The 141,216-nt window shown below is 33.0% G+C and overlaps 21 protein-coding genes and 5 pseudogenes across 24 annotated transcripts; 6 read left to right on the plus strand and 20 right to left on the minus strand.

The window, feature by feature from the left end:
- Positions 1-3,582: 3,582 nt before the first annotated feature.
- LOC125839640 (1-aminocyclopropane-1-carboxylate oxidase homolog 1-like) lies at positions 3,583-5,018 on the minus strand. Its single transcript, XM_049518635.1, has 3 exons — positions 4,531-5,018; positions 3,906-4,227; positions 3,583-3,828 (listed from the first exon to the last, which is right to left on the minus strand). The coding sequence occupies exons 1-3, from the start codon at positions 5,016-5,018 to the stop codon at positions 3,583-3,585; spliced, it is 1,056 nt and encodes a 351-aa protein (XP_049374592.1).
- Positions 5,019-6,530: 1,512 nt separating this feature from the next.
- LOC125839636 (deacetoxyvindoline 4-hydroxylase-like) lies at positions 6,531-7,756 on the minus strand (annotated as a pseudogene). The gene is made up of 3 exons (XR_007443693.1): positions 7,253-7,756; positions 6,849-7,170; positions 6,531-6,776 (listed from the first exon to the last, which is right to left on the minus strand). The product of XR_007443693.1 is annotated as a deacetoxyvindoline 4-hydroxylase-like (transcript).
- Positions 7,757-8,555: 799 nt separating this feature from the next.
- On the minus strand, positions 8,556-10,011 carry LOC125839639 (deacetoxyvindoline 4-hydroxylase-like). Its single transcript, XM_049518634.1, has 3 exons — positions 9,506-10,011; positions 8,877-9,201; positions 8,556-8,801 (listed from the first exon to the last, which is right to left on the minus strand). Exons 1-3 carry the CDS (start codon positions 10,009-10,011, stop codon positions 8,556-8,558), a joined length of 1,077 nt encoding a protein of 358 aa, XP_049374591.1.
- Positions 10,012-11,262: 1,251 nt separating this feature from the next.
- LOC125839398 (uncharacterized) lies at positions 11,263-15,495 on the minus strand (annotated as a pseudogene).
- A 2,524-nt stretch (positions 15,496-18,019) lies between these two features.
- LOC125839399 (deacetoxyvindoline 4-hydroxylase-like) lies at positions 18,020-19,326 on the minus strand. The gene is made up of 3 exons (XM_049518384.1): positions 18,881-19,326; positions 18,478-18,793; positions 18,020-18,402 (listed from the first exon to the last, which is right to left on the minus strand). Exons 1-3 carry the CDS (start codon positions 19,321-19,323, stop codon positions 18,157-18,159), a joined length of 1,005 nt encoding a protein of 334 aa, XP_049374341.1. The 5' UTR covers positions 19,324-19,326; the 3' UTR covers positions 18,020-18,156.
- Positions 19,327-21,056: 1,730 nt separating this feature from the next.
- LOC125839635 (deacetoxyvindoline 4-hydroxylase-like) lies at positions 21,057-22,605 on the minus strand. Its single transcript, XM_049518630.1, has 3 exons — positions 21,882-22,605; positions 21,447-21,768; positions 21,057-21,371 (listed from the first exon to the last, which is right to left on the minus strand). Exons 1-3 carry the CDS (start codon positions 22,385-22,387, stop codon positions 21,126-21,128), a joined length of 1,074 nt encoding a protein of 357 aa, XP_049374587.1. The 5' UTR covers positions 22,388-22,605; the 3' UTR covers positions 21,057-21,125.
- A 103-nt stretch (positions 22,606-22,708) lies between these two features.
- On the minus strand, positions 22,709-24,501 carry LOC125839631 (1-aminocyclopropane-1-carboxylate oxidase homolog 1-like; annotated as a pseudogene). Its single transcript, XR_007443692.1, has 3 exons — positions 23,938-24,501; positions 23,216-23,537; positions 22,709-23,119 (listed from the first exon to the last, which is right to left on the minus strand). The product of XR_007443692.1 is annotated as a 1-aminocyclopropane-1-carboxylate oxidase homolog 1-like (transcript).
- Positions 24,502-26,860: 2,359 nt separating this feature from the next.
- Positions 26,861-29,122, plus strand: LOC125839637 (deacetoxyvindoline 4-hydroxylase-like). Its single transcript, XM_049518632.1, has 3 exons — positions 26,861-27,417; positions 28,452-28,773; positions 28,849-29,122. The coding sequence occupies exons 1-3, from the start codon at positions 26,921-26,923 to the stop codon at positions 29,086-29,088; spliced, it is 1,059 nt and encodes a 352-aa protein (XP_049374589.1). The 5' UTR covers positions 26,861-26,920; the 3' UTR covers positions 29,089-29,122.
- Positions 29,123-29,907: 785 nt separating this feature from the next.
- On the minus strand, positions 29,908-31,649 carry LOC125839648 (1-aminocyclopropane-1-carboxylate oxidase homolog 1-like). Its single transcript, XM_049518643.1, has 3 exons — positions 31,056-31,649; positions 30,487-30,808; positions 29,908-30,203 (listed from the first exon to the last, which is right to left on the minus strand). Exons 1-3 carry the CDS (start codon positions 31,598-31,600, stop codon positions 29,940-29,942), a joined length of 1,131 nt encoding a protein of 376 aa, XP_049374600.1. The 5' UTR covers positions 31,601-31,649; the 3' UTR covers positions 29,908-29,939.
- A 628-nt stretch (positions 31,650-32,277) lies between these two features.
- LOC125839401 (deacetoxyvindoline 4-hydroxylase-like) lies at positions 32,278-34,168 on the minus strand. The gene is given in 4 exon segments (XM_049518385.1): positions 32,278-32,544; positions 33,106-33,427; positions 33,625-33,841; positions 33,844-34,168. Coding segments are annotated over 4 exon segments (1,131 nt in total).
- An 805-nt stretch (positions 34,169-34,973) lies between these two features.
- On the minus strand, positions 34,974-36,408 carry LOC125839402 (1-aminocyclopropane-1-carboxylate oxidase homolog 1-like). Its single transcript, XM_049518386.1, has 3 exons — positions 35,864-36,408; positions 35,325-35,646; positions 34,974-35,234 (listed from the first exon to the last, which is right to left on the minus strand). The coding sequence occupies exons 1-3, from the start codon at positions 36,406-36,408 to the stop codon at positions 34,974-34,976; spliced, it is 1,128 nt and encodes a 375-aa protein (XP_049374343.1).
- A 2,757-nt stretch (positions 36,409-39,165) lies between these two features.
- Positions 39,166-40,627, minus strand: LOC125839634 (1-aminocyclopropane-1-carboxylate oxidase homolog). The gene is made up of 3 exons (XM_049518629.1): positions 40,083-40,627; positions 39,683-40,004; positions 39,166-39,423 (listed from the first exon to the last, which is right to left on the minus strand). Exons 1-3 carry the CDS (start codon positions 40,625-40,627, stop codon positions 39,166-39,168), a joined length of 1,125 nt encoding a protein of 374 aa, XP_049374586.1.
- A 3,195-nt stretch (positions 40,628-43,822) lies between these two features.
- LOC125839403 (1-aminocyclopropane-1-carboxylate oxidase homolog) lies at positions 43,823-44,746 on the minus strand. The gene is made up of 2 exons (XM_049518387.1): positions 44,300-44,746; positions 43,823-44,206 (listed from the first exon to the last, which is right to left on the minus strand). The coding sequence occupies exons 1-2, from the start codon at positions 44,744-44,746 to the stop codon at positions 43,955-43,957; spliced, it is 699 nt and encodes a 232-aa protein (XP_049374344.1). The 3' UTR covers positions 43,823-43,954.
- Positions 44,747-49,736: 4,990 nt separating this feature from the next.
- Positions 49,737-51,266, minus strand: LOC125839651 (1-aminocyclopropane-1-carboxylate oxidase homolog). The gene is made up of 3 exons (XM_049518646.1): positions 50,687-51,266; positions 50,092-50,413; positions 49,737-49,995 (listed from the first exon to the last, which is right to left on the minus strand). Exons 1-3 carry the CDS (start codon positions 51,232-51,234, stop codon positions 49,744-49,746), a joined length of 1,122 nt encoding a protein of 373 aa, XP_049374603.1. The 5' UTR covers positions 51,235-51,266; the 3' UTR covers positions 49,737-49,743.
- A 1,355-nt stretch (positions 51,267-52,621) lies between these two features.
- LOC125839649 (1-aminocyclopropane-1-carboxylate oxidase homolog) lies at positions 52,622-54,200 on the minus strand. The gene is made up of 3 exons (XM_049518644.1): positions 53,537-54,200; positions 52,978-53,299; positions 52,622-52,873 (listed from the first exon to the last, which is right to left on the minus strand). Exons 1-3 carry the CDS (start codon positions 54,082-54,084, stop codon positions 52,622-52,624), a joined length of 1,122 nt encoding a protein of 373 aa, XP_049374601.1. The 5' UTR covers positions 54,085-54,200.
- Positions 54,201-54,706: 506 nt separating this feature from the next.
- On the minus strand, positions 54,707-56,757 carry LOC125839629 (1-aminocyclopropane-1-carboxylate oxidase homolog). The gene is made up of 3 exons (XM_049518625.1): positions 56,098-56,757; positions 55,416-55,737; positions 54,707-55,122 (listed from the first exon to the last, which is right to left on the minus strand). The coding sequence occupies exons 1-3, from the start codon at positions 56,643-56,645 to the stop codon at positions 54,865-54,867; spliced, it is 1,128 nt and encodes a 375-aa protein (XP_049374582.1). The 5' UTR covers positions 56,646-56,757; the 3' UTR covers positions 54,707-54,864.
- Positions 56,758-61,434: 4,677 nt separating this feature from the next.
- Positions 61,435-62,906, minus strand: LOC125839633 (1-aminocyclopropane-1-carboxylate oxidase homolog). 2 transcript variants are annotated; one of them, XM_049518627.1, is made up of 3 exons: positions 62,359-62,906; positions 61,801-62,122; positions 61,435-61,686 (listed from the first exon to the last, which is right to left on the minus strand). In XM_049518627.1, exons 1-3 carry the CDS (start codon positions 62,904-62,906, stop codon positions 61,435-61,437), a joined length of 1,122 nt encoding a protein of 373 aa, XP_049374584.1. The 2 variants fall into 2 exon arrangements, with proteins under 2 accessions (XP_049374584.1, XP_049374585.1); XM_049518628.1 differs by having other exon boundaries at positions 61,562-61,686; positions 61,836-62,122.
- Positions 62,907-63,511: 605 nt separating this feature from the next.
- LOC125839628 (1-aminocyclopropane-1-carboxylate oxidase homolog) lies at positions 63,512-65,656 on the minus strand. The gene is made up of 3 exons (XM_049518624.1): positions 65,070-65,656; positions 64,221-64,542; positions 63,512-63,927 (listed from the first exon to the last, which is right to left on the minus strand). Exons 1-3 carry the CDS (start codon positions 65,636-65,638, stop codon positions 63,670-63,672), a joined length of 1,149 nt encoding a protein of 382 aa, XP_049374581.1. The 5' UTR covers positions 65,639-65,656; the 3' UTR covers positions 63,512-63,669.
- A 681-nt stretch (positions 65,657-66,337) lies between these two features.
- LOC125839404 (1-aminocyclopropane-1-carboxylate oxidase homolog) lies at positions 66,338-67,798 on the plus strand (annotated as a pseudogene).
- Positions 67,799-71,550: 3,752 nt separating this feature from the next.
- Positions 71,551-72,935, plus strand: LOC125839638 (1-aminocyclopropane-1-carboxylate oxidase homolog). Its single transcript, XM_049518633.1, is given in 5 exon segments — positions 71,551-71,951; positions 71,953-72,003; positions 72,005-72,064; positions 72,292-72,620; positions 72,691-72,935. Coding segments are annotated over 5 exon segments (1,086 nt in total).
- A 7,366-nt stretch (positions 72,936-80,301) lies between these two features.
- Positions 80,302-110,623, minus strand: LOC125839405 (beta-D-glucosyl crocetin beta-1,6-glucosyltransferase-like). Its single transcript, XM_049518389.1, has 3 exons — positions 109,865-110,623; positions 100,233-100,676; positions 80,302-80,477 (listed from the first exon to the last, which is right to left on the minus strand). Exons 1-3 carry the CDS (start codon positions 110,607-110,609, stop codon positions 80,302-80,304), a joined length of 1,365 nt encoding a protein of 454 aa, XP_049374346.1. The 5' UTR covers positions 110,610-110,623.
- LOC125839650 (flavanone 7-O-glucoside 2''-O-beta-L-rhamnosyltransferase-like) lies at positions 80,543-81,663 on the minus strand. Its single transcript, XM_049518645.1, has 2 exons — positions 80,696-81,663; positions 80,543-80,657 (listed from the first exon to the last, which is right to left on the minus strand). Exons 1-2 carry the CDS (start codon positions 81,661-81,663, stop codon positions 80,543-80,545), a joined length of 1,083 nt encoding a protein of 360 aa, XP_049374602.1.
- LOC125839627 (beta-D-glucosyl crocetin beta-1,6-glucosyltransferase-like) lies at positions 94,643-96,048 on the minus strand (annotated as a pseudogene).
- On the plus strand, positions 105,993-107,852 carry LOC125839642 (cellulose synthase-like protein G1). The gene is made up of 3 exons (XM_049518637.1): positions 105,993-106,217; positions 106,706-106,776; positions 107,450-107,852. Exons 1-3 carry the CDS (start codon positions 105,993-105,995, stop codon positions 107,850-107,852), a joined length of 699 nt encoding a protein of 232 aa, XP_049374594.1.
- Positions 110,624-121,194: 10,571 nt separating the features above from the next.
- On the plus strand, positions 121,195-121,872 carry LOC125839644 (transcriptional regulator SUPERMAN-like). Its single transcript, XM_049518638.1, has one exon. The coding sequence runs from the start codon at positions 121,273-121,275 to the stop codon at positions 121,870-121,872; it is 600 nt and encodes a 199-aa protein (XP_049374595.1). The 5' UTR covers positions 121,195-121,272.
- Positions 121,873-139,991: 18,119 nt separating this feature from the next.
- Positions 139,992-140,549, plus strand: LOC125839406 (transcriptional regulator TAC1-like). Its single transcript, XM_049518390.1, has one exon. The coding sequence runs from the start codon at positions 139,992-139,994 to the stop codon at positions 140,547-140,549; it is 558 nt and encodes a 185-aa protein (XP_049374347.1).
- Positions 140,550-141,216: the final 667 nt, after the last annotated feature.

Here is a 141,216-nt window from a genome sequence, read left to right on the forward strand (position 1 = left end):
ACTCAAAAATACCACAAAATTTGGTTGTCACGTGTACAAACCTCTAATGTGTTATAACAAAATTAAAAGAAATACAAATTTCAAATGACATTGTTTCTAGAATAGAACAAGATCATAATTAAGGAGAAAGAAAGTCCGTTGAAATGACAAGCAGCTACCTCACAAACCTACATAAGAATCCTCAGACAAGGAGAAGAGAAAAATGTCACAAAGGTCCGGGCTCTTAACCTACAAAAAAAATGTAGAAGCAAGGGGTGAGTACCAAACCACACGGTACTCAGCAAGTAAACCTCTAAACACAAGCTAAGGGGATATAATACGTATACTCCTTACACTCCAACCGACCCTCCACAACTACAACCTGCATAAACCAGCCCAACCTAACAGTTCACAGTTTACATAGCACCCAGCTCAACATCAATCACTTTAACAAATTACATATCCTCAATAACAAACTCAATATTCATCAATCACGACTTTCACAAAAGGCACTCACAAATATCAGCAACACACAAGATCAAGTTCATCAATTAGAGGTTATCAAATATCAAGTATTTTTCAATCACCAATAAAACACATAATCATCAAGAATGAAGGATGTCATGAGATGCAATGCAATATGACACTATGAAATGATATGCCTGAGAATACCAAATACTCTCTCAACCGTATATACATGATACTCATCGGAAATACATCGAGAGTTCATGACCCATGGAGGACGCGCGAGGTCCATATACCGACACAGACGATCTCCACGTGCCCAACTTATAATCAAATTAATCACTCGCACGGACGATCTCCACGTGCCTACATTATAATCATACTTGATCTCAACACGGACGATCTCCACGTGTTAGAACTTTACTCACAGTCAATCGCATGTCAATGCATGTGCACGATATGATATCAATAAAAGGGATATGCCTCTCAATCAAATATCAAAATGATATGTAGACGGGTTCAATAAAGAACACAATCACACATAATAAATCAAGTTAGTTAATCACATTGCCTTTTATTATCCCTTTTTCATCATTAGAATTAATTAATGTGGACAATTCTACCCATCACCAAATCTCATTACCCCCAAACACATATTACAAGGATATACACAAATTCCATACACTTAACAAGGGTTTAGAAATCCACTTGTCTCAAATAGTCGAACAATCACTCCGGGACTTGAGCCTTCCCCTTTCGTTAGGCTTCCAAATCAATGCAATCTATTCAAGTACATAGTCACAATAAGATTCTGAAACTAACAACACTCATGTCACTATAGGTTTAGCCTAGACCCAAAAGCTTACCCAAATTTATAATTAAGTTCCTAAGTCTTGATGCCCATTAACTTGTCAATTCTTCCAATTTCTTCAAATATCGTAAATCTAATGGCATTCACAAAAATACGATACACCTAACAATTCAATTCCCCTAATCCCCAAAAATTGATAACAAACAAAAAGGAGTAATAATAATAACAACAATAATATTAGCACCGTTTCTTGTCCCCTAATTTCTAAGCCGCCAAGAATTCACCATTGCCCCCTTCAATCTAATACAACCATTATACTAATATAATAATAATAAGAGATAAGGGTCAGAAAAATACCCCAACTTTGGTCGGATTTGTTGTTGCGATACTAAACTTTCATGAGGACCTATTACCTCCCTAGACTATTTAATACCGTATTTTTTACCCCCTGAACTATTTAATAGTGTATTTTAAAGATATATATGTGTCCACGTGGACACATTACTATTTATAATTTTGCATTATTTTTTATGTCCGCGTGGGCAAATATATATGTTTAAAATACGGTATTAAATAGTCTAGGGAGGTAATAAGTCCTCATGAAAGTTTAGTATCGCAACAACAAATTTGACCAAAGTTGAGGTATTTTTCAGATCCTTATCCCTAATAATAACTATTGGTTACTTCCACTAAAATTTGTCAACAGTAACCCATAAATACTTGCTCATCAATTTGAAAACCAACAATATTGCAGAAGATCCAATTCATTCCATACCCACGTATAATAATAATTCAATTGAAAGAATTGCAACTTAATAATATAATAACTATATATTGATTTCCTATGCAATTAAAAAGTAGAGATTTTCATCCACAGAATTGAGTATACCTGCACTCTCGTTCTTCGCTCAACGCACGCCGCAAGTTAGTTTTCTTTCTGGTCCTCTTTATTTTCTTTTCTAAATTAAATATGTATTAAAACTAATAATTCCTACTAACCTATTTTATTATTTCAAACTTGGCCCACTATTATTAACAATAACCAAATTACCCATAAATTAATTATCTATAGTTAAATGACTATTCAAAATTATCAAAAAATGACCTTTCGGGTCTGGGTCATTACACAAGCTCAAACCAATAACTTCAATTATGCAATTCTTATAATATATCAAGCATTAAATTTGAAATAAGTCTCTTTTGTTTAATATGTCATAACTCATAATTTAAATGTCAAATGTAATTTCAAAATATTTCTTGTCTTCCTTATGATGGCTTGTAGATAATCATTGTGTGATAACTTGCATAGTAATTGAAGAGAAAATATACAAGCTTAAACCAATGAATGGTGAGCCTATATATTCAATCTAAGATTATTATTAGTACAAGGTACATCATGCTGAAATAGTGCTATCAAATGAATTTCAAAAGTAATATTAGAATAATTTTAATTATGTAATTTTTTTAATATATCAACTATTCAACTTGATAAAAGTTTTTTTTAATATGTCAGAATACATAATTTAAGTCTCTTATTGGTTCAAAATATTTCATTTTAAAATTTTTGCCTTCTTTCTAAGAAACTGTAGCCTCCATCTTTTTATAATCACATACAGATAAAGAAGTTGTTGTCGAATGTGAATTGTGTTTTGTAAAAATTGCACATAAATTAGATCAACATATACCTTTCTTATGATAGCTAGTGGATCATTGTCAATTTTGTGGTGTACACCTACAAAAAAATAGTTATTATTAATGATAAAAATAATAATTGCTAAAATATCTAATCGATGTAGATAAATCATAATTATTATAGGTACGTGTACATTTTGTCTAATTCAAAATTATTAGTTCTATCATCTGTGAATTTAACAAATAAAATATTAGTTAAATTATGTAAATTGATTCCTAACCAAAATTTACACAAACAAGAAAATACAGTTTCATGATACTCTAAGAAGTTATAATTAAGAAGAAAATAATCTTACCTGTGATTTTTCACTATATATACACAATATATAACATTTAGTAAATGAATATATTGTATTGACAAACGAGTCGATATTGACACTATCAGATCCAATGGAACTGATCTGATAGTGCATACGTTATTAGAGGAACAAATTGAAGGATGCATAAGGGAGTATGTTCTTGAGATTAATCTCTTTATTTGAAAATACACAACAGAATAGGTAAGACATTGTTATACAACAATACATTATTGTACTGCGAATCGCAAACTCTGATGGACATTGTTCTGTCTGAATGATAATAGTCTTTTCAGATGGATTTTGCTGCTGCTTGGCGATGTGGTGTTCGGTCTCTATTCACAGTCTGAAAAGATCTAGACCAGTCTTACCAAGAGGCTTGGACAAATACTTAGCGAGATAATCAGATACATCAAATTCTTTATATTGTGGGGGATTTTCTTCTGAAATGAGCTCTTTGATTGGACCATACATCTTCGAAGGTGAAAAACCTCCGGTGAAGAAGCAAGCCACTGAAATCCTTGGTCCTACATTTTTCGCTACTACTCTATGACTTGCACTTACAAACTTGTCATTTGATAGGATCTGTTTAAAAATCAGATTGAGATGAGTAACAGTTTGTGAAAAAAATGAGAACAAAAGAGTTGTGTTTTATTGCAAACCTGAAGAAAGTCACCAATATTAACAACCAAACCATGTTCAATCGGTTCAACATCAGCCCATTGGTTATCACGCATGACTTGGAGTCCACCACTCTGATCTTGAAGCAGAATGGTAAGGAAAGCAGCATCTGTATGCTTACCAGTACCAAGAGTTAGCTCTGGCTGTGGGCATGCCGGATAGTAATGGCATGCCAACGTTTGTTCTGTATCACATTCGGTAGCTTTCAAGTGGTTGGGATTTAGCCCAAGAGCCTCTGATAGTAAGCCAAGAAGAATGTGTTTTAGATTTATGATATGATTTCTGTACTCAAGGACTGATTTTCTGGACATTAGGAAAAGATCAGAGGTTAATAAGTTGCAAAAAAAATCCACAAAGATCAAACAATTGTGCGCTTTAGAAGGAGTTGGAATCCCCTGTAGCTAATGATTGGATTCATAGTCAAATATTTACAGATATTTCTTTCTATATACAAGGTTTGGGCAAAAGGTACTAGGTTCCCGTGATCCCTTAAGTTATACTCTACATTCGCAAGTGACAACACGTATCCAAATATCAACCATATGTAATGCAAAAACATCAATATATACACAACACCTGAAACAGGACAGATACAGAGTTAATTACCTGCAAACTGGTGGTATGTCTTCTGGTTCATTGTGAATCTGTAATGAATCTTTCCAGGTTGCAGCCATTCCTTCTGATCCGTGCACATGAAGACTGCTCTTATATCCAACTTTTCTCGTTGGATCAGATGAATAGTACTCTTTCTTCACTTCAACATCTTGTTCATGAAATTTACGAGTCCCATCGATCATTCCTTCCAAAACACTTGAAGGAATTCCATGATTTATCAGTTGGAAAAGGCCCCATTTCTCACATGCTTCCCTTATTTCATCAACAATCTTCTTACGCCCATCTTCAACGTGTATGCCACTGAGATCCACCACCGGAACCTGTAGAGTTGATTTGCACATATTCAACTCCTCAGCAAGTTCATGAGGTGGCCTAATGAAAATTCTTGGAATCTCCACTATTCCAGAATCAACTAGTCCTTTAACACCCGCTTTTGTATCATCAATAGCCTTTTTCTCATCCGATGGATCATAATCCATTGCTAATTTCAGCCTGAGAACAAAAAGACTACTAATTAGATGGTTGAATTTTCAAAACATATTGAACATCCCATAAAATAAACATTAGTTAACAGCAGTTTATCACATAATGTGAAAAATGTAAGAAAAGGGACAAGTATTAACAGAAAAATCACTCTCTCAACCCATATTTAATGTGGGCGGGTCAATGAAAATGGGTCTATATTGCCGACACTAGTTAAGGTTGATCTAATTCAAATTATCTTAAGCGGAACTTATAAAATTTTGAACGAATTACTTATATTTGAGCTCATTTTGACACCCCTACCCCTAATGCAAGAATATAATACTAGCTCAATTTGCCACAGCTAAAGTGAAATGAAAAGAGATGGAGAGCAAGACAATAATAAAGTAAGAATAACTTTTTTTATTTAGAAAAAAAGGTAAGAAGAACTTACAAGTGAATATCGCCAGAGAAGACCCAAACCAAAACTGAAAAATAGATGAATATTACTCGGAGATGAAATGATTATATATATTAGATAGATGAGAGATATGTGGAGAATCCTTATCTAATATAGCACCACTTGATTTTTGACACGTTTTTTAATGATTTTTAAAAAAAAAATAGCACCACTTGATTTTTGACACGTTTTTTTTATGATTTTTATTTTTTTTTGAAATAACACCCTTTGATTTTTGACACTTTTTATCAGATAGATAAGAAATATGTGGAGATGAATGAACTAAAAAAAGCAAGGTTATAATATGACACAGTTGCCCTAATATAAATAATGAAAATGGTTAAAATGTCATTAATCGACCTTTGTTTGGCTTTAGTAGAAATAACGGGAAAAGGCAAGAATATTTTCTCCATTTCATTTTATGTGAGCCCTTTAATTTGACACGGTATTAATAAAAAAAAAAGCAAAACTTTTATAACTTATAGTCTAAAACAATTCTTAAATATTTGTATGACTGAAAATTATTTCATTAAGGCTAGCGGAATTTTAAAGTTAAATTATTTTTAATTATAATAAACTGATAATCTTTTTCGAAACAAACAAAAAAAAGTGTCATATAAAATAAAACCAATAATTTGAATTATTGGCTAAAAAAAAGGTGTCACATCACTTACTGAATGGCTAACTTTATCAGAAAAATGAATAGTATTATGTAACATGATTATGAAGATGAAATGAAAAAATATATATATAATTCAATTATCCCATAATTGCGCAACTACTTGAAGCTAAATTACAGAAGTTCTAGAATTTCAGATGGTCACTAAACTATGAATTATTTCTATAGAAAGTTATTCAACTTTAACTTGAAGCGAAATTACCGAAGTCCTAAAATTTTAGATGGTCACTAAACTATGAATCATTTCCATAGAAAGTTATTCAACTTTAACATGAAGCGAAATTACAGAAGTCCTAGAATTTCAGATCAAATTTTGATCGACAACTGAATGATGATAGTCTTTTATGATGGTTTTTGCTGGTGCTAGGCGACGTGGAGGTTGGTCTGTTTTCAGAGTCTGAAAAGATCAAGACCAGTCTTATCAAGAGGCTTGGAGAAAAACTTAGTGAGATAATCATCTACTTGAAATTATTTATATAGTGGGGGATTTTCTTCTGATATGAGCTCTTTGATTGGACCATGCATCTTCGGAGATGTAGAACCTCCAGTGAAGAAGCTTGCCGCTGAAATCCTTGGTCCTACATTTTCTGCTACAACTCTATGAATTGCACTTACAAACTTGTCATTTGATAGGATCTGTTACAAAATCAGATTGAGTAACAGTTTGTGATAAAATGAGAACAAAAAAGTTTGTGTTTTGTTGCAAACCTGAAGAAGGTCACCAATAATAACAATCAAACCATGTTCAATTGGTTCAACATCGGCCCATTGGTTATCACACATGACTTGGAGCCCACCAATCTGATTTTGAAGGATAAACGTAAGGAAAACAGGATCTGTATGCTTGTCGGTACCAAGAGTTAGCTCTGGCTGTGGGCATGCCGGGTAGTAATGGCATGTCATCCCTTGTTCTTTGGCACATTCTGTAGCTTTCAACTGATCAGGTTTTAGCCCAAGACCTTCTGATAGTATGCCAAAAAGAATTTCCCCTAGTTTATCGACATGATTTGTGTACTCAACGTATTCCTTCCTGGACATTTAAGAAAATATCAGAGACTACTAAGTTATAAAATACCATAAATATAAACTAGAAATGAAGATACATAGTTTACCTGCAAACTTCTGGTAATTCTTCAGGTTCAATGTGACCAGAAACTAGCCCAGCAACAGACAATGTATCCTTCCAGTGTGCAGTCTTTCCTTTTGTTTTGTACATATGAACATTGCCATCATATCTAACTCGTCTGGTTGTTGGATCAGACGAATAGTACTCTTTCTTCACTTCGACATCTTGTTCATGAAATTTACGAGTCCCATCAATCATTCCTTCCAAAACACTTGAAGGAACCCCATGATTTATCACTTGGAAAAGGCCCAATTTCTCAGATACTTCCCTTATTTCATCAACAATGATCTTACGCCGATCTTCAACTTCTATGCCACTTAGATCCACCACCGGAACCTGTTGAGTTGACTTGCACATACTCCTCAGCAAGTTCATGAGGTGGCCTAATGAAAATTCTTGGAATCTTGACTATTCCAGAATCAACTAGTCCCTTAACACCCGCTTTTGTATCATCAATAGCCTTTTTCTCATCCGATGGATCATAATCCATTGCTAAATTCAACTTGAGAAAGTTTTACAAGATTTGGTACAAAGAGAGTACTACTTAGATGGTTGCATTTTCAAAACATAGTTTTCATAAACATATTAAACATCCCATTATAATTTTATAATATATTCCTTTAGCATAAAACAAAGATTTGTTAAGAGCAGTTCATAAAAAACAAATAATAGTTGAGTGGTTGTAATAATTGATATTAATCAATTGATCAAGTTATTATCAACGTTGCAAGTTGTATTATTCAACCCCTAATTATATTCATTTTATTATCAAGTTCCTTATTATAATCAAGAAGACAAAAAAACCAGAAGCACATACGCGTACAAAACACTCTCCCTTCACCTTCTCATAATACTGGTACAACACATGATGTTTATGTGCAAACCTTCTTCCTCAAGCAAGGAAAAAATCACGACCTACCACGTAGTATTTCACCAACAAATTCACTAAACACCATCAAGGTTTTAGATTACAAACACCAGAGAAAAAAAAGGCTGCAAGTTCTAGGCACTTTCAATTGTATCCTGAAAATAGATTGTTGGCTTATTAAAACAGCAGTGAATACTCATCACTTGGAAAATCCAATGGATCTCATATGAAAATGATCCGATTTTTCTAAAAGCGGATGAATGATGATAGTCCATATATTATTATTATTAGAGGAACAAAATGAAGGATACATAAGGGAGTATGTTCTTGAGATTTATCCCTTTTTATTTGAAAATATACAACAGAATAGGAAAGATGACATTATTGTCCAGCGAATCACAAATTCTGACTACGTCTCTCTTCACAGTCTGAAAAGATCAAGACCAGTCTTATCAAGAGGCTTGGAGAAATACTTAGTGACATAATCAACTACTTGAAATTCTTTATATAGTGGGGGATTTTCTTCCGATATGAGCTCTTTGATTGGACCATACGTCTTAGGAGGTGTAGAAACTCCGCTGAAGAAGCATGCCACTGAAATCCTTGGTCCCACATTTCTTGCTACAACTCTATGAATTGCACTCACAAACTTGTCATTTGATAGGATCTGTTACAAAATCAGTTTGAGATGAGTAACAGTTTATGAAAAAATGAGAACAAAAAGTTGTGTTTTGTTGCAAACCTGAAGAAGGTCACCAGTATTAACAACCAGACCATGTTCAATTGGTGTAACATCTGCCCATTGGTTATCACACATGACTTGGAGCCCACCATTCTGATCTTGAAGCAGAATGGTAACGAAAACAGGATCAGTATGCTTCTCGGTACCAAGAGTTAGCTCTGGCTGTGGGCATGCAGGGTAGTAATGGCATACCATTAACTGTCTTTTGTCACATTCAGTGGCTTTTAAGTGGTTTGGCTTTAGCCCGAGAGCTTCTGATAGTAAGCCAAGAAGAATATCTTCTAGTTTTACAACATGATTTATGTACTCAACGGATGTTTTCCTGAACATTAGGAAAAAATCAGAGATTACTACATGAGGACAAGGTTGATATGCACAGTCAAATATTTATATACAAGGTTTGGGCAAAAGGTACTAAGTTCCCTTGACCCCTTAAGTTATACTCTAGATCCGCTACTGGCATCATGTATCCATATATCAACTAGAAATGAAGATAGAACACTGTACTGAGGCAGTGACCTCTACTCAATAAATCCATAGATTTAATACAAAAACTTCAACACCGTGTACGCATCAAACAGGACAGATATAGAATTGAAATTCAAGTGCAGAAAATACAGAGTTATCTGCAAACTTGTGGTATTTCTTCAGGTTCAATGTGACCAGAAACTAGCTCAGAGATGTATAATGTATTCTTCCAGTTTGAAGTCAATCCTTTTGTTTTGTACTGAAGAAGATTGCTCTCATATCTAACTTGTCTGGCTGTTGGATCAGACGAATAGTACTCTTTCTTCACTTCAACATCTTGTTCATGAAATTTACGAGTCCCATCGATCATTCCTTCCAAAACACTTGAAGGAATTCCATGATTTATCAGTTGGAAAAGGCCCCATTTCTCACATGCTTCCCTTATTCCATCAACAATCTTCTTACGCCCATCTTCAACGTGTATGCCACTTAGATCCACGACTGGAACCTGTTGAGTTGACTTGCACATATTCAACTCCTCAGCAAGTTCATGAGGTGGCCTAATGAAAATTCTTGGAATCTCAACTACTCCAGAATCAACTAGTCCCTTAACACCAGCTTTTGCATCATCAATAGCCTTTTTCTCATCCGATGGATCATAATCCATTGCTAATTTCAGCCTTAGAACAAAAAGACTACTAATTAGATGGTTGAATTTTCAAAATATTTTGAACATCCCATAAAATAAACATTTGTTAACAGCAGTTTATTAAATAAAACCCCTAACAAATAATTGAGTAGTTGCAGTAAAAAATATTAATCAATTCAACTTTTAATCATCATATCATCGTCATACTATATTATAATTGCGAAATCTCCAAGTTAAAAGTTGGATTACCAAAATACCTTTCCACATTTTTTGTAAAGAGTTGTAATGTCTTCCCATACTTATTTTTAATAAAATAAAAAAATGTAAAATAGGAAGAATAAAGAGAATGTTGATGGCAACTTTTAATATTTAAAAATTTTGGTTTTCTTGAGAAGGTGTTACAGACAAGAGTCCTTTCATTTCTTTATTTATTTTTTAAATGCCTACCGACTCTCTAAACTACCTAACCTTTCCTCTTCTCCAATTTGTTACTCAATTAAAGGGTAAGATAATAAATTGAATGAAAGATGAAAGAAGAAAGAATTATTTATGAATATATCATATTCTTATTCTATATCCCATCTGTTTTTATAAGTTCAACTGGTTGCCAAAAATATATCATAGGATACTTTTAGCAAAACAGATGAACAAAGTGTTTATTTACACCTTTTGCAATAGTTTGGGGTATTTTTGGTCCTTTTTTCCGTAGATAATGGGAATGAAGAGAAGAGGGGAACACAAACACTCATAGGGAACAAGAAACTACAGGGTCCGGTGTTGGGCTGCTTATATTGCTTATCCTTCCCTTATTAGTAGTCGTAGTATTTCTCCTATAATTTCTTGTCCTCAGTAGTTGGTATTTCTTTCATAACTTTTACATATCGTCAAATTTCTGTTACTATCTACTGTCATTTGTACTCTGATTATCGTACTATTTCCTTCTTCTTTTTTTCAGTGTATGCTTTTCCTTAAGGGGTCTATCGGAAAGAACGTAAGGTCTCTATAGACTCTACTCCTCCCACACTCCACTAGTGGAATTACTAGGTATGTTTTTGTAAATCATAAATGCCCACATGACTTTTGAAAAGATGCAGAAGCAAGAACGTTGAACAACAACATCATCGTCATCATACTATGATGATATTGGTGAAAAGATCCTAACTTAAAAGTTGAATAACAAAAATTGAAAGATACAATGGATATCATACAAAGCTGATCCGATATTGCTAAACGAGGATGAACGATTATAGTCAATACATTATTATTCCTTTATTTGAAAAAAGAAACGACATTTATTGTACAGTAAATCACAAACTCTGACATTGTTCTTATATCTGATGGTTTATGGTGATCTAACTCTCTTCACAGTCTGAAAAGATCAAGGCCAGTCTTATCGACAGGCTTCGAGAAAAACTTGGTAACATAATCAACTATTTGAAAATCTTTATATAGTGGGGGGTTTTCTTTAGATATGAGCTCTTTGATTGGACCATACATCTTTGAAGGTGCTAAAAGACCATTGAAGAAGCATGCCACTGAAATCCTTGGTCCTATCTTGTTCGCTACAACTCTATGATTTGCACTTACAAACTTATCATTCGATAGGATCTGTTACAAAATCAGATTCAGATGAGTAAAAATTTGTGAAAAAATGATAACAAAAAGTTATGTTTTGTTGCAAACCTGAAGGAGGTCACCAATATTAACAACCAAACCATGTTCAATCGGTGTAACATCGGCCCATTGGTTATCACGCATGACTTGGAGCCCACCATTATGATCTTGTAGCAGAATGGTAAGGAAAACAGGATCTGTATGCTTGTCGGTACCAAGAGTTAGCTCTGGCTGTGGGCATGCCGGGTAGTAATGGCATACCATTGACTGTGTTTTGTCACATTCAGTGGCTTTTAAGTGGTTTGTCTTTAGCCCGAGAGCTTCTGATAGTAAGCCAAGAAGAGTATCTTCTAGTTTTATGACATGATTTATGTACTCAAGGGATGTTTTCCTGGACATAAGGAAAAAATCAGAGATTACTACATGAGGACAAGGTATCATATTCATTAATAATTGGATCACAATCAAATATTTATACACAAGGTTTGGCAACAGGTACTAAGTTCCCGTGACCCCTTAAGTTATACTCTAGATCTGCTACTGGCAACATGTATCCACATATCAATTAGAAATGAAGATAGAACACTCAGGCTCTACTCAATAAATCCTTAGATTTAATGCAAGAACTTCAACATCGTGTACGCATCAAACAGGACAGATATAGAATTGAAATTCAAATGCAGAAAACGCAGATTACCTGCATACTTCTGGTATTTCTTCAGGTTCAAGGTGACCAGAATCTAGCTCAAAGATGTATAATGTATCCTTCCAGTTTGCAATCTTTCCTTTTGTTTTGTTCACATAAAGATTGCTATCATATCTAACTTTTCTGGCTGTCGGATCAGACGAATAGTACTCTTTCTTCACTTCAACATCTTGTTCATGAAATTTACGAGTCCCATCGATCATTCCTTCCAAAACACTTGAAGGAATCCCATGATTTGTCAGTCGGAAAAGGCCCCATTTCTCAGATGCTTCCCTTATTTCATCAACAATCTTCTTACGCCCATCTTCAACGTGTATGCCACTGAGATCCACCACCGGAACCTGTAGAGTTGACTTGCATATATTCAACTCCTCAGCAAGTTCATGAGGTGGCCTAATGAAAATTCTTGGAATCTCAACTATTCCAGAATCAACAAGTCCCTTAACACCAGCTTTTGCATCATCAATAGCCTTTTTCTCATCTGATGGATCATAATCCATTCAGCCTGAGAACAAAGAGAGTACTAATTAGATGGTTGAAATTTCAGAACATAATTTTCATGAACATATTAAAAATCCAGTTTTATAATATCTTCCTTTATTCATAACAAATAATTGAGTGGTTGTAGTAAAAAATATTAATCAATTCAACTCACTAAAAATTAACAAAAAAAATAAATTGAATTATTCGAGGTAGGCACAAGTTTATTCAGACAAGGAAAGAAAAGAGAGACTTTTGATTTTTACTCAGCTACAACATGAAATGAAAGCTTGTGTACGTTCATTAACGACCTTTGTGATTTTAATATAATATAGCTATATTTTATAAGTGCGAAGTTAAAAGCTAGATTACCAAAATATTGAAAGAATATAAAGAAATATACTAGAAAGGATCGTGAGAAATTTTCTGGATTTTGTATTTCTTCAACTTGGGGACTACAAAGTTGCTATACAAGAAAATATATAGGAACTTCCTAGGGATTGAATGGTAATAAAATAAACTAATGTACCTACCTAGTACATAGCATAAAATAACACATGTACTATTTCCAGAGTACTCTACTCTAAAATATCTGTACATGTATATGTATTTACAAGGAAATTATTCTACTAGAACAAAGTGTATTTTTGCAACAGTTCGGGTATTTTTGATCTTTTTCCGTAGATAAAGGGAATGAAGAGAAGAGGGGAACACGAACACGGAACACTCATAGGGAACAAGACACACCACTGCATCACATATTAGATTTTCTGCAAAGCTAAGAACACTAGAAACAATATATTTAGTTTTTCTAAAATTCAACAGTTGTTATCTGATCTTTTGGGAACATCTAACAATGTCGACAACAATAGGACTGACATAGAAATGCACTTTAGTAGGTAGTAGAGCATTGTCTTGCTTATTCTTCCTTGTTAGTAGTCGTAGTATTTCTCCTATAGTTTCTCGTCCTCTCTAGTTGTAGTATTTCTCTCATAGCTTTTGCATTTCTTCAAATTTCTGTTACTATGTACTGTCATTTGTATTCTGATTATCGTACTATTTTCTTTTCTTTTTTCAGTGCTTTTTCTTAAGGGGTATATCGGAAAGAACATAAGCTCTATGTAGACTCTACTCCTCCCACACTCCACTAGTTGAATTACTAGGTATGTTTTTGTAAATCATGAATGCCCACATGACTTTTGAAAAGATGCAAAAGAAAGACCGTTGAACAACAACATCATTGTCATCATACTATGATGATACTAGTGAAAAGATCCTAACTTATAAGTTGAATAACAAAAATTGAAAGATACAATGGATATCATACAAAAGTGATCCGATATTGCTAAAAGAGGATGAATGATGATAGTCCATACATTATTATCCCTTTATTTGAAAAAAAAAAGATGACATTTATTGTACAACAAATCACAAACTCTGACATTGTTCTTATATCTGATGGTTTACGGTGCTCTATTTCTCTTCACAGTCTGAAAAGATCAAGACCAGTCTTATCGAGAGGCTTCGAGAAAAACTTGGTAACATAATCAACTACTTGAAAATCTTTATATAGTGGGGGGTTCTCTTCAGATATGAGTTCTTTGATTGGACCATACATCTTTGAAGGTGCTAAAAGACCATTGAAGAAGCATGCCACTGAAATCCTTGGTCCTATCTTGTTCGCTACAACTCTATGATTTGCACTTACAAACTTATCATTTGATAGGATCTGTTACAAAATCAGATTCAGATGAGTAACAATTTGTGAAAAATGATGACAAAAAGTTATGTTTTGTTGCAAACCTGAAGAAGGTCACCAATATTAACAATCAAACCATGTTGAATCGGTGTAACATCGGCTAATTGGTTGTCACGCATTACTTGTAGCCCACCACTCTGATCTTGAAGGACAATGGTAAGAAAACTAGGATCAGTATGCTTAGCGGTACCAAGAGTTAGCTCTGGTTGTGGGCATGCCGGGTAGTAATGGCATGCCAACACTTGTCCTTTATCACATTCCGCGGCTTTCAAGTGGTCAGGTTTTAGCCCAAGTGCTTCTGATAGTAAGCCAAGAAGAATGTCGGCTAGTTTCGTGACATGATTTATGTACTCAAGGGATGTTTTCCTGAAAAATACCATCAACATCAAACAGGAGAGATAGAATTGAAATTCAAGTGCAGAGTAGTTACCTGCAAACTCGTGGTATTTCTTCGGGTTTAGAAACTACAGCAGAGATGAAGAGTGTATCTTTCCAGCTAACACTTGTTCCTTTTGTTTTGTACACATGAAGATTGCTGTCATATCTAACTTCTCTCGTTGGATCAGACGAATAGTACTCTTTCTTCACTTCAACATCTTGTTCATGGAATTTACGAGTCCCATCGATCATTCCTTCCAAAACACTTGAAGGAATCCCATGATTTATCAGTTGGAAAAATCCCCATTTCTCAGATGCTTCCCTTATTTCATCAACAATCTTCTTACGCCGATCTTCCAATTCTACACCACTTAGATCAACCACCGGAACCTGTAGAGTTGATGACTTGCACATATTCAACTCCTCATCAAGTTCATGAGGTGGCCTAATGAAAATTCTTGGAATCTCGATTATTCCAGCATCGATGAGTCCCTTAACACCAGCCTTTGTATCATCAATAGCCTGTATCTCAGCCCATCCTTCTTCATAATCCATTGCTAATTCACTTTTGGATAGTCTTTCTTCTTATTTTCAACAAAGCTAACTCTACATATATATCTTTTAATTAGGTTGACGTCAATGTAGTACGTAATATTTCTATTATTAGACACCAACAGTACAGCAAAAGAGATATTTAGTGGCAATATATTTTACTTTGTCATCGATGGCCTCCTTCCGTGACACGAGCTCAAGCTACGCAGGGGCGATGTACCCCTGAGTACCCTCAATGTGCATAGTTATTGCGACATAATACATAAATATGTTCTTGAATTAACTTGGTCTCAACTGATATCTCCGTCCTCCAACTTTACAAGTAGACACTTGCATCATGATTTTGTTTGAAATATTTGAATAAGTTTTTCAATATTTCAAATATTTTAAAATTTAGGGAAATACAAATGCCAAAACAGAGTATTTGCAAATGCTGAAATACTATTCAATTAAGTATTTAAAGAATATGAGTTTCAAATTTGTCAACAAACTTATAGCTCATTTTTGGGTTTACGATTAAATATTTATACATATTGGATAAATATCATAGTACAAATATATAATCTAAACAAAACAAAAATTATTGATTTATTCAAACCCATAGCTAATATTGTAGCTACTACCTAACTATAGTAAATGTTGCAAGATAGGACTTGATGACGTTTTCTTTGTTTAATAGGACAACTAATATAATATATTCAAAGTCGTACATGACATATTTTTTGGGAGTAAGCATGCAGGGTGCTAACAAAATTGAGGTCACAGACAAGAAATTTCATTTAGGGGGTAATTTTATTTTGAACTTTGCCTTGAGTTCATTTTTTTATTAATAAAAGATGTTCTTTTTATGGGAATTTTTTTTTTGTTGATTCTTACAATAAGATAGAAGGGGTTAACATTATTTGATTGATTCTTATCCCTTTTTGCTGCTGCTTGGTGACCAGTTTTATCAAACAAATAATCAGATACTTGAAAGTCTTTATATAGTGGGGGATTTTCTTCTGATATGAGCTTAGCTTCTTGGTGACCTTCTTCAGGTTGGCAACAAAAGCTACTCATCTCTACTTTTTGTAATCATTTCTTACAAATTGTTACTCATTTTGTAACACATCTTATCAAATAACAAGTTTGTAAGTGCAATTCATAGAGTTGTAGCAAATAAGGTAGGACCAAGGACCTCCAAAGATGTATGGTCCAATCAAAGATTTCTCCAGCCTGTTGATGATTTTTGTAGATTTATAAAGTTAATTTTGGTTTCCCACTTGGTGTTCGGAACCCACAGTCTTTATAACATATATGGATATTAAATAAGGAAAAACTATCTAATTAGACATACTTTACTACCACATATACTTAATTTACCTCTAATTTTAAAAAATTTACACAAAATACCACTTTTAATATTTATACGATATATTTTAAAATATTTAATCAGATATACAAATCTCTTAAATATGGTATTGAATAATTATATTAAAATTAACCTCTTTGATTAGTGTTAAGTTATCAATTCAATTTTTTCATAATGTAGTATCACTACTTGAGGGAGGACTGGGTGACCATAACATCTCTAGGAATTTCTTAATATATACTCTAGATCCGCCACTGGCAACACGTATCCAAATATGATCAATAAGAAATGAAGATAAACTGCTATACTGAGGCAGTGACCTATATCAATAAGTCTGAAGATATAATTTTTATAGGATATGATTTTTATTTTTATTAATTAGATAGATAAGAAATATGTGGAGATGAATGGATTAAACAAAAAGCAAGGTTATAATATGACACAGTTACCCTAATATAAATAATGAAAATGGTTAAAATGTCATAATCGTCCTTTGTTTGGCTTTAGTAGAAATAACGGGAAAAAGACAAGAATATTCTCTCCATTCCATTTTATGTGACGTCCTTTAATTTGACTCGGTGTTTATAAAAAAAAAACAACATTTTTATAACTTGTGGTCTAAAATAATTCTTAAATATTTGTATGACTGAAAATTATTTCATTAAGGCTAGCGGAATTTTAAAGTTAAATTATTTTTAATTAAAATAAAGTGATAATCTTTTTCGAAACAAACAAAAAAAAGTGTCATATAAAATAAAACCAATAATTTGAATTATTGGCTTAAAAAAAGGTGTCACATCACTTAAACTTTATCAGAAAAATGAATAGTATTATGTAACATGATTATGAAGATGAAATAAAAAAATATATATATAATTCAATTAGCCCATAATTGTGCAACTACTTGAAGCTAAATTACAGAAGTCCTAGAATTTCAGATGGTCACTAAACTATGAATTATTTCCATAGAAAGTTATTCAACTTTAACTTGAAGCGAAATTACCGAAGTCCTAAAATTTTAGATGGTCACTAAACTATGAATCATTTCCATAGAAAGTAATTCAACTTTAACTTGAAGCGAAATTACAAAAGTCCTAGAATTTCAGATGGTCACTAAACTATGGATTATCTCCATAGAAAGTTATTCAACTTTAATTTTTAACTCAACCAATTTAATTGATTTTCTCATTAAACAACAGAGAATATGAAAGACATTGTTATACAACATTATATTATTGTACTGCGAATAGCAAATTTTGATCGACAACTGAATGATGATAGTCTTTTCTGATGGTTTTTGCTGGTGCTAGGCGACGTCTGTCTTCAGAGTCTGAAAAGATCAAGACCAGTCTTATCAAGAGGCTTGGAGAAAAACTTAGTGAGATAATCATCTACTTGAAATTCTTTATATAGCAGGGGATTTTCTTCTGAAATGAGCTCTTTGATTGGACCATGCATCTTCGGAGGTGTAGAACCTCCAGTGAAGAAGCTTGCCACTGAAATCCTTGGTCCTACATTTTTCGCTACAACTCTATGAATTGCACTTACAAACTTGTCATTTGATAGGATCTGTTTACAAAATCAGATTGAGTAACAGTTTGTGATAAAATGAAATAAAAAAAGTTGTGTTTTGTTGCAAATTACCTGAAGGAGGTCACCAATATTAACAACTAAACCATGTTCAATCGGTGTAACATCGGCCCATTGGTTATCACACATGACTTGGAGCCCACCATTCTGATCTTGAAGCAGAATGGTAAGGAAAACAGGATCTGTATGCTTACCAAGAGTTAGCTCTGGCTGTGGGCATGCCGGGTAGTAATTGCATACCAACCCTGGTCCTTTGTCACATCCGATAGCTTTCAAGTGGTTTGGATTTAGCCCGAGAGCTTCTGATAGTAAGCCAAGAAGAATGTGTTGAAGTTTTATGACATGATTTATGTACTCAACGGATGGTTTTCTGGAAAAGATGAGAGGTTAGATTTAATGCAAAAACTTCAATATATACAACACACACATCAAACAGGACAGATACAGAGTTAGTTACCTGCAAACTGGTGGTATTTCTTCAGGGTCATTGTGACCAGAATCTTGCCACGAGATGTGTAATGAATCTCTCGAGTTTGCTGCCTTTCCTTTTGTTTTGTACAGATGAAGATTGCTCTCATATCTAACTCGTCTTGCTGTTGGATCAGACGAATAGTACTCTTTCTTAACTTCAACATCTTGTTCATGAAATTTACGAGTCCCATCAATCATTCCTTCCAAAACACTTGAAGGAACCCCGTGATTTATCACTTGGAATAAGCCCCATTTCTCAGATGCTTCCCTTATTTCATCAACAATCTTCTTACGCCCATCTTCAACTTCTATGCCACTTAGATCCACTACTGGAGGAATATGTAGAGTTGACTTACACATATTCAACTCCTCAGCAACTATTCCAGAGTCAACGTCTAGTCCCTTAATACCAGCTTTTCTCTCATCCATTTCAATCTTCTACCTAGTTCAATCGAGTAAATGCAGATAAAAAGTTTTAAAACGAGTTAGAAATTGAAAATTAAATTTACAAACCGCTAAAGTGAGATGAAGAGATCTAGAGCAAGACAATAATAATTAAGTAAGAAGAACTTACAAGTGGATATCGCCAGAGAAATAGATGAATATTACTCGGAGATGAAATGATTACTTATATTAGATAGATAAAGAGATTCGCGGAGATGAAATGATTATTATATTATATAGTATCTTATATTAGATAGATAGAGAGATTCGCGGAGATGAAATGATTATTATATTATATTATATTAGATAGATAGAGAGATTCGCGGAGATGAAATGATTATTATATTATATTATATTAGATAGATAAATAGATTCGCGGAGATGAAATGATTATTATATTATATATTAGCTAGATAAGAGATATGGGGAGAATGCATATCTTATACCCACTTAGATCCACGACCGGAACCTGTAGAATTGACTTGCACATTGTCAACTCCTCAGAAAGTTCATGAGATGGCCTAATGAAAATTCTTGGAATCTCCACTATTCCAGAATCAACTAGTCCTTTAACACCGGCTTTTGTATCATCAATAGCCTTTTTCTCATTTGATGGATCATAATCCATTTCTAATTCAGCCTGAGAGTACTCTTCAGTGCCGGATATCTTTTCTTCTTAATTTCAACAAGGTCAACTCTTGAATATTCAGTGAGTTTATCATTTTACCCCATGGTTCTACCTTTTTCAAAAACATTAACTTTCTAAATAACTTGAGGGTATAATAGGTAAAAAATATTGTTTTTTCTTGATTTGTCAAAAATGAAAAGTAAAAAGGGACAGAGGGAGTATATCTTTTATAATTAGTTTGAAGTTAAGACTTTAGATCTGGGTATCACTCTGTCCTAGAATTCTGTAAAATATTAGTTTAATGTTTTTTACTATAAACTAATGAAGTTAGGTGGACATGTTGCAAAGAATCCATAAATACACCACATGGATTTCTGGAAAATCCTATTGGGGTTAGATGCAAAAGGAGTTAGAAGGCTGAGCATATGATTAAAAATAATTCACACATTGGAAACAGAAAGAGTGCAGAATAAATAAATTGGGATAAGCTGCGCCATATTCCTCCAGTACTCATGTGTAAAACATTATTGTACAGATAAGAACATACTTTAATGTAATAACAATCACAGGTTTTATGAAGGACTATACCGATGGCGTTTGTCGCTGCTTGGTAATGTAGCTTTTGGTGTATCTTCACAGTCTGAAAACGTCAAGGACAGATGTACCAAGAGGTCTGGACAGAAACTTAATATTTTAGATGATATAAGTGAAAATGCATCTACTTCTGCTTATATGATTGAGTCTATATCTTTGTTTCCTAGTAGATTAGGACATGTTAATGTTCCGTATATAAAGAACACGCAGTTTCTTGATTTAGACTCAAACAATATTAACAATGTGAAATATGTATTGAAACTAAAGCAACTAAGACAGCAGTTAATAGTGATCACTTGAAAGATCCACTGGATCCCATACATAACTGATTATAGTGCATAACATTATTATAGGAACAAATTGAAGGATACACAAGGGAGTATGTTCTTGAAATTTATCCCTTTATTTGAAAATAAACAGCAGAATAAGAAAGACATTGTTAAAAAAACATTATTGTACTGTGAATCGCAAACTCTGGCGTTGTTCTTTTTGAATGATGATAGTATTTCCTGATGGTATATGGTTATTTTAGCTGCTGCTTGGCGATGTGGTTATCGGTCTCTATTCAAAGTCTGAAAAGATCAAGACCAGTATTATCAAGAGGCCTGGACAAATACTTAGCGAAATAATCAGCTACTAGAAAGTCTTCATATAGTGGTGGTTTTTCTTCTGATATGAGCTCTTTGATTGGACCATACATCTTCGGAGGTGAAGAACCTCCAGTGAAGAAGCAAGCCACTGAAATCCTTGGTCCTATCTTTTTCGCTACAACTCTATGAATCACACTTACAAACTTGTCATTCGATAGGATCTGTTACAAAATCAGATGAAGATGAGTACCAATTTGTAAAGAAATGAGAATAAGAAGTTGTGTTTTGTTGCAAACCTGAAGAAGGTCACCAATATTAACAAACAGACCATGTTCAATTGGTTCAACATCGGCCCATTGGTTATCATTCATGACTTGGAGCCCACCAATCTGATCTTGAAGCAGAATAGTAAGGAAAACAGGATCTGTATGCTTACCACTACCAAGAGTTAGCTCTGGCTGTGGGCATGCTGGGTAGTAATGGCATGCCAACGCTAGTCCTTTGTCACATTCCGCAGCTCTCAAGTGGTCAGGTTTTAGCCCAAGAGCTTCTGATAGTAAGCCAAGAAGAATGTCCCCTAGTTTTGTGACATGATTTTTGTACTCAAGGAATGTTCTCCTGGATATTAGGGAAAGATCAGAGATTACTAAGTTACAAAAACTTCAACACCTTGTACGCATCAAACATGACAGATATAGAATTAAAAGCAAGCGCATAAAATACAGAGTTACCTGCAAACTGGTGGTATTTCTTCAGGTTCAATGTATCCAGAAACTAGAGCAGAGATATGTAATGAATCCTTCCAGGTTGCAGTCCTTCCTTTTGTTGTCAACACTTTAAGATTGCTCTCATATCTAACTCCTCTGGTTGGATCAGACGAATAGTACTCTTTCTTCACTTCAACATCTTGTTCATGAAATTTACGAGTCCCATCGATCATTCCTTCCAAAACACTTGAAGGAATCCCATGATTTATCAGTTGGAAAAATCCCCATTTCTCAGATGCTTCCCTTATTTCATCAACAATCTTCTTATGCCCATCTTCAAATTGTATGCCACTGAGATCCACCACTGGAACTTGTAGAGTCGACTTGCACACATTCAGCTCCTCAGCAAGTTCATGAGGTGGCCTAATGAAAATTCTTGGAATCTCGACCATTCCAGAATCAACTAGTCCCTTAATACCAGCCTTTGTATCATCAATAGCCTTTACCCCATCCAATGGATCATAATCCATTTCTAATTCAGCTTTAGACTCTTCAGCAAGATCAACTCTTGAGTATCTCTTTTTAATTAGTTTGAAGTTAAGACTGCAGATCTGGGGAATCACTTTGTCCTAGAATTCGTTAAAATAGTAGTTTAATGTTTTTTACTATAAAGTATAAACTAATGAAGTTAGGTGGACATATTGCAAAGAAACCATAAATCCACCACATGGATCTCTGAAAAATCCTATTGGGGTTAGACACAAATGAAGAAAAAAGGCTGACCATATGATTAAAAAAAAGCCGCACATTGGAAACCGAAAGAGTGCAGATTAACCTAAAATATCCAAACAAAATGCTTACATATAAAGGGATAAGCTGCATATTCCTCCAGTACTCATGTGTAAAACATTATTACAGATAAGAACATACTTTAATGAACAACAATCATAGGTTTTATGAAGGACTATACTGATGGCGTTTGTCGCTGCTTGGTAATGTAGATTTTTTGTGTTTCTTCACAGTCTGAAAAGGTCAAGGGCACATGTACCAAGAGGCCTGGACATAAACTTAGCAATGTAATCAGTTACTGTAAATTCTTTATACAAAAGGGGATTTTCTTCTGATATTAGATCCTTGATCGGACCGTAGATCTTTGGTTGTGCAAAACTACCATTGAAGAAGCATGCCACTGACATTCTTGGTCCTACCCCGTTCACTATAACTCTATGATTTGCACTCACAAACTTGTCATTTGATAGGATCTGTGACAAAACCAAATTGAAATAAGTTGGACAATTTTGTCTAGAAGATAAACCAGACTAAGAAAAGTTTTTTTTTTTTCATTTTTCATTACAAACCTGAAGTGCTTCGCCAATATTAACAACCAATCCTTGTGAAACCGGTTTAACATCTATCCATTGGTTATTGTGCAGGACTTGAAGGCCACCAATTTGATCTTGAAGAAGAACAGTAAGGAAAGCAGGATCTGTATGGTTCGCAGCGCCAAGAGTTAGCTCTGGCTGTGGGCATGCTGGATAGTAATGGCATACTACTGATTTTCCTTTAGTACATTACATATCTTTCAAGTGATCTGGCTTTAGCCCGAGCGCTTCTGATAAAATGCTGAATATAGTTTCTCCTAGCTTTGTGACATGATTTATATACTCAACGATTATGTTCCTGGATATTAGAAAAACGATTTAAGATATAATATAGCCTAACATGTCAAAAAACTGTACTACCATTTGAAGATATAATTCAGTGAATAAAACACTACCCTTTCTAACAACTTGAGCTTTTTAGATAAGATGTTCACAAAATTCAATATGGTGCTAGAGTAGGTAAAGGCCCTGAGTTCAAATCTCATTGACACCTATTAGACAAGTAAAATTCACGTACACTTGAGGGGACGTGTTGAAGATATAATTAAGTGGATTAAGGTATACCCTCTCTAACAACTTAAGTTTTTAGATACGTAATCACACAATTATTGAAAAGTCTGTCCAAGCAACTGATCTAACTACTCCATGAAATATCAAAGACATGAAATTCAAGAACAGAAGGTCAAATATATACTTACCTGCAAACTGCTGGTATTTCTTCCGGTTCAATATGACTTGAATGTAGCAAAGAAATGTTCAATGTATCCCTCCAGTTTGCAGCTTTTGACTGATAAAGATCAAAGTTGCTCTCATATCTTACTCTTCTCGATTGGAAATCACGCGAATAGTACTCTTTCTTTACCTCAGCATCTTGTTCGTGAAATTTACGAATCCCATCAATCATTCCTTCCAATATTACACTTGAAGAAATCCCATGATTTATCAGTTGGAAAAATCCCCACTTCTCCGATGCGTCCCTTATTTCATCGACAACCTTCTTACGATGATCTTGAACTTCTATGCCACTGAAATCTATCACAGGACAATGTAGAGTGGACTTACCCTGAGTCAACTCTTCAACAAGTTCATCAGATGGCCTAATGAATATTCTTGGAATTTCCACAATTCCGGAATCAACTAATCCTTTAACACCGGCTTTTGTATCATCGAAAGCCTTTAACTCCTTCAATCGATCATATTCCATTGTTAATTCAGCTTGAGACTCTGCAATTCTGGACATATTTGTTCTTAATTTCAACAAGGGAAAGATTCTTGAGCAATTAATAAGTTAGTTAAAGTCAACTAGTGCTCATAAATAATGTGGTCCAATGTGAATCAATATTCAAAAGAAACATCAAACAACAACATATTTAGTGAAATCTCATCCGTGGAGTCTGGGGAGGGTAGAGTATACGCAGACCATACCTCTACCTCATGGTCATGGAGGTAAGGAGACGGTTTTTGGATGACCCTCCGCTCAAGTATAACATATCAGAAATAATAAAGAAAAAATGACAGTGGAGAAACAAAACAACTAATAAGGAAATAATAACAACCATAAAATAATACTCCTCCGTTCCTATTAAGTTGTCACCATTTTAGGTTTCAGGCTCCTTAAGAAAGTAGGTAAATTTATCATTGTATCATTATTTAGTGTTCCCTTGAAGTCAAATTTTCAATAAATGAACATGAAACAATTTATTTTGATTAATTAAATTGACCAATGAACATAAATAAATTACTTAGTTTTCCTAGATTGGTCAAATTTATATTTTTAAGGCTAGTAACTCTCAAGGGTAAAATAGAAAGAATAATTCATTTATGCATTGATTTTATAAAATGACAAATATAATGGAGTACAAAAAATATTTAAAAGAAACACTTCCTTTAATTATTAGTGTGAATGAATGAACTAGGTATCAAATATGACCCAAAAATTGATGGCCCCACAATCCATCCAATAAAATAATTTTGTATCCTAATTATCCCTCTGTTCCTATTTACTTGTCCATTTTTTACTTAACACATATTAAGAAAATAATAATTGATATAGTGAATTTACCATTTTATCCCTATTAATTCCAAAATCAATTTAAGGATCTACCTTTTTCAAAAATAAAAAACACAACTCTCTAAATAAATTGAGGATATAATAGGTAAAAAATATTATTTTTTCTTGATTTATCAAAAATGACAAATACAAAGGGATAAGTAAAAAATAAAAAATGAACAAGTAAAAAGGAATCGACAATAGAAGAATTCTTCTTAGACGGTAGATTACGAAAGAGAACGGCTATTAATTAATTAATAATCTTTATTATTGAAGGCTAATGGCAGCAACCAATTAGCAATGACTTTATGAGGGGAAAGCAAACAAGCAGATGAAGTTACTAAAATGTCACTGATCATCCTTTGCTTCACTATGTTATATACTTCATTCGTCCAATATATTATTTTTTAGATGTCCAACAATACTTGTTCACCTTATGAAATTAATGGATAATTTTACACTTAATTATTAATTTATCCTTATCATATCATTAATTATAGTCATTTCACTATTACATTTTTCAGGACATTGTATTTATTATATTCAAAGGGTGAGAAACTAAAATTATTCTTCTATTTATAGTTTCTTAAGAAATGTGTAAAGTCACTATTGTTGGACCGAGGGAGTAGAAAAATATTGAAGGAAAAAAAATAGGAAAAAGATAAATATGATATTTTAGCTAAAGAGATGTGTTACATCACTTACTTTGTGCCTAACTTTATTAGATAAATAGATACTCCATCCGTCCAACAATATTTGTCTACTATATTAAAAATAGATGTCCAACCATACTTGTACACTTTATAAAATTCATGGATAATTTTATACTTAGTTCCTAATTTATCCCTATCATTAATTATAGTAATTTCCCTAATACATTTTTCAAGACATTGTATTTATTATATTAAAAGAGTGATATAGTAAAATTACCCTTCTATTTATAGTTTCTTAAGGGATGTGCCAAGTTAATAGTGGACAACTATTGTTGGACTGAGGGAGTATTATCTAACATGATTATGAACATTAAACGAAAAATATTTGTGATTGAGAAAATTTGGAGCAAAAGTGTTTATTTCAATGTGATTTACTATAATTTTAGAAGTTCTTTCAATAAGCATTATTTTATTTTGTAATACAAATAAGTGTTACTTCAAAGGAGATTTCATTAGTTTAGTACTTAGTCATGATTTTTGTGGATGGAAATTTGTTAAAGTATTTGTCATGATCTTTTAGTATGGACTAATTTATAAGATAATCAATTTAATAAATTCATGATTGATATGTTTTTATATGCGTTTTGGGTGGACAAGTTAAATTGATAAAATCAAACTTCATTAGTCTTAAACTATAATATAAAATAAAATAAAAACTAGAAATGGCCGGCATATTCAATTAATATCCCAAAGGACCCACAATAATCTTTTAAAAATTGAAATTGAGATGACTATACATGTTTATTTGACTAATCGATTAATAATTATGAGGAATTAGTCATTGATTGTTGTGTTCTTACATCTTGATTGTTACGATAAATATCCAGAAGGAGCTTGTCTGCTGACCATTATCATCCCATTTTGGAACGCAGCCATCTTATTCATCGAACTAGCTAGAAGCTATCAATTCGGATTGAAATGGATTATGATCCATCGGTTGAGAAAAAGGCTATTGATGATACAAAAGCCGGTGTTAAAGGACTAGTTGATTCTGGAATAGTGGAGATTCCAAGAATTTTCATTAGGCCATCTCATGAACTTGCTGAGGAGTTGACTAGGTGCAAGTCAACTCTACAGATTCCGGTGGTGGATCTAAGTGGCATAGAAGTTGAAGGTGGACGTAAGAAGATTGTCGATGAAATAAGGGATGCATCTGAGAAATGGGGATTTTTTCAACTGATAAATCATGGAGTTCCTTCAAGTGTTTTGGAAGGAATGATTGATGGGACTCGTAAATTTCATGAACAAGATGTTGAAGTGAAGAAAGAGTACTATTCGTCTGATCCAACCCGAGGAGTTAGATTTGAGAGCAATCTTCAACTGTTGACAACAAAAGGAAGAAATGCAACCTGGAAGGATACATTATATATCTCTAAGCTAGTTTCTGAACCTGATGAAATACCAGAAGTTTGCAGGTAATTATGTATTTTCTGCACTTGATGTTCAGTTCTATGGGTGTGTTTGGTACAAAGGAAAATGTTTTCCAAGAAAATGTTTTCCTGGAAAATAAGTTGATTTTTGACTTCTTTTCTCATGTTTGGTTGGTGAGTAGAAAATATTTTTCGGAAAAGATTTTTAGTGTTTGATTTATGAATGATTTTTTTTTTTTTGAGAAATATCTTTTATTTTTACTAGGGTAGAAAATAATTTTTGAAATTGAAAATATTTTTTAAAAACAAACTTAAATTTTTTTGGGGGTGGGGTGGGGTGGGGGGGGGGGTAGCGGGTGGGTTGAGGGTAGGGATGAAAAATTGAAATTTTGAAGTTGAAAATATTTTTTAAAAACAAACTTAAATTTTTTTGGGGGGGCTGGGGGCTGGTAGGGGGTGGGTGGGAGGTCGAGGGTTGGGGTGAAAAAATAAAATTTTGAAGTTGAAAATATTTTTTTAAAAACAAACTTAAATTTTTTTTTGGGCGTGGTGGGGGGGGGGGGTGCTGGTAGGGCGTGGGTGGGGTGGTGGGGGTGCTGGTAGGGAGTGGGGCTGGGTAGGGGTGAAAAAAATGAAATTTTGAAATTGAAAATATTTTTTAAAAACAAACTTAATTTTTTTTGGGTGGGATGGGGGGGCTGGTAGGGGGTGGGTGGGTGGCGGGTCGAGGGTAGGGGTGAAAAAATGAAATTTTGAAATTTTGGGTTGGTTGGGGGGCTGGTTTGAGGGTAGGGACAAAATAAACTGATTTTTTCAACAAAAAAATAATTGTAGTTTGAAGTTGGAAGAGAGGTTTGGAAAATGTTTTCCTTAAGTTTTGAAGGGAAGTCATTTTCCTTAAATTTGAGGAAAATGAGTTGATTTGGAAAACATTTAACCCAACCAAACATGAGAAAATTGGAAAACATTTTCTGGAAAATGTTTTCCTTCATACCAAACACACCCTATATCTGTACTGTTTTACGCATACAGGGTGTTGAAGTTTTTGCATTAAATCTTGATATTTTCCTAATGTCCAGGAAAATATTGGTTGAGTACAAAAATCATGTCATAAAACTAGGGGACATTCTTCTTGGCTTACTATCAGAAGCTCTTGGGCTAAAACCTGACCACTTGAAAGCCGCGGATTGTAACAAAGGACTAATGTTGGCATGTCATTACTACCCGGCATGCCCACAGCCAGAGCTTACTCTTGGTACCGGTAAGCATACAGATCCTGTTTTCGTTACTATTCTGCTTCAAGATCAGAGTGGTGGGCTCCAAGTCATGCGTGATAACCAATGGGCTGATGTTGAACCGATTGAACATGGTTTGGTTATTAATATTGGTGACCTTCTTCAGGTTGGCAACAACACACAACTTTTTGTTCTTATTTGTTTACAAATTGTTACTCATCTCAATCTGATTTTGTAACAGATCGTATCAAATGACAAGTTTGTAAGTGCAATTCATAGAGTTGTAGCAAATAAGGTAGGACCAAGGATTTCAGTGGCAAGCTTCTTCACTGGATGTTCTACACCTCCGAAAATGTATGGGCCAATCAAAGAGCTCATATCTGATGAAAACCCCCCACTATATAAAGAATTTCTAGCAGCTGATTATACTGCTAAGTATTACTCCAAGCCTCTTGATACTCGTGATCTTTTCAGACTGTGAAGGGAGACCAAGCACCACATCGCCAAGAAGCAGCAAAAACCATCAGAAAAGATTGTAATCATTCAGATAGAACAATGTCAGAGTTTGTGATTCGCCGTACAATAATGTCATCTTTTTTGTTCTTCTGTTTATTTTCAAATAAAAAGGGATGAATATCATAAACATACTCCCTTATGTATCCTTCATTTTGTTCCTCTAATAATGTATGCACTATCATCATTCATCCCCTTTTAGAAAAATCGGATCAGTTCCGTAATATTTCAAGTGATCACTATTAACTGCTGTCTTAATTAGCCAAACAATCTATTTTCAGGATACGATTAGAAGTGATTTTATTGGTGAAATAGTGATATAGTTGAGTGACCTTGTAGGTGAAATGACAGTGGTTGAGTGAGTTTTATATTACAGAACAAAATTGAGTGACTTTCTGAGCTACAAACTGTTAGTTGAATGACGGTCTAAGAAGTTAACTCAAAGAAAATGGACCTTAGAAACTAACTCATGAGGTGATGATTGAGTAGGACCTTATAAGGAGATAAAAAGCTGATCGATCCTCCCTCAACGGCTCAACCAACACGAGACACTTGACAATAAGGTAAAGCGTAAAGAAGAATTCTGAAAGAAATAAATGGAATACATACCTGTAGAAGATCTCCAATTGTGGGTGGGGGTTTACAATTGTATGTATACCTCACATTTTTTACCATATAAACTTGCAAAATAATGAACCAAGATTATAATGAAGTGCCTTTTCGGAATATTCCAACTCATTCATTCATCATAAGGTATCAGAGTTTGTTAACTGTTAAGTTCTGAGAAGATGTTGAAACATATCTGTAAATCCTTTTGGACTATTTCTGCAATTTGAAAGGTGACAATAACGAAGTTCCATCGAGCCCTTTGTTGTATAGGTGCGTGACATACTCTTTTCTGCTTGTTTCCCGGTAGATTGGAGGGTTTTCGTCTGATAACAACTCCTTGATCGGACCATATAATCTCGATTCACTGCCTTCTTGAAAATGCATTCTGAAAAAACTTGCCACTGAAATTCTTGGTCCTACATTTTTCGCCAAAACTCTGTGAAGAACACTTTTGAACCTGTCATTTGTGATGAGCTGCAAAACCAAAAAAATGGAAACTAGTGAATTCATTAATCAAGTTCTTGACGTTTATGTAAAGAGTTTAAGTTATGTGCACAGACAACGTATACATTTCTTACACCTACAATAGTAGGTACATTTCATAGCAAGACTGACAAGGTTATAATAGCCTGAAAATCAAAGTAATAACCAGCTATAACAGTGCACTGCTAGTGCCAAATTTGTTTTCGATGTCAATATATATAACTTAAGTCCGTGTATTTATACATCAAGGTCATTTTTACAAATGTTTACTTGCCTGCATAAGATCTCCAATGTTCACTATTAGAGCTCCAGGTAAGAAAGGAACATCAACCCATTGATTTTTATGAAAGACTTGGAGGCCACCAATTTGATCCTGTAATACAATAGTCAAGAAGCCACTATCCGTGTGACCGCTAAGGCCTAAAGTCAGATCTGGTTCAGGGCATGCGGGATAATAATGGCCGGTGATGAACAACCCCTCGGCACATTCCATGTCTTTCAAGTGATCTGATTTGAGTTGTAGAGCCTCAGAGAGTAGCTCAAAGAGAGTGAGTCCCAGTTTCATGATGTACTTCGTGTATTCGATCAAAACTTCTCTGTAAAGTAAAAAAATGCACTCAGTAAAGCAGAGATGACATTGGAAAAATCTAAGCACATTTCAACATTAGCATGATGATAAGGAAACATATAACTAGTTTATAATTTGTTCCGAGTCAAATAAGCCTACTCAATACTCCCTCCGGTTCATATTACTTATCTTTTTAAGGCTTTTTGCACACCCCTTAAGAAATATAACGGAATTTTTTATAAACTACTCTTTGTCTCTCCCTTAACATTTTGTACCTGCAAACCTCGGGAATTTCTTCGGGATCAGGAGGATTAGGAGCCATGACACAGTAAAGGGTGTCCCTCCAATTAGCTGTTGGTGATTTGAGTAGATCAAAATTGCTATTGTAGGTGACCTTCCTCGTAACATCACGTGAGTAGAACTCTTTCTTCAGCTCAGAATCCTGCTCATGAAAATGGCGAACGCCTTTAAGTACTTTCTCCTTAACACTTGATGGGATTTCATGATGGACAATCTGGAAAAATCCCCAGTTTTCACAAGCATCCTTTATTTCTCGAACAATATCAGCTCGTTGAGCTGCACTATTTCCCAAGCCTTGAAAATCTACTACAGGAATGCTAAACTTACTAGTAACAACAGGGTCCAATTTCTTCTCACTCACATACTGGTTGTGTAAGAATATACGTGGTAACTTTGTGACACCGGCATCTAGTAGTCCTTTTACCCCCATCTTTGAATCATCAAAGGAATGCACTTCACTTTTTCTATCATATTCCGAACTGTCATCTTTCTCGATACTTTCATTTCTTGAGACAACCATTTTTCTCCTTCTAGAGGAAAACTCTGTTGTTGAGTATGAAATCAAGATTCTTTACAGACATAATAATAAAATGGGAACATAATAGGGGTACTTACACAATTGATATTATAATATAGTTTTTATGGAATCAGATTCCATCACAATGCAAAGCCAAGAAGCTCCAGGACAAAGGCAGGCATACTGTATTACAGACTACTTTGGAACTATAAGACTATAATAAGTTATGTCTTGTTCAAATAACAATAGAATTTTGAAATATTTTGTTACATTACTTTCTCTTTTAAAAAGACAGAAACATGAAGAGCACATGTTCGGTTGGTCAAAATTCTTCGGAAAATGATTTCCCTAGAAAGTAGGAAAAACAAGTTTCAGAAGTGGCATTTCACATTTGGAATATAAGGGGACATCATCAAAGACGGAGACACCTCAAACAAGCTAAAATGAAGATCATATCATTCGATCTAGAGACAACTCAGAAAGCTAAAAATATTGACAATGTATTACTCAAACATAAATTTCGACATTTATTTCATGTTCAAGCATCCGCTGTTCTAAATTTCATTAGATGAACAACACTTGAGGTATTTATTTAATTTCCAAAATACGCATGTATACGCAACAGGTACAAGAATTTTTATTGAACTCACAAGCTGAAGAACACAGCTCAGAGCTTGTCACTATTTCTGCAATTTGAAATATTGTGACAATAAAGACGTTCCCTCGAGCCCTTTGTTGTATAGATAAGCAACATACTCATTTCTGTTTGGTTCCCAGTACATTGGAGGGTTTTCCTCTGATAACAACTCCTTGATTGGCCCATATAGTCTGGATTCACTGCCTTCTTGAAATTGCATTCTGAAAAGACTTGCTACTGAAATTCTTGGTCCGACACTTTTAGCCAGCACTCGGTGAAGAACACTGTTGAACTTATCATTTGTGATTAACTACAAAACAGAATGCAAACTAATGAATTAATCAATCAAGTTTGTGACATTTACATAAGGCATAATACATATATTGGACCTTAAACTTGGCTTCAAATTTTAACTTTGACCTCCAACTTTTAAAGTGCACAAATAGACACTTTAACTATCCAACCTTTTAATAAATAAACACGCGTGTCTTACCTGGCAAAACGCGTGACGTGCACGCATTTTGCGCGAGTGAGAAGTAATTTTTAGGCACACAACAGTGAAAAAAATGCTGAAATGACAACTCTACCCTTAATTAATTTATTTTTTTTTAGTTCTAAAATGGACGTGTAAAGTGTTTAATTAGTTGGCAGCCATTGAGTGGCTCACTAATACACGTGGCAGCGATTGCATTTCACGCTCTTGGCTCCAAAAATCGCGTGTTTATTTATTAAAAGGTTGGATAGTTAAAGTGCTTGTTTGTACACTATGAAAGTTGGAGGTCAAAGTTAAAATTTGAAGTCAAGTTTAAGGTCAAATATATGTATTATCCTTTACATAAATACATAAAAGAATTTACAATTATGAACTTGCCTGCATTAAGTCTCCAATGTTAACTATTAGAGCTCCAGGCAAGAAAGGTACATCAACCCACTTATTTTCATGAAAGACTTGAAGGCCACCTATTTGATCTTGTAATAGAATAGTCAAGAATCCGCTATCTGTGTGGCCGCTAAGGCCTAAAGTGAATTCTGGTTCAGGGCATGCCGGATAATAATGGCCAGCTAAGAAAAGCCCCTCCGCACATTCTATGTCTTCCAAATGATTTGGGTTGAGTCCTAAAGCTTCAGAGAGTAGCTCATATAGAGTAAGCCCCAGTTTCATCACATACTCCGTATATTTGATCAAAACATCTCTGTAAAGTCAAAATATTGTGTTCATAAAAACTTAATGCAACTTCTTTTAGTGATACATATTAAAGGAACGAATATCATATATCAAATTAGAGCTAGGATAATAAATCTGAGATGAGGTCTGGAGAATTTAAGTTGACTACGGCGGGCGTACTAAGCTATTTAAGAAAGGTATATTAGTAGTAAGTATGATATGTACCTGCAAACCTCTGGAATTTCTTCGGGATCGGGAGGATTAGGAGCCATGACACAGTAAAGAGTGTCCCTCCAGTTAGCTGTTGATGCTTTGTGTAGATCATAATTGGTATTGTAGGTGAACTGCCTCGTAACATCACGGGAGTAGAATTGTTTCTTCACCTCAGGATCTTGCTCATGAAAATGACGAACGCCTTCTAGTACTTTCTCCATAACACTTATGGGATATCATGATGGATAATCTGGAAAAATCCCCAGTTTTCACTAGCATCCTTTATTTCTCGAACAATATCATTGCGTTGAGCTGCACTTTTTCCCAAACCTTCAAAATCTATGACTGGAATGCTCAGCTTAGTAACTGCATCGGAGTCTGATTTCTTTTCAATCACAGGCTGGTTGTTCAAGAATATACGCAGTAACTTGGTGATACCAGCATCCAGAAGTCCCTTTACACCAACCTTCGAATCATCAAAGGCTTGGACTTCACTTCTCCTATCATATTCAGAACTGTCAACTATCTGAGTTCTACTGTTATTCGAGCCAGCCATTTTACTTGCTCTAAAGGAAACCACAACATTTGACTATGGAAGCAAGATTAGGTATACTTACACATCATATACCTAACACTTACATGGCCAAACTTGTTCTCCTTAAACTAATGAAATGGTTTTGGATCTGTCTGAGATAACGATGCTACATCGTGTACTGAAGAGGAACTAATACTTATCCTCAACTTGCAGAGGACAAGGAAGAAATATAAGAAAATGAGATTAAAATAGTCTGGTTGTAGACTTCACTTTCAATTGCTCTCACATCTGCTACTTTTCAACCTCATTTGTTTATTTCAGATGGCAAGTGGAGCAGTTCTGTGTAACTCTTGTTAAAGACTAGATGAGTTCAATCTTTAAAATTATCGATTTGAAAGGTTACAACCTCCAAATGAACACATCAAAAAATTGAATCATTTCTTCAAATTAAAGAAGTCATTCCTTCATATTTCAGGAAATGATGGATAAACTGCTCATTTATATTTTCTAGTGCAATGATATTTGTTTGATTGCCATCGCATTGCTAACGCATAGAATATCAAATTATTCTGAGAAATCTCTAAATGTGTAGTATGAACATCGAAAACAACATTTCTAATGACCTTCAATTAACAAGCATGCATTAATAGGAGGACCAGAAAAAGCTACTTTAAATCACATTGGATGAAATAGCAGCATAAGAGATGTGTGTACAAAAGGTAAAAAATACTTAATCGAACTCACAAGCAGAAAACAGTAACCAAGAGGCAAAGAGTAAAACACTGAAAGATGATGAAACATTTCTGCCTTTCTGCAGATCCTACCACTATTTCTGTAATTTGAAATGTGACGATAAGGAAGTTCCATCAAGCCCTTTGCTGTATAGATATGTGACATACTCTTTTCTGCTTGTTTCCCGGTACATTGGGGGGCTTTCCTCTGATAACCCCTTGATTGGCCCATATAGTTCTGATCCACTGCCTTCTTGAAAACTCATTATGAAAAGACTAGCCACTGAAATTCTTGGTCCTGCATTTGTTGCCAGCACTCTGTGATGAACGCTTTTGAACTTATCGTTTGTGATTAGCTACAAAACAAAGTGGAAACAAATGAATTGATTGATCAAGTTTGTGACATTACATAAATGCATCAAGATCATTTTACAATATGAACTTGCCTGCATAAGGTCTCCAATGTTCACAATTAGAGCTCCAGGCAAGAAAGGAACATCAAACCACCGATTTTCATGAAAGACTTGGAGGCCACCAACTTGATCCTGTAATAATATAGTCAAGAATCCACCATCTGTGTGACTGCTAAGGCCTAAAGTGAGATCTGGTTCAGGGCATGTCGGATAATAATGGCCAGCGAGAACAAGCCCCTTGGCGCATTCCATGTCTTTCAAGTGATTTAGATTGAGTCCTAAGGCCTCAGAGAGTAACTCAAATAGAGTATCTCCCAGTTTCAACACATGTTCCGCATATTTGATCAGAACATCTCTGTAAAGTCAAAATATGTGTTCATATAAACTGATGAGAATTTTACTAATGAAGCATATTAGTTGAAAGACTACCATATCAAATTAGAGCTAGGATAATAAATTGAGATCAGAGCATGATTTATCTAAGCTAATTCAATACAATCACAAAGCATATCATTATGTTTATGAGCTATAGCTGCCTAAGGAAAGACTGATATTAGTATCATGTTTTATACCTGCAAACCTCAGCCATTTCTCTGAGATCCGGAGGATAAGGAGCAACGACACAGGAAAGGGTGTCCCTCCAATTAGCTACTCGTGTTTTATGTAGATCAAAATTGCTATTATAGCTGAACTTCCTCGTAACATCACGGGAGTAAAACTCTTTCTTCACCTCAGAATCCTGCTCATGAAAATGGCGAACGCCTTCTATTACTTTTTCCATGATAATTGATGGGATTTCATGGTGGACAACCTGAAAAAATCCCCACTTTTCACAAGCATCCTTTATTCCTCGTACGATATCAGCCCGTTGAGCTGCACTCTTGCCCAAGCCTTCAAAATCTATGACTGGAATGCTAAACTTTGTAACTATCTCGGAGTCCGATTTCATTTCAGCTACATACTGGTTGTGCAAGAATATACGCGGTAACCTTGTGACACCACCATCCACAAGTCCCTTTACACCAGCCTTTGAATCATCAAAGGCTTGAACTTCTCTCTCCCTATCATATTCCGAACTATCATATTGTTCAGTTCTTCCATTATTTAGGCCAATCATATCTTTCTTTAGAGAAAAAAAAAACACAACTCTTGACTATGCAATGCAAGATGTCTTATGAAACATCACAGATATAACAAGGGTGCTTATCATCATATCATATATCATCATCATATCATATATTATTATAAGTGGGAGGCTCAATTTTCAAAGTTGAATTACTCTTTTACCCTTTTACTAAATAAAAATATCTAATCTAATTAGTAGCAATATTTAAATTGTTACACAATTACTGCACCCTAATGTAATAAATAAAATATCTACTCTAATTAAATAGGAGTAATATTTTAATTATCACACAATTACAGCAGCCTATATTCAATGTCTTGGAATTGCTAGTTTTTTCATCTTCCTAAAATTGTCCTCTATTCAATATTTTGGTTTCGTTTCAACTTCCTTAACTTATTTTTCAATTTTTATACCAATTTAATGTCTTGGTATGCTACTTTAACATGCATTGAATCAAATCAAAATGACCCTTTTGAATTTACGCAATAAGCCTCTTCGTTGCTAAATAAATAGAAGAATTGGAAGAGTTGCATTGAGTAATTAAATGTAGACTAATTATTAACTAGGAATAATAAATATATGAATAAAAAAGTTCAAGGAATGCGCATCAGAAAAGATCTATAAAAAGGCAAAATTATATGAATAATTAAATTTAAATTATTACAAAATATTTTGTTGGTTCGTTTTGCCACTATTTCATGAATATATACATTTAAGTCACCTTCTTATGGGATATTTTGTACCCCTATCTACACACTACTTTTTCAGAATATTTTTATACTATCAACCAAATAATACATTTACCTTTAAATAATAAATCAATAAATTGTGAAACATTAATGTGAAGTTAATGAATCTGTCTAGCCCTTAGTGTAGTTTATCTTTTACTATATAATTATATGCACTTATCCCATTAATTTTAAATTTGTTAATTCTTTTAATTTTCATCCATTAGAAAATTTTTCATGTGCTCTATTAAGTTTTATATAATACACATAATATTTTTGGAAAAAGTATAGGATGCAGTTCCAATTGATTTGCACAGTAATTTAGGTAACTGTATTGTTATTCAAATTATATCATATAATTGAAAGCTAGAGATTCTTCTAGCCGATTGCAGATTTGAGGCAACAATAAGTGAAGCAGTTCTTGTCAAAGAACCATTTCGTGGTAGTTTACCTCCCAGGTGATGTTGATTAATTAGTTAAAATTATTATCTTTATGTTGTTAATCTTTAATTTGTGTTACACTTCAATATGTAATTGCATGGACTACTATAGGAAAAAAGTGTTATGTATGAGATTATATACTTTAGAGGTTTAATCCAAAATTTGAAGTTATTTGTCTAATGTGGTGTTGTAATGCATGAAACACATTGATTTTAATAGCTTGTCATGTTACATTTGATATTATATATATACAATTTTACTAATTATTTATGTTAAATTCAAAGATGAAATGACTTAGAAGTGTAAATCAGACAAAAGGTAATCTTCCCTTTCAAAATTCATATAACTCATTGCACATTTAATCTAATATTATTATTTTTAAATTACTTCGAGAACTAGTATATTATTATAAGTGGGAAGCTCCAAAGTTCAAAATTGGATTACCATTTTGCCCTTAGATTAAAACAAAATATTATAAAGTATAATATTAATTAAATATTAAAAAATAATCCTATCATATTAGTAACGAGTCTAAGTTCAAATAATCTGACATTTGGAGAAAATGAAAAGTCTATTACAGAATCTCAAGAGCAGTTACAATGAAACTCTTCAACTTTTGCTTTTCGTCTCTTTCAAAGTAGGTTCTTATTATTTTTGGTGTGGATTTGTTTTGCCGAGTTATTGCTAATTGCTTTTAGTGATATCCTCTACTGTTCCTTTTTCATGATATTGATCAATTGCCAAATAATTGCAAGAGGTTTACTGTTAACCAACTTCTCCGCCTTGATGCTCAAATTGAGGGATAACGTGCAACGCACGTTCCTCAAAACTAGTATATTATAAGAGAGTTAATATTTTTCCTATTAACTTTTCTGCAACAAGATTCGATCGCAATGCAAAGCCAAGACATTACAGGACAAAGGGAAATATACAAATAATAATTCAAGACTTTTTCTCTTTTGACTTAGTTCACATAATTTTTTGACACTAATTGTATTTTGTTATATTCTGTTCAACTTGTAGCAGAGAAACTAATAGCTACTCTCCAATTGCAGAGGACAAGGAGGAAATATAAAAAAAAGGCGATCAACAAGAAACAGAATCATTTTCCAAATAAAACTAAACATATGTAGCTCAAGGAAACGGAGTTTATTCTCTTGACAAACTTAAGCCATGTAGCTTATGAAATATATTACTCCCTCCGTTTCAATTTTCTCTCTTGACACGAAGCTTAAAGAAAGAAAAGTAGACTTTTGAATCTAAAGATATGTATCAAAAACGTCCTTTAATCTTGTGGTCTTAATCATGTCATATGAAAAGTTAGAACTTTGCCAAAAAAGAAAAGAGACATTTTTTAAACGGATTATTATTAAAAAGGAAAGTAGGACAAACAAATTGAAATGGAAGGAGTAATAAAATAATAAGAAAAAAAAGATCTACTGCTAGAATATTTCATGAAGAAGAATTTGCTCTACTGATAACTTTTCCATATATGAAGCTTAAGCATAAGAATTATCTTACTATAGAAATATCACAAGATAGATCCTCTCATCCTACTTTCCAATGTGTTATTACATAGCTATGGCTGGATCTTGTAATGCAACAATGCAGAAGTTCCATCTAGACCTTTCTCGCGGAAGTAATCAGCATAGTCTATCACTGTGGTTGTGCGATATTTTGGAGGATTATCATCTGACAACAACTCCTTAATTGGTCCATAAAGTTTGGTAGTAGGCAATGAACCAGTGTAGAAGAAGCAAGCTACTGATATTCTTGGTCCAACTTGATTTGACAATACTCTGTGCTCAACACTTACGTACTTGTCATTTGATATGAGCTGAAAAATCAAAAACCAGAATAAGAACAATTGGTCTTACTAGCAAACAAAGTTTCATATTAATTTTTCGGAAAAAGTTTCAAATATACTCCTCCCTCTGTATGAAATATATTAATTTTACCCTCAGTTTTACCTTTGGGCCATTCATATCATTGCCATTAGCAAATCGTAATCGCCTTTGCCCTTGACTTTAACAAAGCTCCAGTGTGGATAGGTGGATGTGTAGATTTAAGTTTAGAAAATGAAAAAGAATACTAACCTGCAGAAGATCTCCAATATTCACCACAAGAGCACCAGGTGTAGGAGGAACATCAATCCACTGAGTTTTGTGAAGTACTTGGAGTCCTCCGATTTGATCTTGTAGAAGCACTGTGATAAAATCATTATCAGAATGTTTGTTGGTGCCTATAGTGAGTTCTGGCTGAGGGCAGGCTGGATAATAATGTCCCAAAACGCGGAGCCCCTCCGAGCAATCAATATTATTGAGATGAGATGGATCAAGACCTAGACCCTCCGACAATAATTCAAACAAGGATTTTCCCAATGTCATGACATGATTAGAGAACTCCATTAGTATTTCCCTGCAGCAATTACAATAAAATTGATGAAACATGACATATCAAGAACTGAAAAAAAAAAAAAAAAAAAAAATAACATACCTGCATGCTATTGGCAATTCCTCTGGACTAGGATGATTCGGAGCCATTAAACAGAAAATTGAGTCTCTCCAATTTGTAGCCGGAACAGAAGGGCTATACAAATCAAAATTACTAACGTGAACCACTTTTTTGGTATTATCTCGAGTGTAATATTGTTTCTTAATATCAACATCTTGCTCAAAGAATCGTCGTGTTCCTTGCAACATTTCTTCCATGACAGATAATGGAATGCCATGATTAACCACTTGGAAGAAACCCCATGTCTCCGATGCATCTCGAACTTTGTCCACAATCTGTTTATGCTTTATTGGATCTTTATCAATGCCTTCAAGATCTATCACTGGAAAAATGAACTTTGTTTCACAACTACTTACACATTCCTCTATTTTAGTTGGCTGAACGTATATACGAGGCACTTCAGTTATTCCAGCATCAACAATTCCTTTGACACCAGCTTTAGTATCATCAAAGGCTTTTAACTCACTCATTCTATCATAACTTCCCCGAATTCTGGCCTCAAAATCATCTGTGCTAAGGACTTCCATCTTTTTTTGCTCTGATATTTTAATAAACTAGAGCTCTTCGGGATCGTAACTTTGATGAAAAATACTTCAATAGTTGAGAGGATATTTCAAATCTTACCTCAAAATGGTAAGATTTGATTTAAGAGCCATGTGAACAGTCAAGCATAGTTTATTGTAAACTAGAAACTAATCCATAGTTTTATAAAAACAAGGAGTCCTCATTTTTATAGTTTAAGATTTACATTGTACAATCACATGACATAGTCATTTTTTGATAAAAACGAGTTGTCCTTGTTTTATTAAGAAAATTAATTTAGACTGGTTTTAAAGATTCACCACTTAATTTTTAAAGAAAAATCAAGAAAACTATTTTTTCCCAAAAGATTAAAACATGAATCTAATGAAAATATTAAGGGGATTCGAGGTTCATATTAGCATTTCGGGAAGGGTTTGAAAGCACCCGAAATGCCCGCTAACATGCGGTTATCCGACAATTAAAATATTTGGCTAAATGATTTTAAGAAAATACACATACTTGAATAAATAATGTAAACAACTTTTGAACTCATACAATAAGCATCAAGTTAATACAATTGGACCAACAAGCCAATCCTAAATTTGTATATAATTGAAACTAAGCAAGGAACATAAACATAATACCAAAGATGTAATACAAACTCTTTTGAAGCATATTATGCTAATCTAAATCAAGATTTTACTATCTGGCAACAAAACAACAGAAGCAGTATCTAAAATTCCTGGACAAGAACACAATCAAGCTAGACCCAGAAAAACATATAGACTCCATATTAACTAGCTTTTAGACTTTGCTTTTATTTTGAGACAAAAACAGCAAAAAGAAAAAACAGTAGCAAAAATGAAAGAAACTTCCAACTTGACGACGATGTAAACGAGAGAATAGAGATTCGATGATATTGAATCAGACAACGGGAATAAAAGAAATGACAAAAAAGTAGACTCAACCCAATGAACAAAGAGACCACCTACTATTAAATACAAAACAACAAGACTTGAAACACCACTAAGATCGAATCAACTCGAGAACAGGATGTATAGCATATTAAGACTACCCATTTTCAACTACAAATAAGAATGATACAACAACACATTTTAGCTAGACATGGAAGACATCTAATAATGGAAAGTAAATAAAATAGGCAGAAGCCATCGATATCGATTAAGAAACTATTAGGAAGGCAAGAGATGTAACACGCCCATAGTGAACGAAACAGAGAAGAAATAACATATTTCAGCCGCTGGAAATGTAAATAAACTGCTAACTAAACACACAAGGGAGTGCAACACAAATCTCACGCTAAAGAAGACAGAGCAAAGGGAAGAGGAAAGAAGATTACCTTTAACGGTGCAGCGAACAGGAAAATGAGCTGAATGAGAACGAGTTTTCACCACCAAGACCCGACTCCGAGGATTCCGATGAACTCGTTCAGAAAAGAAAACAAAACCTAAACACTCCGTAATGTTTTGTGGACCTTTTGGTCTATTTTCGCCTCAAAGAAACCTATGTCTTTCACTGATGCTTTCCTTTGTAATGACTCAAAAAAATTCAACTCCCCCCCCCCCCCCCCAACTTAACCATGAAGAACAAGAGAGTATTTACAGGGAAATAACTAGGTCGAATTTGGGGGGAATTCGGGAGGGAGAATGGGTGAACTTTTCCAATTCGAAATTCAAAATTCAAAAGCCCCTCCAGAGATAAGGCTGGAAAGCTTCCACTAGTACTAATTTCAACAAATTACAATGAATTGTTGAGGAGAGCCGTTCGATTTTGGAGTGCTCGAGGAAGGAGATTGCTCCACCTAGCACTGCTCACGTATGAAGTTTGAGGGAGAGAGGGAGAAAACGACTCAGCTGAGTCGAGCCACGCGATTCTGGGTTGTTCGCGAGTGAGCTGGGCTGCTGGTTCGCGACTTGGATGCTGGATTTGCAGATGGGTCGCGTTCTGCTGGAGAAGAAGAAGAGGACGCATGGGTGGGGGTACTGTTTTTGGTACGCTGTATTGTTGTTTGTGTATTGTATGTTGGGCTGGGAATTGTTAATGGAAACGGGCTGGATTATTTAGTGGGCTGCTGAGATTGGGTTGTCTGAAAATATATCAAAAGGGTCCAAAACTTGTTCTTTTGATGGATTTAAGATGTTAGCGGAAAATTGTAATTAAACAATGACCAAATTCAGTTAAAACTTGAACAAAATGAATTAACATAAATTAATTAATGAGTCTTTTAATCTTAACGAAATAAAATAATAAACTTAATTATAAACTAATTAATTTAAAAATATAAACTATTATGTAACTAAACTAACTAACCAAATATTTAATTAAAACAAAATATTTTTTAGACGATTTTCGAATAATCATAAAATATACTAATTATATACATAATTATGAAAGACATATATATTATCTAAAAATTATAAAAAGTGACTAAACTAGTTAAAATAACTTGCAAACTATATTATTATTATTTTTTTGAAATTTTATAAAACTAATTATTTTAAATCGTTTTAGATTGAAGAAGCTCGAAATGAGTAATTTATATTGTGGAGGTCCAAAATTGGGTGCCAACAGTCCTAATTATCATAGTTTAAGACTTAGTCTGCACACAATCACATGTACAGTAGAGTATTTTTTTGTTAAAGCTCAAAATTATAAAGAATTGAACATGTGCAACCTCAACAGAGGCGAAGCTAGGATTTTAACTTTATGAGCTTTGAATTTTACCATGGCAACTTTTTAAAGTAACAATAACTAAGTTCTAGATTAATATTTGTATATATTTAATGAATTTATTAACACAAATACACTATATGCTAATCAATAAGATTAATGAAGTAGAAATCAATTGGAAAGTTTGGAGTACATTATATTCTAATTCAAACGATCTAACGTAAGTTTCTTTTTTTTTTAAATTTCTATCTTACCTTTAAACAAAAAGTGATAAAATATAGCTAGACATAATTTCAAAAAAGTGATAAAGAATTTGTAATAATTATCATAAGATACACATACAACACACATGTTTAAAGACTAGTTAAATAAGTAGCAAAGGAAAAATGAGAAGAAAAAAGAAGGTAATGGATAATGACGTGAACACACCAAATTTTTTGTTATGTTACATAAAATGGGACATTTGGTCATCATATAACGATGGATTACACAACACAATACAACAAAGCTTAAGTAACAATACAAACAAACATTGTATTTAAAGTAACAATATGATACAATACAATAGGTAATAACCATCCAAACAAGCATCGAAAGTAAAGTTCTCAGTTCTTATCATAAATTGAATTGTTACATTAGGATTAGATCCTGTAACGTGACAATGTAGAAGTTCCATCTAGGCCTTTTTTACGGAAGTAGTCACGGTAGTCTTTCACTGTGGTTGCGCGATATTTTGGAGGATTATCTTCCGATAACAATTCAGTAATCGGTCCATAAAGCTTGGAAGATGGCATTGAACCTGTGTAGAAGAAGCATGCCACTGATATTCTTGGTCCAACTTTATTTGCCATTACTCTGTGCTCAACACTTATGTACTTGTCATTTGATATAAGCTGAAAAAAAGCAACAAAAAAATTAAGCAAATGATATCAGTGCCTCTTATTGATCGTAGTCGTATATGGTATAGAAAAACAAAGAATACTAGCCTGCAGAAGATCTCCGATGTTCACAACAAGCGCACCAGGTGTAGGAGGAACATTAACCCACTGATTCTGATGAAGCACTTGAAGTCCTCCGATATGATCTTGTAGAAGTACGGTGATAAAATCATTATCAGAGTGTTTGTTGGTACCTATCGCGAGTTCTGGCTGAGGGGTCCTCAGCACTTTGTCCACAATCTCTTTATGCTTGATGGGGTCCTCGTCGATGCCTTCAAGATCTATCACAGGGAAAATGAATTGTGTTTCATTTGTATCCGAAAACTCCGGCCTGTTTTTTGGTGGTAGAATGAATATTTGAGGTATTTTAGTGATGCCAGCATCAACAAGCCCTTTGACACCAGCCTTAGTATCATCAAAGGCTTTTAATTCACTCATTTTGTCATAACTTTTCTCAACTGTGACCTGAAAATCATCAGTGCGAGAGAGTACCATCTTCTTTGTTAGAATGTTATGAACAAGAGTTACTGAGGCCACTTAGTACCTAATGGACATGACATTATCATATTTTTATATTAAAAGTGGGAAGGTACAACGTAAAAAAGTTGAAAGACCAAAATGTCCGTATAAAATTGAATGACCATTTTACCCTTCAATCAAACACTACTACTATTAACAGTTTTGTACAAAAAAGTAGATACATTATAGATACTTATGAAAGACCCCAGATAATTATGCGTCTAAATACAGATAATCTGAAATTAGGAGTAAATGAAGATACTACTGTTACAACCTCATCATTATGTTTGAATTTTTAAGAGACCACATCCATGTTTTCATCATCTTTTTCATGTGGAAAATGAAGTGCTTAATCATAAGGTGCATATTCTGTCCATTTCTCATGGCCTGATAATGTAGTTAATTTGCCTTCTCATTTGCTTGAAATTATTTAGGCATAATACATATATTGGCTCCTAAACTTGGCTTCAAATTTTAACTTTGACCTCCAACTTTCATAATGCACAAATAGGCACTTTAACTATCCTACCTTTAAATAAATAAACACGCGATTTTCGGAGCCAAAAGCGTGAAATGCAAACGCTCCCACGTGTATTAGTGACCCACTCAATGGCTGCCAACTAATTCAATGCATGTGGGCCCATTTTCCTGTCTATTTGACACCTTTTCAATTTGCCATGCATTTATTTCAATCTCTTTTAATGGATATGGACCCCACCTCACTAATTCCATTCCCTTCTCTTTATTTCTGCCTCACAACTTCTTCCTTCACTTTCATTTTGTGGTAAATTAATATTTGAAAATGTCAATTATTCAATTTATAATTTATTTGTCTTATTTCTTTTTTTAATTTATGTGTATTCAAAGATTACATTTAAGATACTATAAATTATTAGACTTAATATTTTAAAAAAATTATTACAAATTTGAATTACGTAATATACACTATTAATTACAATAATTACTAATTTAAAATATTTTTTCAATCTAATAAGAGCCTACAAACACACTATACGTTATATTTAAAAGTACTATAAATCATAATTAAAATATAATTTTTTTAGAAAATTTTTTGTTGACTCTTGAAATTCTATTGGTGACACATGAATTTGAATAGATGGAACAATATATATTATTGAAAGTTAACAATACTATAAGTTATTCGAAAATGACGTTAATGATTTTTATAAATTATAACAAATTAGCAACTAAAATATTTTTGAAAAAACATACAAAAAATTAGTTGATGAATCAGCCACCACACCGTGGACATGTATGCTTTCTGTGATTAAAATTGAGTTTAAGGGTTATTTTGGTCATTTAAGGATTTTTCTTTAAACTTCAAGCTTTATTAATAGTGATGTATTCATTTTAGAGTTAACATGAACGTTTACTACTATATAAATATATATAATTTATTCAAATTTAAAACTATTTATTTAACGTCAGTTAAAAATTAACTTTTAAATTAATTATTAGCACGGGCTCTTCATCACTAGTATATAATATAATAAGCGGGAATAGAGAGGACCTTGGGGTCGACACGTGTTCCTTTTTCCTTCTGGACAAAAAAAGACTATACAGGCAGGAGGTCAACCTGTAAAAAAAAAGGGGGACCCATATTTTACTATTGAAGGATGCGTGTTTCTTTTAAATTTCTTTTACCATACTAAATAATTGTATAAAATATTATAAATCACGATAATTAATTACTTAAATATTTAAAAGATATAAAAATATATAAAAGATCTGATTGACTCTTCAAATTTTACCGGTGACGCATAAATTCGGACAAATGAAATAATATATATTATTTGAAAATTTCTTAGAAAGTACTATAAATTACAGTAATTAACAGCTAGAAATATTTCAAAGACAAAAAAATTGATTGAATCTCAAAAAAAAAAATTAGTACTACACGTGTTCCTTTTTCCTTCTTGCCAAAAAAAAACTTCATTATAATTTTTTTTCGTAATAACAAAATTTTTTATTAAATGTCACTTGCATTTTGCAGTGAACAACAAATAATGCAAAAAAGAGGGGAAAATTGTTGAAAAAAATATAAAAAGGGTTTAATTGTCCTTTCAATGCTTTTTTTACTGTTGACCCCCTGGATTTTTACATCTGACGCGCCTAATTTGAGTGTATTTCACGCATTTTGCTAGGTAGGATCCGAGTGTTTTTTTGTTTAAGTTTTGGATAGTTAAAGTGCCTATTTGTGCACTTACAAAGTTAAAGGTCAAAGTTATAATTTAAAGCCAAGTTAAATGTCCAATTTATGTATTACCCCAATTATTTATTTATTTGTTGTACTCTCTGCGGGTGCTAATAGAAAAAATGATTACTGAGTTGATTGATAATTTTCAGAATAGTGAATGTCACTTACTTGTGGTCCGGCCCTTCTCAGGAACCCGTGCATAGCAGGATCTTAGTGCATCGAGGCTGTCCTTTTTTACTCAGGTTTCCTCTTTTAGCGTTCAATGAGCCATTAAATTAGACTTTTGGACAATGGTTAGAGTTATTGTCAATGAGCAATTATCATACATGCATCTTAGCATTAATTTCCTAGATGAACACATATCAACAAACTAGATATTTGATTACTTTTTGAACAAGAGCCACTAATTTAGACTTTTGGACCACAATTGTCACCGTCAACGGTTCATACCAACAAACTAGATATTTGAAGCAGAAGAAAACAAAAGAAATGAGTTAATTATTTTTAGTCCCTTTCTTTGGTCACTGTCTGAATCCACTGCCACTCCCCCCCCCCCCCTTCCCACCACCACCACTGAAAAAAAAAATGTGGATATCAGATGAGTCTTCTCTTTGTGTTTGAACTTACTCTGTGTCTGCTCTTTGTGTCTCAACATGTTCCAGGCACTCTTAACTTTGAATTTCCCTGTGCTTGTAGTCATCCTCCATGGTCTATCCAATGGATACTATATGATGTAATACTCCCCGCTTTGTCGAATTTTCATACCATACATTTGAAGTTCCTCCTTATATTTTCCACCATATCTCATGTTCCACAACTTCTCTAACTTCTAACATCTTTTTCCGAACTTGTGATTAACCCTTTCACTATTTTAAGGTAGGAATTACCTTTCTACAGTACTTATTCCATATATAGTTTGGACCATAAAGTTATTTGCATTAGTTATACATCGGAAGAAAAAGTGTACGAAACAAGACAACTTTACCTACCACTTAGGAGGAGCAAGTACTAATAAGAGATGAATTGACATACTTTGTAAGACACTTTTAATCAAGGAGCTACGTACATTTTTATGCATGATACAGGAGTTCTCCTTGTTGATTAACTGTCCTGATGTCTGCTCAAATCTTCTCAAAACTATCATTACGCTCTTTAGGGACTCAGTGTCAACAGAAGTAAAAATAACGGTATCATCAGCATAAGCCAAATGGTTCAGTGGATTACAAGGGTCAGCTTGAACATTTACCCACAATTTAGACGAGATGATTACAAACAGATGGCTAGGACTGAGATGCAGACCCTTTGACATGAGTCTGAATTCATTAGAAGGGTAATTTTTAGACAAGAGGAAGGGAGAAAATAACATTTTGTAAGTATGAAATACATTCTATCAGTCATAAACCTTCTGCGCCACACTATAGTGTGAGTCTTATCAGTCACGAGTACGATGTTGCAAAAATCATAATAGTTCATGTTTCAACATCTATGAAACTTCAGCTTAAGATACATTCAATTGCTACATTACTATGATGAGATATTGAAATGCAAGATGTTGAGGATTTCTCAAGATGAGGAAATACAAGAGGAAGAGAACATTTAGATATTTGGTCATACCTAAATAGTGGTTAGAGTACTTATTGTCGATGAGACACGCTGGCATGCACACGTCTTAGAATAAATTACCTAAGACATGAACTAGGTAAATTCATGTACTAGGAAAGAATCTAGTTTACTTTTTCAAAACAAGAGCCACTAATTTAGACCACAATAGTCACCATCAACAGTTCATACCAACTAACTATCTATTTGAAGCCTAATAAATCACAAGAAAGGAGTTAATCATTTTTAATGCCTTAAAGGATAAAGATACCAGATAATACCAAGAATCGTCATATGGTAACATGCTGAACTGATCAATTGAGAATAGAAATAGAGGAACTCCAGAATCTTTTTATTAAAACAAAGTATATGAAAAGCTGCAAGTATATTAGCAATCATCCATGGCTAGTATATAGAAAGTGTAACAGATAGAAATTTTATCAGAAATATTTCAAGTACTGAACTATGTGTAAATTAGAAATGCATTTATCAACATTTATGGAACATTAATCACAGCATGTTTTATTTGATAATTGTATATCACAAGTTCAATTCTTTATTCGAATATGCATTTTGCTATGAATTTCTCCATTTCTACGACAGGAACTTGTAATGCAGCAATGCAAGAGTTCTGCCAAGGCCTTTCTCGTGAAAGGATGTTTGTTCACTGTGGTCACACATACACACACGTCACTCTATATTACGAAGAAATAAAAGCCAGACAGATAGAACAAAAAGGAATTATTTGATCCAAAGCTACATGTGGTAATTGACAATCATTTATTTGCTAACACGAATAGAAACTATAACAGACATAAAACTTTGTCAGACTGATCAGTCACGAGGACGATCTTGCAAAGATCATACTAGTTCATATTTCAACACCTTAACTTGGTTTAAGTTGGCATGTAAACACCCCAAGTTTGAGAATGCACCTCCTTAAAGGTGTCTAGATGTGTATTTTCAAAGTTAAAGGTGTTCGCAAGACGCACCAGTCGCACTGAAAGTTTGGGCGTTCAATTGCCAGTGGAGGCCAAGTTAAAGTGTCCATCTATATATTAATTATGCCTTTCAACATCTATGAAGCTTCAGCAACATACACCAAAAGTTAAATTCTCGGTATACTCATCATACATTCAACTGCTATACTACTATGTTAGATCTTCAAATGCAACAATGCAGAAGTTCCATCTAAACCCTTTTTACGGAAGTAATCACTGAAGGCTTTCACTGTGGTTGCACAATACTTCGGAGGATTATCTTCTGACAACAATTCAGCAATTGGTCCATACAACTTGGAAGATGGTAATGGACCTGTACTGAAGAAGCATGCAACTGATATTCTTGGTCCAACTTTATTTGACAATACTCTGTGCTCAACACTCAAGTACTTATCATTTGATATAAGCTGAAAATGCAGCAAAAATAAGCATATTTGGTTTCAGTATCGAAAAAAGGTGTTATGTTCATTCTTACCGATTAGGAAATGAAAAAGAATACTAGCCTGCAGAAGATCTCCAATGTTTACCACAATAGCACCAGGTGTAGGAGGAACATCAACCCACTGATTCTGGTGAAGCACTTGGAGTCCTCCGATATCATCTTGTAGAAGCACTGTGATAAAATCATTGTCAGAATGTTTATTGGTGCCTATGGTAAGTTCTGGCTGAGGGCATGGTGGATAGTAATGGCCCACAACACCGAGCCCCTCTGCGCAATCCATATCTTCAAGATGACAACGATCAAGACCGAGACCTTCTGACAATAATCCAAGCAAGGAACAGCCCAGTTCCATCACATGCTTAGAGTAGTCCATTAGTATTCCTCTGCAGCAATTTCATAAAATTAATGAAACAGTACTTATTAATATTTAAAAGAGAAATGCTATGCTTTGATTGGCTCTCAGGGACCAGACTTCTAGTTAAATTTTCTAATACAGTATCCATCAAAACTTGCAACAAGCTATTTGCAAGGAAACAAATAACTATGACAGCATTTTCATGGTTTATTCTTGAGTTTTATCACAATATAATACATATTCAATTATTAGGTAAATAAATGAAATTGGTTGTTCGCTTATTCATATTCAGAACACATACCTACATGGTCTTGGAAATTCTTCTGGACTGGGAGGATTGGGAGCCATTGAAAAGAACAAGGAGTCTCTCCAATTTGCAGCTGGAACAGAAGGGCTATACAAATCAAAATTGCTAGTGTGAACCACCTTTTTCGTGATATCTCGAGTGTAATACTGTTTCTTAACCTCGATATCTTGCTCAAAAAACTCACGTGTTCCTTGCAGCATTGCTTCCAGGACAGATGTTGGAATTCCATGATTTACCACTTGGAAGAAACCCCATGTCTCCGATGCATCTCTAACTTTGTCCACAATCTCTTTATGCTTGATTGGGTCCTCGTCAATACCTTCAAGGTCTATCACTGGGAAAATGAACTGTTTTTCACTTGTACCTAAGGACTCTGGCCTGTTTTTTGGTGGTAGAATGAATATTTGAGGTACTTTAGTGATTCCAGCATCAACAAGCCCTTTGACACCAGCCTTAGTATCATCAAAGGCTTTTAACTCACTCATTTTGTCATAACTTTTTTGAACTGTGGCCTGAAAATCATCAGTGCTAGAGACTACCATCTTCTTTGCTAGGATGTTATAAACAATAGAGTTCCTAATGTTCTTAGAACTTAATGGGCCGCACACGATATTATAAATACTACTCTCTATGCAAAGCACTATCTTCCTATCCACAAAAAAGAAGAGGCCATAAACAAGTAGACCTTAATGATAAGCTTTAACTTGTTTTAGTCCCTTTCACTGGTCATTGTCTGAACCCACTGTCACTTTTCACCACACACATATCCCAAAAATAGAAGGTAGACAACCAGAACAAAACAAAGCATTCATCATTCTTATATAATCGTGTTAAAAAAAAATTAGCTGTAGGAATAATATCCACGACAAATAACAAGAACAAGAGAGTAACAAGGCACCAAGTCCTTTTAGCGCGGAAAACATAATACCCGAGTCGAGCAACATAATGCCACTATAGTGAGAAATTGAATACTTTGTAATCTCAAAAGACTACTACAAATTTAAAAGAATTGACCTTCTTTTATTCCTCACACCTTTCTAAAATACTACTCTCCCATTCTATTTTTTCTCACAGACTATTTTCTTACATTGTATATGCGGATTACTCTCTTGGTCAATATTGATTCTCACTACCTTTTCAGTGTGTTTTGAAGTGAAAGAACTCCTTGGAAAAAAATTAAAGCCCAAGTACATACAAGAAAATGGACTACATAGAGTTTCCATCACATATTGGTCCTTTGGCCTCAAGCAAAATATTGGCAGCCAAGTCTTCTATGCAAATAGGCTTATGCCTATATATGGGTATAGACCCCAGAAATTGTAGTTATGGAGCTAGTTAGGCAAAAGATATTAATGACTTTGAATCACCAAAATATTTAAGAATATAGCATATATGACCATGTGAGTTTGTTTTCTCAAACAATAGTCTAATTATTTAGACATAATACATAAATATGTCTTTTTACTTGGCTTCAACTGACATCTATGCCCTCCAACTTTAGTTGTGCACAAGTAAGCACTTAAACTTGTATAAAATTGAACAAGTAGACCCACGTGTCCTACGTGGCATAACACACGCAGGACACAAAATTGTCATGTAGGACGTCTATAGGATGAATGTGTCTATTTGTTCAATTTTATAAGTGTTTAAGTGTCTACTTGTGTACATCCACAGTTAGAGGGCATAGATGTAAGTTGAGGTCAAGTTAAAGGGTATATTTGTGTATGCCAATTATTGAATATGAAATTGCCAAATAGTGATATGCTGAACTGAATTTAGAAAAGAAATAGATGAACTCCAGTATCCTTTTAATTGACAATCATTTATTTGATGAACATAAACAGTTCATGTTTCACCATCTTATCTTAAGATACATCAAAAGTTAAACTCTCAGTTTTCATCATAAACTCAATTATTACATCACTATGATTAGATCTTGTAATGCAACAGTGCAGAAGTTCCATCTAGACCCTTTTTACGGTAATAACCAGTGTGGTCGTTCACTGTGGTTGAGCGATATTTTGGAGGATTATCTTCTGACAACAATTCAGTAATTGGTCCATAAAGATTGGAAGATGGCAATGGACCTGTACCAAAGAAGCATGCAACTGATATTCTTGAACATAGTTTATTTGTCAATACTCTGTGTTCAACACTAATGTACTTGTCATTTGATACAAGCTGAAACAAAAGCAGCAACAATTAGCACAACTAGTAATCTGTACCAAATAATGTGTTATACATATCGAGTAGATATAATATTCAAAAAGGAAAACAATACTAGCCTGTAGAAGATCTCCAATGTTCACGACAATAGCACCAGGCGTTGGAGGAACATCAACCCACTGATTCTGGTGAAGCACTTGAAGTCCTCCGATAAGATCTTGTAGAAGCACGGTGATAAAACCATTGTCAGAATGCTTACTGGTGCCCATGGTGAGTTCTGGCTGAGGACATGCTGGATAGTAATGGCCCAAAACAGCGAGCCCCTCAGCACAACCGATATCATTGAGATGAGATGGATTGAGACCTAGACCCTTGGACAATAATTCAAACACTGATTTTCCCAATTTCATGATATGATCAGAGAACTCTATTAGTATTTCCCTACAGAAATTTCAGTAAACTCGTGAAACAGTGGGTTATCATAAAACTGACATAAAATTCAGTTTTCTAATTTTTCCTAACAATATCCACCAAAATTATTGTAAAGATATGACACCTGGACATAACTATCGACATTAGCATGACTTATTCTTGATTTTTGTCACAACATAATACATATTTAGTGACTAGGTAAAAAAATGAAGTTTGTTATTTTTCTAATTAATGTTTAGAACATACCTGCATGCTGCTGGAAATTCTTCTGGACTAGGAGGATTAGGAGCCATTAAACAGAAAAGTGTGTCTCTCCAATTTGCAGCTGGAACAGAAGGGCTATACAAATCAAAATTGCAAGAATGAACCACCTTTTTCGTGATATCTCGAGTGTAATACTGATTCTTAACCTCAATATCTTGCTCAAAAAACTTCCGTGCACCTTGCAACATTTCTTCCAGGACAGATACTGGAATGCCATGATTAACCACTTGGAAGAAACCCCATGTCTCTGACGCATCTCGAACTTTGTCCACAATCTCTTTATGCTTGATTGGATCCTTAGAAATGCCTTCAAGGTCTATCACTGGATAAATGAACTGTGTTTCACATGTATCCGAGGACTTCGGTCTGTCTTTTGGTGGTAGCACGAATATTCGAGGCACCTTAGTGATTCCAGCATCAACAAGCCCTTTGATACCTGCCTTTGTATCATCAAAGGCTTTTAACTCACTCATTTTGTCATAACTTTTCTGAATTGTGGTCTGAAAATCATCGGTGCTAGAGATTGCCATCTTCTTTGCTAGAGTGTTGTAAACAAGTAGAATACCTGAGGTTCTTAGAATCTCATAGGCTGCACGGGATACTAAAAGTACTACTCACTATGCAAAACATTTATAATCTTCCCCATCCGGCAATAATAGAGGCTGCAGACTAGGAAATAGTCATGATAAAATTTAAAGGGCTAATTAATTTTTACTTGAAAAAAGAAGATTTGTCAAACTGAGGACCACAGAGGAAGAGAACATTTGGATATCTCTTCTTACCACATAATGATTAGAGTTGATTTGTCAAGGAGATACTAACTTAGACTCCCGGATACTTGTAATTTTGACCACAAAACAGAGAAGTTAAATTACTTTTAAGTCCTTATGAGGATATTAGAAGATATAGTGGTTGCTTATGTAAGGTAGATAAGCCAAAGAAAACAAATTGTGGTCATGGAACTAGCTAGTTCCCATTGATAGTATGCACAACATGTTAATGACTACGAAGATATTTAAGAATACAGGCTATAGCACATGTGACTAAATGAGTTTGTTTTCTCAAAACATTGAATATGAAATTAAAGGCATCCTATGCACTTTTATCACCATGACTAACACTGAGAAATGAGAATCGTCAAATGGTGACATGCTGAATTCAATCTCGAAAGAAATAGATGGAATCCAATATCAGGCGATCATCAAAGCCTGATGTGAATTCCACTTGCTACAGAATATCTTATTAGCTAATTGTACATCACATGTTCAATTTCACAGCTTTGATATGCATTACACTAAATTACTCCAATTTTAGGATAGGATCTTGTAGTCCAGCAGTGTAGAAGTTCCATCAAAGCCTTTCTTGCGGAAGTAGTCTGTATATTCCTTCACTGTGGTTGCACGATACCTTGGCGGATTACATTCTGATAACAATTCCTTAATTGGTCCGTAAATCCTTGGAGAGGGAAACGCACCAGTGCTGAAGAAACATGGCACTGATATTCTTGGACCTACTTTGTTTGACAATACTCTGTGCTCAACACTTATATACTTGTCATTTGATATGAGCTGAAATCAGACAAAGCAAAATTTTATCTCAGTACCAAAACACACTATATGATTTAAGATTATCAGTCTAATTAAGAATGTGAGTTCAATTGTGTGACCGTTTTAGCTAACAGTTTTAGTTTTCAGATAATATGATCACACAATTCAACATCTCACTGCCACCAATTATGAAAAAAGAACTCGTGCTTGGCCTAATCAAGATCGCACACGAAAGGGCATGTTGAAGATATAGTTAAGTAAATAAAAGTACAACTCTCTCTCACAGCTTAAGTTTTTAGGAAACGAATGCTAACCTGTAACAGATCTCCAATATTCACCACTAGAGCACCAGGTGTAGGAGGAACATCAATCCACTGATTTTGGTGACGGACTTGGAGACCTCCTATATCATCTTGTAGAAGCACTGTGATAAAAACACAGTCCGAATGCTGTCTGGTGCCTATGGTGAGTTCTGGCTGAGGACATGCTGGATAGTAATGTTGGGCAATAGATAGCCCCTCAGCACAGTTCAAATCTTTAAGATGACAAGGATTGAGACCGAGACCCTCGGACAATAATTCGAATAATGAGTAGCCCAATTTCATCATCTTCTTAGAGAATTCAATCAAAATCTCCCTGCAGATTTTGGTAATAAAAATTTAAAACTGCAGAATGCAAATTAGTCTGCTCAATTGGCTATCAGAAGCTTGACTTCCTGTTAAATTTATTATTTTAACAAATCTATTTTTGTTACCAACACTTTGTCATGAAGTAATTAAACACTCCAACTCGTCCCCACTATGTACGCTGAAGTGGCACATAAATTTTGGAGGTGTCTAGATGATCATTTTTTTAAGTTGAGTATTCAACTAACACAATGAAGACGAGTTGAGGTGTCTAGATGTGCATACTCAAAGTTGAAGTGTTCACTAATCGGCCAAGTTTGAGTGTTTTTGTGAAAACAATGTGTTCTTTCAGGTGCAAGTTAGAACATACCTGCATGCTGTTGGAAATTCCTCTGGACTAGGAGGATTAGGACACATAAAGCAGAAAAGTGAGTCTCTCCAGCTTGCTGCTGGAACAGAGGGGTTAAACAAATCAAAATTGATAACATGTGCAACTTTCTTCGTAGTATCTCGAGTATAATATTGTTTCTTTATCTCCACATCTTGCTCGAAAAATCTTCTTGCTCCTCGCAACATTTCTTCCAGGATAGATACTGGAATGCCATGATTAACCACTTGGAAGAAACCCCATGTCTCTGACGCATCTCGAACTTTGTCCACAATCTCTTTATGCTTGATTGGATCCTTAGCAATGCCTTCAAGGTCTATCACTGGAAAAATGAACTGTGTTTCACATGTATCCGAGGACTCCGGTCTGTCTTTTGGTGGTAGCATGAATATTCGAGGCACCTTAGTGATTCCAGCATCAACAAGCCCTTTGACACCTGCCTTTGTATCATCAAAGGCTTTTAACTCACTCATTTTGTCATAACTTTTCTGAATTGTGGTCTGAAAATCATCGGTGCTAGAGATTGCCATCTTCTTTGCTGGAGTATTATAAACAAGTAGAATACCTGAGGTTCTTAGAATCTCATCGGCTGCACGGGATACTAAAAGTACTACTCACTATGCAAAACATATATAATCTTCCCTATCCCGCAATAAATAGCGGTTGTAAACTAGGAAATAGTCATGATAAAATTTAAAGGGCTAATTAATTTTAACTACAAAATGAAGATTTCTCAAACTGAGGACCACAGAGGAAGAGAACATTTAGATATCTCTTCTTACCACATAATGATTAGAGCTGATTTGTCAAGGAGCTACTAACTTAGACTCCTGGATACTTGTAATTTTGACCACAAAACTGAGAAGTTAAATTACTTTTTAGTCCCTTATGAGGATATTAGAAGATATAGTGGTAGCTTATGTAAGGTAGATACGCCAAAGAAAACAAATTGTGGTCATGGAACTAGCTAGTTCCCATTGATAGTATGCACAACACGTTAATGACTACGAATAACAAAATATTTTAGAATACAGGCTACAGCACATGTGACTAAATGAGTTTGTTTTCTCAAAATATTGAATATGAAATTAAAGGTATAACACCTCAGAAACCTAAAAGACTGAACAACAGGAAAATTGGTGAACCATGGAGGGGTTCAAGGACCGTGAAAGGAACCACGGTCCGTCGACCTGCTCGTGGTTCACACCCATCCAGAAGTAGTGGACCACAGAGCCCTCCACGGGCCGTGGGGTGGCTCGTCAACCAAAACCAGCAGACCCCCTAGCCCAAGTGAAGAACCACGGTGGCCATCACGGTCCGTGAAGTGGATCGTGGCTGGGAGGTCCAGGAACCAGTAAGCACTGACCAAGAACCACGACCCACTTGACGGGATGTGGTCCCTTTGAGGGTCCGTCAGTGGCTCCGTGGATAGGCCTCGTCAGCTTTTAAGTCAGGGTCGTTTTGGTCTTTTCCCCTATGCATTGGGCATTTAAACTACGTCGTTTAACACCTAAACTACGTTGTTTTAATCAGTTTAAGCCTAATAATCTAGTCAGAACCCACCTAAAACCTTTATTCTCCAAAAATCATCGAAATTAGAGCAAAAAGAAGAGGAAAGTCGACCAACCCTCTCAAGAACACACAGAAGGTTTTCTTCAGTTCCAGCCCCGAAATCAAAGAATTTCTCCATAGATTTCTTCACCAGATATGTGGTATTTCACAAGTGGGTTCCTTTCATCCACTAGGTCCCTAGAATTCAGTCAGTCCATTGATTTTCTATATCTTGTTTAAACCTAGGGTTTCTAAAACCTTAGAGAATTGTTATGATTTAGTTGTTGTAGTATCCTTAATCGAAATAGCATGTTTCTTAGAAAATTTGCTTAATTCCTCATAGAAAAACTCAGAACCGTAGTTTTGTATGATTTATCTTAGTTCATGAATTATATTTGCTAGGTCAGTTAAACAAATAATCATGCTCCGAATTTCAAATGCTACATTATTAGTTTATAAATATTGCATTCTCAGATTGCATATCAGTAGTTTGAGCTATTCAGTATTTCAGTTACATTTGTGTCATATACATATTCAGTTGGGAGTAGACTTAGCACCGAGTTGGACTAGGGTTCAGTGTACCCTCATAGTCCCAGAACTACGTTCCCCGTTAGAGTATAAGTCCCCTCTATTGGGCCTCAGATTTAGTGATCACGCCAGTCATGCCTTTATACCCCTGACAAGGTATATTGGGTCCTCTCGATGGGGCGTATACATCGAACTCCATGGTTAGCTCACGTGGTTTATGTTGGTTAATAGTAGCTCCCACATTCAAACTCCTAGTGCATTTGACCAGGTTTTCAGTATATACTTTAGTATTCAGTTTAGTATGTCTTGTTTATGATTAGCACTTGGTCATTGCATTCAATTTAGCTTTTCAGTTACGTTATGTTTTAATATTTACATTCTTGCTCAGTTTATGTGATTGCTTAGTTATGCTTTGTTCATCTTATATATATTTGTTCAGCTTAGTGTATATATCTTGCATGCTCAGTACATTCCAAGTATTGGCGCATACTCTGCGCTACATCCTTTCATAATGTAGGTTCAGGTACTCAACATCCAGATCACGCTTAGATCGATTCTCGGTTCACATTCAACAGCTTTAGTGGTAAGTCCTCATATTCCGAGGACAGTAGACACGTTTTTAAAGTCTTTATATTCAGTTTTCAGTTTTGTTAGAGTTAGCTGGGGGGCATGTTCCAGCAACTCAACTCAGTTAGAGGCTTTTCAGACATAGTAATAAATTCAGCTTGAGTTGTTAAGTGGTTGTCAGTTATCACTAAACTCTTAGTATATTTTATATATTCAAACTAGTTGGTTTTTTCTCCACTTTCAATTATCCATTGTTTTAGCTTCCGCATAGTATATGTCTTATTCAGTTATTCTCAGTATGCTTGATATATGCCAAACAACTGGGTTAGCTTGGGGTCACTCATGATCCTAGGTCCCGTGTTATGTCAAGAGGGTAGCCTCGGGCGTGACAAACTTGGTATCAAAGCATTAGGTTCAAGAGTCCTAGGATGTCTGAAAGCCGCACTAAGTAGATTCTCTTTCATGGGTGTGAAGCACACCACATCTATGAGGGGTAGGCTACAAAGTGTTTTAAGAAAAACTTCACTTCCTTTGTGATTCTTAGCGTGTGTGAGGTATGATTCAACTTCTCTTTTCTAATTCTCCGTTATGCATTTCAGATCATGCCTCCTCGTAGAGCAAACACATGGAATGCTAATACACACAATGCTAACGCAGTTCCTCCAGTCCTGAACCATAAGGTTGCGAATGCAGAATTTCAAAATGTGATCCAGCTTTTGGCTCAGAATATGTCCAATCAGAACAATCAGTAGGCCCTAGTTCTTGCAAGCACGAATGGTGGATCAACTGCAGCAAGGGTTCGAGACTTTGTTCTAATGAATCCGCCTGAATTTCTAGGGTCGCAGGTAAGTGAGGACCCACAGAAGTTCGTTGATGAGGTTAAGAAAATTCTTGGAGTAATCTAAGTGACTGGAACTGAGAGTGTTGAGCTAGCATCCTAACAACTTAAGGATGTGGCTCATATCTGGTTAACTCAGTGGAAAGACAACAGGGGTGCGGATGCAGCTCCTGTGACTTGGGATTGTTTTACTAGAGCTTTCCTAGACAGGTTCTTTCCAAGGGAATTGAGAGAAGCTAAGGCATAAGAGTTTATGAACTTGAAGTAGGGTTCAATGTCGGTCCAAGAGTACATGCTGAAGTTCACCCAACTCTCCAAGTATGCTCCACACATGGTTATCGATCCAAGGGCACAGATGAGTAAGTTCTTGTTTGGGGTATCCTATCTGGTGAATACCGAGTGCAGGAATGTTATGCTTCTAGAAGATATGGATATCTCCAGGCTAATGACTCATGCTCAGTAGTTTGAGGGATATAAGCTTGGGGAATTGGCTAAGGATAACAAAAAAGCCAGAACAGAAAACTATGAATACTCACAACAAAAGTCGGACGGTGGAAATCGCTCACAGTTTCAACAGAGGTCTACATCCCAGGCACCTTCATCAGCTAGTGCTATATCCCTCAAGTTTCGACAGGATCAGAAAGGTAGGGCATCAGTCTCTAAGTCTCAAGAGGGGCTTCAGGTATCATGATTTTCTCAACTTGTCCAAAGTGTGGTAAGAACCATCCAGGCGAGTGTCTTGCAAACAAGGAAGGGTGTTTTGGGTGTGGTCAGTCTGGCAATAGGTTGAAGGATTGCCCTTCTGCCAGGAAGGTGCAAGGAGGTAACAACAATAAGGCTCAGTCTACATCTCCAGCAGCATCAGCAGGTCCCTCAACTCAACAAAGTGCTTCGTCTAGAACAGGTGGCGGTCAGCGCCAGAACAGGTTGTATGCTCTCCAGGCTCGCCAGGACCAGGAAGATTCTCCCGTTCTATTTTTTCTCACAAACTATTTTCTTACACTGTATATGTGGATTACTCTATTGGTCAATATTGATTCTCACTATTTTTCAGTGTGTTTTGAAGTGAAAGAACTCCTTGGAAAAAAATTAAAGCCCAAGTACATAAAAGAAAATGGACTACATAAAGTTTCCATCACATATTGGTCCTTTGGCCTCAAGCAAAATATTGGTAGCCAAGTCTTCTATGCAAATAGGCGTATGCCTATATATGAGTATAGACCCAGAAATTGTAGTTATGGAGCTAGTTAGGCAAAAGATATTAATGACTTTGAATCACAAAAATATTTAAGAATATAGCATATATGACCATGTGAGCTTGTTTTCTCAACCAATAGTCTAATTATTTAGACATAATACATAAATATGCCTTTTTACTTGGCTTCAGCTGACATCTATGTCCTCCAACTTTAGTTGTCCACAATTAAGCGCTTAAACTTGTATAAAATTGAACAAGTAGACCCACGTGTCCTACGTGGCATAACACACGCAGAACACAAAATTGTCATGTAGACGTCATGTAGGATGAATGTGTCTATTTGTTCAATTTTATACAAGTTTAAGTGTCTACTTGTGCACAACCACATTTAGAGGGCATAGATGTAAGTTTATGTCAAGTTAAAGGGTATATTTGTGTATGCCAATTATTGAATATGAAATTGCCAAATAGTGATATGCTGAACTGAATTTAGAAAAAAATAGATGAACTCCAGTATCCTTTTAATTGACAATCATTTATTTGATGAACATAGACAGGTCATGTTTCACCATCTTAAGATACATCAAAAGTTAAACTCTTAGTTTTCATCATAAACTCAATTGTTACATCACTATGATTAGATCTTGTAATGCAACAGTGCAGAAGTTCCATCTAGACCCTTTTTACGGTAATAACTAGCGTAGTCGTTCACTGTGGTCACGCGATATTTTGGAGGATTATCTTCTGACAACAATTCTGTAATTGGTCCATAAAGATTGGAAGATGCCAATGGATATGTACCAAAGAAGCATGCAACTGATATTCTTGAACTTAGTTTATTTGTCAATACTCTGTGTTCAACACTTATGTACTTGTCATTTGATATGAGCTGAAACAAAAGCAGCAACAATTAGCACAACGTAACTAGTAATCTGTACCAAATAATATGTTATATTCATTCATATAGAGTAGATATAATATTCAAAAAGGAAAACAATACTGCCTGTAGAAGATCTCCAATGTTCACAACAATAGCACCAGGCATAGGAGGAACATCAATCCACTGATTCTGGTGAAGCACTTGAAGTCCTCCGATATGATCTTGTAGAAGCATGGTGATAAAACTGCTGTCAGAATGCTTACTGGTGCCCATGGTGAGTTCTGGCTGAGGACATGCTGGATAGTAATGGCCCAAAACAACAAGCCCCTCAGCGCAACCGATATCATTGAGATGAGATGGATTGAGACCTAGACCCTCGGACAATAATTCAAACACGGATTTTCCCAATTTCATGATATGATCAGAGAACTCCATTAGTATTTCCCTGCAGAAATTTCAGTAAACTCGTGAAACAGTGGTTATCATAAAACTGACAGAAAATCCAGTTTTCTTATTTTTCCTAGCAATATCCACCAAAATTATTGTAAAGATATGACACCTGGACATAACTACCGACATTAGCATGATTTATTCTTGATTTTGTCATAACATAATACATATTTACTTACTAGGTAAAGAAATGAAGTTTGTTATTTTTTCTAATTAATGTTTAGGACATACCTGCATGCTGTTGGAAATTCTTCTGGACTAGGTGGATTAGGAGCCATTATACAGAAAAGTGTGTCTCTCCAATTTGCAGCTGGAACAGAAGGGCTATACAAATCAAAATTGCAAGAATGAACCACCTTTTTCGTGATATCTCGAGTGTAATACTGATTCTTAACCTCAATATCTTGCTCAAAAAACTTTCGTGTTCCTTGTAACATTTCTTCCAGGACAGATACTGGAATGCCATGATTAACCACTTGGAAGAAACCCCATGTCTCTGATGCATCTCGAACTTTGTCCACAATCTCTTTATGCTTGATTGGATCCTTAGCAATGCCTTCAAGGTCTATCACTGGAAAAATGAACTGTGTTTCACATGTATCCGAGGACTCCGGTCTGTCTTTTGGTGGTAGCACGAATATTTGAGGCACCTCAGTGATTCCAGCATCAACAAGCCCTTTGACGCCTGCCTTTGTATCATCAAAGGCTTTTAACTCACTCATTTTGTCATAACTTTTATGAATTGTGGTCTGAAAATCATCGGTGCTAGAGATTGCCATCTTCTTTGCTAGATAAACAAGTAGAATACCTGAGGTTCTTAGAATCTCATAAGCTGCACCGATACTAAAAGTGCTACTCACTATGCAAAACATATATAATCTTCCCCATCCGGCAATAAATAGAGGCTGTAGACTCGGAAATAGTCATGATAAAATTTAAAGGGCTAATTAATTTTTACTACAAAAAGAAGATTTCTCAAACTGAGGACCACAGAGGAAGAGAATATTTAGATATCTCTAATGATTAGAGTAGATTTTTCAAGGAGCTACTAACTTAGACTCCTGGATACTTGTAATTTTGACCACAAAACAGAGAAGTTAAATTACTTTTTAGTCCCTTACGAGGATAGTAGAAGATATAGTGGTAGCTTATGTAAGGTAGATAAGCCAAAGAAAACAAATTGTGGTCATGGAACTAGCTAGTTCCCATTGATAGTATGCACAACATGTTAATGACTACGAAGATATTTAAGAATACAGGCTATAGCACATGTGACTAAATGAGTTTGTTTTCTCAAAACATTGAATATGAAATTAAAGGCATCCTATGCACTTTTATCACCATGACTAACACTGAGAAATGAGAATCGTCAAATGGTGACATGCTGAATTCAATCTCGAAAGAAATAGATGGAATCCAATATCAGGCGATCATCAAAGCCTGATGTGAATTCCACTTGCTACAGAATATCTTATTAGCTAATTGTACATCACATGTTCAATTTCACAGCTTTGATATGCATTACACTAAATTACTCCAATTTTAGGATAGGATCTTGTAGTCCAGCAGTGTAGAAGTTCCATCAAAGCCTTTCTTGCGGAAGTAGTCTGTATATTCCTTCACTGTGGTTGCACGATACCTTGGCGGATTACATTCTGATAACAATTCCTTAATTGGTCCGTAAATCCTTGGAGAGGGAAACGCACCAGTGCTGAAGAAACATGGCACTGATATTCTTGGACCTACTTTGTTTGACAATACTCTGTGCTCAACACTTATATACTTGTCATTTGATATGAGCTGAAATCAGACAAAGCAAAATTTTATCTCAGTACCAAAACACACTATATGATTTAAGATTATCAGTCTAATTAAGAATGTGAGTTCAATTGTGTGACCGTTTTAGCTAACAGTTTTAGTTTTCAGATAATATGATCACACAATTCAACATCTCACTGCCACCAATTATGAAAAAAGAACTCGTGCTTGGCCTAATCAAGATCGCACACGAAAGGGCATGTTGAAGATATAGTTAAGTAAATAAAAGTACAACTCTCTCTCACAGCTTAAGTTTTTAGGAAACGAATGCTAACCTGTAACAGATCTCCAATATTCACCACTAGAGCACCAGGTGTAGGAGGAACATCAATCCACTGATTTTGGTGACGGACTTGGAGACCTCCTATATCATCTTGTAGAAGCACTGTGATAAAAACACAGTCCGAATGCTGTCTGGTGCCTATGGTGAGTTCTGGCTGAGGACATGCTGGATAGTAATGTTGGGCAATAGATAGCCCCTCAGCACAGTTCAAATCTTTAAGATGACAAGGATTGAGACCGAGACCCTCGGACAATAATTCGAATAATGAGTAGCCCAATTTCATCATCTTCTTAGAGAATTCAATCAAAATCTCCCTGCAGATTTTGGTAATAAAAATTTAAAACTGCAGAATGCAAATTAGTCTGGTCAATTGGCTATCATAAGCTTTGACTTCCTGTTAAATTTGTTACCAACAGTTTATCATGATTTATTCTTAATTTTTGTTACATTGAACATATCTATTTACTGGAAAAGTAAGTAAAATTTGTCTGGCCTTCCGTGGAAGGCATAATACATAAACAGGCACTCAAACTTGACCTCGGCTGGGAAGTAGGCACTCCAACTTCGAGAGTACATATCTAAACATCTCAAATTGGTTTTGACTAGCAATTAAACATTCCAACTCGTCCCCACTATGTCTCGTGGACAGATGCTGAAGTGACACATAAATTTTGGAGGTGTCTAGATGATCATTTTTTTAAGTTGGAGTATTCAACTAACACAGTAAAGACGAGTTGAGGTGTTTAGATGTGCATACTCAAAGTTGAAGTGTTTACTTACCGGCCAAGTTTGAGTGTTTTGTGAAAATAATGTGTTCTTTCAGGTGCAAGTCAGAACATACCTGCATGCTGCTGGAAATTCCTCTGGACTAGGAGGATTAGGACACATAAAGCAGTAAAGTGAGTCTCTCCAGCTTGCTGCTGGAACAGAGGGGCTGAACAAATCAAAATTGCTAACATGTGCTACTTTCTTCGTAGTATCTCGAGTATAATATTGTTTCTTTATCTCCACATCTTGCTCGAAAAATCTTCGTGCTCCTTGCAACATTTCTTCAAGGACAGGTAATGGAATGCCATGATTGACCACTTGAAAAAATCCCCATGTCTCCGATGCATCTCGAACTTTGTCAACAATCTCTTTATGCCTCATTGGATTATCAATGCCTTCAAGATCTATTACTGGAAAAACAAACTCCTTCTCAGTAAAGACTGAGGAGTTATGTATGCTTTCTCGTGGATGAACGAATATCCGAGGCACTTCAGTACTATTTCCAGCATCAACAAGCCCTTTGACACCAGCTTTTGTGTCATCAAAGGCTTTTAATTCACTATGTTTATCATAATTTGGTTGTAATGTAGCCTGAAATTCTTCATTCCTGGAGAAAACCATCTTTTCTTCTACTTTTTCCATATTATTGTAAATACAAAGTTACTTACTTCACTTATGAGATTATAAGAATGGATGGACAAAATTTGAATGTCAGTATTATGGCGGAGTCAAAATTTTCACTAAGAGCTTCAGAATATGAAGAAGTAAATACAAGAAGAAGTCGAAAGAAATTCAACAGCTATTCCGCCCCCTATCTTGGGAGAATTATGTCCACTCTTTTGGAAGATAAGGACACATCATCCAGCTGGAAAACACCTCAATAAAGCTAAGATAAGTTTTTATTAAAAAAATATAAGAATGTACATTTATAAAAAAATAAAAAGGACCAATACTTCTTTTTTTGTGTTTCTTTGGCTCCAATTATTGAGATGTTGAATAAGAAATTAATAAATTCTTCTAAAAATAAAGAAACCTCTTATTTCTTTATGCTTACTCGGATGTTTTTGGAATAATTTTTTTTGTGTTTATCTTGTGCGTGATTTAAAAAAAAAATTTGAACAAAATAGGAAATACACATGCAAAGCACGTGTTGAAGATATTCAAAGAACCACCGCATAATTTAGGTGTGTAACTGACAAGTTCATGCTCTTATTCTTTTATTTTATTTGATAAGGGGAGTGTCACTATAAAAACAGAGTTGACGGAAGGAAGAAAAATAAGAAGAGTTGTTCCCCCCTCTCTTTTTACCCATTTTTGTTTACATTTTGCTTTTCACAAATAATGGCAGTCTCTAGTCATGACAGAATGAGTGAATTAAAAGCATTTGATGATACTAAGGCTGGTGTCAAAGGTCTTGTTGATTCTGGAATCACTAAAGTACCTCAAATATTCATTCTACCCCCAAAAAACAGGGCGGAAATATGTGAAACACACTTCGTTTTTCCAGTGATAGACCTTCAAGGTATCGACGAGGATCCAATCAAGCATAAGGAGATCGTGGACAAAGTTCGAGATGCATCGGAGACATGGGGTTTCTTCCAAGTGGTTAATCATGGCATTCCAACATTCATCCTGGACAAAACATTGCAAGGAACACGATAGTTTTTCGAGCAAGAAAACGAGGTTAAGAAACAGTATTACACTCGAGATAACAGGAAAAAGGTGATTTATATGAGCAATTTTGATTTGTATAGACCTTGTGTTCCAGCTGCAAGTTGGAGAGACTCACTTTTCTGTTTCATAGCTCCTAATCCTCCTACTCCACAAGAATTTCCAACAGTATGCGGGTAGGTAAATATTCATTTCTTAATTGATAATAGTAACTCTTAATTTTAACACCAATTAAGCCTACTCTGTTTTGTCCTGTTTCATCAAGCAGGGAAATACTAATGGATTTCTCCAAGGATGTGACGAAATTGTGCTGCTCCTTGCTTGATTTTTTATCTGAAGGTCTCGATCTTGATCGTTGTCATCTCAATGATATGGATTGTGCTAAAGGGCTAAGTGTTTTGAGCAATTACTATCCATCATGCCCTCAGCCAGAACTCACCATGGGCACCATACAACATTCCGATGGTGATTTTTTCACAGTCCTACAAGATGAAATCGGAGGACTCCAAGTTCTTCATCAGAATCAATGGGTTAATGTTCCTCCTATACCTGGTGCTCTCATCATTAACATTGGAGATTTTCTGCAGGTTAATACTCTTTTTTTTCTAATCTCATATAGATATTGGATAGTAAACAAAATTAACCATTGAAGCCATTTGAAAATGGTCTAAGCTAGGAAGTAAGCACTCCAAATTTGAGAGTACATATCTTTTAGACTATGTCTAGTGGACACCTGATACTAACATGACACATAAGATGATAATTTTGTAAGTATTGGAGTGTTTACTTACGAGCTAAGGTAAAGATGAAAATTCATATATATTTTTAGACACATTTGTGTAATTTGGTACTGAAACCGGAGGAGTGGTTATTGTTTTGCAGCTCATGTCAAATGACAAGTACATAAGTGTTGAACACAGAGTAATTGCAAATAAAGATGTGTCAAGAATGTCAGTTGCCTGCTTCTTTGGTGATAATGTGCAATCTTCCAAGCTTTATGGACCGATTACTGAATTATTATCAGAAGATAATCCTCCAAAATATCGTGCAACCACAGTGAAAGACTACAGGAGTTACATCCACAATAAAGGCATAGATGGAACTTCTGCATTGTTGCGTTACAAGATATAATAATGTATCTATTATTACTATTCCTTTTTGTTCTAGCTATTTGTCGTGTTTATTTCATACTTCTGCAGATTGTACTTTTGAATTCGAATTGTTGTTTTTTGTATTAGTGAGACAATTTTTAACCAAAGGAAACATCTAATAAATAAGGATAACTAAATAAACTATATCTTACGTTTATTTTTTTTCTTAATGAGTGTGTGAAATGAGCTTAAAACGACACTTATTTTGAGATAAAGAAAGTATATTTTATGATGCAATATGATATATCTATACTTTCCTTCTCATGTATGTAACTATGTGTTAATTGGTGTGTTTGACAATCTACTTGATTGAAATTTTTTTTTAAAAAACGTGATAGGGAATCTGGATTTAAGTTGTTCTTAAGAGTTAGAGGTCTTCATTCGAGTCCTTGGGAATGAAAAAAAAATCGTTTTCCCCAGAAATGGACCTTATAGTTAAAACATAAATTTATATTTGATCATACTCTAATACAGATATCAAACACTAAGCGAAAAATCAAACAAAAAAAAGTCCAAAAGTTGAAGTGAACGGATGTACATATGTTAAAGTAGCTTTCATTTAAAATTTCCACAACAAGAACTTGGAGATGTTAACCTTTTTAGTTGGAATAGCTAGAGAATTTGTTATGGTTTATGAGATCTAAACTTAGGATAGAAGTTATTTGAAACTAGAACGTATAGATTACGTATAGAAATTAAAGATTTCAAAAGTGGATGTGAAAACATAAAACATAAATTTGACTAGGAGTTTGTGAATCAAGCTTGTTTTATAACGGTGATGACATAAACGAGCCAATTTTTTTAACGAATGACATAGATAAGTTAGTTCTATTAGTTCATGGTACATTTGAGTCTTTTATATTGCATGTTTTTTATCGAACGTACATTCAAACAACTAAATATTATTTACAAAAACTATAATCAAACACAACTTCATATATGTTAAAAAGTAAAATATATTTTAAAAACTAAAAAGTCCTAACATATATGGTACGAGGAAAATGTATGGTGCGAGATATTAAAAAATTAATAATTAAGAAATCCTAAAAATATGGTAACAAGAAAATGTATGGTGAGAGATAGTAGGAGAATTAATAATTAAGAAGTCTTACATATAGGGGTGTTCACGGGTTGGTTTGGGTCGGTTATTGGTCAAAACCAAAACAACTTAATCGGTTTTAAAATTATCAAAACCAAACCAAACCAAACCAATATAATATACATTTATCGGTTTGGTTGTTTTCGGTTTTGGTTTGGTTTGGTTCGGTTATTCGGTTATTAACCATACATAAAAATAAAAGAAACAATTCAGTCAAAACGTGAAAAAAGTGACAACAATCCATTCAAACGAAAAAATAGTTAAAATGACTGGCATTACAGAACTTTGGATTATTGAATTTACTGAATAAAACTTCAAAATTCACTATTTTGGCATAGAAGGTACAATGACATTTTCAGTCCCACAATGAATTTCCATAGACAACCATATACATGAAACCAATAAGAAAAATGTTCTCACCTTGGACATTTTTTCTTTCACAAGTAAATTATAAATAAATTTTGATGAAACATATATAAAATCTTTAAAATTGTTTATGAATATAATATATTATGTATGTATAATAATAAAATTTATGTATATAACTTGTTGGTTCGATTCGGTTATTTCTTCGATTTTTTTTAACAAAACCATAACCAAACCAATGACTATCAGTTCTTAACAATCTAAAACCAAACCAAACCAAAACCCAAATTAAATCGGTTTTGTTTGGTTTTTCGGTTTGGATCGGTTTTTATCCAAACCATGAACACCCCTACAGTTACATATATGGTAAGAGGTCTTAGAAAATTAATTATTAAGGAATTCTAAAATGAATGGCAAGAGAAAAATGTATGGTGAGAGATATTAGGAGAATTAATAATTAAGGAATTATAAAGTATATGGTAAGATATAATAGGAAATTTTTTTAATTAAAAGTCCTAAAATATATGGCAAGAGATATTAGAAAAATTAATTATTAAGAAATCTAAAATATATAGTAAGTGGAAAATGTATGATGAGAGATATTAGGAGAATTAATAATTAAGGAATCCTGTAAAACATATGGTAAGAGATATATTAGGAAAATTAATAATTAAAAGTCCTAAAATATATGTTACACTTTGTTTGGATCATTGTTCCCCATTGTATTGTATTGTATCGTTATCATACCTACAATGTTTGTTTTGATTGTTACTTAAAATGTATTGTATTGTATTGTTAAATTTCGTTGTTATGTAGCAATGAAACCCTCATTTTATGGAACAACCGATTTGGTGTGTTCCCATTGTTACTTAATTTCTTTTTTCAATTATATCCTTACATAATATTTCATATTACTATTTTACCCTTTACCCTATATTATTTAATTCTAGTCAAATCTCATACCCTAGAATAATTAAGGATATTTTAGTAAATTTATAAATTAAAATACAGTACGATACAGTCAAACCAAAAAATAAAAATATTATAAAACAACAACAAACAATATAGTCTAGCCAAACATTGTATCTACCATACAGTACAATACAATACATTACATTATGAAACAATGGGTAACAATGATCCAAACAGAGTGTTAAAGAGCAAAATATATTTTAAAATTTAAGGAATCCTAAATATGGTTAAAAGAAAATGTATTGTGAAAGATATTAAGAGAATTAATATTAAAAAAAGTCCTAAAATACATGGTAACAGCAAAATAGATGGTAAGACATATTAGGAAAATTAATAATTAAGAGTCCTAAAATATATGTTAAGAGAAATTTTTTTTTTTAAAATTAAGGAGTCCTAAAATATATGGTAAGAGATATTAGAAAAATTAATTATTAAGAAATCCTAAAATATATGGTAAAAGAAAAATGTATGGGGAGAAATATAAGGAAAATTAATAATTAAGAGTCCAAATATATGTTAAGAACAAATATATTTAAAAAATTAACTAGTGTTATAATATATGGCAAGAGAAAAAAAATATATGATAAGAGTTGCAAGGTTTTATCCCATCAACATAATTATAAATAGTTCTGAATTACTTCAAATGTGAAATTTCATGTTGACTGCTTGACGAGGTAATTTCATTTTCTCTCAAATTTTGACCACTTAAAATTTTTCTTTGTATACCTAAAAAATTATTTTCTTTGTGTAATTAAATTTTTTTTCCTAAATTATAAAAGGCAATCACTTCTATAGAAAATGTTACTATTTCATGATTTAGTGGTACATCTATTGTGTTGTTAACCTCTTGGTAGATAACTTTCAGTTTTATTTCATAATCTTTCATGTTATTAATTTGTTACAAGTATTTGCGTTATATTATTGTTCTTATATATAATGTAATTCTTTTTCATTTATCTTATCATTTGTTTTTTGGTTGTTATGGCTAAATGTCCATTACAACAATATGAAAAATTCAAAAAATGACTAGTATAGATTATGTTTGGAATAATTTGAATCTCTCCATCCTTAATCAAACTTCTCGCGATCGAGATTTTGAAAAGAGAACAAAAATTTAACCGCGTCTCTCTTAGATTTCAAAAGTGAATGTGAAACGTTAGCTACTTTGTCTCTTTCTTGTTCACGTTTCTTTTATTTTCTATAATAATAAATAAATATGTCATACTCATTTTGATAAATCATTCCTATTTTACAAATTATAGTTGTAAAAATTAATCATTCATAGTGCAGAAAAGATGGGAAGCTCTAGAGTTGAGGAAAGTTATGACAGAATGAGTGAATTTAAAGCGTTAGATGATACTAAGGCTGGTGTCAAAGGTCTGGTTGATTCTGGAATCACTAAAGTACCTCAAATATTCATTCTACCCCAAAAAAACAGGGCGAAAACATGTGAAACACACTTTGTTTTTCCAGTGATAGATCTTCAAGGCATCGATGAGGATCCGATTAAGCATAAAGAGATTGTGGACAAAGTTCGAGATGCATCAGAGAAATGGGGTTTTTTCCAAGTGATTAATCATGGAATTCCAAAATCCGTCCTGGACAAAACGTTGCAAGGAACACGACAGTTTTTCGAGCAAGATACTGAGGTTAAGAAACAGTATTACACTCGAGATACGGAGAGAAAGGTGTTTTATTAGCAATCTTGATTTGTATAAACCTTCTGTTCCAGCTGCAAGTTGGAGAGACAATTTTCTGTTTTGTGGCACCGAATCCTCCCAGTCCACAAGAATTTCCAACTCCATGCGGGTAAATATTTTCATTTCTTAATCCGAATAAAATTAAACGTATTGTGTCATGTGATTTATTTATGCTTAATGTGAATTTTGGAGTATACTGTTAGGAAGGAGATTCTTAGTAGCTCAGTTGGTTGACTATGTAAAGACAGAGACAGGTCCATGAGAGCCAATTAAGCATGCTCTGTTATTACTCTGTTTTGCTCTGTTATTATAAAAGTATGTCCTGTTTCAATGCAGGGAAGTACTGATGGACTACTCCAAGGATGTGACGAAATTGGGATTCACGTTACTTGAATTATTGTCTGAAGGTCTCGGTCTCAATCGCAGTTATCTCAAAGATCATATGGATTGTTGTCATCTTAGTTATTCATGCAATTACTATTCACCATGTCCTCAGCCAGAACTTACCATGGGCACCATTCAACATACCGATATTGGTTTTGTAACGGTCCTTGTACAAGATGATATCGGAGGACTCCAAGTTCTTCACCAGAATCAATGGGTTGATGTTCCTCCTACACCTGGCTCTCTAGTGGTGAATATTGGAGATTTTCTGCAGGTTAGTAGTCGATATTATATACAGAATTAATCGCGGAAGCCATTTGAAAATCGTATACATTTGCTTATTTTTTGCAGCTGTTGTCAAATACATAAGTGTTGAGCACAGAGCAATTTCAAACAAAGTTGGATCAAGATTGTCAGTTGCAAGCTTCTTCGGTGAAAGTCCATGGCAATCTTCCAAGCTTTATGGACCGATTACTGAACTGTTATCAGAAGAAAATCCTCCAAAATATCGCTCAACCACAGTGAAAGACCACACTAGTTACCTCCATAATAGAGGCGTAGATGGAACTTCTGCATTGTCGCGATACAAGATCTAATCATAATAATAATAATGTATCTATTATTACTATGTCCTTTTGTGCTAGCTATTTGTTGTGTTTATTATATACTTTTGAATTTGAAGCGTCGTTTTTGTATTAGTGAGACAATTTTTAACCAAAGGAGACTCCTATGGTAGCTATTCAAAAGTCGAAATATATGTTGCTTTAGCAACAACCAAAAAAATTGTCTCAATATGTAACTATACCTTACGTTTAATGTTTTTCTTAATGTGTGTGAAATCATAAGCTCAAAGCGACACTTATTTTGAGATGAAGAAAGTATATTTTACAATGCTCTATACTCTCCTTCTCCGGTATGTAACTATGTGTTAATTGGTGTTTTTTGACAATCTACGTTCACTAAAGAGATAACTACGATCAAGACAAACAAGACATATTTGTAAAAAAACAGAGCAACAACAGAGTAGGGGTGGGAATAAATATACCGAAAAACCGAACCGAACCGAATTATTTCGGTTCTTCGGTGTTGGTTCTTCGGGTTTCGGTTTGGTGTCGGTTATTTTTTTTCGGTTCTTCGGTTCGGAGTTCGGTGTAAGGGTCCCAAAACTACGGTGCACCGAAGAACTGAAGTTTTATTAAATAAATTTAAAAATATTTAAATTATATTTTTTAATAATGCTTATATATTTTGACTCAAAATATTTACCTGGCCCATTTCAATTTTTAAATTTTGGAGCCTAAACAAAACAGTAAAGGGCACACTTTATCATTTACACTTCAAACAACCTAAACAAAACTATTTTGATGTTATTACTTTTTATTATTAGACTGTTAGTTGTTACTTTGAAGTTTGAAATGTGAAGCGAACAACAATTGTTACTTTATCATATTCCCTCTTTATTTTTATTCACACCGAAAAATCGATTTAAAACACTGAACTAAACCAAACCGAACCGAACCGATCTAGTTTGGTTTGAAATATGGTGCACACTTTTCTAAAACCGAATATCGAAGAACCAAATCAAAATTTGATTAAACTGAACGCCCACCCCTACAACAGAGTATGCTTAATTTGCTCTCATGGACCAGATCTTTTCAATTTCAGATAGTCAACCAACTGAGCACACTTTCCTTCTCTTTTAAATGTGAAAACATTTGCTCTTGGGAATACTTAGTTCTCATATATCATTTTAAGGAAAATAAACTCGACTCTACTCTTTCTCAACTCAAGTGCTCAAGTCTTAAAACAAGTTTAGAAAAAGTTGTAAAAGACTTCTCAAAATAGGGGTCATGCCGAATGATGGACGTGAACGACTCAATTCAAGGTTTTCAATAATCATATAAAGAACTCGATACTCGGAACTCAACAACTCAGAACTCAAGAACTTCAATGATACTACTAATTTCAAGAATGCTCAACTCATAAAGTTCATGCGGAATTATGGGCATGAACAACTCAACTCATCTCAAGATTTCTCGACTCATATGGTTCATGCGGAATTATGGGCATGAACTACTCAACTTAAAGACTTCATGGATAACATGTAATAGTTCCATGATTAGGAATATAATCTCAAAAGAGTTAGGAACTCAATACTCAAGACTTAGAACTTGAATATACTACTCTTCTCAAAGGTACTCAATTTACGAAGTTCATGCGGAATTTATGGGCATGAACGACTCGACTCGAGGGTCTACATAACAATATGAAACTCATGTATCCGACTCTTCTCATTCTTATACTTACTTTCTCAAAACTTAGCTCAAATCGATAGTTGATCTCAAAGGATTCACAATTGAACTCAAAGACGTTCTTGAACTCTACTCTTAACTCTCTCTTGAATGTGAATTATGAATTTAAGAGTTATGGTTCATGATATGAAGGGTCTAGATAATAGTGTAGACTCATGAATACATTCTCTTCACTCTCATGATCACTTACTTGAGTCTTGAAACAAGTTATTAGAAATTGTAGAACACTCCTCAAAACGACTAAAAGGGACTTTCTCAAAATATTCGAAAGAACTTTCAAGACTTGACTCTTAACTCTATCTTGAATTTGAATTATGACTTCAAGGTTATGATTCATGTTATGAACGATTTCTAGGTGTTTAGAAGTAGTTTAGAATCAAAAGGGAGTGAAGGTACACTTTAAAAGAACTCAAACGGAGGAACCGATTGCAAACTGGAAGGGGCAGGCGACCCTGGCGCACTGAGTGGCGCGGGGAGCCATCCCCTAAACTACAGAACATAATTTGAGGCGCACTGGCTGGGGCGACGCGCCAGGCCCCAACCCAGAAAATCCAAAGAATTTCTTTGCTAATTTTCTCACCCTAACTCGCCTAGAATCGAACGATTTCTTCTCCAATCACTTTGATTCGATTACTTAGAATAATTACACTCTAATCTACTCAATACAACCCTCAAAACACTCACTTTCATCTCAAGAAATCATCAAAACCCCAGCACAATAAGATTTAGGATGAACTTCAAGAACACTTCTCAAGAACTCATCAAGAACTCTAATCTTTCAACTTCAAGAATGAAATTTCGCTGAAAATAACATGATTGGAGTGTCGGTGAACAAACCCAACACTATGAAAGGTTACATACCTTTTATGGATTAAACCCATGATGAAAATCCGTAACAAAACTCAAGAACCTCGAAGAACGCCTTGACCCTTTCCTCTTTTTTTTTTTTTTCTCTTCTTGAACTCTCAACTAAAACCCTAGGCGTATATTAGGATTATAAAATTGAACCTGTTAGGATTAGAACCTTAAAACCTTACTAAAAACGAATTAAATCTGATTTGGTAAGGAAAAGACCAAAATACCCCTTACTATTTTCGGGTAACTTTCTTTAACTGGATAGCCTGACTTCAAAAGGGCATATCTTACTCATCCGACCTTGAAACTTAACAAACTCGGTGGCGTTGCAAAGATAATTCAAAGACCTTTCATTTTACATCTTATGGCACGCCTAAATCATCTTATACTGAGAGTTATGGTCGTTTGAAGTTGACCTAAAACATATAAGAGCTTAGGAATGACTTCAATGAATTCTCTCTAGTTCTTCTTGTAACTCAAGGTGCTACATCTAGTAACCTTAACACTTAGGAAAAATTTAAATTCCTTGGTAAAAACTTACTCACTACGAAGGATGATTCGAGTTTTAGCTCAAAAAATTTCCAGGGTGTTACACATACCCTTCCTAAGGATAACTTGCACTAGTATCATGGTATACTTGCATAGTAGCATGACTTGGTTAGGCCAAATCATTTAATGGTAGTTATGATGAAGCAATAGTGCTCTTCCTTGAATAATTTGGACTTGCATGATACTATGCTTTTCATGGTAGCCTGGTCTAGCCTATAGGGTGTTATTCTTTGGTTGCCTAGAAGTGATGAATAGTAATCATTTTTGTATGATGGCCTAAAGTGGTACTTAGTATGGGTGGTATTATGGGGTCTTATCCATGCATTGCAAAAGTATGACTTGAAGTTAATTATGGAGTGTTTCTCTTATATGTTGTATGCTTAGCTTGGATTAGTAAAGTAGTACTCTTCCATGGATAATGATTTAGCTTGGATTGGTAAGATGATATGACTTCCATGAATAGTAGAAATAGCTAAGGATTGACTAGTCCTCAATCAAAGTAGCATAGTTATGATGAAACAAGGTTACTTCAAGGAAGTATCGTAAGTATGTTTTAAGATGAGATTTACTTGTTATGATGATAGATTAGCTTGGATTGTTGCTATAGTTGCCTTCTTTGATATGTTTGACTAAAGGTAAAGGTTCTCTTGTCTATGAGAATTAAGCTAAGGATGAGACCAAAGATGGTAAGTAAGATTATGATGGCCTAAAAGTGATACTTAGTATGGGTGAGATTATAGGGTCTTATCCATGCATTGCACAAGTATGACTTGAGGTTACTTGATAAATAGTTCTCTTATGTTATGAAGATCTAAGTAATGGCTATGCTTATGAATATGATGTATCTATTATATTTATAGATTATGCCTTATGTTGACTAATGCTTATATTATGTCTATATTGGAGATTATGCTTATGATCATGTTGTTATGCTCTTATGATGTTATGCTAGCTATTATATTTAGTACAATTTGTACTAACCATACTCTTGCCTACATTCTTATCAAATGTAGGGTCTGGTGATCTTGAGTTCCATCCATGTGGCTAGGTTTCTAATAGAACAAGGAGTTGAAGACTTGGTGAGTCCTCATAGCATCGAGTATGTGATCACATTTCCTTTATGTCTTTTTTTTATGTTTTAGAATTTTGTATGGGCTGCGTCCCAAATCAATTCAAGTTGTTTTAGATGATTTGAGACAAAGTGTTATAGACTTCCACTTGCTTTTATAAAAGACTTCGATTGTATGGGAAAATGTTTTTAATTTTCGTAATTTTCTATTATATTATGTTATGATATGCTATGTGGCTTACATTGAGTCCTTCGGGGTTCTATGTGCCATGTTACATCTAGGGTGTACCCTGGGTCGTGACAAACTTGGTAATCACAACATGAGGTTTAGAATGGTTCTAGGATGTCTCAAACTATGTCTAGTAGAGTCTTGTTCATAAGTGTTAAGCGCGCCACATTTATGAATGAGAAACTATTATATGATTAGGAAATCTTACTTCTTTACTCTCTAACCCGTGGCATAGAGTTTAACTCTATTAGGTCTTTCTCCTAACCCGTGCCCTATGGTTTTTAGGATATGACTACTACAAGGGCTAATGCTGGGAGGAACGAGGAAGGCAATGATGAGTAAGAAGGCAATATACAAGATCTTCCTCAAGCTCCAATTGATCCTTCGGCTATGTCGAATGCGGAGATTAGGTCGGTCTTTCAAATGTTGGCTCAAGCCATGATTGCACAAGTGAATAGAAAGGTGGTAGCTCCGGTGAACCCAATAGTGGGAATGACTGCTTCAAGAGTGAGGGATTTTATGAGGATGAACCCTCTGAAGTTTTATGGCTCCAAAGTGGAATAGGATCCTAAAGGGTTTATATATGAGGTTTATAGGGTACTTGCTATCATATGGGTGACTTCGGTAGAAAAAGCGGAGCTAGCCGCTTACCAATTGAAGGATGTTGCTCAAATATGGTATGAACAATAGAAAGATGGGAGGCCGGTAGGAGCGGGTCCAATAGAGTGGGAAATGTTCAAACTAGCATTTCTTTATAGGTTCTTTCCCCGAGAGTTGAGGGAAGCTAAGGTGGAAGAGTTAATTAACCTTAGCCAAGGTAGCATGAGTGTTAAAGAGTATGCCCTAAAGTTCACTCAATTGTCCAAGTATGCTCCAACTATGGTGACAGATTTAAGGGATATAATGAGTTGGTTTTTGATGGGCGTGTTATATAAGGTAGAAAAAGAATTTTGTACGGCAATGCTCCATCATGATGTGGATATCTCACGTCTTATGGTGTACGCCCAACAAATTGAGAAGTCAAAACTCAAGAAAAAGAATAGGGAGGTGAAAAGAGTTAGGACCGGTGATGAGAACTTCTCCAATGCTAGATCCGATGGACAAGGAATACATAAGTTTAAACAAAGGTATTTCGATCAAGATTCTCCTAATACCCCTAGGTTTAACCAAGAGAAGGGTGGTGGGTTTCCATTACCTAAGCCTACTTGCACCAAGTGTGGAAGGAATCACCATGGTAGGTGCCTAGCCGGAATGGATGGTTGTTATGGTTGTGGAAAAAGTGGGCACAAAATGAGAGATTGCCCGATGCTTAAGGCTAAGGGAAGAGAGGATAAGAAAGTTACTTCTAGTGGTTCGGATGGGAACGTTCCAAAGAAGAATAGGTTTTATGCTCTCCAAGCTAGAGGTGAACAAAAGTGTCCTTCGGATGTTGATACTGGTATGTGCCTTATGCTTTACTAGATTCCGTTATTGTTTAATCTTTTGTGACTTTATATGTTAGACATTGATGTTGTCTTGAGTATAAGTGGGCTACATTATTGTTATATGTTGTTGATAGTAGAACCCTACTTGGCCATTTTGAGCTTTGGATATGTTGGTGAAGACTTGAGGAATAGGGTGTTTAGATAATGCCTAGATATGATAATTGAGTAGATTCCTATGAAGGGTAGTTGTATAGTTCACCATGGTTTGGAGTCATATTGTGTGATGAATGTGAAAGCTTAGTGATAACTTAATCCGACCTTAATTGAATTGAAAAATATGATGCTTTGAAAGTCCGTTTAGGCTTGCTCCCAAGAGGGAGATGATGCACTTAGTTAGCAAGGTCGTTGAATGTTCTTAATGTTCATGGTTTGGCTATATGTGAAGTCATGTGAGTTTTAGATGTTTCCATGATCTTCTTATGTGATGCATGTTCATAAAAACTAGTGTTTTGAAAGAAAATGAGTTTATATGATTTATTTCCTCATGTTGTAGTGCATTGAGTATAAGTTACCTATAGACTTCATGAGGTGACTTGATGAGCATGCCTTAGTTCAGAGTTGAGAGATTCCTCTAAAAATAGATGTTTTTGAGAGTAAATTGCATATGAGCTCCATGAGAGTGTGTTGAGCACATTTTAGTTGGGAGATGGTAGTTCCTCCTTAAACATGAGTAGATGTTGAATTTCATGCATTTTTGGGTTGTTAGATGTAGTTCTTTCTTCCTTGTATTGCATTGAGTATGTTTAGCTTGGATTTGATGTTTTCCTCATTGGTTGTGTGCATTTAGATGTGTTGCATGCATGATGGGTTGCTAGTCTAGAGTCATAACCTTAAGAAGTGCCTAGAACATCATTCGAGGATGAATGTTCCCAAGGGGGAGATATTGTAACACCCCGGAAACTAGTAGGCTATACAAGAGCTTGACGTGACGATTAGAGTCGTGAATAACTCCCCATACTTAAAATGAAGGGAGTTAGAACGTCAAAGTACAACCCCTCAAGGACCAACCAAGGGCCCTTGAGAAGGACCTTAGCAAAACTGCCCAAAACAATGACCTACGTGGGGACCTACACCCCGTTGGTCCACCCACACCCCGTGGGTGAGGGTTCGTGGGCCAAGGGCTCAAAAACAAAGCTCCAGTAAACCCACCCACTGTTCACCAGCACACCACGTGGGTCCATCCACGGACCGTGGTCGTGGGGTCGTGGGCAGTCACCTATAGGCAGTTTCAAGGGATTAGTTAGGGGCACTTTGGGGTTTTCAAGTTTTAAGTAGGATTAAGTGGTGTCGTTTTAACCTTACTTAGACCAACTATATAAGACAATATGGTCTTGAGAAACCTATCTCTAGATTACATCATTCAATACAATTTGTATATTAAATTCTCTTATTTCAATCTTTATTAATATCTAAATACTTATGGTGTCCAAATTCAATCCAATTCATCATTATCACTCTTATAAATCAACATAATAGCTTCAACAACTTTTTAACCTCTTCATCAGTAGCTTTCTCCCCTTTCAATTTTATCTTCTCACTCAATTGCATTGCCTTCAAATTCACTTGTATCCTAGTCTTCTCCTCTACGACCTTCCTTATTCCTTTTGCCACCTCTTCTTTCATTATTTTCCCATTTTCACCTCTCAAAATCTCCACCCCTATTCCAAGTTCCTCCACTAATCTTGAATTCAATGGTTGATCGTGATTAATAGGCATGGCTATTATTGGTATGCCAAAACTCATGCTTTCTAAAATCGAGTTCCATCCACAATGAGTTATAAAACCTCCAATGCTTGAATGGTTGAAAATTAGACTTTGTGGTGCCCATCCTTCAATAACCATCCCTTTTCCCTTTGTACTTTCAAGAAAACCTTGTGGAACCATTTCTTCCATTGTTGTGTTCACCCCTTTTGGAAATTTGATTGTCCAAATAAAATTAACTTTGCTTAGCTCAAGCCCTTTTGCTATTGCTTCAATTTCTTGCTTTGACAAGAAGCTTTCACTTCCAAATGATACATAAACACATGATAATTTTTCCTTCTTATCTAGCCATGATTGAATTGTCCCCCAATCCTCCTCCTCACCTATGGTCGCCTCGCGAATTAATGGTCCAATTGGTATCAACTCCTTCTTTCCTATGGTAGAAACATAATCTATATACTTTCCCTCAATCTCCCTACAAGTGTTCAACAAAATAATGTTGTGAGATTGTTCAAAAGATTTAAGGATCATGTATGCAAAAGCTTTCTCATCACGTGGTTTTATCTGTTGTATGCCTAATTTCTTGATCTCATAGTCATGAAGGTATATGGAAGAAAAAGGAAATGATGTAAGGTTTGAAGTCCCATGAAGAAATTGGTGGTAAAGGTAGGCAAGACCTGAAGTTGAAGAAACATAAAACATAATAGCATGAATATTGCATGATGAAGCCATAGTTGCTACCCATGGTTGGAACCCATCATATATAATCAGGTTAGGTTTTAGGGTTTCAATTATGCTTGGAAATTTGGAAGAAGCCATTTGGAAGGCTTGAATAAGAGTGGAGTTAAGATGGGGAGGGAGGTCTTTAGTTGTATGGTAGTGAGGAGGTAACTCATGCAAATAAGGCAAGTGAAATTCAACAAGTTGTATGGAGAGATTATAATTAGTTGAGTTTTTATCTAGGGTTTCCTTGATAGATTTGAGAATAATTGATGTACATAGAAAATATATGTGAAAATTCATTTTTGATAATTTCTTGGCTAGTGCCAAAAAGGGATTTACATGGCCAAAACCTAACCATGGAAATGTTAGGATACTAGGACTATTTTCCTTAATTCTCTCCATGGATGGAATAATTATGGAAAAATTTATAAAGCATATATCATAGTTTTATAGGTTAGAAAAAATTTAGCTATATGGAAAATATTTTTAAAAAATTCTATTAATTATACTAGTTATAATAGGCATGACAAGTGTACTCTTCAAATAAAGTTCAAATTTTCTGTATGTATTGTAGTTGCGTGACGGCTAATGATTTACTATTATATAGAACATAATCATATATATATATATATATATATATATATATATATATATATATATATGCAAATCTAGGATTTGGAGGTCGTGGGTGCCATAACGTTCAAGTAAGATAAAAGGATCGATTGCTTTAATTTTAGGTTACAATTCGGGTTATTGATTTTATTTTATTTTATAAACAAATCGATCAAATATGCTTGTTAGTAATATTTTCTTTTAGATATTCTGAGATTAGAGATAACTAAACAATTCAATTTTTATTTCCTATTTGGAATTAGATGTCTTATTCACTGGAACTTTGAGAAAAAAAAGATTTTTCACATTAAAATTTGAGCTTGTATAAACCATCTAATAATATTAACATAATATATTCATATTCCATTGACTTTATGTATTGTTGGAGATATATAGTAAGGAACGAATAAAAATTGTAGTTTCAGCCTAGTCATCTTTCTTAGCAAGAACGTCGGTGAAGATCGATAGAATCTTTAAATTAAAAAAAAAAAACTCTAATAATAATATTTATCATTTTTAAAACTTATATTTTTTAAAAACTACTATTTAAATATATTCTTAATAATATTTATTTTACGTTCATAATTCAGTACTCATTAATTGATAAAAAATAAACATGTAACACACATATCAAGAGATTAATAATTAGCAAGAGAAGGTAAAAAAAACTAAAAATTAATTATGAAAAGAAGTCAATTTGAATTAATAAAGAATAGTAAATAAATAAGAATGAATGGAGAAAAAAAAATTAAGCCCTTTACACACTAATGAAAAAGACAAAAAAGAAAAGAAAAGAAAAAAAGGAGCAAGCAAAAAATTAGGTGTTGGCAACGAGATTCGAACCCGCATTGGCTGTGTGCAAGGGCAAATTTAAGTGTAAAAAAATAGGTCACCGGAACCCGTGGTCATCCGACAAAACTCGATATATAATTTGTATAATTCTTAAAATATAGTAAATAGTCAAATAATGGAACACATGATAACAAATTAGTGGATGGTTCACTGGTTCGAGTGTTGGTTTTTGATTGTGAGGTTGAGGGTTTGATTTCTAGAGAAGACTTCTTTTTAAAAATTAATTAAAAAGCACCATTGTTTGTTATTTTTTTGAAAAATTTCATCTTCCTTCTGTAAAGTGTACTTTTTAAATTTCTTAAGATGCAAAATTGCATATATATAATTTTTTCTTTGAATTTTTTTTTTTCCGCAAATTGTATTTAATAGTTATCTGATGAAAAACCTATAATCTATTATTGCTAAAATAAATGAGGCCCTCAAATTTGAGAGCCTAAAATGGTTGTCTTTTTCATAAAGGGGCTGCCGGTTCTGAAAATGGTGCATCCGTCTTTTTAAAATTCTGAATTCGCCTCTGGCTGTGTGGCACACCATCTCCTTCGCCAATTGAGTTGTTCCGCATTTCAGTTACTAGGTGGCAAACGTAATATATATTGAATTATTAAACATATATACATATATATACAACGTTTTTTCCAAGACCACTGGGTGCCGCGGCACCCCCACCTATCCACTTAGATCCGCCCCTATATATATATATATATTATATATATATAAGCCAACAACAAAAAGGACTAACACTGTAGTACTTAATTGTACAATATGTTATGTGAGTTGTACTATTTATATCTTAACCACATTTACCTTTATTTTACCTTATCAATATTTAGGAATCAATTCTTATAGTGTTAGGAGAACCATATTTATAGAAAAGGGATTTAACTATCATCTTTATTTCCCTCAAATTATTTCTTGAATGAGCGTCAATTGTCACATGTCTAATATTGATATCAATGACTTAGGTTCAATTAATTGAGGGCTATAACAATAATTTATGTAGAGTGGAAAATAGGTAATTAATTGAGGGCTATAATAATAATCCATGATGGCTATTTTCCAAAGAAATTTGGCTACAATTGCAATTCAAAATTAGGCAAAAAAAAAAGAGCAAACAAACTAACAATTCAAGTCACCCAAAACCAGCTAATTCATGTGTGCTACAGAGGCAAGCATATGGATTGTGCTTCTTCACATTGTTTGGTTTGAAGCATTAAAAATAGTATGTATTGCATTAAAAACAATTATTTACAAAGATATCCTTCACTTTTATGGTGGAGAAGATGTAAAAGAAAGTTTTAAGGTGCAATTGAGTCTTTTATCATGTTAATGCATGCATTAAAACCATTGCATTGCTAATACCTAGAAATCCACGGTATTAGCAATGCACACCTTAATACATAATAGAGTGTATAACTAATGCAAGCAGTAGTTATACATAGGTTGAAAAATAGTACCAAACAAGGTACTAGTAATACACAAGGCTAATACATGCATTATTTTTCCTAATAACTCTAGGGATGGCAATTTCAGCCCATATTAATGAAATGACTCTATTTTATCCATATTTAATGACTTGGATCGCTCATATTTTAATTGGATAAATATGGGCTTCAAGCTATTTTAAGAGCTCCTACAAATATGGTCAAAATGGATAAAATATGGGTATCCATATAGACCCATAATTGATCACTCACTTCTCCTTCCACTCAAAATTCTAAATTGTGCTAAAAAATAAAAATTCTAATATTAATTTTTAATTTTCAAAAATATTAATTTATTATTCAAAAAAATTAGAGGGTGGGAGGGGCTTTGAAAACAAAAAAAAAATAGGGGTAGGTTGGGTGGAGGGTAGAGGTGGGGGCGCCCGGGGGGAGGGGAGTGGCGGAGGGTAAATATTTTTTTTAAGAAAAAACATAACTTTTTTGAAAAACAAAAAAATTAGGGTAGATTGGGTGGAAGGTGGGGGGGGGGGGGTGCCCGGGTGTGGAGGGTAGGGGTTGCCAATTTCTTTTTTTTTTTAAAAAGAGTTTTTCTAAATTATTAGTTTTTGGGGGGATGGGGTGGGGGATAGGGTTGGCAAAAAAAAAAATATTTTAAAAAAATATTAAAATTTTTATTTTTCGAAAAAAAAGTTTTTTATTTAAATTTTTTTGGGAGTGGGGGGAGGTGGGGGGAGGTGGTGGGGGTGGGGTGGAAGTGGTAGGGTGGGATGGTAGGGGTTAAGGTATTAATAACTTAGCTTTGATTTAATATTTTTTGGCTTTAAGAGATTAAAGTGGGTTACAATCATTTTACCCAAATCCATATTTACCCATAATTTATATTTACCCATAATTTATATGGTGGATTGTGATTCAATCCATTTTAACTCAATCTATCCAAATTCGATCCAAACCACCCATTTGCCACCCCTAATACACTCTATCAAACGACCCCCTAAGTGTATTAAAATGTGTGATAAATGTATTATTTATCAATAAATCTTGTATTATATGTGTTTTATAAATTGTTGTCACGACCCAACCTACCAGGCCATGCGGGCACCTACTCTAACACCTAAGTAGGAGAACCCTCGATTTCCAAAACAGTTTTTAAACATGCGAAAGATTTAAGAAAGCTGAAGAACAATAATATTCATAAGATTTTCATAAAATAAGGGTTTTGACAACAATTTGAGTTAAGACTTGTAAAGTAATTAACACTCCAGGGATCTAGTCTAAACATGTACAAGAGCTACTAAGAGTACAAGGTATAACAAATCATAAATGACGCAACTCCCACCATGCGGAAGGAAAAGTAGAAGTTGTTGGAGATTGCCTTCGTCTTCACCTACGAAACATCATTGATCCTGCAACCAAACTATGCCAAAAAGGGATAGCAAGAGTAGTATCAGTACAACCACATGTACTTGGTAGGCATCATCGGTCAACCCAATACCCACCACATAATATAAGAAATCAACTAGCAAGAACATGCTATAAGACTGTTCGCTCCTCCACCTTTATATTTTCCTACCCTTACCATTCCGGATATTAATATCATACTAGCATACTTGACTCTAACCCTTTACTCACTTCATTCTTACTCATAGCTTAACCGTCTATCTCTTATGAGAGATTATGGATATGACCACTACCAACCGATCAACACTCACGATATGCCCTTAGTTCATTCCCGACACCACTCAACTTGTAACCCTATAGTACTTCTATCAAGACTTGTTAACCGTTTCAATGCTACCTCCTTCCGGGGTGAAAACCTAACTATTAACACTACAACATGACACCATCCCATCCTCAATGACAATACACATGACCATTTTTCTAAACCAACAACAACACCCAGGGGTGGAGCCACCTTGTCCAAGGATGTCCAATTGGACACCCTTCATCGAAAAATTATATGATATATACACGTAAAGTTTTGACTTATATTGGCATATATGGTATAATGGACACCCTGAAATAACAAAGTGACCCGCAGTGGAGATGGCAAGAGCTGTCACAAGCCCACTCGTTGTCCCAGTTCGATTCCCTACATAAGTATTTTCGTTATTCTATAATTATTTTGCCTTCTTGAAGTTTGTAAGTAAATCAACATGCGTAAGTTTAACATAAATGTTCAGTAGCTTGGTGGTAAATAGTGTCATGCTTGTCTTAAGTGACCCAAGTTCAAATAACACCTCCAAAAAAAGGATTTTTTTTTAATTAAAATTGAATTATTTCCTTAAATTTTAATACATTTTCCTTGTGGAATAAGATTTCCTTATATTTTAATACCTTTTTCTTAAATTTTAATACATTTTTCTTTTGGAATAAGGTTTTCATTGAAAAAAAATCCTTAAATTTTAATACATTTTCCTTATATTTTAATACTTTTTTCTTTGTGGAATAAGATTTTCTTAAATTTTAATACATTTTCCTTTTGGAATAATGTTTTCTTTCTCTACAAATAGGAGACCCATTTACCCAAATTATATCATAATATTATTAAAAATAGAATCTCTATAAATCATCGGGTTTTTTTTAAAATACTATTCAAAGTTTGGACCCCCTTCATACGATTCCTGGTTACGCCACTGACAACACCGAGACCCTTGGTCCTCACTTATCATATCACAATTCGATTAAGGGCTCTACCATTCACAGTTCATTTATTAAGAGATATACCCAATTACCTTACAACACCGCGAACTTACACATAAGAACATAATTAACAGTCAAGTTATCTTTTCAGGAAACATGCCCAATTCCACATTATCTGTTGACACCGAATTTTAACCCTCCCCGATAGAAATTAATTTTCGTGCTTCTAAGATCCCAAACGATTTGGAATAATTAGTTTATAAATTTCAAATATAATTCAAGATCTTAAAGTGATTTAGTCACCTTAATAAATAACTATTGAATATTTGAAAATCATTCAAAAAAAAGATTTTACACTTTTTAAGTTAATATTTTATTAATTTAATTTAGTTTAAATTATGTTTTATATTTTAAATTAATTCATTTTATAATTAAATTAATTACTTTATTTTGGTTAAAATTTAGAAGCTCGTTAATTAATTAATATTAATTTATCTCATTTGATTGCTAGCAGAATTCACCGATTAATTTCAATTCGACTAAGTTTTTAACCTCAATTGGTCATAATTTTAATTCTTTGTAATTGCAATTATAGTCATTTCTTATCTTAGCCTCCAATTCTTTAAAACCCAAAAATTGAGCCATGTATTCATACCAAAATACAAATTAGTAGCCCTTTTTTTTTCAATCAAGTTCCCAGGCCCAATTCTTTTCTCCAAATCTCAGCACAACAACAAAATATACCCGACCCGACTCGACCATTTTCCTTCTCAAAAGAAACCGAGGTGCTCAACGTCAAACATCAGCTCCAAACGTTCACAGAAACGACAACAATAACGGATACCCAAGCAATTTACGGCGTGAACACGACGTCTTCAACAATTTCAAGCAGCATCAATTCAACTTCACGATTCCGTCAAAATACACGGAAATCAAGCAGCGACGGAAATCACGGCAAAAAGTAGATCACTTTGTCGTCTTCTCAAATTACCTCAACAAAAAGGTTTATTTCGAAGTGTAAGCTTTATTTTCTTTCTCCAAGTTGCATATGCCCTGTTTCCAGCTTTTCTCTGCAAGTTTGCCTTGTATTGTTCACAGGGGCGGCTGGTAAGGCTTAAAAAAAAATCCTTCGCCTTAGGCCCCCAATTTTAGGGGCCCCATTTTTTTGTTAATTAGGTAGGATTAAACTAAAAAAAATTAATTAGAATTAAGACAACAAATGCAAACGACATTAATGAAGTGATAGATATGACAATTACTTTTTACCTTTTCAATAAAAAGTTGTGTACCTTTTTTTAATGTACAAGTTATCTTTTTTTTTTACCTTATACTTTTCTAATTTTATTTTTATATATTCTATCCTCCCCTCTTCCTCTCTTCTATTTCTTGTCACTTTCTCTTTTCTAATCTTACATCTCTCTTATTCAAAGCTATGATTTCGGCTAAGAAAATTGCATTAGAGATGAATATAGAACCTGAATTTCGTAAGAAACGTGTAATTTATAGAAAAAAACATTTTGATGAGAATGTTGATAATGAAATCACAAGATCTCTTGAAGAATTATTTAGAGTTGATAACTTCTTATACATAGTAAACCAAGCCATATTTTCACTTCAAAATAGATTTGAACAATTTGAAGTGTATGAAAGTATTTTTGGTTTTCTCTTTAGTGGGAAAAAATTGAGATCATTAGATGATGAGAATTTAAAAAAATATTGTCTTAACCTTGAATGTTCTTAAAACATAATACTCACTTCGATATTGACGGTTTAGACTTATTTTCTGAATTAAAAGTATTAAGGAAAATAAAAAAAGTAGAAGACAATACTCTCATTGAGATACTCAATCAAATAAAAAAACTTGATTCTTTTCCAAATGCTTACATTGCTTATAGAATAGTGTTAACAATTCCTGTAACAGTCGCCTCAGCAGAAAGAAGTTTTTTAAAATTAAAAATAATAAAATCTTATTTAAGATCAACGTCTCAAGAAAGATTAAGTGGTTTGGCTATATTATCGATTGAAAAAGAATTATTAAAAGAGATTGACTACATAAAAATTGTTAACAACTTTGCATCTCAAAAACCTAGAAAAATAGACTTAAAATAAAAACATTTATAATTTTTTAAGGCCTCTAGTTTGTTTTTGGCTTTAGGCCACCAACGGGTTTGAGCCGCCCCTGATTGTTCATCTTTTTGTCTCTTAACATGTTGTATTTTGGAATTTCGTATGCCATGTCGTTGCTTGGGGGTTAGTTTGTCGATCATTGCCTTCGTGTGCTTTATTTCTTCCGGCCGGAAACCTGTTTAAATGGGAAATAATTTACCTTTGGGGCTGTAATTTTGGCCATTATAAGTATGCCTTTGCTGTTTGCTTAAGATAAAAGGATCCCGTGGCCAATTAGCTGATTTTCTTTTTTGGAAGATTAAACTTAGTAATAGCTCTGGTTTTGTTTCCCATACTCATAGTAGCTTTATTTGGCTGCATCTCTTGTTTGAATGTTTTCTTCGAAAACTTAGTGTTATTTGCTATTTACATGTGCTAACTTTGTCCATTTTTCTCTATTTCATATGTGATATCCTAATGAGTCTAATGGACTCCCATTTCTTGCATATTCCTCTTTAAAAGCCGTGAAGGAGAACTATTAATGAACTATTAGCACTATTGGTTAGACATTAGGACAGGTACAGAGGGCAAGAATTGGGCCAAAAACCCAAAGAATGAAATTTAGTTATTAGGATAGGTACTAAATATTTGGCCAAAAGCCCAAAACGAAATTAGGCCCAAGTACTAGCCTAGGCGGAGAGAAAATCAGACTTGGGCCCAAATCTCTTTCCTTTTACTGTCGTATTCCTTAGTTGTTTACTTCTTATTATTTGCTACTAATCTTAAAGTTTTCAAAATTAAATTCCCCAAAAGAATAACCGTTATGTGTTAACTACTCCCTTTGTCCCAATTTATGTGACACATTTCGCTTTTCGAGAGTCAAACAGTTTAAGTTTGACCGAGAATTGCTCATGGAATCTTCAATTTTTTAAAAATGAAATTTATATATTTGTAAACTACATAAAAAGTATTGTAAGTCTCAATAATTGATAATTCAAAATAATTAAAAGATATATGAAAAAAATACAGTCAAAGATAGACTTGTTTGAAGCTTGAAATTCGAAATGTGTCACATAAATTGGGACAGAGGGAGTATTTAAAATTAAACAAATATCTAATTTTTCTTGACTTTTAAATAATTACTTAGTAAGTATCCTTATAATATTTTCCCTTTCCCCTACAAAATGATTTTAAGTTTTAAACGGTTTATTTCCGCAACTTAATCAAGCATGCTTATCTTTTTACCCAAATAGTTAATTATCGAATAACTGCGTGTTCGCGGGCATTTCAAGTGCTTTCAAACCCTTTTCGAAATGTTAATGTGAACTCCGAATCCCCTTTAAATATTTTCATTAGATTTACTGTTTTAATCTTTTGAAAAAATAGTTTTCTTAATTTTTACTTAAAAAATTAAGTGACGACTCTAAAATCTCATTTTTTTTAAAAATAAATAAATAAAACATTATCAATATTACACATATTTGACAAGTCAATGGTCCTCTCATGGAACCCAAGCCCAAATTGTTAGTGTGCCAGATCGTGACACCCGATCCAATATGTATGTCGATACGTGACATTCGATCCAATATGTATGTCGATATGTGACATCCGATCCCAGTTAATTAATGTGTTGGAACGTAACACCCGATCCATTCAACAAGCCACAATCACAATGCACATTCTCAAAATCATACAATGAAGTGTTGGTTTATGGCATACAATCACCCGTTCATACTAATTCGCATTTAATGTGATCAACAGTGCAACATTCGCATACAAATATGCATCACAATGAATCAAACACTAACATACATCACACAAACATGACATCAAGCATTCACCTACCCTAGTTCATGGGGTAGTACTTCTACCTACGGTATACGTCTGATACAACCCTAGGAATATATGTTTAATCATCTCCTTTTAGTGCACAAAAGCCTACGCATGAATTCTACCGTCCATTACGTACCAATATACTATGCAGTGAATTACGGATTTATACTACTCAATTAATAAAATACAGCGTACCTGGGTGCCAAGTAGTTGCATGGGATTATAGCTCCATACGCTTGAAATCTCTTTCTCCTTCCTTCCCAAGCCTAGAGCAGCCTTAAGAGGGTTTCTGGGGTAATCCTCCCCTCTTTTAGGTGTTTTTGGAAAAATGAGAAAATCAGACTTCGCGTTATTTACATTCTGTCTCGCCCATCCTGCTATGGCGGCAACTTATCTCGCTAGAGCGTCGTTGCCCTAGCGACATCAGGCCCGCTCTGGCGGGCTGGGAGACCAAAATTTCCTCGACATTTTTCATTTCCTAATTAATGACGGTTCGGGTCGTTACAATTGTTCTCTGTAATATGTTTAAATTTGTATTATAAATGTATTAAAAGTGATCAAGTGAAAAGAAAATATTATTGCTATAAATGGTAAATATTTTCTTAATATAGTATATTTATGTAAGTTCCCCATTTAAAAATGTGTTAATTTGTTCGGTTGAAATTTGTAATGATCTCTGATTCTCTGTTATGCCATCCTCTCCAGGTGGATGACTTTCTAACAAATAACACACAATGCTTACGTCGGGGATCAAATACAAATGGAGAAAACAATTTGAAATACAAATAATGGAGAAAACAAATTGAAAAAGGTAGAGTGGTATTTAACTGTTCCATCAAAGTCACTTCCTTTTTATAGGTTTAGACTAAAACTTTACTCTTGAATCCTATTTTATTTTACTTTTTCTGAACGGTACAAATGTACCGCTGAAGAAGCACCAACATCCATATGAAAAAAAAAATCTACTTGAAAAAATGAAAGCTAGATTATTGTTCACAGTTGCAAGATTAAGAAAAACTTAACTAAAAATTGTGTGACATTACAATTTTCGTCTGATGGTAGAGATTTTTTTTTGGTTAATTTACAAAATTACAATTGTTGATGATTCTTTCCCATGTAGTGATTTTTTTATGAAATCAATGTGTTATATCAATTGTTAAAACATTTAGGTGTAGTTACTTTGGTTGTCAGACAAATCTAACTATGCACCAACTATATCTTTTTGATGGTACTATGCATTATTAACTTGATGCTAATACAATCTGTAATGACGAAAAATTTAAGGTAAGATATATCTTTTGGTCCATTTTTTTTTAATAATAAATATTGCATATTTGATTACATTACAAATCAAATTGTTGAGCTTAGACCCCGTGCATCGCACGAGCATTGCTTTCTAGTAATAGCTAATAAGAGGTTGTTAGTGATAATTAATTCAAACCATAGCTATATTAACTAATTAACTAATATATGTTACTTATCCGCATAATTTTCCCTATTTTTTAGGTTTAAATTAATTGAAAATTAGTGAAGTGATAATGTGACATATTCCTATAATCTGATAGTAGTAAATGTCACATGGTGATAATGTGACACGTCCCTATCAAAGAAATAGGCCAATTTAGTAATAACAATATTGTTCACGTAATTAAGCTTTGTGGAAGTGAGAGAGTCCAATTTGATAAGAAAAGTGTCAGAAAACGTAATATTTTAAAAGTCTAAATCGTTTAAACATAAAGGCAAATTTATTTATTTTTTAATCCAATAAATACTAATGGTAAAAATGTATTTGACCCCAGTTATTAATGGAGGACAAATTCATTTCACTTAGTTCTAAAATAAATTTAACTAATAACCGAAGAACTAATAAACTCTGAAGGGGAATTATTAAGGATAAATGTATATTGACAATGAAGAAATAATGGGCTCGATCGCAATCATCATGTGGCAAGTATATACACAGTATTCTATGGGATCTACAATTTCGTTACTTGACTTAACTTTTTGCGTAAGTGAAACGGATTGTCTAACGTGTTTTAATAAAACAATTAATTAAGAACACACTATTTTTACGTGAAAACAGTCAACTCAAAAAGGTGTAAAAATCATTATATGTACCTCTACAAGATGTACTCTCAAATTCACTAAATCCAATGAGCCTTGCAACAAAAGGTTATAAACCTATGTAATCTAAGAAATTATAAACTCTAATTTCTCATCAGCACACAAACATTCCAGGGTATGTGTTTCCAAGCCTTTGGGTTGCCCCCAACTTGAAGACTATAATTCTACTTCAGTTTATAACTTATTGAACTAAGAAAACATCAATACTCAACAAAAAGAAAAAAACACCTAGAACATAAACTATATGTAATATATAGGATCCGGTTCTTCAAAGTGTTCTATCAATATTCAATAGCACAGTAAAACAAATATGCCAATTGCTTTTTTGCTCTTTAAGTGGGTGAGTATTATGAATGAGTTCTCGTCTATTTAAGCATATCTATTTTAGAAAGTTTTTATTCACCCTAAACTCCTCTTTCATTCGATATTTCTTGACTTTGACTTCTACTTACAATTGGACTCTTCCTTTAGTTAAACTTATCTCTTCATTGGTGATGTAGTCAAACTATAACTCTATCATTCAACACCTGTTTGTCTTCTTTAAGATTATCATAATTGTTTTTTAATCAACTAATTGAGACAATGTGCCTTTGATCGACTTGACTGGCATGTTCCATTTTTCTTTGTCATTATCAAAATTAGGGGTGTTTCTGGTTCGATTTGGATCGATTATTGGTTAAAATCAAAATCAAACCAATCTAGTCTGTTTTTTAAAATTTCTAAAACTAAACCAAACGAAAAAAAAAAACTATTGCTTTAGTTATTGTTGGTCTGGCTCAATTTTCTGATTTTTTTGTTTGAAAGAAATAAATTTTTGAGGACATACGTATCTCCATATACACAAACACCTAGTACATGAACATTCCACAGAAAAGCTATTGTAGGTTCAATTAAGCAATTCAGCAATACTAAAGTTAACATTACACAAAAAAAGTGATTCAATTAACAGAAAGTGTGACTTTGTTATGTGAGGTAGAGTAGGTAAAGACTAAAGTAATAGATTTTGATGGACTTGGACTTAGGATTGTAATAGTTGGGCTAAAATTTAAGTATTCGGCTTGAGAAAATGGTATGTTAAAGACTTAAATTCATTAAAATTTAACAAAATATTTATATTTTATTTATGAATAATATATAAATAATTATAAAATTTATATATCTAATTTATCGGTTCGATTTGGTTATTTTGTGGTTGGTTTTAAGTAAAACCAAAATCAAACTAAATAGTATCGATTATCAAAATTTAAAACCATACCAAACTAAATATCGATTTTTTAATCGGTTTGATTTTTTAACCATAACCATGAACAACCCTAATCAAACTACATAGATCCCAACAATATATATGTATAACTATTCATCACGTGGCCAATGTTCATTACTCCAACTAATATAGATTTGTGTTAAGTAGGGCTCATGAAAGGGAAAATGTTAGAGTTTCTCCAATTCCAGGAGTCAAACACAAGACCTTTGAAAAAGGTGAAAGAATATAATTTCATTCATTCTATTACACTCCTTTGGTGGTGAATTTTAGCTTGGAAATGTCTTGTTTACGTCTGAAATAATTTAAACTTTGTATATATTATTCGGTGTTTCGATAAAGAGGTATAATCCTCTCTAAATACACAATATTGCAGCAAGGAAGAGAGTTCAACTAAAGTTTGAACTCATATAAGACAATATGATTTTAAGAAACCTATCTCTAGATTACATCATATAAGACAATATGATCTTATTTCAATCTTTATTAATATCTAAATACTTATGGTGTCTAAATTCAATCCAATTCATCATCCTCATTCTCTTATAAATCAACATAATAGCTTCAACAACTTTTTAACCCCTTCATCAATAGCTTTCTCCCCTTTCAATTTTCTCTTCTCACTCAATTGAATTGCCTTCAAACTTACTTGTTTCCTAGTCTTCTCCTCTACCACCTTCCTTATTCCTTTTGCCACCTCTTCTTTCATTATTTTCCCATTTTCACCTCTCAAAATCTCCACCCCTATGCCAAGTTCCTCCACTAATCTTGAATTCAATGGTTGATCATGATTAATAGGCATGGCTATTATTGGTATGCCAAAACTCATGCTTTCTAAAATCGAGTTCCATCCGCAATGAGTTATAAAACCTCCAATGCTTGAATGGTTCAAAATTAGACTTTGTGGTGCCCATCCTTCAATAACCATCCTTTTCCCTTTGTACTTTCAAGAAAACCTTGTGGAACCATTTCTTCTATTGTTGTTTTCACCCCTTTTGGAAATTTGATTGTCCAAATAAAATTAACTTTGCTTAGCTCAAGCCCTTTTGCAATCTCTTCAATTTCTTGCTTTGACAAGAAGCTTTCACTTCCAAATGATACATAAACACATGATAATTGATCCTTCTTATCTAGCCATGATTGAATTGTCCCCCAATCCTCCTCCTCACCTATGATCGCCTCGCGAATAAGTGGTCCAATTGGTATCAACTCCTTATTTCCTATGGTAGAAACATAATCTATATACTTTCCCTCAATCTCCCTACAAGTGTTCAACAAAACAATGTTATGAGATTGTTCAAAAGACTTAAGGAACATGTATCCAAAAGCTTTCTCATCGCGTGGTTTTATCGGTTGTATGTCTAATTTCTTGATCTCATAGTCATGAAGGTATATGGAAGAAAATGGAAAAGATGGAAGGCTTGAACTCCCATAAAGAAATTGGTGATAGAAATAAGCAAGATTAGAAGTTGAAGTAACACAAAACATAATAGCATGAATATTACATGATGAAGCCATAGTTGCTACCCATGGTTGGAACCCATCATATATAATCAGGTTAGGTTTTAGGGTTTCAATTATGCTTGGAAATTTGGAAGAAGCCATTTGGAAGGCATGAATAAGCGTGGAGTTAAGATGGGGAGGGAGGTCTTTAGTTGTATGGTAGTGAGGAGGTAACTCATGCAAATAAGGCAAGTGAAATTCAACAAGTTGTATGGAGAGATTATTATAAGATGAGTTTTTTTTATCTAGGGTTTCCTTGATAGTTTTGAGAATAATTTGTGTTGAAAGAAAATATATGTGAAAATTCATTTTCGATAATTTCTTGGCTAGTGCCAAATAGGGACTTACATGGCCAAAACCTAACCATGGAAATAAAAGGATACTAGGACTATTTTCCTTAATTCTCTCCATGAATGGAATAATTATGGAAAAATTTATAAAGCATATATCATAGTTTTATAGGGTAGAAAAAGTTTAGCTATATGGACTTTTCATTTAATTTTTTATGTTTACTAGTCGATTGCCATTTACGTGCACGAATTAATCTCATTTTTTAATGGATGGTTACCTATGTACATTACTGTAGCAACAATCAATTAACGATAATAGCTTAATTGTAAAAATTATTAGTGACAATTACATTTTAGTACTGTTTTGTAAATGTCCATAAAGTGTATAGCAACATTGGATCTAATTGCATTTAACTAATGTCAGTAATGAGTTTAGCATTCTTTATTAATGTACATATTTATTGTCGATAAAAATTGTTTTTGTTATAATGAAACTACTGTTATCGATAAACCCATCTCATAATCTTATATTATTAGCGTATAAAAGTTGAACTTAAAAGAAAACAGGTAATTTTGAATGTTCACTAAGAGGATTTTTTTCGAGTAATTAACATAGAACGAACAGGGAAATTAAATTAAAATTATTAGATATGGTGGATCTTTTGGATTTTGACAGATTTAACGTACTAAGTATAATAAAATGAACATTTAAAAACATGGTACATTTATAAAATTAAATATTCAAACTAATACAATCTAATCATATCGATGGGATGCACTAATTAAATGAAGATATCATCCTCAAGTAGCAAATCAGAGACTAAAAAACAACAGCTATTGATGTGAGGTCAAAAATATATTTTTTTAATCATTATTTGCCTTATATTTATTATTTATATTTGTCTTTTTTTAGCATTAATTATATGGATTGTGCTAATTAGTGTATTTTATTTGTAGGAGTAAATTAACGTAAAGTTAAAAAAGTTTAGAGCTAAAACGAAGTAAAGATGGAAGGTTGAAGAAGAAAATCAAACAGACAGCTTAATGAAATAAATTTAATATAATAATGTATAAGGAAAAGGTGCAGCAATAGCGAAATTGAAGATTACTGCTGCTGCTGCCACGTGGCAGCCGATAACGGGACTCAATTATTTTATTTAGGGTTTACTATATCTATAAATAGTCCATAGAAATAATTATGGGAGGTATCAAGAGTAAGGAGGAGGCACTTTTGAAGAGAAAGTCGTCAATACTTTTTAGGGTTCTTTTCTTCTTGTTGTTTTCTTAGACATTAGTAACTAAAGCTCTTGTTCTGGGGCTATAGCTACGGATTCAATGTTGATTATTTGAGGCTTTATGAATTGAATTTCGGTTGTCAATCCAAATTACTTCTATATTCTTGTTTTACTATTTTATGCTTGCGCACCATAAAAAAAAATCTAGTGTCTAATCTTAAAATCGAACGAGGAGAGATTAGATAGACCAGAGAACATAGAGAGCTCGGTCCACCCATTAGATTGAGGTGATTAGTGTTCAGGAGTGACGCCCAGACGAACACCTTGCTTGGTTACGAAATAAGATGAAATATAAATGTTCGCCAGTTAGTTTATCTATCCCCACTCAACGATGTAGTTAGATGGCTAACTGAGGTAGGCGGCGAGAGGTGAACCACCCGGACCATACTATCAACCCTATAAACTAGTAATTTGACAACTGAAGTGAATTCTAAGCCAAAAATATGATACATGAAATCCAATACATGCTGCATCCCTGAGATTTTTCAACTATTGTAAGTAATTTTATTATTTTGTTCTTGCATTCTTCTTTTTTGGTTCTCTTAACTAAATAAATTAGATCAGTATAATTTAGTAAAAATAGTTAATTGACAAGTCCTTTGGGTTCGATAATCTGGTTCTTTTAAGAGCCACTATATTACTTGCGCGACCGCGTACACTTGCGTGTGCAATTGGGAGCAACAAATTTTTGAGCTATGTTATAGTTTCTATGGTGGAAACAACCCTAAATTGGATAATTGAGATCATGAGTATGATCTAGGGTTCATAGAATTGTTAGTAATTCGGGTAATTAGTGATTGTTTATTGATTCCCCTATTATATTGATTGTTTGTAGATCAAGAACAAGAAGAACGAATTTGGAAAGGGAAGGATCAAGTTTCTTAGGGTTTCAAGCTTGTTTCGAGATAGGTGATGGTTGTGATTCTATAATTGTGTGATGTATGTTTGTTTTTGCTTCATTATGATACTTGTATATGTATGAATATTGTAATGTTGATCACACTTGTTGTAAATGAGATAGATGAATGATGATTTCCATGAAATCATAACTTAAATGTATGATCTTGATGATATACTTGTGATTGTGACTGTGGTGTGTTGAATGGATCAGTTACCACGTTCCAGCATAACTAACTTGGATGAGTTTCCACGTTTCAGCATAACTATGGGATCGATTGCGACGTTCCGACATAATTATGGGATCAGATACCACGTTTCGATATGCTAACTTTTTGGGTTTGGGTCCCATGAGAGGACCAATGATTTGATATAACATGTGAAGTTGTTCGTTGTTCGTAAATGTTGATATATATACATGTGATTATAATGTTGTCTTGACTTGCTTATGTTGCACTTAGTGGGATAGCCGTGTGATCCTACCAGTACACTGTAGTTGTGTACTGATACTGCACTTTCTCTTATTTTTGTTGCAAGGCATCTTCACGCGGCTACTGACAGACCTCGCTTAGGAGATCAGTGATCGTTTGAATTCAAAGGTGAGCCAATTCTTCCGGGCTGCCATGGGTTCTCTTTCATCTATGTCCACCATTTTTGGACTTAGACTATATTCTATTAGTTATTAGTACATTAGTTGGGGGTTGCATCCCTTCTTGTTTAGACTTGGTTCATTGTTAGATGTTTTGGTACATTGACTTTCAGGTTCTAGGTTATTTCTTCCGCATTGTTAGTTCGTTGTTAGACTTTTGTTGGAGTTTATGGGAACTCCCTCTTTATTTCCTTAGTATTTAACTTGCTTCCGTAACTTAAATGCCTTAGTTTTTGTTTAGTTGCTTGGTTTGGGTTGTAGTAGTGGTTCTCCCACCGGAGAGTTAGTGTGGGTGCCAATCACAACGGTCTAGGTCGTGACAAGATCCATTTAAATTATATACTTGTTATAATAATATAAACAACAAAGATGTCAACTATTTTTATTTTTTTAAACTATCAAATAAAGCAATTAAGTGTACCCAAGCTAATATTTTTCAAGAAAAAAAAATTAAGATTGACGGAAATATGCGGACTTCCTGACCTTTTACCCGCCAAACTTCTTCAGGAGTAATTTCGCACATGCTTTCTCCAAATTCTGAAGTAATCTCCAAAAATAGATCAAACTTAAAAACATCATTGAGTTCTAAATAATAATTCAACTAAAGAACATGATAATACATTTTTTTTAAAAAACTTATTTGGAGGTTTTCAAATAATTATAAAAATATATTTACTCGGATTCTTCAAAAGTGTCGAATTCTTTAAAATTAGTATAATTTTAAAAATCCAATACAAGTACGAGGTTTGACGGGCAAAAAAGTCGGGAAGTCCGCATATTCCCGCCAATCTTATTTCTTTTCTGAAAATATTAGCTAAGGTACACTTAATTTCTTTATTTGATAGTTTAAAAAAATAAAAATAGTTGACGGGTTTATTGTTTTTATTATTAAGATGAATATATTTTAAATGGATCTCAACCATAAATTATTATATAATACACATAGCATGAATCTATGAGGCCATTGAACATTATTTGACCTAATTATACTTGACCGGATTTATCCGATAATGTCTTGTTTATGTCTGAAATAATTTAAGCTTTGTATATATTTTACAGTATTTCGATTAAGAGGTATAATCCTCTCTAAATACACAATGCAGCAAGGAAAATAGTTCAACTAAAGTTTGAACTCATATAAGACAATATGATCTTAAGAAACCTATCTCTAGATTACATCATTCAATACAATTTGTATATTAAATTCTCTTATTTCAATCTTTAATAATATCTAAATACTTATGGTGTCCAAATTCAATCCAATTCATCATCATCATTCTCTTATAAGTCAACATAATAGCTTCAACAACTTTTTAACCCCTTCATCAATAGCTTTCTCCCCTTTCAATTTTATCTTCTCACTCAATTCCATTGCCTTTAAATTAACTTGTTTCCTAGTCTTATCCTCTACCACCCTCTTTATTCCTTTTGCCACCTCTTCTTTCATTATTTCCCCATTTTCACCTCTCAATATCTCCACCCCTATGCCAAGTTCCTCCACTAATCTTGAATTCAATGGTTGATCATGATTCATAGGCATGGCTATTATTGGTATGCCAAAACTCATGCTTTCTAACATCGAATTCCATCCACAATGAGTAACGAAACCTCCAATGCTTGAATGGTTCAAAATTTGACTTTGTGGTACCCATCCTTCAATAACCATCCCTTTCCACTTTGTACTTTCAAGAAAACCCTGTGGAACCATTTCTTCTATTGTTGTGTTCACCCCTTTTGGAAATTTGATTGTCCAAATAAAATTAACTTTGCTTAGCTCAAGCCCTTTTGCTATCTCTTCGATTTCTTGCTTTGACAAGAAGCTTTCACTTCCAAATGATACATAAACACATGATAGTTGATCCTTCTTGTCTAGCCATGATTGAATTGTCCCCCAATCCTCCTCCTCACCTATGGTCACCTCGCAAATTAATGGTCCAATTGGTATCAACTCCTTCTTTCCTATTGTAGATATATAATCTATATACTTCCCCTCAATCTCCCTACAAGTGTTCAACAAAACAATGTTGTGAGATTGTTCAAAAGACTTAAGGATTATGTATGCAAAAGCTTTCTCATCGCGTGGTTTTATCGGTTGTATGTCTAATTTCTTGATCTCATAGTCATGAAGGTATATGGAAGAAAATGGAAAAGATGGAAGGCTTGAACTCCCATAAAGAAATTGGTGGTAGAAATAAGCCAGATTAGAAGTTGAACAAACACAAAACATAATAGCATGAATATTACATGATGAAGCCATAGTTGCTACCCATGGTTGGAACCCATCATATATAATCAAGTTAGGTTTTAGGGTTTCAATTATGCTTGGAAATTTGGAAGAAGACATTTGGAAGGCATGAATAAGAGTTGAGTTAAGATGGGGAGGGAGGTCTTTAGTTGTATGGTAGTGAGGAGGTAACTCATGCAAATAAGGCAAGTGAAATTCAACAAGTTGTATGGAGAGATTATTATAAGATGAGTTTTTTTTATCTAGGGTTTCCTTGATAGATTTGAGAATAATTGGTGTTGAAAGAAAATATATGTGAAAATTCATTTTCGATAATTTCTTGGCTAGTGCCAAATAGGGACTTACATGGCCAAAACCTAACCATGGAAATAAAAGGATACTAGGACTATTTTCCTTAATTCTCTCCATGAATGGAATAATTATGGAAAAATTTATAAAGCATATATCATAGTTTTATAGGTTAGAAAAAGCTTAGCTATATGGACTTTTCATTTGTGATGTTCACTAGTCGATTGGCATTTACCTGCACGAATTAATCTCATTTTTAATGTATGGTTATCTATGTACATTACTTTAGCAACAATAATAGCTTAATTGTAAGAATTATCAGTGACAATTACATTTTAGTACTCTTTTATAAATGTCCATAAAACGTATAGCAACATTGAATCTAATTGCATTTAACTTATGTCACTAATGGTTTTAGCATTCTTTATTAATGTACATATGTCTTGCCGATAAAGGTTGTGTTTGTTATAATGAAACTATAGTTATCGTTAAACTCGTCTCATATTCTTATATTGTTAGCGTATAAAAGTTGAAATTAAAAGAAAACAGGTAATTTTGAATGTTCACTAAGAGCATTTTTTTCGTGTAATTAACATAGAACCAAAATGATTAAAGTAATTCCGTATGGTAACCAATAGGCAAATTAAACTAAAATTATTAGATATGGTGGATCTTTATTTTGACAGATTTAGCGTACTAACTACTAAGTATACAATTATAAAAATAAATATTCAAACAAATATAATCTAATTATATAGGTGGGATGCGCTAATTATTTGATTTAAAAATGAAGCAATAGTTTTTATTTTGTCACTGTCTGTGACGTACTACATAAAAAATTTATATTTGTCATTATCAGAAAATATTTATGGTCACTAAGTATTAAATATAGTATCTAGCTATAGATTTTTAAAAAAGTGATTGCCTTTTCATAAAGAGTCTGATAATAGGTGCAATAATATCATATATGAAATTATTAAGAAGATCAGATCTTTTCTAGTAAAATTTTACTATATTAGAAAGGACAGTTTCAACGTGTTAGTTTTCTGGTATTAAATTAAACTTTAAGGATATTAAAATCTTTTTAAAAAATTTGCAGGATAAACTTTCTTTAAAAAGTTGTATATTTTGCATTGTTATTTAATCCTAAGTCAATAACTCTTAAAAAGGTCCTCCTTTTTCTATTCAACTACAGACTATCATTCAAGAATATGATTGGTCCCACTTTCATTTTTTTTTAATTATTCATTATTTAAAAATAAATTTCATTTTGATTGTCATTTTTCATATAAATATTTTTTTTTTAAATCACATTTTATCTATCGTATTAATTAAATATTAAATATCAATTAATAGAAATAGTGTAATAAAATAATTATATCAATTATTTTTTAATAAATATGACAAGTAAAAATGAACGAACATGCTATATAATAAAAAGAGATTGTAGAAAGGATAAATAATGACAGAATTAAGGAAAATGTTATCATCTTATTGACTGAGATTTTTATGGGAAATTAATTCATATTCTCTAATTGTAATTAATAAAGTAAATAAGTGGATCATTTATTTACTCTTATATTAAAAAATTAAAAAAATTGTTTTACTTTTTTATTTTAATAAATTAAGAAAATTAATTATTTTTACCTGACTTTATCATTATCGTTAAGTAATTATATAAAATACTAATAGTCAAATTAAAATTTTCAAAATATAATTAATAAAATAAATAAGGCATCTTCCCCTATGCTTAATATATATATATATTCTTATTATATAAGAGAGAGTTCACATTGAAGCAAGCACGTCTCTATCAACGTGTCCTGCTTCAGCATGTTTCAAAAAAAAAATTAAAAAAATTATTTCTTTTGTTTTATTATAATTTAATTAGTGTATAATATTTTTGAAATTATGAGATCCGTTTTAGCTATGACTTTTAGTTTTGAATTCATATTATTTAGTTATAGTTTTATTATTTTTAATGTCGGTAATATTTGTTTATATCTTGTATCTACTTTGAGTAAAAAATTAACGATTGATGAGAAAAATACTTTAATTATGGACATCTTAATGGACCTCTTCACATTAAATTTGCGCAAACAAAAAGTAATTAACAACTTAAGGACCCCTTCACATTAAATTTGAGCAAACAAAAAACAATTAACAACTTAAAAAATCTAAAAATTACATTAATTTTATTTATATAACATTAATTAAAATTAAAAAATAATAGATATTGGGCCCGTGCTAGCACGGGCACCTATCTCTAGTATATAAAGAGAGATTACTTTAAATTTTGGTGTTTAAAATGATAATTTTATATTAGGAAAAGTTAACCTCTTACATGAAAATTATATAAATTATAGATGATAGTATTTTTATTATTATTATATTTTGTAAAACGTGGTACATGATGTCTAACCTCTTCGAAGAAACTTAAGTTGGTGGACACAACTATTGTGCTATAGAATTTTCTACATTTGTAATATTTACATTAGAATTCCATAAAAAAAAAAATCCTTGCATCTTAAGGGTGTCACGATCCAGATCGTCGTGATTGGCACTCATACTAACCCTCCGGTGGGAGAACCATTACTACAACCCAAATAAGCAAACTAACCCAAAAGCTAACATTTAAAAGGTACGGAAGCAAGTTTAAATGCAGAAATTATATAGAATTCCCATAAACTCCAAAGGTTTAAATAAATAACTAACCAAACTAATGCGGAAGTTTAACCCCTAGAACCTGAAAGTCATTGTACCAAAACATCTAAAGTGCAACAAGTCTAAGAAAAAGGGGTACAACCCCAACTAACATGAGAAATATCCAAATAGTCTAAGTTCGAAGAAAATGGACTAGACCAGGGGCGGATCTACGTGGACAGGTGGGGGTGCCACGGCACCCAGTGATCTCGGAAAAAACGTCGTTTATATATGTATAAATTCGTAATAATTCAATATATATTACTTTTGCCACCCAGTGACTAAAATGCGGAACAGCTCAATTGGCGAAGGAGTTGGTCTACCACACAGCCAACGCCGGTTCGAACCTCACTGCCAACAATTATTTTTTTGCTTGCTCCTTTACTTCTTTACTTTTCTTTTTTGTCTTTTTCATTAGTATGTAAAGGGCTTAAATTTTTTTTTTCTCCATTCATTCTTATTTATTTACTATTCTTTATTAATTCAAATTGACTCATTTTCATGATTATTAATTCAAATATTTTTTAAATCATCAGTATATACTTCTTAAAATCTCATTTCTCTCTCTTTATAGAATAAGTATCAAGGAATGGATGGAGTAGGAGGGACAGTTTGTGCAGGCACAGGCTATTATTTGAAGAAAGAAGCATTATATAGTACTCCAATTAACCAAGATGATATGACTACACTTTTTCTAAAAGCTCAATCAGAATACAAGTGGGAATCTCAATTGTATCAATCAGGTTTTCATCTTATTAATTTACACATAATTGTGGTTATTTTTTTTTAAGGGAAAAAGGACAAATATACTCCCAAACTATCGTAAATGATATGCAGATACCATTCGTCATACTTTTGGATGACATTTGATGTCCATGTCGTCCAAAAACTAGAGCATATGTACCCTTTATACTAACGGACATACACGTCATAATCTTATCCACCGACCCGACATTTATTAAATATTGGATCGACAGATAAGTTTGTGTCACATGTCCCTTTTTAGTCTTCCGTTAGAATGAAGGGTATATATGCTCTAGTTTTTGGATGGCAGAAGCACCAATGTCCCAAAAGTATGACAGAGGATATCTACATACTATTTACGATAGTTCGGAATATATTTGTCCTTTTTCCTCTCTTTTTTAAGCATATAATTCTATGAACATTTTATTTATTAATCAAATATATTTGATTCATAGAGGAGTCACTTCAAGAGGCAGAAGAAAAGTTTGGTGCTTCTAGAAAGTTCATCAATTCTATTAACTCTTTGAATGATCAAAGAAATGGAAGGGAGAATGTTCTATGTGATGAGACGATTGATGAAGCTAAAACTCTTGCTTCTTGCACATTTGAAGAAAATACAAGATGGGGTAAAGAAGTAAGTATCATCCTATTATTACTAGTCCATATATATTTTTAGGGAGGTTAAATAAGCAGGTTGAACTGAATTAAAACGGTTAAAATGAGTTGAGTTAAGAGAATAAATAAACAAGTCATTAACTCATTCAAGATTAAAATGAGCCGAGTCAAGATGGAGTAAATAATGAATCATAATCAAACCTGATAACTCTTTTTATGTTTAATTATATCAAACAGAACTAACAAAACTCTTTTTTCTTTATTATGGTCATATATAACACATCAAATAAAAAAAAATTGCTTAGCCCAATTTTTGGATTGACTAAATTGAGTGGGTCAAAAGAGCTAAATTAGCTGAACGATTTGTTAGACAATCCAAACTTGGACGGTTTAGATGTGTCATATATTCATGAGCTTGTTTTGCCACTTCAATTAATACTTTTGTATTTGTGTCTGTTAAATTATGTAATTATTTCATCTAAAAGCTTAAACTGTTGTTTCAGATAGGGTACTCATACAACAGTTTACTAGAGAGCTCATACACAGGTTATCTCTTGCATTCTAAGGGGTGGAAATCAGTATATCTTTATCCAAAGAGGCCATGCTTCCTTGGTTGTAGCACCATTGATATGAAAGATGCTTTGGTCCAACTAATGAAGTGCGCTTCTGGGCTAGTACAAGTTGGGCTTTCAAAATACAGCCCACTAACTTATGGGCTCATGTCAAAAATGCCTTTAGTCCAAAATATGTGTTATGGATACTTCATCTTCTCACATTTTCTCTCCATTCCTTGCTTCCTTTATGGCATTGTTCCACCTTTGTGCTTCTTGATGGGCACTCCAGTGTTTCCCAAGGTAAAAACTTAATTTTATCACTTATATATAAGTATCTTTTCAAGTATAATATCATTAAAAATATGTTTGAAAATTCCGGTTTTGCAAGTCGAAATGGACATATGAGTGATTGATTACAAGAGAAAGAAAAGTCGATCCAAAAGGCTTGATGGAAATTTCCTTGAACTATAGTGGTGATTAATGAAATTTCTAGTTTATTTTCTTGTTTAATCATCTGGTATCCGAAATTTATTGGTGTGGTTTAAGTCAGATCATGTTGCATAGGGGCCCATTAAGGAGGAAACATTCCCTATAAGAAAATTTTACATTCCTAAGACTCGAATTCCAGACCTTTGATTAAAATGAATTTTATCTATCCCGACAAATCTTTAGTGATATACTAATTCGAAATTAAATTAGAATTAGTGCCAGTCGTGTGAGACACAAAATAATTATTTTTTGAAAAATTCATATACATGACTCACTCAATTGTCCTTATTTATTTACAGGTGACAAGCCCATGGTTTGCACTATTCACAACCATATTCTTATCATCTTTGGCTCAACATTTATATGAAGGGCCCGTTTGGCCATAGATTTCCCAAGTAAAACTTGGGAAAAAATTTGGCAAATATTGTTTGTCCATACACTTTCTCATTATTTGGCAAATTTTTTTGGCAAATAACCCAAATTCTCAAATACTAGTTTTTTCTAGTATTTGGGCCAAATCTCATTATTTGGAAAGTTTTAAAAATTCAAATTTAACACCAAACTTTTATCTTTTACAAAAACACTTTATTTATTAACACCAACCAACTCAATCAAATCTCCATCTGCTAACTAACTCAATTAATAAAATTTTCTATTATAAAGAGCATACATGTACAAGAGCATACATTGCAATATTTATTTCCTTCTGTTTTCTTCTTCTTTTTCAAATTCATATTAGTTGTATTTTCATTATCATGATTTGTACTAGTCTTTTTTAACGATGCGACTATTTACTGTAATGATGCTTTTTGATTGTTGCGGAAGTCATGAATCTTGTTACGCGACATTTCTATTTTGCTATGTAATACAAATTTATGGTTAGTTTTGATAGTTTTAAAAACTTATGGGCATAAGTCATATTTCTTAAAAAATTGAAATATATTTCCCAAATACTATGGCCAAACACATGGTGAAATTTCACCCAAATCTTCACCCAAATAATATTTGCCAAATATATTTGGAAATCTATGGCCAAACGCTAGCGAAGTCTTGTCTAGTGGAGGCAACTTAAGGACATGGTGGAATGAACAAAGAATTTGGATAATAAAAACAGTCACAGCTTGCTTATTTGGATGCTTAGATGTTTTAATGAAGTGGCTAGGTGTTGCAAAGGCAAATTTCAGGTTAACAAACAAAGCCATAGATGAAGAGAAATTAAGGAAATATGAAAAGGGTAAATTTGATTTCCAAGGTGCTAAGTTGTTTATGGTTCCTTTGACATTTTTAGTGGTGTTTAATTTGGTATGTTTCATATTTGGAATGAAAAGATTGGTCTTAGAGAGGAACTTTGAGGAGATGTTTGGACAAGGTTTCCTTTCTTTTTATGTCTTGGTTCTTAGTTATCCTATATTAGAGGGTTTAGTAGTATCAAAGAAAGACAAGTAAAATATGTTTTCTTGGTTATATACAAGAAAGCAAATTTGTGTATATCATGTATAAATAATGTTGGTACAATAATACAAATGTTTTATGCTTTCAACTTCTTGCATTATTAACTCATGTACATCCGAGCTTTCATCTTGATTCATAATAAAGAAAAACAGGAATTAAAGGCACGTATTTCTTGATTTTTTTAGAATTTTGAAGGACATCAATCTTTTGTTGTGTAGAAGTACATCTCTCTTTTTAATTTCCATAAAGAGAAAAAATATAGTCCACTTGGATGGAAGAGGAGACCATATTTTATTTTACCTGTGCCAAAAACTGTGCCCTTTTCTCTTTCGAGAAAATGCGTCCTCTTTTTTTTTTTTTCGAAAGGTAACTTGTCTTTAATTTTTCTTTTTCAAAATTACAAATTCTACTATTAAAAAGAATACCTTTAAATATTGTCGGAGTGGTGATCTGGTTGTGTGTAATTTTTTTATTTTTTTACGTAATGTCAAAGTTAATAGGCTCTATTGGACTAGAGGGAGTTGCTTGGATGGTAAACACTCCTCACTTCCAACCCGAAGGTTGCGAGTTCGAGTCACCAAGGGAGCAAAAGGGATGGGAGCTCCTAGCCTCCTAGGGAGGGTAAAATAGGCTCTATTGATGAATATGTCCTGTCTTAGCCCACTAATATCTTTCTCTTTGGGAAATAATAGATCAATCATCATGTGACATGTTTATATATGTATAACTAACCATTATTTGGCCAAATATTGCTCCGATTAATATAGATGTGTGTTGAGTAGTACTTATAAAGGGAAAAGATTAAGTTTTTCTATTTTTCAGGAATCGAGTTCGAAATCTTTGGAAAAGAAAAAGGAATATAATCTCCTTCATCCCAAAATACTCCTTGATGGTGAATTTTAACTTTAAAGTATCTTGTTCATGTCTGAAATAATTTAAGCATTATATGTATTTCTCAAGTATTTCAACTTATAATAGGTATTAATCCTCTCTAGAGTTTGAATTCATACAAGACAATATGATCATAAGAAGCTAATTATTTCTAGCTAAATTACAACATTCGATATTCGTTGTATATAAAATTCTTTTATTTGAATCTTTAGTATCTAAAAATACTTATACTCCTTGTTTGGATGGTTGTTGCATGTTGTATTGTATTGTTAGTCTAAATACAAAGTTTCTTTTGATTGTTACTTGAATTCTATTGTATCGTATTGATCGCTTAAATTATGGAGATGTGATATTATGTAAATCTATCCAAACTTTGTATTCATTAAAACAATACAATACGAAATAATACAATACAATATATTATGAAACAATACATAAGGTTTCAACTCATGTAGTGTCCAAATCCAATTCAATCATCCATCATTCCCTTATAAATCAACACAAAAGCTTCAACAACTTTTTAACCCCTTCATCAATAGCTTTCTCCCCTTTGAATTTTATCTTTTCACTCAATTCCATTGCCTTTAAATTAACTTGTTTCCTAGTCTTATCCTCTACCACCCTCTTTATTCCTTTTGCCACCTCTTCTTTCATTATTTCCCCATTTTCACCTCTCAATATCTCCACCCCTATGCCAAGTTCCTCCACTAATCTTGAATTCAATGGTTGATCATGATTCATAGGCATGGCTATTATTGGTATGCCAAAACTCATGCTTTCTAACATCGAATTCCATCCACAATGAGTAACGAAACCTCCAATGCTTGAATGGTTCAAAATTTGACTTTGTTGTACCCATCCTTCAATAACCATTCCTTTTCCCTTTGTACTTTCAAGAAAACCTTGTGTAACCATTTTTTCTATTGTAGTGTTCACCCCTTTTGAAAATTTGATTGTCCAAATAAAGCTAACTTTGCTTAGCTCAGGCCCTTTTGCTATCTCTTCAATTTCTTGCTTTGACAAGAAGACTTCACTTCCAAATGATACATAAACACATGATAAACGATCCTTCTTATCTAGCCAGGATTGAATTGTCCCCCAATTCTCCTCCTCACCTATGGTCGCCTCGCGAATAAGTGGTCCAATTGGTATCAACTCCTTCTTTCCTATGGTAGAAACATAATCTATATACTTTCCCTCAATCTCCCTACAAGTGTTCAAAAAAACAATATAGTGAGATTGTTCAAAGGATTTAAGTACCACGTATGCAAAGGCTTTCTCATCGCGTGGTTTTATTGGTTTTATATCTAATTTCTTGATCTCATAGTCATGAAGATACAATGAAGAAAAAGGCAAAGATGTAAGGTTTGAAGTCCCATGAAGAAATTGGTGGTAAAGGTAGACAAGACCAGAAGTTGAAGAAACATAAAACATAATAGCATGAATATTGCATGATGAAGCCATAGTTGCTACCCATGGTTGGAACCCATCATATATAATCAAGTTAGGTTTTAGGGTTTCAATTATGCTTGGAAATTTGGAAGAAGCCATTTGAAAGGCTTGAATAAGAGTGGAATTAAGATGGGGAGGGAGGTCATTAGTTGTATGGTAATGAGGAGGTAACTCATGCAAATAAGGCAAGTGAAATTCAACAAGTTGTATGGAGAGATTATTATAAGATGAGTTTTTTTTATCTAGGGTTTCCTTGATAGATTTGAGAATAATTGGTGTTGAAAGAAAATATATGTGAAAATTCATTTTCGATAATTTCTTGGCTAGTGCCAAATAGGGACTTACATGGCCAAAACCTAACCATGGAAATAAAAGGATACTAGGACTATTTTCCTTAATTCTCTCCATGAATGGAATAATTATGGAAAAATTTATAAAGCATATATCATAGTTTTATAGGTTAGAAAAAGCTTAGCTATATGGACTTTTCATTTATGATGTTCACTAGTCGATTGGCATTTACCTGCACGAATTAATCTCATTTTTAATGGATGGTTATCTATGTACATTACTTTAGCAACAATAATAGCTTAATTGTAAGAATTATCAGTGACAATTACATTTTAGTACTCTTTTATAAATGTCCATAAAACGTATAGCAACATTGAATCTAATTGCATTTAATTTATGTCACTAATGGTTTTAGCATTCTTTATTAATGTACATATGTCTTGCCGATAAAGGTTGTGTTTGTTATAATGAAACTATAGTTATCGTTAAACTCGTCTCATATTCTTATATTGTTAGCGTATAAAAGTTGAAATTAAAAGAAAACAGGTAATTTTGAATGTTCACTAAGAGCATTTTTTTCGTGTAATTAACATAGAACCAAAATGATTAAAGTAATTCCGTATGGTAACCAATAGGCAAATTAAACTAAAATTATTAGATATGGTGGATCTTTATTTTGACAGATTTAGCGTACTAACTACTAAGTATACAATTATAAAAATAAATATTCAAACAAATATAATCTAATTATATAGGTGGGATGCGCTAATTATTTGATTTAAAAATGAAGCAATAGTTTTTATTTTGTCACTGTCTGTGACGTACTACATAAAAAATTTATATTTGTCATTATCAGAAAATATTTATGGTCACTAAGTATTAAATATAGTATCTAGCTATAGATTTTAAAAAAGTGATTGCCTTTTCATAAAGAGTCTGATAATAGGTGCAATAATATCATATATGAAATTATTAAGAAGATCAGATCTTTTCTAGTAAAATTTTACTATATTAGAAAGGACAGTTTCAACGTGTTAGTTTTCTGGTATTAAATTAAACTTTAAGGATATTAAAATCTTTTTAAAAAATTTGCAGGATAAACTTTCTTTAAAAAGTTGTATATTTTGCATTGTTATTTAATCCTAAGTCAATAACTCTTAAAAAGGTCCTCCTTTTTCTATTCAACTACAGACTATCATTCAAGAATATGATTGGTCCCACTTTCATTTTTTTTAATTATTCATTATTTAAAAATAAATTTCATTTTGATTGTCATTTTTCATATAAATATTTTTTTTTAAATCACATTTTATCTATCGTATTAATTAAATATTAAATATCAATTAATAGAAATAGTGTAATAAAATAATTATATCAATTATTTTTTAATAAATATGACAAGTAAAAATGAACGAACATGCTATATAATAAAAAGAGATTGTAGAAAGGATAAATAATGACAGAATTAAGGAAAATGTTATCATCTTATTGACTGAGATTTTTATGGGAAATTAATTCATATTCTCTAATTGTAATTAATAAAGTAAATAAGTGGATCATTTATTTACTCTTATATTAAAAAATTAAAAAAATTGTTTTACTTTTTTATTTTAATAAATTAAGAAAATTAATTATTTTTACCTGACTTTATCATTATCGTTAAGTAATTATATAAAATACTAATAGTCAAATTAAAATTTTCAAAATATAATTAATAAAATAAATAAGGCATCTTCCCCTATGCTTAATATATATATATTCTTATTATATAAGAGAGAGTTCACATTGAAGCAAGCACGTCTCTATCAACGTGTCCTGCTTCAGCATGTTTCAAAAAAAAAAATTAAAAAAATTATTTCTTTTGTTTTATTATAATTTAATTAGTGTATAATATTTTTGAAATTATGAGATCCGTTTTAGCTATGACTTTTAGTTTTGAATTCATATTATTTAGTTATAGTTTTATTATTTTTAATGTCGGTAATATTTGTTTATATCTTGTATCTACTTTGAGTAAAAAATTAACGATTGATGAGAAAAATACTTTAATTATGGACATCTTAATGGACCTCTTCACATTAAATTTGCGCAAACAAAAAGTAATTAACAACTTAAGGACCCCTTCACATTAAATTTGAGCAAACAAAAAACAATTAACAACTTAAAAAATCTAAAAATTACATTAATTTTATTTATATAACATTAATTAAAATTAAAAAATAATAGATATTGGGCCCGTGCTAGCACGGGCACCTATCTCTAGTATATAAAGAGAGATTACTTTAAATTTTGGTGTTTAAAATGATAATTTTATATTAGGAAAAGTTAACCTCTTACATGAAAATTATATAAATTATAGATGATAGTATTTTTATTATTATTATATTTTGTAAAACGTGGTACATGATGTCTAACCTCTTCGAAGAAACTTAAGTTGGTGGACACAACTATTGTGCTATAGAATTTTCTACATTTGTAATATTTACATTAGAATTCCATAAAAAAAAAATCCTTGCATCTTAAGGGTGTCACGATCCAGATCATCGTGATTGGCACTCATACTAACCCTCCGGTGGGAGAACCATTACTACAACCCAAATAAGCAAACTAACCCAAAAGCTAACATTTAAAAGGTACGGAAGCAAGTTTAAATGCAGAAATTATATAGAATTCCCATAAACTCCAGAGGTTTAAATAAATAACTAACCAAACTAATGCGGAAGTTTAACCCCTAGAACCTGAAAGTCATTGTATCAAAACATCTAAAGTGCAACAAGTCTAAGAAAAAGGGGTACAACCCCAACTAACATGAGAAATATCCAAATAGTTTAAGTTCGAAGAAAATGGACTAGACCAGGGGCGGATCTACGTGGACGGGTGGGGGTGCCACGGCACCCAGTGATCTCGGAAAAAACGTCGTTTATATATGTATAAATTCGTAATAATTCAATATATATTACTTTTGCCACCCAGTGACTGAAATGCGGAACAGCTCAATTGGCGAAGGAGTTGGTCTACCACACAGCCAACGTTGGTTCGAACCTCACTGCCAACACTTATTTTTTTGCTTGCTCCTTTAGTTCTTTACTTTTCTTTTTTGTCTTTTTCATTAGTATGTAAAGGGCTTAAAAAAAAAAATCTCCATTCATTCTTATTTATTTACTATTCTTTATTAATTCAGATTGACTCATTTTCATGATTAATTTTTAGTTCTTCTTTTTTGTCTTTTTCATTAGTATGTAAAGGGCTTAATTTTATTTTTCTCCATTCATTCTTATTTATTTACTATTCTTTATTTATTCAAATTGACTCTTTTTCATGATTAATTTTTTTTTTTTACTTTCTCTTGCACTAATTATTAATCTCTTGATATGGGTGTTACATGTTTATTTTTATCAATTAATGAGTACTGAATTATGAACGTCAAATAAATATTATTAAGAATATATTTAAATAGTAGTTTTTTAAAATATGTTTTAAAAATGATGAATATTATTATTAGAGCTTTTTTAATTTATTTTTTTAAAGGTTCTTTCACATCTTCACCGACTTTCTTGCTAAGTAAGATGACTAGGCTGAAACTACAATTTTTATTCTTCCCCTACTATATATCTCCAACAACACATAAAGTCAATGTAATATGAATATATTATGTTAATACTATTAGATGGTTTATACAAGCTCAAATTTTAATGTGAAAAATCTTTTTTTTCTCAAAGTTTCAGCGAATAAGACATCTAATTCCAAAAAGGGAAAAAAATTGAATTGTTTAGTTATCTCTAATCTCAAAATATCTAAAAGAAAATATTACTAACATGAATATTTGATCGATTTGTTTATAAAAATAAAAAATATCAGTAACCTGAATTGTAACCCAAATTAAAGTAACCGATCCTTTTATCTTACTTGAACGTTGTGGCACCCACGACCTCCAAATCCTAGATCTGCCCCTGGACTAGACAATAGGAAGGACTCCATGGCGGCCTAAAAGAACTGGCTCACCCTTGAAATTCGGTCTCGATCACTAATCTCTTAGCCAAGGTCTATCAATAGCCGCCTGAAGATGCCCTGTACTAAACAAAGAACGAGCAAGTGCAGTATCAGTACACAACCACAGTGTACTGGTAGGATCATACGGCTACTCCCATAAGCACAATATACAACGAACAATCATAATACAATAAGCACACATATACATAATACAATTCAGTTATCATTCCAGAACAACATATAGTCTTCCATTATCAATGACAAGTAGACATAAGCATTACAATCACAAGTGGTTCTCTCAAGGAACCCACCCCCAAACTGATAGTGAGGCGGAACGTGACACCCGATCCAATGCAAATGTCGAAACATGTGTCGAAACTTGACACTCGATCCAATTTATGTGTCGAAACGTGACACCATATCCAATCAGCACAACCACAATCACAATCACATCCATAATGAACAATACTCAAATCATACAATCAAGTAAACAAGTTCATGGCATGTATTGTTCACACATAATAATTTCATTAGGTTCGATTCACATTCTCTTATGCACATACACGCATGCATACAATTTATAAATCAATCGACATATATCATACAAACAGGAAATCAAACCATCATTTACTTCGAAACCAAGCTTGAATACCCTAAGGCACTTGAATCTTCCCTTTCCGGATTCTTTCTGCTTATTCTAGGTCTACAAACAATTAATATACGCCAAGGATCAATACATTAAGGTCTAATTATCCGGATTATAACAAAATTATCTGGATTATAACAAACCCAATAACCCAAGACCAACCCATGATCCTAAAGTGCAGCTAGGGCTTTTTCTCACCATCAACTTCAGGCCAAAACCCTCCCCCAACAATAATTACCCATGAATCTAAGTTCTACAGATCGAAAAATGGATTAAGGGAGTAAAATCCCTATCTTTAGCACCAAAATTCTTGGAAAATAGTCAAGAACTCATCTTGGGTCATCTCCTAACTCTTAAGAACAAAGTTTGCAGAATAATAATGAAATTGAGATTTTTCCCCAACTTAATTCGCGACTGGTCCACTGAGATAACCCCCATCCCGCCACAGCAGCCCCGCCCTGGCGGGATTAATCTCGCCCTAGAGGCTTACACGAAGACAAAATCTCATAATTTGAGTTCCAAGCCCCCATTTCACAGCACACCTTCAACCCTTGACGTTCAAAAACTACCATTCAAGCTAAGATCAGTTTCGGGAGTTCTACTTGCCCGAATTCGATTCCGTAAAGTCGGACCGATTCCTTAACGTCTTAGCTATCCGCTCATGTAATCAAATTCATTATTAATTCTCTCATTAATTACCATATTTCCCTAGACCTCACTTACTCAGATTTCGTCCAAATCTGGACTAGGCTAGGAATTTCCAAGTCACTACTCAAAAGTTTTTTGGCTCAAATTATTTTCCCATTGGCTTTTCCATAACGACGGGAACAGGTCGTTACAAAGGCTTAACTTACAAAAACTTCACTAGTTTAGGAACATTACTTAGATTTATGCTAGTTTGTAATATTACAATTCTTATCAGTTTTTGGTGCATTTATATATCTCAAGATACAAGAAGTCAAAATTAGGTATAATTTGTTCTAGATACGTTGTATCCAAGTGGATTTACATGTATGCATAGACAAACCTCAATTGTCTCCCTCTCATCTCACATGTCACTCTCATAGCTCACTTGCGTATCTGGCATCCCAGATACATGCGAATCATATCAAATACATGTATCTTGTGTGAATCTAGTGTGATTTGCATGTATCTAAGATACATAGACAAATCTCACACTCTCCCTCTTGTTCTCGCTCATCTCTCTCCCTATTCCAGTGTATCTAGTAGCATAAGCATTTATCTAGGTGTATCTGACTTGAAAGCTAGAATAAAATTATTAATTAATTAGATAAAATAGAAATATTCAAATTATCGATAGAATTAATAAATATAATTGAAATATTTGTGTGATTAGTAGTTTCTCCTATTTTAAGGCCATTTTTCCCCTGGGCTTTAACATCAACAATGTTGATTGGGCTAACTTGGCCCAAACAAATTCATGGCTCCATTTACCAAGCCCATTTCAAATCAAATCTTATGTAGCTGCCTAAAGAGATCAATCCACAGAACTACACCACAAATAATAGTGTCCCGGAAAAGTCCTCTTTGAACAAAGATTGGAATGGAATAGTAAATATTGTTTCATTTTTAATCAGATATCTTTCGTTCGAGCCCTCTATTCTATACATAAAATCTTATTTGATTTGTTTATGAGCTTTTTATTCTCATCCTAAAAGATTACTCCTAGTAACTATGTAAGCAGGGGCGGATCCATTCCGGGTGTTTGAGTATCCATTAATCTCGCATATATATATTTATATAAAAATTTGAACGAATGGTATAAAATTAAACAGAGAACACCCCGACAACAAACAATTGCTTGGTGTTGTAGTCATTTGTGGGTGCTCAAAATTGTACATTACATCTACTGTAGGTTGTAGCCAGGTTCGATTCTTTTTTATTGATTAACGCTTCTTGAAGCACCCATAATCTTAAATTCTTGGATCCCACTTATATACTTCATATATTCATATATATCCTTTTAACATTTTTTTCTAAAAAAAAAAAAAACATGTGGTGAGTTGTACTAAAAACAGAAGTGTCATCATTACTAGGAAACAAACAAATAAATATTTACAAAATACAAAGGAGAAAATGTAGTGTATGAGTGGGCTTTTTGATAGTTCCCATGTCTTCCAATGTTTCCCTAAATTCTATTCAATCCATTCCTCCTAACAGAGATTGATGTTTCATCAGCAACCAATACCTAAAAGAGAGAATATTTTAAAGCCTTTTGGAATGATACTAATTTTTTTTTGGAAAAGGTAACTACCTACCAAGTGTTTCTATCATAAATATTATTACTAATAATTTTACTAATTAATAATTTCATTTCAGATTCATTACTTTTTCATATTTCAAGTTAGATACATATTTTTTTTTTATGTTAGATACATTTTAAAATACATATGAATAGAGTTGAGCGAGATACGAAAGTGATGATCAAGAGAGAAAAAGAGACTATTGAGATAGGAGAGGCAAGAGAGAGTCAATGTATCTTAGATACTTGTGAATCACACTACATGTATCTGATATACCAGATACATTCTAGATATATTCTAAAATACAAATACATAGGGAAAGAGGTGAGCCAGCTAAGAAGGTGATGAGCAAAAGAGGGAAAAAAGTCGAGCAAGATAGGAGAGAGGCGTACAAAAGAGTCATTATATTTCAGATAATGTGAATTACACTAGATACATATATCTGAAATATCTAATACATTCCAGATACATTCTAAAACATAGATACATAAAAAGAGAGGCGAGTGAGAAAGTTAGTATATCTCAAATAAATATAAATCACGCTTAAATACAATATATTTTACTTATATCAATAAACTAATTGATCAAACGGTACATACCATTAACTTTTTGTATATGATATGAAACCATAAGTATTGTGAGGGTTGGAATCAGTGTTCAGTAAGGATATCTTTCTTGACCATCTTTTTTGTCACACATAAACATAGTAAGTATTTATTAACATACTAAAACCCTTTAATAGAAGAGACTGCAAAAGCAAAAAAAAAAAAACCTAAATTAATTAAATAACTCTGCAATTACGGCTATGAATTATACTTTTGAATAATTATGGTTGGGTTGCTCTAATTGGCCACCAGTCATTCAATAAATCTAGAGGTAAACATAGTACGATCTTTTGTATAGTTTGAGTGACTCTGAAAAAGAAGTCCTTTTTCTTTGTTTTAAATGGAAACCAAATCTTTGGAATAAAATTTACTCCCATTATATTTCTACATAGATTTTCTTTTGTTTACTCATCATTACATGCATGCACTAATTCCCAATAACTAGCGATGATGAGAAATTAACGACAAATAAAATTTCATATATAAATGGCAAAAGAAGTCGTGCTAATTTTATTTAGCTATGAATTAATGATAGATTATAAAAAAGTTCAATTAGCTAAAAGTATTTTAGAAAGTGAATTAATTTAAAGTAACTGATAAATTTTGTAACTAATTTCATCTTTTTTTGTAGCGGATCACTCTCTAATCAATTCGTGTATGATTCATTTTTTACTTGATAAGAAAGTTAAAAAAATGAAAAATAAAATAAAATTTATAATTTAAAATAAATCATAATTATTTATGTTGCTATGATTAATTAATTAATTAATTTCATTAGGGATAAAATGAAAGTTGAAGCGTTGATCTAATCTAGGCTCTATCGCCCTATTAATTATGTGACCGTATTTTTCTTTTTTTAGTCAATTTTGAAAAAAATTTATCTTTCCAATATAATTTTACAAGTGAGGTGGGGAAGGGTAAGATGTCTCGTCTACACAAATCTTATCCTTATTTTTGTAAAATAGAAAAATTATTTCTGATAGAAATTTCTTATTTTTATTTTAATAAGATGATATATATCAATATAAATATCTATAATTTACTTTAAATTTCTAAATCTTAAAATCTTTTTTTAGAAAAAATAAAAAAATTATATCTTATCAAATTTTAGGATAGACGAGAAAAGTGCATTACATGTTTTGAATTAGAATATAGAGAGTACTACTCATAATTATTAAGATGAAGAATATTGACAAGTAGTTTTTATGTATTAGAACCAAGGTTTATTGCATATCCCTTTAGACAAATAAAAGCCTTTTACTTTGAGTTATCGTCTTTCTCTATCAGTTGTTAAGCATATACTATCATTTTTAGATTAAAAATCAATCTTTTGTGGTTTCTATTTTAAGAAGAATGCATGGAATATATGAAATCTACTTTTTGAAAATAATAATAATAATAATCCAACTGTCAAAAATAATGATTACGAAAAGGAAAATTAGAATGAGAAAAATGACATATGTTGACATGCATCAATTCTTAGGTTTTCAAATCTAACAAAATGTTTTGACTTTGGTTGTGTAATGTGTTAGAAAAGAAAATTTTAATATAATAAATGGAATCCTATAATAGATGGACGTGAACTAGATATTAAAACTCCTATTTTCAAATAATTAAGTTGCATAATACCTGGATTGTGGTAAAATAGTTGGATTTTTTCACTTGTAATCAGCAGGGGCGGCGCTAGGTAGGATTAAGGATGTCCTTCCAAACCCATTTTAACGAAAATTATATTATTTATACATAGTTAAATTATTATATTTTATGCATATATAATAGATATTGAATCCTCTTCGACTTCTAGGTATACATGCTACATCTTTATATTTTGAACCCCTTAATTAATGATAATTTCGGTTCCGTCACTGTTTATCAGAGGTCTCCCGTTTGAGTCCCTAGAAATAGAAAAATCATGTTGGGAGCGTTACCTTCAGAAATGAGCTCTATGATGCTCGAATCCAAATTTAATTGAACCCCAATGCCATAAAACTTTAATTTATAACCAAACTTATAGAGTTTTTTTTAACTAAAATCCATAAAAATATTCAAAATAATTGTTTTGAATTGTTGAATTGAGCGTTGGAAATGTAAATGAAAAAAGATGACATAAGGTTTAAACTGTATTTATTGTAAATCAGAGGAACATCCTCTGATTCTATTTCCTAGAATAAGCAAAAGGCTAAAATTGGCAGGATAAAGCCAGATAGGATATATTTCTTCTCAAGAATTAAGCTATACATATATAGGGCAAAAATTTATCACATTATAATAAATTTTAGCACATGATAGGAACTTAGTTGGCATTTTTATAATATATTACAACTAGTATTTTTTACAGAAAACTTTCGTATAAATATTACCTAAATCCAATTAATCTAAATGTATATAGTTCAAGCGTAAAATTGACCAATTTTTAATAGTTTAAGGGTAAAATTGGAGCATTTTCCGTTGTTTTGGAACAAGCATTTGTGGAAAGAGTATATATTTTGAGCTATTTGACTAATTGGAGCATTGGAGGATATTTTTGAGCCAACAATATAACGGTAAGGGTATTTTTGATTTATTTTGAATAGTTTGGGGGTATTTTTTGGTCTTTTCCCCTTTTAATAATAGGTTGGACCAACCTAACCAGTATATTCTCCTCGTCCCAATTTATGTGAACGGTTGATTAGATTGAAGTTTAAGAATGAAAAGACTTATGAAACTTGCGTTCTAAAGCAAGTAATAGACAGTTGTGTGACCATACTTCATGTCATTATAATGATAAAATGAGAAGTTTTAAGTTAAATTTTTACTAAATTAAGAAACATGTCATTCTTTTTTTGGACTAACTAAAAAACGATGTAAATGAATTGAGATAGAAGGATCGTAAATAAGAAAGGCAGACTTAAATCTCGCGAATTAATTATGAATAAATTCAAAAATTATATATAAGAAATCACAGCATCTCGCTATTTATGTGCAAATTTTGCACCATCGATACATAAAAGTTAAACTCTTAATCCTAAATAATGTCACCAATGGGATTTTCTTCCACTCTACACCCTCCACCCCTTCAACCCCCCCCCCCCCCCCAAACCCCACTACCTTTTTGTCTCTCACAAATACAAGCACAATATCCCAAATGTAAGCTCTATATCATCATCACCTATGCCCTGCTAGTAACTCTCCCATTTAACCCTATATATCTTCCCTTATCACTTCCCTCCAAACAAAAAAAAAACACTAAAATATAAGAGAAAAAATTATTTTGTTCCTAGTTGTCTTTATAGGCCATGGAAAAAAGTAGTAGCAAGTACTTCAACAAACACCAAACCATGAAGAATGTTAAAGAATATTCATGGGATAATAATTATGTAGATCATCAAGGTGGAGATTTAGTTGGAGGGTTTTTATGGCCACCAAGATCCTACACATGTAGCTTTTGTAAAAGAGAATTTAAATCAGCTCAAGCTCTTGGTGGTCATATGAATGTTCATAGAAGAGATAGAGCAAGGCTTAGACTTCAATCACCAACAATTCTTGAATCAAACCCTAACCCTAATCCAAACCCTAACTCTAACCCTAACCCTAACCCTACTTTTCTTTCATCACCATCTTCTGCTTCAACAAAATTATTCCCTCCTTTTGTTTCAACATTACCTCCATTATTATCTCCTAATTCATTTTCTTCTTCTACCGCGGCGGGCGGTGGCTCTCATGAGATGAAAAATGGAGATTTGACAAAAATGGGATGTGCTAAATTTGAGGAAAATGGAAAAGAATGTAGTGAAGTGGTGAAGAGGAGTGAATTTTTGAGATTGGATTTGGGAATTGGTTTGATTAGTGAATCAAAAGATGATTTGGATTTGGAGCTTAGACTTGGTTACATTTAGAATAAATTTCTAATGCTTTAAGGTTTGTGGTGCTTGTTGTTGCTTTTTTAATTACTAGTTCAAGAAGAATTAAGAAGAAAAAAAAAGGAAATAAAAGAAAGTCTAACAAAAAGTGCACTATTTTAGTTGAGATTGAAGATGGAAAGATGTGATTGCCATGAAGACAGCTAAGATAATATTGTTGTTTCATTTTAGATTAATTTCTTATTAATTACTATTGTCTCCTTCAATATTTGATTTCTATGGTATGTATGTAGGTATTGTAACTTTAGTAAATCTTCTAAAATTAATGTCTTCTAAGTATAATATTGTTATTGAAGTTCTTTAGTTTGTTTCTTTTACTTTTATCATTTTAGAATGTAAATATGGAGTATAATTTAAGCTTTTGAATCTAAAGTTAGAAATTTCTCGAAAAGCTAATCATAGGTTCTTCTCTTTTGTTGTGTTTCTTTTTCTCTCCTCTATTTATTTTTTCAATTTCTTCTAGTTTTGAAATCTTGATCAGTTGAGTGAGTTCGATTAATATGTTAATAATTAGTTCATGTATGTTATTTCTATATGATTTTATGTGTTACTTAATGGGTTTAAGTGGTTATATTTTGTGTAAAGAGTCTGCATACATGATCTAATACTAGAAATTAGGGTATTAGAAAGACATAGTTAAGATATAATGTTTATATTTATACATAGTATAAGTCAGACACATAAGAGGAAGCTTATTGGAGCAACGATAAAGTTGTTCTTATTTGATGACTAAAAATTATTATCAGTTCGAGTCGTGAAGTCAATTACTTATGTTTGTGTTAGGATATGCTAGACCCCCTTGGAGTGTGGACCTTATAACGTGAACGAGATGCTTTGTGCATTGAACGACCTTTTAGCCTAGTTAGACCTGACTTATTTATGTCATCTTCATCAAAACTTTTTAACAAAAAGATGGCTGATACTTTGCTTTACTTTCTAGTATTTTGGAATTGATAAAATTTATATTAGACAAAGCAAGTAAATGAACTCCTAGATCTACACTAAGTACAAACTTTGAGAAAGGACAATCATTTTCATTTTTATGGCCTTGCAAGCATGTAAAAATGCATTGGTGCACATGGAAAAATGTTGCATTTATCAGGAAAGTGAATCGACATGAAGTACCACCCTTTCTTTAAATTAAATTACTACAAGAAAAGTTCATGTTCACTTTTAAAGCCTTCGTGATTGAATCAGTGGTGGAGACAGAATTTTTGTTAAAAAGTTCAAAATATGAAAAGTAAATACATGAAGAAGTTTAAAAAAGGTTTATATCTACTATATATACATAAAAATAATTTTAACCATTTATAAATTAAATAATAGAATTTTATGACCAAGGGGTTCATATACCTACCTCCACCCTAAGATTGAACCATTATTTAAATTATATTTATAGGTGAACCACTTCTAAATATGAGATTTTATAATTTTAATAATAAAACACGTTATGTACTATAATTTATAACTTTAAAATGTGAGAAAAGCAAGGAAGCCATAAGAAAATATCAAAACATTTCAATAATCGCGCAAAAACAAAATATGAGTGTAAATGTATACATATGTATGTGTTATTTCAAAGTATAAGTTGGATGTACGTACGATCAACTGCATGCGTGGATAGTAATTGCTAGGGTTTTTTGATACACAAATACATGTTATACATATACATATGTAATAAAATTACATAATTTCGTTGTAATATGTCGATCGAGATCTAGTTGAAGTAAATTTTCAATTTATAACAAGTTCAAACTAAGGGTGTTGTTATGTCACTTAAAAAAGTTTTTATTGTACTTTAGAGTTAAGCATTATATATACCAACAGCACATATCATATCTACTGTACTAAGTAACTTCCTCTAGGCAATGAGTATAGTTGACTGAAAAATAAAGACAATAAACACATAAAAAGGTACTAACAAGTTTTTGCATATAAAGTCTTGTTGCCTTTTTATCATATTGGAGACTATAGTAAGCTAAAATGTTTTCATGCCAGATAAATATAAATATACTATATAGCTTCCAACATTTAATGAAGTCTCCGAACTATCAACATGGGCTGTGATGCAGTAGTGAGATTATTTTATCCTTAATTAGAGGTCTAGGGTTTGAATCTTGAGTATGGAGAAAATTATGTTGGGAGCCTCACCCCCAAATAAGCCCTGAAATATGCGATTCGAATTTAATCGAGACTCTAATGCAAACTCTAGACATCAGATGAAAAAACAAAAAAAAAGATGTCTCTGAGCTTTACAAAAAATCATGTAGCTTATATAAGGACCAACTGAATAAATATGTTGTACTTTTAATATTTCCTTAACCAATGTGAAAACTTTAATTTTCAAGAATGGACAATTCTATGTGATGAAGTACTAGAATAGAAGTTAGTATGAGTCATGCATTATTGCCTCTTGTCCTTTTTACATTTTCTTAAACAGAGTTTAAGATGGCGTTTGATCATAATTTTTTGATGAGATTTTAAAACTTGTCTTCAAATAAATTTTAGAGTACATTTTATTTTTCAAATAATTCTCAAGTTCTCAAAAATTGAGCCGATTTTTGAGAGAAATTTCACTTCGATGCACAAACTTCAAAGTTCATAAATCACAATTACAAAAACTCATATTTTCAAGCTTCAACTTCAATATTATATATAGTCAAACAGGAGCTAAATTATATCACCTAATGCATAAAAGATTTGTACTATATAAAACAGTCTTAGATAAGTATTAGATAAATTTCTTGATAAATATTACAGAATAGGGTTAAAATATCCTTATATTATGTGAAATTTAATAAAAATATCCCCAGTTAATTGTTTGGTCTAAAAATATTCATTTCATTAAAATTTGTGCTCATATTATATTCAGCCTATATATTTGGTATAATACATAAATATGTTTTAACTTAGTCTTAACGGACATCTATAACCTTCAACTTTTGGTGTATACAAACAGATACTTAAACTTGTATAAAAGTTGAACAAGTAAGCACATGCGTCTTACGAGAAAATTCATATCATACATGGTGTCCTACTGTGCATATCAATTATGTCTATATATTTTGATCGATTTTAATGAAAATTCTACCTTTGTCATTGAGTGTTGCCATTGAATAAGAAGTGGTACTTGGTAGGTACTGTATATTAAATCATATATATACTAGTATATATATATAAGAGAATAAAAAATAAGGGAAAGTATACAAGTGCTCCTTTGTACTAATTAAGGAAAGTTGTTTACTTGTTTATAATGTTACTGACCAAAACAGCTCTCATTCCCTATTTTAGGTAATGTCATGATGCCCTTTGACACCCAGAGGTTGTCGGGAACATGCAAACTATCAGATTTTGGGAAAAAGTGTCTAATGACAAAACTATAAATCATTGACAATAAGCCCCCAACCACACCCTAGTAGGTGTAGTTTTGTATGTCACAGAGACATGTCGTTTGGATATGCGATATAAAATTTCAAATTAGTTTGACATGACGTTAAAGTTCTGTTTGGATATTCAGTTTGAATTTCTTTAAGTTAGTAAATTTTTTTCCTCGGCTTAATAATACCACTAGAGGACTTTTTTGGTGGCGTCCAAGCAGATTTACCCTTAGCTTAATAATTTCAGGCATGACTTGCATTCAAATACTCTATGATTCACTCATTTCGATCGAGATTCTATAATTTATACTCCCCGTCCCATTTTATGTGATATTATTTGACTTGACACGGTGTTTAAGAAAAAAGAAAGATTTTTAAAACTTGTGGTTTAAAACAATTCTTAGATATTTGTGTGGTTGAAAATTAATTCATTAAAAGTAAAAAGGGTTTTTCAAAGTTAAATTGTTCTTAATTATAGTAAAGTGACATTATTTTTGAGACAGACTAAAAAAAAAGAGTGTGACATAAAATGGAACAGAGGAAGTACTAAATATCACATTTTGCTATGTTATTCATTGATACGAAAGATGAGAGTCGTCTTGATTAAGGACATAAAAGGGTCTAAATAACCAAGATGTATATGTATTCCGTCTATTAAGTAAGTTATAAATATTTTCTTTTAAGGAAAAAAGAAAGACACAAGGGAACATCCATGAATATTATGTAGATCAGGGCGCTCCGCTACTATTTGTAATGATGCATATTAATTATTATTAATATAATATCCTTGTTTATGAAAAGAAAAATGTACATGTACAATAGAGATGATAGTCAATAACAGGTTAAAAGTGCTGATAAAAACTAATTATGTGCCTATGCTAGATCTAAAAGAGTATCAATTGACTAAGAAAAATTACCACAATATGGAGTTGCAAAGGACAGCAATACAAAAATATAAATTTCAACCAAAATAGCAAAAGATGCTATATATAGGCCAAGCAATGGACAAATTAAATAAATAAATACATAAAATTTTATGGATCGAAAGGTTAACTAAAGATGGGCGGTTAGTAACATGATGCTCAAGTAAACTAAATTAAATTAATTAAGTCATAATTATGTATAGGTGATACATACATTACATCAAATATTCATATAATATACATATGTATTTGTGTATAAAATGTATATACTTGACCAGATTGATAAATTAGTTGACCGAAGAATATATATATAGACACGTAACATTCCCTTAAATTAATTTTTAATGTTTTGGAAAAACATTAGTCAATCCAATTAGTTAAATGATCAACCCAGCGGACTGGACTGGAACTTTTTCAATATTAATACAAATTTCCATATTTATTTTTCAATTTAAATTATAACCTAAAAATGGAAAAAAAATAAAAACATATCTTTTTTGCATGACATGTTTAATATCAAATGTTTAAGTGACATGTTGGTATACGTCACATATTTTTAGTTTAAAATCACAAGATTCAGAAGAATTAATTCTTAAACTTCAAGTCAAGTCAAAATCAACTAAAATATTGAAACGAAAGAAGTAATTAACATTTAACACTTAATTTGGACTTCTAATTTGATGGATTCCATAAATAGACTTTTGAGTTTGGACTTCTATTAGATTTAGTTCCTTATTTACTTTTTTTTATATATATATATTTTAAATTTCAAATGTTAAACATTTTTTTCACTAGCTTGGCCCGTTGATTGGCCTAGTCCAACCTCGGTCAAGCTTCAAAGGTCGACAAACATATTTATGTCGGGCTAAAAATCATCGATTTTAAATAGACGTGAAAATTTTAGCCTAATCTTATCAAATAAGGTGTTAGGATTGAACCAGTTCAGTCGGTCAATTTCATATTGAAGGCTTTACGTTCTTATAATAACTCAGTCAATCTTAATTTTCCGATTGAATGTTTTACTAACTATAAAAATAATAATCATTCAGTGTAATTCCGTAAGTATGATCCAGAGATTCTTGATGTGGTGCAAGACAAGAAAAGCAAGTGATGGTCAAAGAAAAGTCTAGCTATAGGTCTTGAATGGAAGTGATGAATGATGAGTCCAAAGCAAATTGAATGCAAAATGGCACATTCAAATGTGTGAGTTAATAGCCTTGACAATGATCTCTGAAGACAGTACATCACTTGAATTATTCTGACCCTTTTAAACGTCATGTCTCTTGTGTTCTTTCATCATACCATGTCTTGCTATTCTAAACTAAAAGTCCAACAACAAAATTTAAAAATGCTCTTTTGGAATTATTTTATTTTATTGTTATGAGCTCAAATAATTATTTTTTTTATATATATAAGAAATAAAAAGAGAGACAAAGGGCACCTACACATACCTATAGGCTATAAGCCAAGCACATCTATGGTAGAATCAGTCGGGGAACCTAAGAAGCGATGGTTTACTCTACAACGAATGTTAGTGGTTCGAGCCCGCTAATTATCTCATATGGAGGTCATTTATGGTTGGTCAAAATGTTTTGATTCGGCCATTTATCTAGACTAGATAAACAAGTTTTTTTGAAAATTGAATATGATTTTCTCGGACCAAAGTAGTGATCCCACCAAGACAAGTTCCATATATAAGTGACACTCCACTCTGGTTGTCGACTCCTTCACGAGTCGCGACCACCAACACCTATCTACATCCATCTATAATGTTTGCTTAGATTATATATAAATAATATTTTAGATATTATTTTTGAATAAATTAGGGCAAAGTTAACATTAGAATTACCTATTTTCCCTTGTTCGTCCTTCCCTACTCCCACTTCTAAATAAGAGTAATGTAAGAATTTGGTATACATGAGGTAAATAAAAAATCTTTTATTTTTGAATACAAGCTATTTATAACGTATTAATTACATTTTCTTATACAACAAAAAGAACAATTTATATAATGTTTACTTTTAGTTTTTTATCCAGTAGTTTAATGTGGTAGTTTTCGATCCCTTTCATTTTCATCACGAGGTGGGATATTCAGGCTCGAAAATCGATGCAAAATTTTTTGTACTATAGATTATAGTGACACTCTGAAAATGAAAAGGTATGGGAAAAGGTAGAGCAATTCATCAATATCTTCTTTACTTCACCCAAATAATTCACCCCTACGAAGCTTAGCTTTCACTAACAAAACAACACGCAACGATAAATAAAAAAATTTGTGATAATAATATTATTATTGTTATATTATAATTAGTGATAATAATAAATATGAATAATAATAAGAAGCATTTTGTATAGTATCGCTAAAAGTCTTTAGTGACTATGGATGCAATGACATTAACTTAAGGAAAAATTACCTAAATACACATTTTATTTTACCATAATCTCTAAAATTTCCTACCATTTAAAAAAAATTCAAAAATCGCCTCTCGGATACATCATTCTCCTCTCACTGATACATCTCTATCCCCCTCTCGGATACATCCCTGCCCTCTCTCTTGGATACATCCCTCACCTATGTATCCGGATGTCTGCTGATGTATCCAGAAGTCCAGTGATGTATTTGGATGTCCTATCCCCTCTCTGATACATCCCTCACCTATGTATCCGGATGTCTGCTAATGTATCTGGAAGCCCAGTGATTTATCTGGAATCCATAAATTTTAAGAGATTTTTATAAAATAGAGTAGGGAAATAATGTAATTAGCTCTTAACACTATAAAATTTATGTAAATTATACTTAACTTAATTGTCGCTAAATATTTTTGTGACAAAAATTGTTGCCGGTGAAAGAAAAATGACTAAATATCTCTTTTGTTGTAGTGATATACACAAAAGTGTTGCCATGATAGAGAAAATGTTTTGAAAAATATTACTGTATAAATTAGTTTCTAAATTGGCCAATAGTAAAGGGAACTCATTATTTCCTATTTAATATTAAATATTTTTCATCATATCAAATATATATAGGAGGGGGGGGGGGGGGAGGGGAATTAAATAAACACATTTTTTAAAATGATAATTTAAAAAGTTAAAGAGCAATTTTCACATATAGTAAACATAAAAATCATATTTGTATGTTATAACTATAGTTTGCATAATTGCGCTCCATAGCAAATTTTCTGTTTATTATGGAGCTTTTGATTTGTATAATTCGCTACAAACATCCAATTTTATACAAATTGTTCAGTTTTGTATAAATTCATTTATACATTGTAATTTGTATAATAATATCTGTATTTGTATAATTATAAGTGTATAAGACGAAAATATATGTATTTGTATTTGTATATACACTTTTCTCTCACTTTATACAAATACAAACGTATTTTATACATTTTATACCGAAATGTATAAAATGCTAGTTGTATACCGAAAATGGCTAATTATATACCGAATCAGATGACAAAAAAAGGGGATGTTTGCTACGAATTACAATTAAAATAAGAACAACTTACATAAATGACAATATTTATAGGGTTATTGAAGTTCAATAGCTATAAGTATGTTATTTACTAAAAATGACTACATTTGATATGAATATCTAGCTGTATTTGTGTAATTTTTTTTAATTATACAGTGATACAATTAGAATTATAGTGCATTAAATAAGGTAATTTATGGTACTGAATCCCTTTAATTATGTCCTAGAAATTCTGTAATGACCCGAAAGGTCATTTTGGTAATTTTTCGTGGAAATGACTATTTTGCCCTTTCGGTAGTTGCCCCGAGTCCCATGTTTTGTGGTTGTAAAGTTGGTTTGAGGAAAAGTTGGTAAAAAGTTGAGTTTTTGAGAAGTTGAGTTTTTATGAGTTAAAGTTGGTTAAAAAGTGCTTTTTCGAGTCATTTGGAGTTTCGGGACTCGGATCGGATTTCCGTCGATTCCGACAGTTTTAGAATGTCGAAACGGGTCTGTGTGAAGTTACGGAGTCGAATTTGGAGTTGAAACGAAGAATTGAGGTCCTAAGTTGCTAAAGTTGTGAAATTTTGATAAAGAGTTGACTTTGGTCAACATATGAGGTTCCGAGGCTCAGATTGAAATTCTGAGAGTACCGTTGGTTTCGGGAGGCGATTCTAAGTCTAGAATGAGTCTTGGTTGAATTTTTAGACGCTCCGTTTGAGTTTCGAATTTTTTTGGTGTTAAACTAGTTTCTTAGCATCTTATTGAATTTCGGGTCAAGGAGTCCTCGAATTCAAATTCCGACGGTTCCATTGAGTCCGGAACGTCGAATTTAGTGGGGGTACATATTTAGTTTGTGTGCACGAGATTCCGAACGAATCCCGAGGGTCCAACGGGGACTTAAACTTTGGTTTTAAAATTGTGTGCAGCTGCTGTGTATTTTAGCTGCAACAGCAGTTTCTTCCCCTTTTTTTAAAAGCCAAAAACAGTAGTCATTTTCCCCCAACTTGAAAAATACCCATTTCTCCATTTTTAGACTTTGAGAGCTCAAAAATAGGTGATTTCAAGTGGGTTTTCGCAAGGAATTCATTAGGTAAGTTATTTCCAACTTATATCTTTGATTTCCATCGATTATTTATGGATTTTAACATCAAAATTTGAGATCTCAACTGAAAAATTTGGGGGTTTTTGCCTAATCCGAATTTAATAGAAAATTTGAGTTTGTGAACTCATTTCAACTCCTTTTTCGAAACGGTTTTCACTATTGGATTCTAAATTTCTTGGGGAACATTTTTCACTAAAAATTTCCAGATTTCGAGAATATTTTTCGGAACGAGATTTTTTTTGACCATTTTACCCTTTTCTCCAAATTTCACAATATTGGTGTTGTTAGATTCGTATTGATTGTGAGATTCCATTTATGAATAGATTGTGGTGATTTGGAGCGTGCTCGGAAGGGTAAAACTCAAATTTGAGTTACTAGTTGAAGTGTTTTGAGGCAAGTGGCTTCTAAACTTTGTTAAACTCTTAGACTACACATGACTACTTTCCTAATTGTGTTGGGGAGTAATGGGGATTGAGGATGAGTTTTATTTGTTGATTGAAATTGTTGTAATTGAAAGATGGGGAATAAAACGAGCTAAATGTGTTATATGTGACTTGAATTTGTTGAATAAGTCATGTGATAACTGATATTGAGGGGATAGAAGAGCATGAGTAGACTATGATTGATACAGACGATGTGTAATACTATGATGTGGTTGTGATTGAGACAGATGATGTGTAATACTATGATGTGATCGTGATATGGTTGTGATTGAGACAGATAATGTGTAATACTATGATGTGATCGTGATATGATTGTGATTGATGACATGTGCATATTCATTATTCATCCCAAGTATGAACTATCTGTTGCATGAGTTCTGAGACACTGATATGAAGACGGATGGATATGAGACACAGTCGAGACTAGCTCCGGCTAGCGATTTGGATGCCGATGGGATCTGGTTCCGGCGGTGATACATGGTCCATGTGTGGCCCCCATGGGTTCTGATTTGAGTATTCAGCGCGGTCTGATTACGTCAACAGATGTGTATCTTAGGACAGACATGCATCACGACTACATGACATCATTATTGCATTTGCATCGCATTTGACTTCATCTTTGTCTGTGGTGTGTGGATTTTTCCTATTTGCCCCTCTTCATGTGATATATGATCTATTTGCTCTTACATGAGGATATGAGATTGATGTTGAGACACTGTTAGATATATCTGTTGATTATGAATTGTGTAGTATAGGTTGTTGGTTCGCTGTTAGAATGAAGTTTCGGTGGTTCGGTTGGGATTGAAAGGAGTTGTTTGTAGCTGCTAGTTTAGCTTAGCTTAGTGTTACTTGCGAGTACCTGTTGCTTTTGGTACTCACCCTTGCCTCTACACAATTGTGTAGGTTGACAGCTCTATCAGATCCGACTTATTACTCATCTTCAGATTAGAGCTTCCAGACTTACTTGAGAGGTAGCGGTTCATTCCAGACGTGCCCTCAAGTTATCTATATTTATTGTTCTGTTCTATTCTAGAACTTTACTATGAGACTTGTATATTTTATTCAGATTCTGTATTAGAGGTTTGTACATGTGACAACCAATTCTGGGGTTATGTTGAGTTTATTTAAAGACTTCCGCTTATCTTTCTATCTTATTCTTGTTTTATAAATTCTATATCGTCGGGTTTTTGGGTGTTAGGCTGACGTGTCCGGTGGGGTTTGGGCACGTGCCATCACATCTGGTTTTGGGGTGTGACAAATTCTAAACTTTCCATTATTACATTAACAACTAATGATTACATAGTCAATGTGTATACTCTTGGATTCCAATTAGTTTTAAGAAAAATTGGATACATCGTACACAAGTTTTCATTATCGCTATTGTTCTTGTTCATGAGTAAAGGTATTTCACATAAATTTCTTTAGTTAAATTGATTTATTGTAATTGTGAATGAAACTTGTTTGTTTTGATTTCAAATGCGCGAACTCCATGACAAGCATAACTGTATCCCTAAAATTGCTCAATACAATTGGACAATCTAGAAAAAAATGACAATGAACTATACTACAATATGATTATCCAAATGTATATGTATTTCACTCTATAAAAAATAGGTGTGTTGTATACGTATATATTCAAATCTCTGTAATGTATTTATGTATCCAAATGCACTTGTATTTCCAATTGGACATTCCATAAAAAATAAAAAGTATTTAAATGTTTATGTATTCCACTGTGTTCAACATTCAAATACAATTATATGCGTGTAATCAAGAGAAGAAAATGTGTTCATGTAATTGATTACCTAGTCAATGCATACACTCTTAGATTCAAATTAGTTTTTAAAAAACTGGATACATTGTACAAAATTTTCATTGTCGCTACTGTACTTGTTCAAGCGTAAAGATATTTCACATAAATTTCTTTAGTCAAATTGATTTATTGTAATTGTGAATGAATCTTGTTTGTTTCGATTTCAAATACGCGAACTCCATCACAAGCATAATTGTATCCTTAAGATTGCTCATTACAATTGTGTTAATATATCAATACAATTGGACAATCTAGAAAAAAATGACAATGAACTATACTACAATATAATTATCCAAATGTATATGTATTTCACTCTATAAAAAATAGATGCGATGTATATGTATACATTCAAAAATCTATGTAATGTATTTATGTATCCAAATGCACTTGTATTTCCAAATCTATGTAATATATTTATGTATCCAAATGCACTTGTATTTCCAATTGGACAATTCATAAATAAAAAAAACAAGTATTCAAGTGTGTATGTATTCCACTCTGTTCAACATTCAAATACAACTATATGTGTAATCAAGAGAAGGAAATGTATTCATGTATTACCTCATTTGTATCAAATTGAATTTTAACATAATTAAATTGTATATTTGAATGCTGGTGAAAATTACTTCTTCAAACAAAACCCTATGAAAACTGAGTAAACATATATATATGTATACAAATATAAACTTCATATAAACGAGAAAAAAAATGCAATTAGAAAATACCCAATGAAGATGAATCACAAAAATCGTTCCTACAATCATGCAAAGGATCTTGAATTAGAAGGAAATTGGAGGAAAAATAATAAAAAGAGACATTGATACATGTATACTGAAAGGAAAAAATATTGAATAAGGTAAGCATGGGGAACATAGCATCATAAAACGTGCATATGACATTTATTAGGTGTGTAGTAGTGACATCTTTCCTATTTAATAATTATAATTTTTTTTAAAAAAATCTTACAATTCATGTTTAATTAAGTTTGCTAATTAATATATAAGTATATCCATATAGCTTAAAAACAATAAATTATAGCTATATACATTAAATATAAATTGATGTTTGCTATATTGTGTAGTTTTTCCTTAAAAGAAACTATGACTATGACATTTAATTTGAATTAATAATTTGCTATTGCATACAATTTTCCAAAGTTAAATTAGTTTCTAAATTGGCAATTTTATATAATATGTATGGGCTCTCCAACTGCAAAAACTTGGAAAGCCCAAATTCAATACTTAATTGGGAGTTTGTCGACCCAAACTATAATCAGTTGGGCTTCAAACAATCTGAGCCCAACTATTGATAGTGTAATGACCCGGACGGTCATTTTTGGAAATTTTCATAAAGTTACTATTTTACCCATCTCAATAGTTGCCCCGAGTAATTTCTTGATCAGTCGGTGAAGTTGGTTTGGAAATTTTGGACTATTTGTTTAACTATGGTGATTAATTTATGAGAAATTTTAAATAATTTATTTTAGTTGGTGGTTAATGGGCCAAATTCACAATTTAATTATTATCCTATTCTACTTGACCCGTGTATAAAAAAATTAAGTTAATAGGGTTTAATATAATTTAGTCGCCGTACAAGCATATTTTGGCTCAAATTCTCGAAGAGGAGATAATTATAATAATTGACAAGAATAGTTTCGGCAACAACCAAAAGCGAACCAATTTCATGAGGTAATGTAACCTTGCCCAAATCCTTGTATTCGAAATATTATTAGTATACACAGAATTGAATTGCTTAATTTTAGAATTGTCCACTGCGGTAGATTATTATTATCTTCTAATTTAATGGGGGACAAACAATCTATGTATAATGATGATATGCCATGTGTTAGTTTTATAATTTAATGTCTTATTCAATTTACTCTCATCAGAATGTTAAAGAAGGTTCTGTTCCATATGCACGAAAAGGTCTAATTTATATTTTGTATGGATATAGAAGTTAGAAGTCATGTTGTTATTACTATTATTATAATTTTATGCGGTGGAACAGAAAGTAAGAAAAGCAGTTAGATTTCTTTGTTTTGCAAATTGAGTAAATATTGTAGTGTTGACTTGGTGGCTAGGCATTGATAGCCAATTATTGGGTAATAATTGGCCAATTGGGAGCAAATCATTATAGAAGAATGAAAGTGATAACTAGGTTAAGGTTCTTTATATTATTCCACAGTAGAGATTACGGGTTATGTCCTTGATTTTGGATACGAAATTTTGATAGATTGAGACATGTAATTAAATATTACGTAATATCATTAGATTTATGGTATTGGAGAATGAAAACTTAACCCTAGACTTGAAATTTGGAAATATGAGGATTGACATGATAATTGGCATCAAAATTTAGGAACTTGATTTTAGGTTGGTGTAAGTTTTTGGGTATATGCTAGAAATATAAAATGGGTGTTGTTAGTTTCGAAATCTTATTGTGATTATCAATGTGAATAGATTGCCTTGAGTTGGAAGTTCAACGAAAAGGGAAGGCTCAAGTTCCGGAGTGAATTCTTGATTGATTGAGGCAAGTGAATTTCTAAACCCTTGTTAAGTGTATGGAATTCATGTATTTCCTTGTAATATGTGTTTAGGGTAACGAGGCTTGGTGATGGGTTGACTTGTCCACATTGATTAATTTTAATGATGAGAAAGGGATAATAAAAGGCAATGTGATCAATTGTTTGTGTGATGTGTTGAGAATTGTTTGAAAGGCTTGTTGAATCATTGTTGATGTTGTATCCTGATTGTGTTGTTGTGAATTGTGCAATGTTATGAAAATGGTTATCTCTTCATTTTTTTTGTGTGAACATGTCATTTGCATTGTTCTGAGACATGGTTGTGACAAGTGTTATGTGCATTGAGAAAGAATAAGAAAATAAAGAGGATGTACCATTTCGAGGGACGTATCGCGCGCCGCGATGGATACTATATTTCGAGGGACGTGTCGCGCGCCGCGACGGATACTATATTTCGAGGGACGTATCGCGCGCCGCGATGGTTACTATTATCGAGGGTCGTATCGCGCGCCGCGATGGATGCATGGACAGATATGTCCCCCATGGGTCCCGGACTGAGAGACAGCGGGTGTGTATCATTAGGTCAGACATGCATCACTATACTTGACATTGCATTTCATTGCATTGCACTTCTTTATTATTGGTGAACTTGATGTTGTGTGTTGCTGATCTTGCGAGTACCTTTCTATGAAACTTGTGACTGGTGAATATTGAGCTTATTGTTGAAGATATGCAATTGTTAGAGTGTTGTTGTTGAGGATATGAAACTATTGTTGTTGTTGAGGATATGAAATTGTTAGAGTGTTGTGTTGAGCTATGTGCTTTGTAAACTGTGAACTGTTATGTTGGGCTGGTACTAAGCAGGTTGTAGTTGTGGAGGTGGTAATTGATAAATATTGAGCTTGTTGTTGAGAATATATGATTGTTAGAATGTTGTTGTTGAGATATGTGCTTGTAAATTGTGAACTGCTAGGTTGGGCTGGTTTTATACAGATTGTAGTTGTGAAGGTTCGGTTAGGGTGTAAGGAGTACTTGTATTCTATCCCCTTAGCTCGTGTTTAGAGATTTACTTGCTGACTACCGTGTGGTTTGGTACTCACCCCTTGCTTCTACAAATTTGTGTAGGTTACGAGCCTGGATTTTTGTGGTACTTGTTATTCTCTTCTTTTCTGAGGCTTCTGGGAGATTTGTGAGGTAGTTGTTTATCTTCTCAGCGATCCTTCTTACTCCTATTTATGATCTTGTTCTATTCTAGAAACAATGTCATATGAGACTTATATTTTTCTTTTGATTCAATTGTAATACTTTAGAGGCTTGTACACGTGACAACCAGATTTTGGGGGTATATTTAAGTTTCTTATAAAAATTTCCGCATTTCATTGTAATGGTTGAGTTTTAGGCTGACTTGTCTTGGTGGGTTAAGACGAGTGCCATCACGTCCATTTTTGGGTCGTGACAGATAGATGGGCTACTTGGTTTTAATGAGCCAAAGTGGACGTATATCCAATTTTGGAATCACCATTAATCTACTTATTTCTAAATAACTTCAGATATGCGGTGTTTGAAGTTGTGATTGCAGTTATACAAACCGCAACTTCAGATAAATATGTCTCTAGTTCATATATGATAGAAGTTCATATGTTTTTGAAATATATTTATGATATTTGTCTTAACGTACCATATATCTGAAGTTGTTTTAAAATGAATGTAGTTCGAAAAGAACACTAAAGGGCTTGGTCAATTCAATAAGATGCATTAGAAACTCCACTTGTGTAACTTTCATTAATTCTTAAACTTCGATTTGTCCTCTAAATATTTAAATCTTTGTAATCTTAACTGGATTTGCATTTTTGACTAAATTTGCCGTCTGCTAACACTAATTTCGTTATTAAGACATTGTCAAAAAAAAAAAAAAAACTATAATAATATTTGATTGTTTCAATCCTTAATTAAACGCGTCATTGGCCGATTAATCATTAATTTATAGCAAAGCTATGGAGGCGCAACAAGACATGTTATAATCAACATTATTTTTCATTAGAGCCAGTTTGAATTGGTTTATTTTCGATGTTTAAAAGTATTTTAGTTAAAATAAAAAAGGGGAAAGGGCTTGATATATAGCTCAACTTTGCGATTTAGAGTTGATATAACCCTCGTTATTAAACGGTAGGACTCGTAGAGGTATATGTGAGTCACTTTTATAACAAGAGATATATCAGCTCCTAATCACAAAGTCGAAGTAATAAGAAAATGGGGTGTAAGCACTTATTTTTAAAAGGTGTAAGTTAAAAATCTTGCCTTATGACTTTCGACTTATAAGCCATAAGTTATAAGCTCATCGAAACAAGCTCTTAACCCTAACAATGTGTTATATCTTTTTTTATTTAATTTCTTCTAAGTTTTCGTTTTCCTTAAAGTTCAAAATGGGGAAGTGTAAGCATCACCTCTTAATTGATCTAGTCAAATTTGCTAGGGTAACCTTAAAGAAGAAAGCCCCAAAGAAAAGGACAATGTATATCACAAAAGAAATACTCTTATGTTTCTTTGTCACTATCTTTTTTAGAGTCAAATGATATGAACTTTAATTATAATAATATTATTATTATAATTATATGAGAGCTCATGAAGGCTTCATTATTATAATTAAAATGTAGTAGAAATTAAGGACGAAATTCCAAGATTTGTGAGACTCTGAGAATTTTATGTACTTCTTTGGCGGAGGACAATTCGAAGAAGATCACCATTAAGTAAATTAATTTTATGAAAATTAATATTTTCAATACAGATAAAGTTGACAACAACATTTAATCTCAATACCAAAATTTGACGCAGTAACATGAAAAAACAAAGTAATGATCGTTTAAGTTGCATTAATAATATAAAAGTTGTTTATATTATTATTAATAAGAGGTGTGAGAAAGTAGAATTCAATTATGGGCTAAAGAGAATGATCTTGATAGGCACTTTCACATGGTATACATATGATAATTGGTATACATTAAATTCATAATAACATATTTTATATATCAATGATGAATTGAATGAATATAATTTGACATCATTGTGGCATCGCGGAAGTGTAATTAGTCTCCTTAAGATCATGTTTAGTCATAAAAAAATATAGTAATTGTAGAAGTAAATATTGCTCTCACCGTTTCAATTTATTTATCATGTTTTGACTTGATATGAATTTTACGAAGTGAATAAATTTTTTAAAATCTTGCGGTCTAAAATTAAAAATGTGCAAATCTTGTGGCCTTAAACATGACACGTGAAAAATTGAATTAAACTATGTGAAAAGAAAAAAGAGACAATTTTTTAAACGAACTAAAAAAGAAAGTAGAACAAATAAATTAAAATGGAGTAATAGTAAAAAAAAAACATTTAAGAGATCTAAGAATAGATTAGATCTTAATTAGAACATTCTAATTTAACATATAATACTACTAATCAGATAAGTCTAATCTCTTGAAACTTAGAGAACAAAAAGACAAAACAAATAAATAAATTATGGCGTAAGAAAAATTACTAAATTTATGAGCAAGATTAGTGACTGCTGATTTAGTCACTGCTGCACGTGTGCCTTTCCCACGTATAAAGATTTGGGACATGGAAATATAATAGAGATTAACAATAAATAAAAATATTTTAGTTTTTAAACGAACTTAAAAAAAAAGTTAAAAACAAACAAATTAAAACAGAGTGAATAAAATTTTTAAATTGTGTATAATTAAGTGAAATTAATAACATGTACAAGCAACATATTATAACACGTTAAATAATATTTTTTTCAACCTCAATTTATATCTTGGTATAAAACTTTAGAAGAAAAGACTTTTCAAATTTGTGATTTAAAATGGTTAAATCATCTCATTTAGGCTAAATTAAAATTTAAAAAAATTAAGATTCATTTTATTTTTTTTACATAAATAAGAAAGTGTGACATTTTTTTACAAATTATATTATACAAATTCCGAATTATACAAACGTGCGAATTATACGAAACTAAAAAGTTGAACCGCATAATTATAACTAAAAGTAGATCGTGAATTGTAATTAAGACAAACTATATCTATGTTAACTAATTAACTAATATATATTTACTTATACACATATTTTTCCCTTTTATAATTGAATAATTGAAAGCAAGTATATAGGAAGCCGGCAGGTTAGTAAAACTAGTCCAAATTTCAACTAAAATTACAATAAACAAAGAAAAATAACCTTATACCTAAAAACTAAACAAAAATTTCTCTATTGTCCTTGTCATTGTCCTTATAAAATGATCATTTCAACTATACTAAAGAATTACAAAAACTACATCGATTTGCAATACCCTAAAAAAAAAAAAAGTGCATTTTCAAAAAACACAAGAGAAAGGGTTTCGTTTTCGAGTCTGTTTCTGATTTTTCCGACCTTGAAAAAACAACAATTCTAGCTACGATTATTTCATCAAATGGCATCCGAAAAGATCAACAACTATTCCGATAGCTCAAGTGAAGACACGACGATCGATCGCGAATCGGAGAAACTCAACGATGGTATAGGACGTTCCTATGAGTGTAATTTTTGCAAAAGAGGATTTACAAATGCTCAAGCTTTAGGAGGTCACATGAATATTCATAGAAAAGACAAGTTGAAAGCCAAGCAAAATAATCAAGAATCTTCAACAAAATTATTATCCAAAGAAGCTAATTATGTCTTTGATAATTCAAGGTATAATAATAACTATGCACCTATTTCAAGTCATGATGAATTACAACATCATCACTATTCTAATAGTTATCAATTTCATTTCCAATTACCTCAAAACCCTAGTTATAACCAACATGTTTATAATCATCACCACGATGGATCGGGTACGAGGCATGACAATTATTATGATGGTAATAACCTTAGTTTGACAATTGGACCTACACTTATTGACGATGATGATGAAGAAGGAGGAGGGAAGAAAGATGTGGATGAAAGTGAACTCGATTTGGAGCTTCGTCTTGGTTATAGTAATCATTAATTAATTGTCGTTAGAGATCAATTTTTATTTCTATACTTAGTAGTTTGAAGAAATGGTCATGGTGTACAAAAATCAAGTGGAAAAGTGGTTACGTTACTCATTGAAGTGCTTGATTCAGAAGGCAAAAGGGGAAAATAGGGGACCAATTGGTGAGTAAAATGTTTAAGTTTGTTTTTAGAAAAACTTTAATATCTATCTCAAGAAATATGTGCATATATTTACACACATTAAGTGAAAATCATTTACTTTTTTAGTGTGTAGACCTATATGAACATTGTTTGCAAGTTGTACTTTGTTCTTCTATTGCTATATATTGGATTATTAAAGAAACATTTGTGCCTCAAAATGTTGTATATTGTTTTGACATGATTTCTTCACTCGTTGTTTCTTTTTCGATATCCTTTTCCTTGAATCAATGGTCTATTGGAAACAACATCTCTACCTCCCAAGATAGAAGTAAGGTCTGCGAACACTCTACTCTCTCTAACTCCATTTGTGGATTATATTGACTTATGTTCTTGTTGTTGTTATGGCTCAATGCGTTTGTGTTTGATACATATATAGTTTGTTCTTCTAGTTTTTGTTCCATTAGCTTCAAAATAAGTAAACAAGAAAGATTATTTTCTAATCCACAAATTTTGTGTCATTTTCCCTCAATTTGATCTTC

The sequence above is a fragment of the Solanum verrucosum genome, unplaced genomic scaffold (assembly GCF_900185275.1).
Source record: "Solanum verrucosum unplaced genomic scaffold, falcon-dt-bn FXZP01000306.1, whole genome shotgun sequence".
NCBI classification, from domain to species: Eukaryota; Viridiplantae; Streptophyta; class Magnoliopsida; order Solanales; family Solanaceae; genus Solanum; species Solanum verrucosum.

Excerpts from the sequence above, each read along its gene's own strand:
- LOC125839640 (XM_049518635.1), bottom strand. The coding sequence starts at position 5,018 with ATGGATTATGATCCATCGGATGAGAAAAAGGCTATTGATGATACAAAA. Across the intron at positions 4,228-4,530 it reads GACATACCACCAGTTTGCAG|AAAATCAGTCCTTGAGTACA; the intron begins GTAATTAACTCT and ends CCTAATGTCCAG. Across the intron at positions 3,829-3,905 it reads ATATTGGTGACTTTCTTCAG|ATCCTATCAAATGACAAGTT; the intron begins GTTTGCAATAAA and ends ATTTTTAAACAG.
- LOC125839639 (XM_049518634.1), bottom strand. The coding sequence starts at position 10,011 with ATGGATTATGATCCATCGGATGAGAAAAAGGCTATTGATGATGCAAAA. Across the intron at positions 9,202-9,505 it reads GAAGAAATACCACAAGTTTG|CAGGAAAACATCCGTTGAGT; the intron begins CAGATAACTCTG and ends TTTCCTAATGTT. Across the intron at positions 8,802-8,876 it reads ATACTGGTGACCTTCTTCAG|ATCCTATCAAATGACAAGTT; the intron begins GTTTGCAACAAA and ends ATTTTGTAACAG.
- LOC125839399 (XM_049518384.1), bottom strand. The coding sequence starts at position 19,323 with ATGGATGAGAGAAAAGCTGGTATTAAGGGACTAGACGTTGACTCTGGA. Across the intron at positions 18,794-18,880 it reads GAAATACCACCAGTTTGCAG|AAAACCATCCGTTGAGTACA; the intron begins GTAACTAACTCT and ends CATCTTTTCCAG. Across the intron at positions 18,403-18,477 it reads ATATTGGTGACCTCCTTCAG|ATCCTATCAAATGACAAGTT; the intron begins GTAATTTGCAAC and ends TTTTGTAAACAG.
- LOC125839635 (XM_049518630.1), bottom strand. The coding sequence starts at position 22,387 with ATGGATTATGATCCATTGGATGGGGTAAAGGCTATTGATGATACAAAG. Across the intron at positions 21,769-21,881 it reads GAAATACCACCAGTTTGCAG|GAGAACATTCCTTGAGTACA; the intron begins GTAACTCTGTAT and ends CCTAATATCCAG. Across the intron at positions 21,372-21,446 it reads ATATTGGTGACCTTCTTCAG|ATCCTATCGAATGACAAGTT; the intron begins GTTTGCAACAAA and ends ATTTTGTAACAG.
- LOC125839637 (XM_049518632.1), top strand. The coding sequence starts at position 26,921 with ATGGATTATGATCCATCGGTTGAGAAAAAGGCTATTGATGATACAAAA. Across the intron at positions 27,418-28,451 it reads GAAATACCAGAAGTTTGCAG|GAAAATATTGGTTGAGTACA; the intron begins GTAATTATGTAT and ends CCTAATGTCCAG. Across the intron at positions 28,774-28,848 it reads ATATTGGTGACCTTCTTCAG|ATCGTATCAAATGACAAGTT; the intron begins GTTGGCAACAAC and ends ATTTTGTAACAG.
- LOC125839648 (XM_049518643.1), bottom strand. The coding sequence starts at position 31,600 with ATGGTTGTCTCAAGAAATGAAAGTATCGAGAAAGATGACAGTTCGGAA. Across the intron at positions 30,809-31,055 it reads GAAATTCCCGAGGTTTGCAG|AGAAGTTTTGATCGAATACA; the intron begins GTACAAAATGTT and ends TTTACTTTACAG. Across the intron at positions 30,204-30,486 it reads ACATTGGAGATCTTATGCAG|CTCATCACAAATGACAGGTT; the intron begins GCAAGTAAACAT and ends TTGGTTTTGCAG.
- LOC125839402 (XM_049518386.1), bottom strand. The coding sequence starts at position 36,408 with ATGATTGGCCTAAATAATGGAAGAACTGAACAATATGATAGTTCGGAA. Across the intron at positions 35,647-35,863 it reads GAAATGGCTGAGGTTTGCAG|AGATGTTCTGATCAAATATG; the intron begins GTATAAAACATG and ends TTGACTTTACAG. Across the intron at positions 35,235-35,324 it reads ACATTGGAGACCTTATGCAG|CTAATCACAAACGATAAGTT; the intron begins GCAAGTTCATAT and ends TTTGTTTTGTAG.
- LOC125839634 (XM_049518629.1), bottom strand. The coding sequence starts at position 40,627 with ATGGAAGTCCTTAGCACAGATGATTTTGAGGCCAGAATTCGGGGAAGT. Across the intron at positions 40,005-40,082 it reads GAATTGCCAATAGCATGCAG|GGAAATACTAATGGAGTTCT; the intron begins GTATGTTATTTT and ends TAATTGCTGCAG. Across the intron at positions 39,424-39,682 it reads ATATTGGAGATCTTCTGCAG|CTCATATCAAATGACAAGTA; the intron begins GTTAGTATTCTT and ends TTGATTTTTCAG.
- LOC125839403 (XM_049518387.1), bottom strand. The coding sequence starts at position 44,746 with ATGGTACTCTCTCGCACTGATGATTTTCAGGTCACAGTTGAGAAAAGT. Across the intron at positions 44,207-44,299 it reads ACATCGGAGATCTTCTGCAG|CTTATATCAAATGACAAGTA; the intron begins GCTAGTATTCTT and ends GCTTTTTTTCAG.
- LOC125839651 (XM_049518646.1), bottom strand. The coding sequence starts at position 51,234 with ATGGTAGTCTCTAGCACTGATGATTTTCAGGCCACAGTTCAAAAAAGT. Across the intron at positions 50,414-50,686 it reads GAATTTCCAAGACCATGTAG|AGGAATACTAATGGACTACT; the intron begins GTATGTGTTCTG and ends AAATTGCTGCAG. Across the intron at positions 49,996-50,091 it reads ACATTGGAGATCTTCTGCAG|CTTATATCAAATGATAAGTA; the intron begins GCTAGTATTCTT and ends CTGCATTTTCAG.
- LOC125839649 (XM_049518644.1), bottom strand. The coding sequence starts at position 54,084 with ATGGCAATCTCTAGCACCGATGATTTTCAGACCACAATTCAGAAAAGT. Across the intron at positions 53,300-53,536 it reads GAATTTCCAGCAGCATGCAG|GGAAATACTAATAGAGTTCT; the intron begins GTATGTTCTAAA and ends AAATTTCTGTAG. Across the intron at positions 52,874-52,977 it reads ACATTGGAGATCTTCTACAG|CTTGTATCAAATGACAAGTA; the intron begins GCTAGTATTGTT and ends CTTTTGTTTCAG.
- LOC125839629 (XM_049518625.1), bottom strand. The coding sequence starts at position 56,645 with ATGGCAATCTCTAGCACCGATGATTTTCAGACCACAATTCAGAAAAGT. Across the intron at positions 55,738-56,097 it reads GAATTTCCAACAGCATGCAG|GGAGATTTTGATTGAATTCT; the intron begins GTATGTTCTAAC and ends CAAAATCTGCAG. Across the intron at positions 55,123-55,415 it reads ATATTGGAGATCTGTTACAG|CTCATATCAAATGACAAGTA; the intron begins GTTAGCATTCGT and ends GTCTGATTTCAG.
- LOC125839633 (XM_049518627.1), bottom strand. The coding sequence starts at position 62,906 with ATGGCAATCTCTAGCACCGATGATTTTCAGACCACAATTCATAAAAGT. Across the intron at positions 62,123-62,358 it reads GAATTTCCAACAGCATGCAG|GGAAATACTAATGGAGTTCT; the intron begins GTATGTCCTAAA and ends AAATTTCTGCAG. Across the intron at positions 61,687-61,800 it reads ACATTGGAGATCTTCTACAG|CTCATATCAAATGACAAGTA; the intron begins GCAGTATTGTTT and ends CTTTTGTTTCAG.
- LOC125839628 (XM_049518624.1), bottom strand. The coding sequence starts at position 65,638 with ATGGAAAAAGTAGAAGAAAAGATGGTTTTCTCCAGGAATGAAGAATTT. Across the intron at positions 64,543-65,069 it reads GAATTTCCAGCAGCATGCAG|GGAGATTTTGATTGAATTCT; the intron begins GTATGTTCTGAC and ends CAAAATCTGCAG. Across the intron at positions 63,928-64,220 it reads ATATTGGAGATCTGTTACAG|CTCATATCAAATGACAAGTA; the intron begins GTTAGCATTCGT and ends GTCTGATTTCAG.
- LOC125839650 (XM_049518645.1), bottom strand. The coding sequence starts at position 81,663 with ATGGAGAGAATTAAGGAAAATAGTCCTAGTATCCTAACATTTCCATGG. Across the intron at positions 80,658-80,695 it reads CCACAAGGTTTTCTTGAAAG|CACAAAGTCTAATTTTCAAC; the intron begins TACAAAGGGAAA and ends AAGGATGGGCAC.
- LOC125839642 (XM_049518637.1), top strand. The coding sequence starts at position 105,993 with ATGAAAGATGCTTTGGTCCAACTAATGAAGTGCGCTTCTGGGCTAGTA. Across the intron at positions 106,218-106,705 it reads GCACTCCAGTGTTTCCCAAG|GTGACAAGCCCATGGTTTGC; the intron begins GTAAAAACTTAA and ends ATTTATTTACAG. Across the intron at positions 106,777-107,449 it reads GCTCAACATTTATATGAAGG|CGAAGTCTTGTCTAGTGGAG; the intron begins GCCCGTTTGGCC and ends GCCAAACGCTAG.
- LOC125839405 (XM_049518389.1), bottom strand. The coding sequence starts at position 110,609 with ATGGAGAGAATTAAGGAAAATAGTCCTAGTATCCTTTTATTTCCATGG. Across the intron at positions 100,677-109,864 it reads TATTCGCGAGGCGACCATAG|GTGAGGAGGAGGATTGGGGG; the intron begins GTGAGGAGGAGA and ends AGGTGACCATAG. Across the intron at positions 80,478-100,232 it reads AGGGGTGGAGATATTGAGAG|GTGAAAATGGGAAAATAATG; the intron begins GTGAAAATGGGG and ends AGATTTTGAGAG.
- LOC125839644 (XM_049518638.1), top strand. The coding sequence starts at position 121,273 with ATGGAAAAAAGTAGTAGCAAGTACTTCAACAAACACCAAACCATGAAG.
- LOC125839406 (XM_049518390.1), top strand. The coding sequence starts at position 139,992 with ATGGCATCCGAAAAGATCAACAACTATTCCGATAGCTCAAGTGAAGAC.